The following is a 144,179-nucleotide window of genomic DNA, read 5'->3' as shown; positions in this document are numbered from 1 at the left end:
AGGTACTGGAACGAGCAATAGTAAGGACTGAGAATGAAAAAAAAAAGGGGCGAACGTTTAAAACAATCGGAATAGTATGTTTTGTGACGTAAAAAAAAAAAAAAACTTAAATTTAATGTTCCGTATCGACGGACTATAATATATATAATGTTGTAAAGCCTTAAACATCTGGTATAAAGGATTACGGAATTTATTATCTCGCACCGGCAGAAGACGTCGTAAAACAACTACAATATATAGCCCACTGTTGTACGTAATAATATGCAAAGCAGTCACTATAATTCAGACACTATGTCTCGAACGGGCGTCGTTCGGCCCTTTCGTCGAACGGGTTTTTGGCAAAGTTGATCGGACCCTTTTTGTTCTTTACACGACACTACAGTACTTACGAGTGCTCCGCGCGGGACCGTCGTTTTGTTTTTTTTTTTTTATTCGCCCCCTAACAGATTCTCCGCGTAATTTTACCCTTGTCACGGGCGCGCGCGAGGCTGTTTTTTTCCGACTTTCCTAACAAGTGTATTTTAATAATGAAAATAGTTCGGCCCCGCTTAAGCATCACCTTCACTGTACCGCCATCCACTCGCACCGGTGTCTACTCGATGTGGACGCGACGCACTTATGTATTCGTACAACGAAAACACAACCTGTCAGCCGACGCACGATGAAATGTTATTAGGAACTAACTTTCAAGAAACTACGAACGCCAGTGGACATTTTGTTTACGAGGAGATGATGCCAGAGCGTCTAAATTCTATTGAAGTCGTGTTAAATACCCAGTCGTTTGCCCGCGTACACTCTGTGCGATTATTTACCGTTATGCGTGTGTATTAATAATTATTGTAAGACATAATTCAAACTATAGCGCGCCCTTGATTACTATATATAATATAACCTATGAACTAGGTCTGTACCCAGAAGACTCGGTCTTAAATCTCATATCATGTTTGATTTCGGGGCATGTGGAAGACGTTCGTGACGATTTACTTTGTACATATCAGACTTAAAATAAAATATATCAATTTCGACGTTTCGTCGTTTCATCCATGCGAATATGTGATTGTCGATGGTTAAATAAATATATACATCTCACTGTTAAAAAAAAGTTGTGAAACATAATATTACAAATTGAAGTAATGAGTAATGACTATAATTCCATATTATTTTCGCGCATTTCATCATAATATAAAAGTAATATGATCAAATTATGTTATAGGAAAACAACGATTTTCTGATGTACCCATATTATTATATTATAACTGTTTTAGTTGAAACCGCGTATACAATATTTCTCGTATATTAGTTCGCAGTTCCGTTCGTCCATCATGTTAATGCCATATCAATAAAGAGAATAATTAATACTATAATTCCACCTAACCACTATTTTCCATTAAAGTTTAATTAATGTGGCGTATTTTTAATCGTCCACAACCGATTAACAAGGGATTAATCGCTACGAAATTGTGTACCGATACATACCACTCGCGTTTTACACAAATACACCATTACGTTTTAAACACAAATATATATATATATATATATTATACACGTATCGGCGCGATTTTCAAAATCAATACCACAATAATCGCAGCTTGGCGACGACGCGATGAGCCACACAATTTGAATGACAAAAACCACACCACTATCAACAGAGTATCGCGCAATGATATATTCTGCGATATTTTATGCGGAAACGTTCGGTTTTGCGTCTAAAACGACATATTTTACGACTATATAATATTTTACGTATTAATTCAAGAGTTATTTTTTATTTTTATTACTATATAATCGTGACGTACTACGGGTTAATATTTTTACCATTTTTGACCGCGTAAATTACGACTCGGGGAATCGAATAAAGTTTAAAATACTTTATTATTTAATATTTTACTGTAAATCGTTTATAAGTATCTATAGGCGGAATTGCGGAAAAATCGAACGACGAAATTGGGGGGGGGCGAAGAGGCGCGTGTCACACATTAGACCATAACTTAACGGTCGTCTTGAAAATGTGGCGCTAGTCGTGGGCGTGAAAGGGGATGAGGTGGTTATTAATTATTTTCGGCGACTGGCTAACGGCGGAGATCAAAAACAACAACACTACACCGTCGTCGCGTAACGGTGTATAATTTATTGTTTTATATTATTTTATAGTAAGTCGTACATCCCAAGGACTCTGATTAGCATGCAGCAACTCTTCTCTTTTACACCACATTGAAAACTTTCGGCCACCCTTATAATACGCAAAACCGTGCATGTGTGTGTGTGCAGCGCTCGCAAACCTCCGCGACACCGAGCCAGCAGTTAACTTTTATTAGATGCGTATTGTTCCAGCTGTCGCTTTTCCCGCGGGCCGGGCGGGCAGATGTTTACACTGGCAAAAAACACAACACGACTTAAATCCCGACAACCCCTTCTACCCGGACTCCGTGTATCATACATATATATATATATGTGTGTGTGTGTGTGTGTTCTGGTCGTTACCGTCACACGAGAAGTTGCACACCCACACACAGACGTCACACACACACTAACACCCGTACATAAGTGTTCGCCTCGCGCGTCCTCGGGGGACCACGCGTAGCTTAGTCTCCGGTTCTGGTCGGGAATGACAGGAACCGAAACGAACTGGCAGAGACTTTAAACGACTTGTTCCGCCGTGAATTTCAGCTGTTTAATTGCTACTGGGGTCTGATTAAATTCTACAACGTGAATACGAAACGCGTCAGGCGATCCGAAGCGATGCCATCATTTATCGTGGAAAAGTACTGATCTTAGACGTCTGCGAAAAATTATAAAACTCTGATCGAATAGACTGCCTAATATTATAATATTAGAAAAAAATCTTATCTATATTAAAAAATATATAGGTAACCTCCGTGTGCATTGTCGTGATGTGTATTGCAAACACATAGAACACACTCAAGAAGCCTTAATAGAATAAATCATAAAGATGGGTTGACTTTTTAATGACTTTATAATTTGTTTTAAATCGCTTATTGTGACAGTAGAGCAATGATTTTGTTCACGTCACGTACAATAAACGGAAATGGTCTAACTTAATTTAACAACGGTTTTATTATATTATTATGTCACCGTTAATTTAACGGTATTTAAGCGATCCTAAGAATAATCGACTTAATATAATATATTTTTTCGTGACGTTAAAATTGTATTAATTTGATTATATGTTTGAAATATGTCTATACGTTTTTCGCTTTTATTTACTTTTAGTGACATAAATGGGATATCCATAGATACTGTTTTTTTTTTTGTTAATCTACTAAAAATAATTTGTAGTATTCCACACTCCCACAGGTCTTGCTGTCCCATTATAATTATCACATACAAATATACAATGATAAAAATGTAACACCTATTATTTAATCAATAAAGTAAATACTATGTGAATATTCGTAATATACAGTAAATAAAGTTTAGTTATCGAATTTTATTCTACACGTGCTTATTTTATATTAATGTTATCTCTCTCTATCTATATATATATTATAGTAAATTATGTATACTTCTGGAATCTAAACAGAGTGTTAATATGAAAATTATGAACAATTAATAATACTTTAATTAATAAAGATTCTTACCCGCATATTTCTTTTAATAATAAATATTTATTCAAATTTGATTTTTTTTTTGACATTTCAAAACTAAAAAGTGCCATGTGGCGATACCAACTTCTTTTATTCAAATGAGAATCACCCTTTTTTTGTATAAATTATGGTAGAGCGATGAATATATAGATTTTATAATGACGTGTGTTTGTGTGTGTGCGTGTTTGTGTATGAATAGTGAATACACGATAATTATTGGATAAGATTCATCATTATTCAACTTTGATGATAGTTTTGAATAGAAATTTGGATTTAGCTTGTACTTTGGAGAGATCAAAATTCTCAATATTTTTTTGTTATAATTCAAAAACGAATCACCACAGACTATAAATTTGTACCAAGTATTATGTATTTATATAAATTAATATTTTCTATATTTGATATAATTCTCGAAATATTTTGACTTTTTTGATATTATATTTATTGACAGTTGAAATTTTCGATATTTTTTACTATTTTCTATTTAGAAATTCATAAAAGCTTTTCTTTATATCTAAGTTTTGAAAATAATTAGATACTAATTTTCAAACAGTGTATAATATAATCATAAAATGGTATAAAAAAATATGGTCCAAAAGTATACTTAAAATTTCTAATAATAAAAATTTAGTGCATTCATTATTAAAGAAAAATGGAGGTTTGATGTTTGATGATCACCTAGTTATAACTAATACAATAACAAAAAAAAATTGTTACAAAATTGTACAATATAAAGTTAATTATATTTATTATACGTATAAAATTAAATAATAAGAACCATTATATTATTATTATTATCGTTTCGGTGATGTACATAATATTCAAGATTCAACTCACAAAATGCCCTTCAATTGCCTATACAAGGCGCCGTTCAAAATTATAGAATTCTTGTAAAGTATGTATTGCGAATAATGTTATTAGTAATGACACTGATGCGTGGAAAACATAAATTTTAAAATATTTTTCTTATTATATAATATGACTATTTAAGTATATTAGATGTGGGTATTTCATAACAAACTTTGTAAAGAAAATAGTATTATTAATGATAACAAAGTGAATACATAATCGGACATAGCACATAATTTTACATAAACGTTTTAAACAGAATAAAGACGTTTTTTTATTATTATTCTGATATATATATATATACTTTCATATTATTATATTTCTTGATGTAGGCAGCTAACATAATATATTATGATACATCACTTGATATGACTTGCAAATCCATCAGAGGAATTTCGAATATTACTTTAAAATATTAAATTTTCTACTTTCGTAAAGGGAATGAAATTATTTCATTTCACGTCAAACTAATTCAAATCGCAGGAGAATATCTCATGCAACAAAAAAGAAAAAGAAAGAAGATTATGTAGGAAGAGACGTAAAATTATTTTCCGGTGTTGGAATAAAGTGATATAAATAAATGATTGACGTATATTTGGAGAAATATGTATTACTCGAGACGTGTGCGGTTTAGTAAGTACGTGATATGTGCTTAATTGATTCTCATTAAGGTAATATATAAAATGATTCCCCAGAGTTCACATCGCATATACTCATATTTAAGAGCAAAGGAAATTTCATATATTATTGAAAAATATTAATACATTACACACAACAATAGTATATATATACATAATAAGTAGATTCGAAAATTTAATTTTAATTATTATTCTCGAGTCGTTTATGCTGTTTGCTTTTCGCGGATAATCGAAAATAGATTTTAAAATATAATACTTGAAAATTGAACACAGGTGCTCGAATGTGTGACCCGTGGTTAATTATAAATCCGTTAAGTGTAGGTAAGTCATTTTTTAAATTTTGAGTTTAGTCTATCCTAATGTTTTGTTGGTTGTTGTATAGTTAAGTACCTAAAAAAAAGCTTATCTTATTACAGATAGGGAAATTATGTTATGACGTATGAACTATTATTGTATTAAATATCGGGGTAAATATATGTGGTTCGTTACCTGTAATATTTATTTTTATTTTTTAGTGTTTTTAATCAATATATTTATTATTATATATATATATATATCGAGTGTTTTTTATAATATGATATTCCGTATTTATATAATTTATAATAATTAATAAAAGAAACTTCAAATAGTTACCTACTGTGATGATTTTTTGTTAATGGCGATTGTTTTATTTTTAACTTTATATTTGACCGGGGAATGTCAATAAAAATGAAAAATAATATAATTCTATATTCATTTTACACACAATAGCGCGTGTGACTTGTATTAATATAATATTATTATATATTGCCAGTATATACTATAATCATCAATTGTATCAATTTTGCATTTTACAATTATAACTCATAAGCTTCATCGTTATTGACGTTTAAATTATTTACTAGGAAATTGTAACAATGCTGTAACAAACGATCCTACCAATTAGGTTACGTAAAGTGCATGTACATTTTTTTAACATTTTACATTCCTATGGAAAATATTAAACTTCATAAAAAAATAAATCCATTGATAGACGTTTATATAATATATATATATACATAGTAATGTAAAATGCATAGTTCTATTATTATTTTTAACATATACAGTCTATGGGTTGTTCATAATGAATAGTAGCTCGCGTTTCATAATTGTATTACTTTTCGACTGAAACAGTGGATCTAATTATACTTGTACGCTTGTAATGGATGAACAAATAATTAAAAGGAACATAAAGTCAGAGACGTGATGCATAATAAATCAAACTAAATATATACGGAAACGGTATGTTGCGTTTCGCGAACAAATATATACAAACAGAAAATGTTTACAGCCCAACGTGATTTAGCCTTACCATTATCTCTACGGCGTTTCGTTTGTACTTTGTTCCCCGCAGGACAATATCACCTGACCAAAACTTGAAGATATTAATCGCGTTGTAAATTCAAAACAACTTTAACACTGAAACAATTGTCTTCGTATTCATATACGGTTTTCGTGCCATACGTTTCGGTATCATGGGACCGACACAATAATAATATATGCTCGTCGAGTCACTCGGTTCTAAAATAATTCCTACTTTAAACACAATTCCTAAACAAAAACACAACATTTAATTGAGATAGTTTTCATTATTTATAAAGTATTAACAATATGACAATGATCATATAATATATAGGAATATTAAACTGTTTTTCGTAAGTCGTAATATTATCACAATATTATTAAAATATTTATATTCCACTTTACATTTGCATTTTCGGACCTTCCGACAATTTATAATGCATTATTACTCACTTTATATAAAATATTTTATGGATGAAACAATATTATATACTTACATTGTTTGCGGGAAACACTTCGCAAAAATCTAAGCAACCTTCCCATCGGTCCGTAGAGCGGTATGTAGATCATAAGCGAGTCTGTGGCTTTAATATTCGTTTACCCCACGCAACTATGCCTTGATGCACATGAATCATTATGTTATAATATTATGAATACCCATCGAACCGTCAAAACCCCGTCGCAAAATAGCTAGGACGATGATGATGACTAGCACTATACAGGCGCGATCAGCCATTTATGCTTGGTCTGACGTAGTGTTTCTATATTGCAATCGAGGTATATATACAGAGTGATTCAACCAGTATGGCCACTTCCTTTTCTTCTTTATTGATTCATATAAATATATAATATGAGATATAATTTTTGACATTTTTAAATATTAGTACAATTGGATATTTTTATATAATATAATTTCTTATAATAATATGATCATATTTTTGATTAATTTATATTTATTTTTTTGCACAATTTAAGGAGTACCCGTCACGACTTATGGTACAAACTTATACTTTTCAAATAAAAAAACACTTTTTAACTTTAAACTATTCAGTAATTTCTTTTTGAGAATTTGATGTATTAATCTAAATCAAAATCATTTGGACCAGTATTTAGTAGTTGTGGAATTTAACATTGTATACTAAGGATAATATGTTTGGAAAATATAATGATATGACGATTATAATAATATTATTTATTAATGTTAAACTTCATCATTTTATAATTTGTAAAAATTGTCTATGTATAGTACCTAAATAATAAATTCGATATTACATCTATTTTATATTTTTGTCTATAAGTTAAGGACTATTAACTTAATATAATTGGGTACATTTTAATAACTCAGAAAATATTCGTTCACATTTTGGTAGATTTTGGTATGGATAAATCAACATTTAAAAAAGGTAATCTATAGAATAATTTAATGTAAAAATAATAAGTAAGAATGGATACCGCTCTACTATATATTATGTGTATAATTGGTAACTATTATGGGTGAGTTAAATTTGAATTCAATGATACATCATTGTATACGAAAAACGATTATTACGGACACACCGTAGTCTGTCAATTGTCAGCCTATATCACTAAGTATATTTCGTTTTACATTTTTGGATGTATATATAGCTATTACAGTTATACTTATTTTATTTTTAACATTTTGACCCAACGAATAATTTTTATTTGATATTCATAGAAAAAATCGAAAATTTCTTAAGTCTGATAACTTACAAAGAGTAAAATTTTTTTGATAATTTAATTGTAAATAGAAAATAATAATAAAAACTTTACCATTTTAAAGTACAAACTAAATCCAATTTGCTATCCAAAACCGAAAATTGAAGTATTTTATCGACTATTTATCGGGCTTATACAATCATAAAAAAAAAAAAAAAACATACATCATTGTAAAATCAATACATTCATCGTTCAAATCTGAAATGAGGGGTGGATACGAATGTTGAATCGCCCCGTATAATAATACGTATTATGTTTAAGTACCTACAGAATCATAGTATATATATTATAGGATAGGTATATAGAGTGTATACATTGCAGCGCGTCGTATAGATCAACCGTCGTCGTATCGTGTGCGAGCAACGGTAATCGAGCGGAAGACTTCAGATTTAGACTCTGGAGGGAAATCGACATGAAATCCTACTTAATAGACGTGTAGTAATCCACCGGGTTGTGTGCTTTCGGGCGCGACGAGAGTAGGTGAATCCATCGAGGCGTATAGGGATATTCGAATTAGTCGTACAAATGTCTCTCTCTCTCTCTCTATGTATATATATATATATATACAGATATACATATAGATATAATGTGTACATATATATTTAATATATACAAACTGCCTCCCTCCGACTTTATCCCACGCCCTCCCGCGAAAAAACCACCGAATTTTCGACGCCCGTCGACCGGCCGTGTCGAAACCGTTTCACATGGAAATAATTTGGCATATAATAATATTATATACATCCATCACGCGGCGTCCGCGAAAATATGACGCGATAATGATGAAAAGGCAACAAAAACAAAAACAAAAAAAGCGCACGCGAATACACAGATATCACGTCGTCCGCAAGCCACACGCGGACGGTTTAATTGTTACGAATTTTCGCGGGTTTGTTTAGGCGTTAAGGTCCCTTTAAATAGATTGATGAATGGCTCGTTACCATGGTTACTTCATTAATTATGAGGTCCGCGAACAAAACACGTCAAGTTCAATGTAAACATTATGTATACGACACGACGCGCCCCGCGCAACACACTCGCACACACCACTCCGACACGCGCACGCCAAACCGCGCGCACACACACACACACACACGCTCGCCAGAGTTCGTGCGTAAATTATATAAATAAGCAATTTATACATTGACCGGCGACGCTTTTGTTGGCTATTGTTTCCCACGAGATACATTGTGTATATAATATGTACGTATAATATCATATATACATCCATCCCTCGCAACACTCCGACGATCGCGCCACCGACGTCGAAACAATAATAATATATAATATTAATATTAATATATTATAATGTAAGCGTATTTTTTTTCGTTTGTACCCAATTGTACGACACAATAATAATATGTATTTATAAATTAATCTCAAATATGATTAATGTATATTCACAAATGTCAAAGCAAAAGCTCTAAATACACAGATGAAACGGCGAGAATTCCATATTATACGTACTCCGAATCTGTGCACTGCAAAGCGATCTTCCTAAGCGACTCGGTACTACTACTAAGTGCATTGAGATATATCAGAAGTATCGATAACAATATTGCCTAACTTGTGATGTCCAAAAAAATCCAAAACCAACTTCATAGTTTAAATAATTCAGATATACTGGATTATGTTGATATAGATATCTAACATATAATATCAATGATTTGACACCGAAAGAATGGACAAAAAAATTACGTGAGTCGATTACTTCCTCAAAAGCTATTATAGTATTCTAAACGACTTCGCTTACGCGACGCTAAAACTAAAAACAAAGTGATCTCTAACAATAAATATATACGTATGACGGCAACAATGTACCTCGGGAATATCTAAATTTTAAAAAAACCACACACAAAAATGGTAACCCAACCACCGGTCATCTAGAGAAAAACAGAGACCCCCTTCAACAGAATTAGAATCGGTCGGACATTGCTAACCAACACCGCAACACCTCGTGAAAGGAAAAATCCCCTAAAAAATAATAAGCGTGTGTTGGTTAATGTTTCGGAGAATATAACATTATTAGGACGATATATAGTGGTTTGCCGTATAATAGTGGTAGTAGTGGCGGTGTTGATGTTAGTGGAGGCAGTGGCGGTGGTAGGGGGGGGGGGGGGGGGGGTTGTGGCGGTGGCGGTAATGGTCTACTCCGCAGTGTTTTTCTATTTAAAAGCCCGCCAAATTAATACGATACAATCGAATTGACGGTGTTATAATAATTGTGTGGAATGAAAAAAAAAAACACTACGAATTACCGTTATTAGTATAACATTATATATTGTATATTATATTATAACAAGGTACACGCATATTATGTTATAATATTATTATATTATTGTCGCACGACACGTCAACGGCAGCGTATCCATTAAAATCGCATTACGTGCGTACCACCGCCACGCAAGTCCACAAGCGCAGTGCTATTTCAACCGTTATTCTCGTACGCGCTATATAACACATAATCGGATCGATTCCGGTTCGATTTGCACCCGATCCCTGTGTATAAATAATATCTATTGCAATATCGGTCGATTAGCATAATAATATTATACGGGAACGCGTAAAATATTATATTATATATTGTTATGTGTACTACAAAGGTCGTTTATCAGCGTATGAAATTGAATAACGCTCAACGACGCGACCCAACTATACCGCAGTCTCGGCGACATTACGGTGTACGTATTTACATACCTATACCGTCTAATAACAATAATAACAACAGATGTATACATTTTAAAGTTTTAAACGTAATTTGAAACGAAATCGAACGCGCGGAACAATCTTCTTACACGTACGCACATATTAATGAATTCGCGTTTTACAGAAACCGTTTTCCCCCGTTTTTTTATTTTCCTCCAAAAATAAACCCACGACATGTTTTTTTATATTTGCTCGCGAATCACTCACAACAATCTCTGGAATAATCGAAATTGTATGCATCAAAAGTTCTCAAACGTAGTCTGAAATGTATATAAAATTGCTAAGTTACGATATGTTTTACAAAGTGAAACCACGTGGCGTGCTTATAAAAATGAATTGGAGCTAAGGAGACTTGAGTTAAAATATGAAAAATATAAACTATTCAGCTTTAAAAACATGTGACACAAAACATAAAAACCGTCATATAGTATAGTATTGAGCATACTTTACAGTTTATTAATTAATTGATCATTATTCACTAGATCACGTGTTTTACCTAATACTTATTATCAGTATTATCAGATAAAAACAATATACCTAATTATTATGTACCCACCTATTAATACTCTGAAAAATATTCTGTTTCAGAATAATATGATATTAAAATAATAAAATATATGTTTTCATTCAAAAAAGTGAAAATTTTAAGAATATATTTTATAAAACAAAAAAAAAAAATTTTTTTTAAATGATTATTTCCATGGTTTTAAATTGTGTATAAAAATTATTTTTGAAATGATGAACAGTCTAAATTAAAAAAAAAATATTTAGTAGATATATAAATTAATATTATACTCAAATTATTTTCCAAAATAACACCCAAAGGAATTTGAACATTGTTAAACTAAATAATAAAACTATATTGTCGTTTTATACAGAATTAAAATTTTTATTTAACGTATTACTTATATCTGACATAAAACAGTATCTATCAATATTATTACTATGTATGTATATTATACGTTGTAATTATAAATTATGAATTAAGTCTATAATATGTATATCACTTTAATATTTTTTTTTATTGAAAAACTGTGTTGCAGTATCTAATTATAATTTAATATGTTTAGCCTGACCTTTCCCTACCATTAAAATACCATGGTTACACCAATGGTAGAAACTCTATAGAATCTGATTATTAATTTAAAATAAATTTTTTTTAGTACACAACTTTATATAATATACAGCATAATATGTTATATAAATAGGTACTTGACTACAACACGAATGGTAGTGATGGTATTAAATATTCACATACTAAAAAACGTTCTGTGTAGGCTGTAGATAGTCTATTCAACTTAGTCTCTGCGATATGCAATAAATTTTTTATTTAAATATAATATAATACATTTTTCATAAACCAAATCAACATTTTGTTATACTATTTAACGATGACGCAAAGACTTACAAAAAAAAACATTAATTGTGACCTCAAAATTCGAAGGTAAATTTACCAAATTAATTCCGATTTTGTGCTCTGATTACGATTTAATAATGGTTATTTAATATTTGTACACTTTATTAGACTTAAATAGGTACCTAATTAAAACAGTGTGGTGGACTTCTTATCTTGCGCAGATATAGTTAAGTATGTTTACTTAAGTTTTGGTGTGTACACGTACATACGTATATTTAATATTCGTCAAAATTATAATAGACATAATATAAAATCTTTACCAAGATAGACAGATATGTTTTATTCATACACATAAATACATAATATTACCAACGAGATGTTAAATCCTTTGATACACATGCCAACTATTATTATGTTATGATAACGTGATACGTCACGTTTGAAGCATTTGTTTACAATTTTTATTCATAATTTATTTTTATTTTTATTTATTTATTTTTTTTGTTCATGATGTGAGTGAAATAGACACCCTCCGATACCCGTCAATATAATGTGACAATACAGTAAAACTGTGAAAGAAATCGTAAGCCTGGCGAATAGAAATCAGACTTCCATTGTAGTTTCGGGACGAGTACGTGTGTATGTTTATATAATATATATATATATATAAAAGGATCGAGTTTGTCGTAACAGACTTTGGAACCGTCAAAGCTCTCGCTATTGATCCAACTTAACGGAAAATGCTTCACTATGACATCAGATATTTTGTCATCCCAACTTTAGACAAAAAAAAAAAAAAAAAATGAGAATGAGATATGTCTATATTATATACCAAAAGGACTTGTTAACGTATTTAATAAGTAATAACGATTAGTTTACATAAGACTATTATCATATTATATACCAGCTAGAGCTAATGCAATTTCATACTAAATAGGTATTAACAGTTATGTTTTCATTAAGTCCACGGGTAAGTACAAACTATAGGAATAACATTTTACTCTGTCTTCCGTTAAGTGTGTTATGTATTATATAAATCACTTATTTGGAAAATCATGTTTACCCGTTACTGTTGGTTTGGACTATATATATATATATAGGTAGTTAAAAAGTAACGAGAACATAATTGTTAGCGATAAATTCCTGCCGTTCTAACTATATCCGTGTCAAACAATCGATATTCTTGCAAAAGTTTCAAGTGTATAGTGCGTGTACTCTGCGCGTATGTACTCGTATAATATAATATTATGTGTTCGTCGCGAGTTTATCATTAAAATAAATAAATAAATAAATATCGTGAAACTGTATGCGTGTATCGTGTCGATTGTTACAGCTGCCTGCAGTCGCTATACAATGCGCGATAACAATATTGTACTCGTATCATAATAATAATAATAATTTGAACAATATAATATAAGGTCGTGACTAAAAAAAACTCGTATGTAAATTTATAATCACAAAAATAAATGTCAGACATTTTATTATTATTTTAAATTTTATGTTTTTTCAATGCTGACAGCGTGTCAAGTCAACCGAAAACGGTGTAGACAGCTATTGCTATCAGCTGCACAGGGGGTGCGTACGTTTTTACATACGCGTATAATCTCGAGGGTGCATAGTCTGTCAGTTTTTAGGCCGTTTATAGTACCGTCGCGCCTGAAGCATTTTTCAATATGGGTAGGCAGTACATTTGTCGAACGCAAAATAACACGCACAATAATACCTTCCGCCGGTCAGATGATCAATGACTGTATACAGTCTACAGTGTTCTACTCTTCATTTTAGATTTATTGAAGTGTTTGTATTGCGAATAAACGTTTGAAGTGCCTACACGTGCGTGATGTACCATTTTTTGACAAAAGGCCCTCGTTCAAAAATAATTATGTACAATTACGCGCGTAGGGAGTGGTTTTGTAGGTATATGATTATAATTTCTGGGTAATTTAATAACTTGCAGCTGCCATTTCTGCCAACAGGTTTTAGTTTTTCTGTAGATAAAATTTAACGAATTCACGTCAAATCACACATGTATAATAATATATTGTATATGATTATGATCCTTAGTTTTTAATAATCTGTTGAGATTTTATAATTTGTTTTTGGAAATCAACTTTGACATTATGGTTAGCGTCCCAAAGACTTTTTTCGTTATCATATACTTTATTACTTTGAAAACTTTATTACAACGACATTACTACTTTGATAACTCGTGGGACATTGTCGTGCACGACGCCCGATTTCCAATGTACCTAGTTCACCCGTGATACCTATTATACGAGTTTAGGTAATTAAGGTCAGGTTTGGTAATAATGATATTGCATATTTTAACAACATAATACAATCGTGTATCGGTTTAGTCGTTGGCGTTGTTGCGTTATCGCGGGCAGCTAAGCTCGGTACGTTTTTGGCGCGTAAATTGCAAATAATATAATGTGTATACATAGCGCACACATATAATACTATTATATTATAATATACACGTATACGGTCCACGTGGTGTTCCATTCTTTTGGATTTATTTATCCTCCCCGCGCCATCACCAACATATTTTTTCGTCCTTTGCATTCGCACTCGCTCGGCGTAACACGTGTCGTTCGAGCGATTCCGGAACCCGCGCGCGAGCTCGGAATACTGATGATCATCGGGGATTATGACCGGCAGCCGTCGTCGGTTGACAATAACATCCGATCGCGAAATACCCAATTTCACCGGCTGCTGCGGGCTGCGACGACGAGGTGACTACTAAATGTACTTACATACTGATGTATACAGGATGCTTATATTAATACAGTATGGACAATTTATCCGGAAACACGAGAAATAATTATTCCTAAATTATTATATTCTTAAACCGTTGAGAACGAACGCTGTATAACTATATAATATCAGGTTACTATTATCAGGTTAGGTGTTGTATTGATAAAGATAATTTTTTTAACCCCGAAATACTTGTATTTTAGTTTCGTAGATATTGCTTGTAGGTTCACGATAAAACAATCCTTCTGTATAAAATATAGATGACCCGGTTCCCGTGGAACACTATATATTCGTACAAATATGTATATATATATCATAATATTTAGGGATAAGAGACGTTTATGTTTATACAGGCGTTTGGTTTTCTGTTCGCGTCATTTGATTGTTGTGCATAATATGTAATTTATATGTATACAATAGAGGATTTTCTGAATGTAGGTATGACGATTACTATTTATAGTATATACGTATATTACGAGTCGCTGTGCGGAAATAACATTTTTGGGGGCCAGACATTTTTTCCCGAACTTTATTATTATTGTAAAATATTATTTATACGGAACAAATATTACAATATAATGTATAAAGGTTTATATTATTATTTTTCTCTTTTACCTATATACGTATATACTGCAATAAATGCAAGACTATATTTTAATACACTTTTGTACCGTTTCTTCTGGTATAGTGGTATTATGTATCAGTCCTGTTACCATGTCAATATATACGTAAAGAGCCAATAATTTTCTCAAAATAAACAAAGTAAACAGAAAAAAAATATGTTTTTTTATATTTCTAATTTCTGGTGGTCGTCACCGCTGGGTAACAGAAGCAGCTGTCCGTAGATAGTGTAGGTTTTAGAATAAAAAATAAAAAAAACCCCAACGTGAAACCTTTCCGTGTCAATATTAATGAATCTATCACGAAAGTTTTATGGTGTATAAGTGTTGTTTATCGTATAGTATATTTAAATACGTGCATGAGCAGGAAAAAGTAAAACCCAAACGGACTTAATCGAACTTTTGGTTGTATATAAAATTATAAAATGACATCGCAGATATAGTACCACTCGCAATAAGATCGTACCTATATTGAATCACGTTTTGTAAAGGATATGCGACATACTATTAAACATATATATGTATAAATGTAATAAAATATATTAACTCTCTCTCTGTCTTTATATATATATATATATATATATACATATATTATATTATACATTCATATAATCGGTTTTGGTGTTCAGATAAATCAAATGCGATCTATATAGTGAGAAAAAGTTTTATTGTAAATTTAACGCGACACCAATAAATAAGAATAATCTGGGTAGAAATATATGAAAATATAATATCCATACCTTCGTTTCCATTAAGTCAGTTTAACTGATGAACTCAAATGATCTGTGTAGTCTAAAGATAGCTAGGGCTTAAAAATAAATATATTTAAAATAAATGTATAATAATTGGAAACAATTTGAGATTGCAATGAAAACTATTTGATACTGAATAAAAATAATTAATTGGTAATTTTATTCTTAGTGTAATATCTAATAATTAATAAACTAATAACTAATAATAATTCGTTATTCGAGTTAGGTAATTTAAATATAGCGAACATATTAAAAATGTACGTAATAAATTCGGTATTGTTAAAAAAAAATCTGAAAGTAAAGTTGTCAAATTTAGATTATAATATATAATGGTAAATTTACATTCATAATTTTAATTTTTAAACAATACGCATACTGTTATTTATTATAACTTGTCATGAATAAATTATAATTTATGATATACTATTTATTCGTTTCTGTTTTGGTTTACCATATATTCACAGTATAAACTGTTAATTAGTAAACGCTTAAGTATAATTACTAGGGCTCGGAAGTTGTTGCATTTGCATGATTTTTTTGAACCGTTAGATTTATTGCTAAGTGAGCTAGAAATTCATTCCAAGACACCACGAAAAACATATCAAAATTTTTTAGTGCATATTTTTGCATATTTGGTGATTTTTAGATTTTAGAGCATATTTCTTAATTTTACAATTTTTTAGAGCATATTTTATAATTTATGGAGATTCCATATGAAAATTTGTAAATTTGTAAATAAAAAAAATAAATACATTCATATTGAGAGACCTTACTAGATATTCTTGTATCGTATTTTTCAAATTTCTATTTGATATTAAAAACAATGTTTTTCCCCTATTGATTAATATAATATAATATTAATATATAAAAATATAATGTATATATATTTATAAATTACAACTACAGCTATCTTCATCTAAAATAGAATATTATACAAATTTAAAAATAGAAACAACAGCTATCGAAATACGACGATTTTCTTACAAATACTTTTCTAGGAAAATAACTCATTGATTACTGTTAATGGCATTAATAGATCTACTGCTAAACCGCTTAGATGTTTTTGTCAGTTCCGGCTTATACGTCCGTCTTATCTGTTGTAGTTGTACGCGTCGTTCTTGTTTTAATTACCTACTTACATTATTTTTAATTCATTATGCCGAAAACCAAACAATCTGCGACAAATCGTTTGAATAGTTTTGTTTTGGAATATGGTACGGATATATTCAAAACCGACGGAAGTATTTTATTCTGTAAGTTATGTGAAGTGAAGGTCAATTATGATTAAAAAAATTAAAATAAATATTATTTATATAACTTTGCTTTTTTTTTATTTATAAATTTAAAAAAAATATTTGTGAAAATTAAAATGTGTAAAATAATTAAATATAAGTGCATATTTTTAGAGCATATTTGTACTTTTTTAAGTGCATAAGTGCATGCATATTTAGTACTTTTTTAGTGCATTAAGTTCCGAGCCCTAATAATTACCATGCTCGTTATTATCTGTAAATAATTTTAAAAACTATTAGAATTTTAAATTATTTTAAGGTTAATAATAACGTTTATTATTGTAGACTAATCTATTGATTTATCATTATGTACGTGTTTATAATAACTACTATTTCCTTATAGAAAAAAAAATTAGTGTTAAAAACTATAAATATACTTTTTAATACAGAGATTGAAATATTTATTTTACTACCTCATAATATAATACGAAAAACAATTTCGGTGGGGGGGGGGGGTGAACCCCCCCTGGTACAGCCGTGCCTTTATTATTATAAGATATACTATTACATTTTCAATGTTATCATAGACTCGCGTACACAAGTACATATGAGTACACATTAATCGAATTATATTTTTCAATGTTTCATGTGTTCCGCTATTGTATACAATTCTTTTTTAAGTTATTAAAAAGTTACTTACTGAACTTTTAATTAAAATGTCAAGTTTTAATTTCGATAAAAGCAAGAATAATAATAACAATGAAACACTTTTAAAATGTTCAAAATATCACGGTGAGCTGATAAGTTATTATAATATTGTTTGAAAATTTAATGATGCTTAAAATAAAGGATAATCTTTCAGCCTGCAGTTTAAATTTCCATGACAACTAGCTAGTACTCAAATTACAATCATAAAAATATACATATAATATTGATTAACGAAATTGAATGAGTATTAACAAATATAAACAGTAGTTGATGTACGTATGACGTCAAACACAACCACTCTTGATGGTTATTGTCAATAATATATTATATAGTTGGGTATAATAATTACTGTCAACCATAATAATATTGTATACCTAAATGCACTGTTAGCCAAGTTTAGTGAATAATATTGACATTAATTTTTCCGTATTTTGTTATCAGCAAACAATTATACAATAACCGGTGTTTACAATATTTAATTTTAACCCGAATTCGGAATTTTCCGTTCCGGCAGTGGGCGGTAATAAATTAATAACTATTATAGCAGTAGATATTTATAATATCGTAAATGGAAAACTAGGTCACGCAGACAAACACAAGATTCTTTTGAGAGTAGAAACCAAATTTTCAAAACATTTTCGGGACTTTGATAGAAATCAAAAATGCCATTGAATGGTTAGAAAATGTCTTACTGATGGTTCACTTTTAAACGCAATATTATAATGAATGTACACAATGTGTTTCAAACTACAACCATAATAGCGGGGACCTTCAACTTCATCCTCTACCTCGTGAACAAACCGAACAATTAGAAGCCAACGAATGAATTAGAAAATATAATTCAGTTGGACGTCAAATAGAGAGTATACCTATATAAAAGTATCAAATAATAATTATCATAGTAAATAAAAGTATAGAAAAATATATATAATTTTTATAAAACGATGACACTCTGTGTGTGCAATTTTGATGTAACATTTATAAGAACACTAAAATATTCAATTCTACGGACTCCGATTCGATATTCCAACATTATTGCTTACTGTTATTTACAATTATTGAATATGATATTATATGTATAATATAATGCCCCATTCCCAATTCCAATGTATTAATGTTTAAGAAATATTCGAACATATTTACGTATAATATATCACCACTTCCCTGTGATTTCCGACATCTAAAAATATATAATTAGTAAACTATAATAATATAATAATATACACTATAGAAATATATAGACAATAGACATCCATTTAATATAATAATATTACCATGTTTATAAATTATAGAATTTTCGTGTACTTACACTAGTTTTAGTTTTCTTTTTTCATTATTACTAAAATAAATAAATAAATAAATAATAGTATTGAATATTTTTTAAGCTATAATACGCGCGTTAGTGCTTACTGCGTAGTCGAACTTATTATTAAATATGCATAACACCTGTTTAAATTTTAAAATTATTTTCAATATTTAAATAATCAAAGTAGACTTTTGCCGAAAAAATCACACTATAATTCGTCTAATCACTTATTTATGTTCATTTGGGATTTTGAATAGCATAAAGAATAGATAAAGAACCTCAACTCGAAGATAATATGTATTGTTAAATATTTTATACTTTCAAGAGTTTGTATAATTTTTTTTAATTAATATTTCATAGTTTTTACTTATATTTTTGTAACTTTTTCAAGGGCCAATACACGGGTTTTAAAAGTTTTTAAGGAAATGCACACTATAGTAGCTAATGTCTAATAACTTAATCATAATATTATATATTTTTAGATTCGCAGGTAGGAAATCTTTTTTTTAACGGGAGACAATATTTTGCAGTAGTTTATTTATATTTTATGCAATGTCTTATCATCTTGTCTATATCAATATATTTTCTTTCTATTTATAATTTTGGAAAATTATTACCTACTGTAGTTTAAATATAGGTAAATACGCAATATTTTTAACAATTCATAATATTATTTTGATTCACCTGAAAGAATTGTTTTTGTTTTTTTTTTTTTTAAAAACAAAAGATATTAAAATATTGTAATCTAAAGCTTGTAAATATTTTAAATATTATTGAAAATATAAATTATATTATATATAACTATTATGTAATAATTTTGATTATATATAGGTAATAAATTACGTTATTTCAGACAAACCGTTTTTTTAATGTTAAAAATATTAACTCCTTAGAATTAAAATTCCAAGGTCCATTACAAATAATGATGTATTCTCATTTTCACTGGTAGGTTTTTCCCTGGAGTTAAGTTATATGCGTGTACACTGTACTGTGTACTGAATTATATACGTTGTCTATGTTAAACAAATAAAAACAGGACAAAATAGTCAGCTTCCCTATATTTGAAAAGAACAATTACATTTTATTAATATACACATCAGTTCAAGTGTTCAAATATTTTAAAAACAATTGAATTTATACTCGAGGACTGATATTATTGTTTGGCAGAAGTCGTGTCATTCTCTCGCTCGTATTGTCTTTCTCTTTTTCTGACAAAAATAATGGTTAATAGTTAATACATATACCTATCAAAGTATAATATCCTCATTGTAGTTATATCTAACTAGTAACTTGTTCAATATAAAAACAAAAAATAGTTTTTAAATGAGATAAATACGTTAAGTATTTTTCCCCAATAAATCCGTTATCTTAGCATTAATTTATTTTTGTATTATATAAGTAATATAATATATAAATGTTTTACGTGAATTCCTCACACTTAAGACGCATCGCACTCGGACATCATAAATCACATTTATTTACTTGGTACCTAATATCATTATTGGATTACACTTTTTATACGTCGATAATATAATATAACATATATATTATTAACATGCAAAAACTATAAACATAATATTGCAAAATAATTACTTTGTAGTAAGTCAAGAAATATTGAGAGATATCACGAGGTATTTTTGAATAATTTTTTTTTCGAACGTTTAAGAAAATAATTTAATTTTACTATGGTTATTTAATACGTTGTATTTTCTAAAAATTTACCCGATTCACAATAAAAGAATCATTCTGTACACACCAAGTATAATATAGCACTAAATAATATCAATATTTACAGTCACGCCTGAGTGGAAGGCGTCGGCGGCCTATATAATTGTATGCAACTACGCACTCTGCTGCAGGTAGGTACCTGCTTAATACCTCCGACGACAAGAGCGAGCGCGCGGGTTTAAGGCGGATTAGAGCCGGGGCCGCGAGCTGCAAGTGGCCGATAAGGACGCAGAACGACTGTGTGTACGATAATGCCGAACTGGCTGCAGCTCGAATAAAGCGGCTTAGCTTTTCCAATCGTAAGTCCTCGCCCGCGAACCACCTCAAAACCGTTTGTAATTAAACTGGCGCGGAGCAGCAGTACAAAAGCCAGAGCCACGTATATACACTTATATCGTCCTCGCCACCCCCTGCCACGGTGATAACTTGAAACCGACTAAAGGTCGATGGTCTTTGCACTGCACCCGTGTAAAGCCAACGACACAAAAACCTTTGTCTTTAGCGTTCGCCTTCCCGCTATATAGCTCATGAATTATATACTATATATTTATTATAATCTAACTCCCGCGGCGCCGCCCGTCCCATCGATGATATCCAAAAGCCGACGTATTTCGATTCCTATTGTTTTCACCGTATTATATGTGTGTGTACATGAAATATATATCCTCATCGTCATGTGTTCGCGACGGAATGTGTTATGAACAGCCGACTTTTCCCCGAAGACGGTCTGCACTTATAGGTAATACGCGCGTAGCTCAAAACTATAAGCCCACATCCTCTTATAACCGTCATATCGATCCACATAGGTACCGCATATAACGTATACCACAGGTATATTTTTACATTAGACCTTACCAGTGATTCTTTTGGTCGTCTACAGTGTATTATTACTTAGATTCGCTAAGGCGCCAACTCGCATTTGGACAACCTATGAGCCTACGGCCCTACGCATTTATTTTAGAACAATATTACATATAATATATGTGTCGTGAAAAAGTAGAGTATATACTACTATAAATATAATATATATGTTACGGTAAAAGTACGAATATCGGTAAACCCTAGGATATACAAAATAGTTTGTTCAAACCCCGAATGATTTTTGTAGTTCAGACTTTTACAAACGAGATTTGGTATAAATCTTAGAATAAACAACCAGCGTTGGTAAAAGTCCGATTTTTTTTACTAATAGTGTGATGTTAATAATATTAATAATTATCATTATTATTTAAGTCTATTAGGTACTATATTAGCTACTACCTACTACTGATTACAATTGCTCAATAGTTTGTGAAATAGTGTTTAGTATGTTATGCGTTATTAAATAATAATTTTAATATTTTTTTATTAAGTTAATAATGGAATTATTTTATTCGTATAGATGTCAATATATCACTATGTATAAAGTTATACTCAAAATAATAATTTTTAATAATATTTAGATTAATTAATACAGTTAATTTAATTAAATAGCACAATTTATTTAAAGTTGGGTATTTTAAAAAACACAATTGATTGAATAATTTAGTATTACATTTAATACATATTTTATAATAACCAATTTTTAGAATTGACAATAATGCAAGACAACATAATTGATATTCATCAAGCAGTATATCAAAATTGTCTTTTACTAGTAGACAATGTTTGATAAAAAATCTATTCAAAAAAATGTATTACAAATAGATGTAAATACCAATCCAAAAATGTATTGTGCAACTCAAGATGCTACAGTACCAAGTCTACACAAAAAAATAATTGTAATAATTAAACTAATTTCAAATGTGTATACGATATACCTATTTAATATAATACTAGTAAGAAGTAGCTATTAAAGCTATAATATATTATCTAGTACAAAAAATTTCGGAATTTCTTAAAATTTACCAAATCTCGTTTGTAAATGTTCGAACTACAAAAATCACTCGTCGTTTAACCAAACTATTTTGTGTACCTTAGGTTTTACAGGTATTCGTATTTTCGCCGAAACATATACATATATATATATATATTATATTTTTGATTTTGCTGATTTAACGTTATTAACGGAATAGAAATTATTGATGTCATATCTGAAAAATTGAGAAAAATGTATGTAGTTTTATAAATTCAAGGTAAAGTATAAATAATATTTATTAAGATTTAATATATATTCAATTATTATTATGGTGAGTGGTAGAAAACTAGAAATAAAAGTAAAATGTTTAATATAGTTTTCTATGTCCGTTCATTTTATCATTAAAAGTTTTAACTACACCACTGAAGCAGACATATTATATACGTATATTATTATTTAGTCTATTAAGTAACTGGTACGAATTACTGATGTGCTTGCCTATTATACTACCTCTTCTTCTAAATTCTAGCTAGTGTAAGTCTAAAATCTAATAAGTGTATGACCTAAAATAATTCGTAACCCAATCAGTGTAATTTATTGATTTTAACTTAACTCAAATGCAGCCTGTCGGCTGACTTTGGATGATTGATCCACGTAAATATTTTTGAATTTCGTATCTCTTGCATCGACGATAGTATGTACTGAAAAATTAATAGATATATAAAACATTATTGTAAAATAATACAAAAACTGAAACGATATATACCTTCCATAAACCACATACATGATACATCTATAGGTAGGTAGTTTAGAATATTTAGATTATAATAGTACACAACAATTCGCAATATCTAACACAACAAACATACGATTCATATTACGATTATCGATTGCCGATTGCCGAATAACACCCATATTTGGTATACGTACAGTGATGAGACACTGTAAGCAAAAAAATAAATATCGTCCGTCCCCCTTTGCATATTATATTCTTGAAAATACGATAGAATAATATAAAATATATAATATGTCTATTACGAAGTATAGTAATCAACATAATACGCAACGGTGATCGGTCGAATTGGTTTATAAATTATAAATAAATGATCGTACTATATCGTATACATATATATATATAGGTACTATATAGTATGACAATTTTCAAAATGACGCAAAACCGTGAACTTAATGCTGAAAAACATTTGAGACTCAACTGATGTAGTACCAAAATTTACCCAAAGGTTTTTAAGGAAATTACAAACCAAACTTTATGTTTACTGTATGGAAAGTTGTATATTAACTTTTTGCATCAATGACTTATCATTGAGCAATAATAGTTATAAAATCAGCTATATATGTAATTGCATTTCGCAAACTACTTTAAAAATTTCGTATAATAATTTTTACTCAAACGGTCATATTAATTTCATATTTTGTCAATATTTCTGAATTTGATTAAATATTATATTATGATATTAATAATATATTTTAGTTACTATAGTAATAAATACTAATAATAATAATAACGCTATAAAATCTATGCATAATAACACCATAATATTTCATTTTTGTTTTAATAATAAAATTTATACTTAAATTAAAAAAAAATTTAACGATTATACATAATTTATTTATAATCTGATCAAACTTTTAATACCTATCACAAGCTTCATTCTTTTTTATATATTATATTTTACATAACTGATACTTTGCAAGCTTTTTTCATTATAAGTTAGGAATTCCAACACACTGGTTTAATTTTATTCATTGTTATTAATTTTAATATTTAGTATGTTAAACTTCAATCTAAAATTAAACAAACCAGTGGAAATAAAAATAACACTTTAGAAAAATAAATTGAAATATATTATATTGTGTATTATTAAATATTGTTATTATTTAAACTATTTTCCGTGTTATATATTATTATATGTATTTTAACGTTATAACATTTTACACAATTTAAAAACCTATATAATTTTTTGTTAGAAAAATAACTTACTAAATCAGTTGACAGTTAATACTTATGAAAATTATTATCAACAAATTGTATAAAATGTTTTAATCCTCAGCAGTATTAGCCATGGGTCTACATCGATAAACAATTAAACTTTGTTCACTGTGTTCACATAATATTATGTATATAAATACAATATATTCTACATTATCGTATGAAATATTTATCTTGTTACTTAATTGATCAATAAAATAATATATTTTTTTTTTTTTTTTAATATCGAAACTGAATTTGTCACGTTTTACGACCGATCAAATCTTAACATAAGTTACTCCGATAGTTATTTTATGGTAGGTATATAAAATATAAAATAAGTATTTGTGCTCGTTATTATTACGAAATGGATTATTATTAAATTTGTTATTTGCTCGTTCAGATACACAATACGATAATTACAGCGCTTCAATAATTTATATAATACTTATTTGAAGTTGCTGAGATAACGATTTTACACTGAAGAAAAAATAAAAACAGAGGTATGTATACATTTAAATATACATATTTTACGTTAATGTTTCAGGAGAATTTATATATTATATTTATATTATATAATAGTGTCTAGGCTTGCTGTGAAATGAATGGTATCCATAGAACTTTTAGGTACATAATAATTAATAATTATTCTGTTAAGTTTTTGTACCTCTCCAATGTTTATGTGCAGGACGAGTAGGTTATCACGTCGGTATAAACTATAAATAATAGCGATACATAATAATAGTACATACAATGTAGTGCCGCATAGAAACGAAATGAATTACACGGAAATGCGAAATGCACTCAATATTTTAAATACAAAATATTGTGCAAACGTGTATTATATATTATGTATATTATTGTGTTTTTTATGGGTCAATATAACACGGAATTATGGGAAACAATGTAATAAACATCAATGCCAATGAAAATATATAGTTCAATATCAGTCATGACTTAAATAAAGAGCTAACAAAATATGAATAAATGCATGTATTTAGCCGAATGGTTGGTTATAGTTTAACACTTTATTTTCATAATATTTGAAGAATAAATTTGCGTAAATAAATATTTTTTTAAGCTACTAAAATGTCGGAGACAAAAGCAAAATCATAAAAAAATAATACGGTTTAAAATAGAAATTATTTATAAAATTATAACTGCCTATGAATATAATATATTATTATAATAGATTTTTTTTTATATATTTATAAAATTATTAATAAAATAAAGCGGCGTGCAGTTTTTTTTTAACATTTGAACGGGTTTTTTACAGAATAAAAAAACGTATATGAATTTTATAATTATACATGACGTATAAATTCCAACGTTTTATAATATTCGTTGTATTTGAATTTACCAACGAGAAAATAAATGATTTCACTTTGTATTGTTTTATATTAAAACTTAATCATTTATCTATTTACAAAAATAAAAAAAATATATACCTTATGCAGACAATTCAACATTTATTTAGTAAATACTGATAATGACTTGGATTAGGTTTGCACAATAATTGCAGAAACACGTGAATTTGATTTCTAAAGCATAATCATCTAACACTATAAACCTTTACAAAACAAATTGTAAAACCTTAATTCTCTATAAAAAGTATTCAACCAACATATGATGAATTAAAAATAAATATGTTTAACTATGATTTAACTAATTTATCATGTTAATATAGGACATAGGTATATTATGTAATGTATACATCGTTAAAAAAGATAATAATTAATAACTAAAATTGCAGACCGAAAAGTTAAAATAAATATTTAATAAAATTTCTGTAATAGATTATATAAAAGTTACACTTTTTCAACACTTATTGGCAAGAAATTTTATGAATAAAGAAATTCTAATTATAACATATTTTACTGTATAGTACAGTAGTTGATAATACAATATTGATGGATTAATGATGGAAAATGACACTAAATAATTAGCTAAGTACCTATCTATAATAAATAAAAATATAATTAAAGTAATTACTAATTCTATTACATCTACCTATAAACACAATAAACATAATATCGTTTACATCGTTACCACTAATAACATAATAATAACTAATTGGTACATACTATTCATACCGACAAAGAAGTCATTATTGTATTACATACACTGTTACTCTATAATTCATAGAGCATAAGAATCAAACAGCACAGATACATAATATACATTATATATGTGTATAAAATATATGATGAATAGTTCATAGTATGTTACTAGCTATTATTATATTATTGTACAACTTAATGAACACAAATATTATTTGGTTAAAAAAAATTCGAAACCAAATTTTTATGACATCCAGTATATCATAATATAGGAGTTAAATCAATTTTCGAGAAATTAGGAATATATACGTAGGCGCAATTTGAGTTTTAAATAATTTTCATGTATGTACTGTGTGTGTGCTCCCTGGGATATATAAAGGTGGAAGGGGATATATACAAATCATTTTGGGGGGAGAGGGCTAAGATTGATTTTGAGGGGGCTTATCCCCCCCAAGCCCCCTCAAATTGCGTTTATGAATATATATTAATATATATATATATATATATATATATATATATATATATATATATAAAATCATAATGATTAATGGCTGGACCACATAATACGTAAAACATGGAACATTTCAAATGTAATTTTATAGAATTTGAATAATTGTGCTAAAAAGGATGTAATAACACATATACATTTATTTGTATATTATAAATTATAATCCTATTTCAAAAAGCCTGATGTGAAAATACGATGAATATCGTGGTTGTATCACTTGTATCAATGTATCATGTAGCATTAGACTAAAATGACGTATGCTATTATGATACATTCGAACAAAACTTTTAATTACAACGGTGGAATTGCTTAAATTGTATAACCAAAACTTAAAGTACATTTTACATACAAATAAAATTAAAAATTAAAGTTAAATATGTTATATATAATATATACTTATATAAGTTTGTAAAACCAAGTTATAACTGTTTATTTTCTTTTATTTTAGATTCTTTGACCGACCTCTATGAGCGTAAATTAATACTAAAAATTGTATTGTGCAAGTTGCGTTACTAGATCGTATCAGAAGTATACAAAAATTAATTATTTACAATACAACTCCATATACCTACCAACAAATAATAATTAATTTAACTGATTACATAGTTTAAAAATGTAATCATGAATTTTGAAATTGTTATGAAGCTTAATATATGAATATTAAATAGCATCCTCAGTTATACTTATTTGGGATCTGATGTCGATAAAAAAAATTATAAATAAAAAAAATGCTTTAATAGCTTATTATAACTATAGAAAATGATGTCTAAAAATTATCTAGATTATCTAAGCGGCTAAGCTTATTGTTTTTCTAAATTATTTAATATAATTGATACATCGACGACCGACCGTGAATTCGTAAACGTTGATTGTTGTTCAATAATGCCAATTTAATCTTATTAATCGAATTAATTATGTCTTATTATTGTTTGATATATTATGTACTGTTTGATAGGCGTGCAAATGGACAATGGATATATGTATATAAAAATTGTTTAAGGTATGCAAACGCCTTCATTAATACATAAAAATGAATTTATAACTGAAATTTCACAAAAATACAAAATAAATGTAAATTGTTTACTCTAAATATATAGTTGTGTTGTAAATGTTCTGCTCTCCCAAAGTCTAAGTTTACGTGTACCTAATGCTTAACATATATCATTGTGATAAAAATGTTTTCACTGTCTTCAAAAGAGTATTAGGTAATGTTTAAAAAAAATGTATTTAGGTCAAGAACGCACGTCAGTGACTTGACCATCATTTCACAGTGGAAAAATGGATACACCTTGAGAGCATATTATATATATAATGTTTATAGTATAATATACAGTATACACACTTATATAGTGCATATACCATGCATATTTCATAGGCACTATAGACACACATATACAAATTGCCAAATTGCCAATGTTTATCAAAACATTAATGACATTTTATTTGACTAATCGTATTTGGTTTACTTACAAAATAAAAATTATGCATAAAAAAAAATTTTGATCTATAATTACAAAATATGAGCTATAGGAACTACTCTATATACAATTACGAAAACAGACATTTAAGTGAATGTTACCAATATCTAACATTAATACTAATAATATCTGCAATACTAGTTATACCCTTATACAATGATAAATGATAAAAACGAAAATCGTTCGATGAAAGATCATAATTGAACAATGTTCAATGAACATGTAAATATACAATTTCGTTATAATTTCAATTCCAAACATAAAAAAAACATAAAACATAAAAAAAATATTCGTGTATATTTACGCTCAACTTTTTTTATTATTTTAACAATAACATCTTATTAGAAAATTGAGAAATATTGTATTACATTTTCAATCCACTATTTTTTTTTTTAAACATTCTATGAGTTTTTAACTACAAAACCGTTTACGTAAATATTCGTGATTTTGACAAATATCATTAAAAAACAATCAACAATTCTAAGTTCTAACATAAAATATTTATTTAAAAAAATATTGTGATGATATAGTATAATATTTTTTAATCTGCAAATTAACTAATAATAAGGAAGCTTATATAAAAATTAAAAACAAATATTTTGAATGTTAATTACAAAAATTATATATAACTAAATACAAACATTTTAAGTATTAAGGTTATTGGTTTTTGAGTCACACTAAAAAAACAAAATTGATTTAGTTGAATACTTAATGATTTTGCGTAAAAATTTTCGTTGTTTGTTTATTTGTTTTTACAGTATCATTCAGTTATACATATTATATACCCTCAAAATGGCCAAAATTAAGATCGAAACATTTTTTCAGTTTATTATCAAGTAAGTACAATGATATAGGTACACTGGTACACACATTATTTTAAAATGTATGCGTTCATTAAAAATATGTGAATTATTGATAATTAGCGATGGTTTTAAAAATATTTTAAATGTTTTTTAATTCAAGTAATGCAAATAAATTAAATAAATATAGAGTATTTCACAATGTTATAAATTGTTAATTATTACAATAATATATGATATAAATATTAAATATGTGAAAATAATAATAATTAATTTTAACGTTGTTCATATAAAATACGTCTATAAGTTACATACCTAGTCATAACTTATTAACTTTTAAAAATAATAAAATACAATTTTTATTAATAATATCATAACATTCATGATTACAGTACTGATCTTAATTATTATTTAATTCATATATTACTAACGTAAATTTTCCTATCTTCCCTATTAATGAAGGAATAGCACAAATGCCAAAAATTATGAATGTATTGTAATGTAATGCACCTGGTTTTTCAATTATTACTTTTAGAAATATCACTAATATTTTGTTTAATATCAGCTGTATTAATTAAACGACTTCGTCTAAGTCTTTAAAATCACAACCATACACACATTTTCTTATAAACGTATAATTTGGATTTGAATTTATTTTTTCCATAAATATAAATTTTAGGTACCAAGTTCAATAAACCACGTATATCTTTATATATAATACAGTTATCGTATATAAAATGACATTGCTATTACATGCAACAGAACGTCTGCACAACAGACCAATGACACTATGACAGTGGTTAGTGACGTCACCCGGTTGGCCGACCACCGCAGCACTACCACCGCGTAGCCGACGAAATTTCCACTCGCCCGCATCGCACGACTGTAAGGTTAATAATTAGAACATTATGAAATCATGAAATAGACGGGCACCGCGTTGCCAGTATATTATGAATTATTCATTATCTTTTACATTTTACTTCTTAACTTCACTTAAGATTTCATTATAAACATGATTTTACATAAGTTTAATCTTAATATAATATCTAATATTGAATTCAATTAATATAATTATATAAGTAATAAATAAAAATAAAATAAATAGTTAAATTATTTAGTTTTAAGTTATTTAAGTATACCGACAGGTAATTTAATTTATTTAATTTTCGATGTATTTTTGCTTTTAGTAAAAATTGTATTCCAAGTTAAAATAATTGAAAATCTAGTACAATATTATCCTACATAAATTAATTCTTTATGGACATAAAAGACATATTAATATTTATAAATATAATTAATTTTATTATTTCATCATTTCATTATCAGGTATATTCTGTATTTTACTTAAGTACTTAAGTACTACATTGGTAGTGTGTACTGTATAATAGTCGTTTTTAGTTTTAAATATTAAATAATAAATAAAAATCTAGAAGGCACATTGCACAGGATACAAAGAATATAAGTTTTTTACTCTGTATGCTTGTTCCAGGGCAGCGATAATAAAATATCAAAACAGTGTATCCAATATTCATAAATAACAAGGTACTTATATCAGTTACATAACTATACGTCATAATTAATCTTAAAGTGTAAATATTATGTAACTATTTTTTAAATGTGTTATAGGTCTGTAGGACAACATAGATATACATAATATATTTATTCATTTATTTTTTAATAATATAACAGACTTGATCCCAAAATATACAGAGATACAGTTAGAATACATAACTAAGATTATATTACAATACAAACTTATACAATATATTCAATATTGTATATATATATTTATGTATGTATGTATTTATTTATTTTATTTTGTTTACTTACATTCTATTTATTTTTTTTTATTTTTTTATTTTTCCCCAACCTAATATAACAATATACCCACAAACTTAAACATAATAATTATCAATTATATTATATAGGTACAGTTAAATGGAGTACTTAATAACTAAAACACAAGCAATCATTACCAATATGACACGTTTAAATTAAATAACGTGCTAAACGTAAGAAAGAAAATATACCTAATAAGAATTTATCAGATACCTATTTATTACTCTTCGGGGTCTGGAATTTCAACAACAACTGGATTGATAGTAACATTGCGATTGCTGCAAATGAAAATATAATAATAATTTACAATCTAAAATAATTTAAAGTATTTATAACTCATATTAATAATGCTAACTTGTAAGCTTCTTTCATCAAATGGTACTTGTGTTCCAAAGCACTCATCAACTCTGGCTTGACAAGCATAAGTGTCGCATTATAGGTGTCTTCGGCGTCTGGACTTTTACCGTATGTGAACTCGAACTGAATCCAATCGGCCCATAAACCTGTAAGTTAGGCAATTTAATAAAAGCGGCTCGATACGATACAAATATACAATATTAGTCTTTAAATATTTTGCAATTATCTCGACAGAGACACTACAGGTGAATTTAGAACAATTAGTCTGTACAAAAAAGTGTCATATGTGGGCAATATTTGACTCCGTTGTAATTTAATATTAGTGTCCGTCCATTTAAAACATAGTTTAAGTTATAATTTATAACTGATCATAGTTCATATTTTATCTTATCCTATTTAAAAACGCGCCTCAACTAGTGACACAACGTGATTTGGGCATTTGGCACTCAGTAATATATTCATTTACATATGTTAAATAATATAATTTACTGGAAAAAAAAATCTTCAATTAAATTAACCTACTAATAATACACCGACAAAAAATTGGCCGGAAGATGGAGACCAATTTATATTATCTGTAAAAAAAATTATAACGAACGCCTATTGACCACATCATACTCCGTTTTTCGTGGGAACAAATTATTGTCCCTTTTACCATATGGGCTAAAGGTAGGATACCACTAGTCACAATTCCATCAAACAATGCAGAGACTATATAACCAATGATATTTTGATAATTAATGGTCGTTTATTTTTTTGGTACTTGTTTGTTATCGCTCCGCCAGTATGCCGCATAAAATTTATCGCCCCGCCATATAGTGTGCCGTTATTATACCTACAATTATCGTATTTAGCTCGTGATGGATGATCTATTTTGGGAAATGGAAAAACTATTGTATATTGTATATTAAACCATATTAGTACGCTGCTGGCTTCGTTATTTTATTAAACTTTGACATCGTTTGAAACCAATACGAAAAATTAATTTTTAATTTTTTTTACACAAAATATCGAGAGGTTGTGGGGTTCTGCTAAATGGGGAAATAGAAAGCGTCGTGGAACAAACAGAAATTTTTTGGAATCATATTTAGCAGAATTTATGTGGAGAACACGTCTCGGAAAACAAGACGCATTTAAAACCATTTTAAAAGATATCCGAGTTCTGGCCTCCACTATAATTATTATTATATTATTTATTTACTAATGCATTTATACATATTTTTTAAATTTATAAACATATATTTATTCATTTATTTTTAAATTTTTTATTATTAATAATACATACATATTTTATATTTATTCATTATTTTGTTTATTTTATTTAATTGGCGGGGCGATAAATTTTATGCGGCATACTGGCGGAGCGATAACAAACAAGTACCATTTTTTTAAATATAATATGTTTTATGTATTTTTGAACTGCAGAAATGACATCCATTACATTTTGTAAAAACACTATAAAATATAAATCATAATAAATGCTCAGTAGTAAATTGGAATAATAATTAAATTTAAAGTAGCAAAAATTAATTATTTATACAAAAATTGGAGGTTTAGAAAAATTGTTGTATAAGCTTACAAAGAGAAATAATAAGTGGAAAAGAACCAAAGGTATTACCCATTAGTTGATATTTGGGAGAATTTGTCACGAAACTAATTATAATACGTTTCTTTCACAAGTGAATAAAAATGGCACATAATCGATGCGAATAATAGGTAGTTTAAATACCAGTAACAGAAAAACAGGTAGTACCTACCTCTACCCAATATAATTATTAGTCGAATGGCCACAATGCATATTACTATTAATATTATAAAAATATACTCACGGACGTCATTTTCTTGAGGGCCAAATTTCAAGCACGTGAGGCTATACAGATTTCTTACAATATTGACGTCTACAATAGGGGCCAATATCTCGCAATTTATCATGATCAAGTACAACTTCTTGTTATCTGGGTCTATGGTTATCAATCTGCTGAACAATTCCCGACTAGAGTCTAGGTCGTTGTACAAAGTGCACCATTCGAAATACTTGACTCGGTACACCGCGTTAATCTCTTCGTATGGGTAGTCGGCGGCTTCTTCGAAAAACTGCTCGAGCTATGGGCAAAAAACGATAAAACTTACAGCAAACCATGTTGAAAGACATAAAACAAAAACAGTTGAAAAAACATTAGGACATTTGAACAGTTTGGTGTTGATCCGCTTCACAGTAACTCGTATGTTTAATATTATATTTGCTTTATTGTTTACGTAATTCGTTCCACCATGATGTTATAACTAGTTACCTCATTTAAGAGAACATCTTAAATTACTGTCATCATGCTTCTTGCTGCGTCAAATGCACGAAAGATCATTTTCCGACATATGTGTATCAAGATGCATGTAATTCTTGTAAATAATATGTTATCACAATAACGTTCTGTTTAAATTGTTGTAAAAATTGTTTTTATTTGTTAAAATAAAAATAAGTTTTGATTATTAAACGCCGAGAAAATACCGTAATATTATAAAGTTCATAATAATTTCCAACCATCGATATAACTTTATTGTGTGTACGTAAGACAATATAGTATAGTCGAAAAGAATAGCTAAATATGTTCATAATTATACCAAATACCAATTATTATACCATACCAGAAAAAAATTGGTGTTGTGCAAATATAAATCCATAAATTCCCACAAGAGCAATGATTTGTCTTCCAATGCCCGGACACCGTCATCAAAAACCTGTTTTGCTAATTTATAATTATCAAAGATCTCAGTATGATATTTCAAAACTTCGACCCACACATCAACGTTGTCTTTGTTGCGATCGATCGCCATTCTTAAAATTTCAGGACGTCTTTGATTGGTATGTTCGGCCTTTACAAGTATAACACAACAAAACGTATACAAATTATAATTTAAAATTTAACATTTATTATTGTATTGACAAAATGTACCCAATAAACGTAATAATCCGGTTTGTGTAGACCACCAAGCTCAAAATGGCCTTTTTGGAACGCTTGTTCCATTGCTCTGTTGACTAAACATCTAATTGCCTCATCCTTAACAGAACTGCTTATCCATTGTTTTACTAAATATTCAGTAAATAATTTATTTAAATTTCTTTTTTTTTCCATATTTAATAATTTTCTTAAACCTTCTTCATACCATTTGATACAACTCCTATACAACAAAACCGTATCATTATTATGTAGGTACCTTTATAATCAATTAATAAATACAGAGTGATTCTTTTAACGGTAATGATCATAAGTTATTATATTACCATTTATCTATGTAAAAGAAAGAGTACTAAAGTTTTTGAAAATATTTTCTTAACCATATTTTCATAACCATTACAAAACAATATTTTTAATATTATATTATATTTTCACTTTTTTTTTTACATAATTTTTTTATACCAATGTTATATTATAATAATTTCTTGACTAAATTATAAAAAAAAAAATATTTTCATTAACATCATTAGTACTTTTAAGATAGGCAGGTAGATATTTTAAATGTATACCCTCGCAGTTATAAATTCAATATAAAATATGTCATGCAATAATTAATAATACTGATTAAAATAACCTTATTCTGTATTCACAACTAGTGGTGTACTTTATAGTCCTCGAAATTTTTTCATCAAGCATGTATCCTTCTGTACATAATAATGCAACTTTATGCCACATCAGATAATTTTGATGGTATCTATTGATAAAATCGCTATATTATGTAATTACAAAATAACATTATTATTATTTATGTTTTGAAAAAAAACCTCATGTATAAATCAACATATATTTATTGACTATTGTATATATATAATAGGTACTCACAACATAACAATGCATTGAAGATGATTAATGGATTCAACTTGTAAGGTCTTTTCTAGTAAAGTTATGTGTAGTTCTATGTCGTTGTGGAAATGGTCGATTGTTGCTTTATACTTTTGTACAACCATGTCGGATGATTCCAGACCTTTGTTTACCAAAAATTGTATTTCTATCCTGAATTGTTCTAGACGCAGTTTTTTGCAATTTTTATGTATTCTAATTCCTTCATTAAAATAATTTCTTGCAGCCTGCATATTGCGGCGTTTATGTTCGAATAACGCTGCAGATATGTACAATTTCGAATCACACTTTTTTTTTGACATAAGTACAATCAATGGATGTATTTCGTTGGTTATAAACAATTTCTGAAATCAATAAATGTTGCATGGTAAATAAGTGTAATATTTTTTGTAATTTTATGATGTTATTAATTCATCGTTCATATTTTGTTCTCACTGTTGATTTTTAGGATTTAAAAGAACACTTTTTTTGTACATTACTATTTTTAAAACAATAGGTACCTATATTTATGCAAAGAAAATTCAATTTTTAAACATTACCAATTTATATTTTACTATCGTGTTATTGTTTTTTTTTTCTAAGTGATTTATAACAGAATACTTTTCTAAAAATAATAAATAAATAGTTCCTCGTTTATATAAATAGATACTTATTAACCTATTAAATTGTACCTACTCTTAAATGAGTAGTTCAAACAAATTCGGGGAGTACTATATAACCTACTCTTGTCATTTAATTCTTTAATTTAAAGTTTAAATATAAAGTTATAAATGCTCGTGAAGAAATTCAAAATGCCAAAATGTTTAGTTCATTGTCATTCAGTTAATTTTTGGTTTTAGAGCCATGGTTGAGAGGTTAAAATGATTTAAAAAATTAGATTAATCTGAATTTGATATTGAAAACACCCGTTGCTATTTAAAAAAATGCAAGTTGTATTGCGCATGCACACATTAAAAGATATGAAAATTTGAAAATCATCAAAAAATGTGTATTTAAATATTCTCTATCTCTTCCTGAAAATCCAACATCAATTATTAATCTTAGGCCACTGAACTGAAATGATTCGAATTTTCTTTTAAAAGAAACATAAAGTGATGGTCGCTCAACAAGTTACTTATCTAAAATCGTACAGACTACAATGTAGTCACTAGTTCACTACAATATATGTACGTGTTTACCTAACGATAACTGATAAGTTGACAATATTATTCCGCTTTATCGTATTAAGTTCATATTGGAAATTAATGATAATATCTACAATGAATAATGAAGTTTGTGATCGTATTCAATATTATAAAATGTTTTCGGATGAAACTAGTAAAAATGTTGCTTAGCGTATTGCGCCAGTATTCCTTTCTTAAAAAATTAACGAACCAACTAACTTTCATCAATATCCTAAATATTTTGCAAGGTAAGTAATGTTTACTGAAGTTTAAATTTACGTAAGTAGGTACCTATAGTTACATTCTTCTAACAACATTTTGTTTTTATGTGGAATTATATTAATTAATAGTATACCAGTAGGTATTATACGTATCATTCTTTTCTAAATTTAGGTGTGCTTTTTGGATTGAAACATTTATAATTTATATTCTTTGTTTTAGTTTTAATCAGTCATTATTTATCTTTTTAGGTTCCAACCTACTTTAACTTCTAAATTAATTATACATAATATATATATATATTAACTCCCATTTTTTAATTTTTTCTTTGTAATGAAATAATATAAATTTTTAATTATCCAGTTACCCTTACCTACATATTTGTTAAGCAATTTCTTAGAAAAAACTTGTAGATTGTTTTAGAATTTTTCTAATATTATATTTTTAAATAAATCTATAATATCTAAAGCTAATTAGAAAAATAGAAAATTATCAATTTTCAAAACATTTGTAGTTAATATTTTTAAATTTGCAATTATCATTTATTATTTTATTTTATATTTCACCAAAGATTTAATTTCTATTTTTTTAATGAAATAAACAACAATGTTTTATCAGTTTAAAAATATTAAAATGAATAAATAATATAAAATATATACATAATTTAACTTCTTTTTTTTTTTTAATTTAGTTTTAGGTCTATTATATAAATCATTGATGTGATCAATTTAAATTTAGATAAAACTATATTCTATTTTGGTACCTAGTGTGATACAAAATATATAATGATTTATTAACCTTATTTATTCTATTTTGGAACTCATCATAAATAGTATTAATAGATAGTTATTCTGTAATAGTTAAAGTTATAGTTTATAGTTTTACACAGTGACATTTATATATAATTTATTATCTATATCTGTGTAGTTTAAAAAAGATCACCTCATTTTTAGTCTGAATAAAAGATCCGATTTGAATTCATAGAAGTTGGTGTTAGCCAATAGCCATTAAGTACATTATTACCTAACCAAAGTTAATAAAATTATACGTATTGCCAATACGGTATTAGTTATTACCATGACCTAGGATAACATTAGTTTGTGTTTATAATGATTAATTAAGTAGTAACCCAATACTTAATAGTTAGAGACTTTTTGTAATAGTAATAATAGTAGGTATTATAGTATCCTAGTGTCCTAACTGCTTTCAAACAAAAGTCTACAATTGTCAATTGGTCACACTTTTTGCAACTTACATTGGATCATTTGAACAATTTGTATACATAGTTAAAGATTCATTTAATAATATAATTAATTAATTGGTTTAATTTCTAATGAACCAAATAAATAATCAAATTTTGTACAAGCAAAATAAAAGTAAAGTATAACTACGAGTAATCATTCACAATAGTTATTATACAATTTAACTAGTTATTTAAGTATTCTTTATAGTTTAATATTGTATTATTTATTTATGAATACAAAAAGTCAACTATATCAAGTAACTATATAGGTACCTAGCGTAACTATACTAAAGCTAAAATTTAACCAATGTTCATGATTAGATATTAATATATTATGAATAAAAATAAAAATATTTAAATTAATATAAATCATTCCCTATATTAATTTAACTAACTAGCTATTCATAATAATAATTAACTATATGTACCAAATTTATAAAAATGAATAATTAAATTTAACTTTTTAATTTTTATTGTTGGTATATTTTATTCCATATCAATAATTTTCTCTTTAATTATAATATTATAATGCACTAGTACCTACTATTATTTACATGTGTTTAATTGGTAATCAGTAAAATTGATTTAAGAAAATTAGAAATTTGAGATTGTGAATCTTAAAATAAAGGAGACTAAAAATTATCATTTTATAAATAAAAAAACATGAACATGTAATTAAATAAAATAATATAATTTTCTTAATTAGAAGTTTTTATAGGATGATTAAGATAATATACTAATTAAAAAAAAAACATATTTTAAACCATCATTATAATTATAAACTGTAAGAGATTTTAACCAAATGAATACAAAAAAAAAATTAATTAAAAAAGTACCTGAAAGGACTTTTGAAATTTAAAGCACAACAATTATTTAATCTTCTACCTAGTGCTAGTATTAAAGTAAATATCAATACAAAAACAACTTTGGATGCTTGCTGAGGTAGCTTAAACTTATTTTGCTTAGACTTGCATATTTATTATTACTCAAATATCTCAAAAAGATATAGCTTCACTTGAAATTCCAAGAATGTTTAATAACGAATATTATTATGCAATTTTTTTTTTTGCAGATATCTTTTTAGTTTAGAGTAAGAAAAATAATGTAAAAATTCTTTCAATAAGTCATATAATATTATAATATCATATTAAGATGATGCATTTGCTTCAAGTAACTGTCAATAACTATTTAACTATGCAGATATATTACATATTAAAATAATAAGTTAGATTTATCCCTGCTATTTACTTATATAGAACATGTTTAATAGGAAGTCTTCTAAATAAACAAAAATAAGTAATCGTTGAAGTTTAATTTAAACTAATTCAATTGTAGTTAATTAACCAATACCTAGTAGGGTATTTTTTGGTGTTATACAATATAATTTAGATTAATAAAGTTAACAAAATCATATAGGTATTACATTTGTAGATAGATTTACATTTTGAGTCATTTTTTTTATTTTACAGGTATTTAATTAATAAAAGAAAATCCGTAATAATATTCTAAAAAACATTATGATTGTACCAAAATGTAGAAGACTACGAACTTGAAAATAGCAATTGGTTCATTTATAAACAATGATAAATCTGATACTGAAGATAATATTACTTCAAATCATAGAGTACTCTATGCTTCAAATGAACCAAATCTTATTCAGTACCTAAGTGATGACTGATAATAGTGATAACAAACAAGTAAAATAATTTTTTTTTTCTTAAACTTAAATTATATGTTAAATATATAGTTAATGTTTCTTTTGGGTCTTTTTCACTATCTGCTTCCCTAAAGGACTAAGATGAGCCAGCCTAATACCTAATTATTCTGTGTAACACTAATTTTTTTTGAGTTATGGATAATGGAAAAGATCACGTTTTCATATATTATTTGTATAGGGGTTGAAAATTAAGAGACTAGATTATTTTTTCCGTGCTTCTGATTAATCACAGATCATATAATATGTATACACATTAAAATCAAAAGTTGTTAAATTTAAATAATGTTAAATGTTAATTATCATCAACTAAAATTTTATACTTTATTTTCAATAATAAAAGTGACTTGTTTTAATTTGAATGAAGGAGAAATAGGAATTTAATTTAACAGATATATTGAATGCATTGAATTTACCTATGAACAAATAACAGAATGCATATTAAATTTAAACTAATTACAAAACACTGAAGATGGTTTAATTTTTACCTGAAAGTGCTAATTAATATAAATTGTAATAAATTGTATCTGATATTTTAACAGTTAGTACTTTCTGTCTTCTGATTAAAAGTAAGTAAGTTCAATTTATTTGTTCTAAAGTTATTTCGCTAGGTAATTTGGTTTTACAACTCTTATGAAAACCTCATACAATATTTTAATATTGCAAATTAAATGATATTATACTGACTATGCCATGTTATAATACATTGAATTATTTTAAAAATTAAAAAAATGATATTTTAAAATTTATCCTTTTTTATATTGCTTACTTTTTTGTAAAATTAAAATGCTATTATGCATTAAACTATTATCCATATAAACTTCATCAAGAGGCAATACCTTAGCTTGATTTCTCATTTATAACATTGTTGTCATGGTGTATTGTATTATTATTATTTATTTATTTATTTATGTTTGAATAAGTAGTTTTAAAAAATACCTTTTACAAATAAACAAGTATAATATAAAATATAGTATAAATATTCATGTATGTATAGCAGAAAAAATAAAATAACATTTAATTTAAGTAAAAGTAAGTATTAACTAAGATGAACCGTAGAACTATAAATAAAAGACAATTTAGTTGAATATTTACATAAAAAAAAAATTAATTCAAGACAATAATTAATGGAATAGAAAGGGACATAAAAGAGATTGATTTCTAAATATGAATATGTAAGAACACAGAAATAAATTGTAGGTATTTTTATCAACACATCAAATTAATCACCGTTATGCTTAAATAATGTATCAAGTTCATGAGAATCAATATTTAAATCTTAATTATTTTTTCAACTTCAATGTTTTCATTTGAAAAATCTACAAATTTCAATTATTGTGTTTTATAAAGTTAAATGTCTGTTAAATTATTGATTGTAATATTACATTGTGTATCATTCAATATTATTTTAAAGTTAGTATTTAAGGATATTATCACCGATAATACTTTGTGCCTTGTGGTTTAAGTATTCAAGATAACTAGTTATCTAATGTTCTATTTCCTGCTAAAATTATGTTTCATTCAAGATAGAGAAAAAACTTTTAACATAGGTAGTAGATACCATTCTATTATTTTAATTGAAAAATATTAAGTCATCCAAAATGATAATATTCTTATTGTTTTTAAATTCAATTTATGTACCTATCCACAATCCACATGCTCGCAATATAGTATATTTCTGTAATCTAAGTCAGTGTTAAATTATTTTAAGGTTATTAGAATTAATTTTCTTATTTATAAAGAATTACCTTATGTTAGATCTAGTATCTATTAGAACACTAATATACCTATTTAATTTATTGTAGGTTATCTCATCTAAAAACTTGAAATTCAATAATTAAATTATATAAATAAATTGTTTAAAAGAAAATTATTATAAATTATTGAGGGAATGCACATCCCTACGAGTTGTTTTCATTTTACAAAAACTAGAGTGTGACGTCCTTTAAAATCACTCCTTTAGAGTCTAAATAAATAATGTTTGTTTTTTAGTTTTATTCCACTTTACCGTACACATTTTACCATTAATACTGAATTTCAGTATTTCTAAATACTCCGGTACCTATATTTTCGGGCAAATGTAAACTGGGCCCGCGATTACCTTTTTTGTTGTAAACTCGGTCCGAAAGTTTTAGGTAATAAAATAGGTAGATTGTAAACTCGGCTTGGACATTTCAGGTAATAAAAAAGGTCGGTTGTACTCTCCGCCCGATAATATTTACCAATAAAATATAATAAGTACGACATAATTTAATCTGAAAATAATAAATAACAACTAATGCCTGTGAATCATTTAATGCGCATTTTAATTCAAGTTTCAATTCCACTCACTCCAATATATATTCCATCATTGCGAAATTAAAAGAAATACAAACAGAAACGTACATTAAAATCAACAGCCTAGATGCACCATTTAAATTTCAGAATACAAAAACTAAAAAAAAAAGAGAACTCTTAGAAAGAAATCTTACAAAATATAAAAATAAGGAAATATCAGTAAGTGAATACGTTAAACACATGGCTTTTTACTTAAAAAAATAGATTTATAAATTATGTTTTTACACTTTTTACACTTACAAATTTACATAAATACATTTTACAGTTATATAACGATTTTCATACTATGAATAATAATACGAAAATGAAAATAATGTTAGAGTAAATTTACCTATTATCAAATTTAAAGGTAAGAATATTATTTAGAAAAAGTTATATGCTTTTATTGATATTATAATTTTAAAGTGAGCTATGTAAAATATTACAATTTTAAAATATTCATGACTCACTTTAAAATAATAATATCAATAAAAGCATATGATATTTTCTAGATAATATTCATACCTTTAAATTTGATAATAGGTAAATTTACTCTAAATACTCTAATATTAAAGCTAACATCACAATATTTGTTCTGCTGAACGAATATTTGCTATGATCTACATTAGTAAGACAGAGACAATACATGAGGGTATAACGTCCTCATGATATAAATATGTATATCCGCGCAAGTGTATAAACAAGAGGGGATTTAGGGTGTCATATCTACAATGGAATATACCTATATATTTTTTAATAAAATTCTAACATTTTATTAAAAGCTTAAGAAAATAATATTAATATTAAACATCTTCTAAAAAAAAAATATGTACATTATAGATAAATATATGTACTTATATATGAATTTGATATAGTAAAATAATTACACTCTATAATAATATAGGCCAAAAGTAACTAGACCTTTTTATTTAGTAAGAAGAGCGTCAGTCTCACTTAAAATAATTTCTTAAAACATTAATGACCTTTTTAATGCATTATAGATATATTAAAACGACGACTTCAAGTTATGTCCAATCGGTAAACCTTAAATTAAAATGCTATCAATCTTCTTAGAACAATTATTGCTATTATTATGCTATTAAAGCACAATATTACCATCTAAACAACAAACTAACTTTTTGACAGATCAAACATGAACATTTCATGACGATCTAATGTGCTAATAATAAACAATTATAAATAAGTAAAAATACTCAAGTGTTAATACTTAATAGTAATACATAAAATGTATTATTATTACTAATTTTTATTGTAGTAATAATAATATGAACTTTTTATCTGTATTTTTACTAGATATTAAGTATAATTAACTAATTTCTTGTTGAGTAATGTTTGAAAATGTATTTTTATCTTATGTATTAGCATTAGCATTAAAATAAAAAGCTAGAAAAATACAAAACTTAAACAGTTCAATAATTAAATAAACGATATTATATGTATTTAAGTAAGTAAATTATACTTGATAATGTTTTGTCATGACTCATGTGTAATGTGACTTATATGAATCATTAGTAGTTATTAAATTAATCACCCATGCATTAAAAAATTGTGCTATTATTGCCAATATAATATATTTTACTGCCTAAATAATTAATGAAATTTAGGAGATTATGTGATATAAATTATAATACGATCATAGTAAATATTCAAATAAATGCAAACGAACGTAGTTTAACTCCATACAGAATCACATTTACTAAGAAAAATAATTAGTACCACATAATAGTTTTTTAACTCAGTTATAAATATAGGTAATAACAAATAAGTAATATTTATATTAACTATTCAGAGTATTTATGTACAAAGTACAAATATAGATTAATATTTTGAAATAATTTTATAAAATTAAGCGTTGCTAAAAAAAAAATGTATCATTTGTCGCCTCATCGGTTTACTAATAATAAGTACTTGCATACCATTCGAGAAATATTTCTAAATAAAGTTTTGGTGCACGCCCCATTCCACCCAACTACGCCCTTATTTTCGATTATAACAAAAAGTTTTTAGTGATGGCCACACTGTTAAATTATATTTAAGTAGAGCCCTTTATTTTCTCTGCGTATGAAGACATATCAATCAATTGATCAATAACATAAAAGATTAAATGTATACTAATTATAGATAATTTTCTATGTCTAATACTATGATGTTTTTTGTTAAAGATGGAATGATACTGAGAGCAAATCTTTGGGGGCAGTCAGTTTTTAAGGTGTTATTTGTAGTAGAACTTTCAAATGTTTTTTTTCTATGATGGTAACATTGATTTTAGTCACACCCACGACTTTCATTTTTCTTTTTTATACTTTCTTAAAACTTCTTACTTTCATTATCTCTGCTTATGGAGACTTATCAATCAATTTGATTAATAATATAAAAGCTTAAATTTATATTATACAGGATGATTATTTTATCAAACAACATTCATTATTAATATTTTTAAAAATATATTTTTTACATAATTCTCAGTCAAAAAAGTGAGCGGAGTGTGAGTGGTATGAGGATAACCCACAAGATGTCGGTCTATTACTTCACTAAACACAGCTTTAAATACTTATAAATTATACTCATAAACTATTAGCCCAAATTTCGATTTTTATTTATTGAAATATTCCAAATAATATTCTGCTTTACAATATGAAATAAAAATGTATGATTTTCAAAAAAGTAAAAAATTATAACGATAAAATAGAACTTAAAAAAAATGTTGTTTTATTTCAATTGGAAATTATACAAAAATATATTTATAAAAATTTTAATAGATTTTGTAAAAAAACGAAAGTGTCGCATATTTAGAATCTAAATACGATCAACTAAACGGGCATAAACTAATCAATACAAAATAAAATATAACTATTGATACATTAACTAATGGTATCATAAATTTTTCCCTATTTAACACCATACAAAAACCAATAAATGATTCTCAGAATCCTAAGCTAATCAATCTTAAAAACAAAATAAAAATAATAATTTATTCGGAAATTGTGAAAGATACAATTACAAAACATTTTAGGTATTCTGATATTATTCAATAGAATAAGTATGAAATTAAAATAAAAACAATGTTATACGTGTTTTACTTTTCAGTATGCTAATTTTTGATAATATTTATAAATTTTTTTCTTTAATAAAATAATTTGTTTAGTTATATTCTATAATAATGTAGTTAATTGATAGCACAGTAAAAAAGCTTTTAAATTAAAAAAAAAAATTACTAGGTATAAACAGTTTAAAATTTTTGAAGATATTTTAGGAAATGTGCGATAGCAAGGTTCGATTTTATTTAAAAAAAAGTTTAATTGCCCATAACTTACAAGCTGAAAATTATACTTCGTTTTTTGAGAGGTGTTTTTAAAATATTTTAAGTTATGCTATCATATGACACTGTCTGGTCTCTTCCTTAGGAATATTTTTTTTAAATAATGTACGCCCCATGTCGTGTAATATTACTGGTAGTAAGTTTTTGAGGGCGATAAATTATATAAAGTATGGTTTTAAAATGTTTTTATATTTTAAAAAATATTGAAAAACAAGATTACCTACTGATAATTTCATTTTTAAACACTACAATTATTATAAATAAAATATCGAATTTGTTAGAGTGTGAATTAGATGCTTGATTTTTTTTTTGTGATAAAGGCTAGACAGACGAACCATATTATAAGTTACCTCCAAAATAGTAAATTGTTTAGCCTCAGGTAGTGTACGTATTATTTTAATAATAATAATCTCAAGTATCGTGATTTACTTACATGTGTTGATTGAAATTCCATGTACTCTTCCAATAACTCAGATTCGAATGAAAATAGTAGAAACATGCTGTAGTACAAGTGATCGATTCGATTGGACAAAACACTAAGGATTCTGAAATTCTGATGTTCGAACATTGCATTAAGATTAGCACTTTTCTGTAAAAACAATCGATTAAAATAAATATTATTTTAATTGTATTGTACTCGTTTGATCATTTCGTGTTCTAAGTGGTCTTAGTGTCTAACACATACGTTCATTTCATTATCGCAAATCTCCAACACTCTCAATTCGAGTTTTATTAATTTCATACACTCTTCTTTTGTGATCTCTTCGGTGACTGTTTGCTGGGTGAAATACTTTCGTTTTTTGATAAGTTGTCTAAAAAAATACGAAATTATTATTTAATCGTACACTGAACGAAAAACGAATATTGTATACTCACGCGATCATTTGATCATTCATGAGATTGCGGGTCTTTAAAAAACTAATTTCTGGACATGTACTATTTAGAACTGTAGACATTATGACGGTGTTGTTATTTGTAATATATTGTTTTCGACTTTATTCAAGACCTCAGAGTTACAATCAACACAATAGGTATGCTGTGTTTTATAATTATTTAGTGTGTGAATGAAATGTCAGTATGACAGAACCTGTTGTTACTATATACGTGCGCGATATAAAGACGAACGGGACAAAATAACGTGGGTCACTGCTGGGTGTTATCCTTCGGTGTTGAGGTCGAAGCTGCCGCCAGCAGCGCTGATTTGTCTTGGTCATCTGTGGGTGGGAGGCGGTGAACAAGATGACAGATTAGAGTTCCATCCCGATGGCAGCAGCAGTGGTGGCGGTGGTAACGGTAGCAGAATAATTGGTGATTTTGACGGCGGCGCCACAGTGGCCGTTTTTCGGTGAGCCAAAAATAATCGATTACGAACTGGTGCTGGAAGACAGCCTGTTGCGACTGCGCGGGTTACTACCACTTTCACAACTAGTCAGTTTGATCGTTTGTAGATTTCGGACTGTAATGGAAAATTAAAAAAATATATTATCCACATTAATGGAAAATTTAAAGAAAACGTGTTTTATAATAATTATATAGATATGTAGTTGTTTTCATACCTATTCGGATCAGACTGACTACCTGTACACCTTTCACACTAAGTCCTAAAATGTTCATACCAAGATTGCACCACTGGAGTTTTGCCGCAAAAATCAATAGTGAACATTTATTTCTCATATTTTTACATCTCGGTGGCCACTGAAGAAAGTACTACTGTTTTATCGGGCTTATGGCGTATTTTTATAAATTTATTAAAATTATATTCATTTCCATATCGTTATTTTGACTACTTAATTAGAATATTTCACTGATATTCAATATACATTTCCCACGTGCAGATAAGCCTATAAAAGTTAAATTTAATTTAGTTAACGAAATTTTAAAAATTATAAAATAGGCTGTTATTAGGTATATATGTATAGAAATATTTCTTGCCTGTTATACCACTTTTATTCGTACGTGGGTTTTTGAATATTCTCGAAATGTTTTTGAGTAGTATATTCATTTTTTTTTTTACACAACATTTTTATGTAATATCAAGTAACATGGATAGTAAATTAAAATTTTTTGACAATATGTTGTACGTAATATTTAAATACTCACAAGCTGTATATACTCTGGGGTTATGGCCAGGGACACTATATATTCTTATAAATAAAGACGCAGCATTGATCTCGCATAGACATATGATGAACATTTGTGTCCAATACTGCAGTAAATTTTAAAAATAATAATATTGTTTTTTTTTTGTAAAATATACCGTGTTTAACGTGTTTTTTTGTCATTATATGCGTGTATATGATGTTGTTACAAACAAACCCCGCATTCAATAGAAACTCACTCGAATGGCCTCCAAACTATTGTTAAACTGCTTACAAAAAAAAAAAAAACCACCCTCAGTTATTCACTGTACAACAATATCATCAATACGACCTGGCAGATGAATATCGTTCTCCTAAATTACAATAGTGTTACGATGATGATTTTTAACGGATCTATTTTATAACTCTAAATATATTATCATTGTATGGCATCTGTATTTTAAAGAGACATTGGTTAAAGTACACAAAATCTCATACTGTCGTTTATCGAGAACTCGTTTTGTAGCCTGGCGATCCTTTCCTTTTTATTAGGTTTGGCGTCACCAAAATAATATACCGTCTAGCCGAATGTGCATTATTGCTGACAGCCGACATGAAAGATTTATCTCGAATCCCTGCCATTCAATAACAATATCAATAATAATGAAATTTTTAATATAAAGCACTGGAGGAGGTAGCTATTATTTTTATAATATTATGTACCGTGTTTTCGAAAAGAACATAAAGGTGTATCATTATTCATTATATTGTTCTCAATGACAATTCGAGTGGAGTACCTACCTATTGACCGGTGTCCGCTATATATACGTGAAAACAGGGTGTGTTTGTATTCAATCATACCTGGAATAATGGAAATTTTTGAATCTAAATGTTATCAAGTGGTGTATAGGTATTATATTTTACTATATTATATACTTTGACCACCAACATTGAATTTTGGGATGACATTGAATTGAATCCCGAAAATACTTTTGGGTTATCGGAGTTGAGTCTGACCAATACTGTTAGGTTGTTCGAGCTTATTATTGATATAAATTGATTGCTTACATTGTTTTTAATAATAATAATAATGATGATTAGGTATGTGTAATATAATAATGTTAAAATTAAATAGTGGCTGGTAAAAATTTAAATGATACAGATTTTAAAAAGTCAAATCTCCAAATTTGTTTATTTATATATTTGTTTGTCTGCTCCCGTAAAAAATGTTTTTTTTTGTTTCTTTACATGGTCTTTTTACTTTGCTTTTTAATTATACATATGTATCAGACTATATTCTCAGAAGAGTGTCCACAACAATAAAAATATTTGGATGTCCCGAATGAAAAAAGCATTTAATTTTGAGTGAATTTTACTATGTAGGTATTAGCTAGGTACTTATGACATTTTATCTGTACAGACTCAATTCAAAGGTATTAAGATAATAAGCGGGACTAAATTCAAACACATAAAAGTAGCATGGACTTAATTTAATATCACCGGAATTTTGTATAATTTTTATAAATATTATAACCAAGATATAACACTGAGTAGAGCTATCAGGTACGAATTAAATTAATAATTTAATATAAAAATATCACGAATATCGATAAGTATCTATATAGTTATGTTTAATATCAAATATAGGTAATGATTTATGTACCCATAATAGTTTCAACACACGTACACTAGATTATTTTTAATATTATTATATTATTTGTTGTGAATATTACGACGTTGTCACCATTAATCAATAAAATGTATAATATACATTGTACATGTCTATAGCTGTTTCACATATCCCATACATGACCATTGCAGTTTATATATTATACGATATCACTATTTCAGCTAGTATAGTTATAGTATGTCTTAACATACTTCATTGGAATAAATCGTTGGAACTTATGTGATATCAATTTTAAGAGATGTATGTTTTTTTACCGTAAAACAAATGTCCGGTAAAAAAAGGTTTGCCTCGCAGGATTTTAATTTTTATGCATAATGAATGAAAATGTCATGTCTTTATAGTTATCATTTTTTAACACAACAATTATATTTGAATTATTAATTTTAATAGGTGTTTAATAAATATAATATAATATTGTATATAAAAAAAATTAATGAATATATTATCTATAAATTTATCTATAAATACAATAAGTAGACTAAACAATACCAAAAAAAAATTGATATTAACTATAGGTATAAATATTATAATCTAATAAATTATTAGATATTAGTAAAAATATTGAAAGTGAGGGCTCAATCGGCTTTAATACATGTAAAACCCATAACATAAACTTACATCTCGTAAAATCGTTTTGGTAAATTTACATATGTCTGTTTTAATTTCTATTCTTGAATTGACGAGTTTATTATTCGTTTTTTTGAACTAAGGGTTGAAGTTGTGTAAAATGGAAAATAAAAATACAGAACGTCCCGGCATAATAATAATATTATATCTGTATATTATTTATACAGACCTATTGCACCCCGCGGAGTAGCAACTAAAGGGAACACTCTCCCCATTGTACGCGTGCGCGCAGTCCCGAAATCTCAGCTTTATCGATTTTTGTTTATTTCCACAGCATTACATATGTATATATTCAAAGGACCACCGTGAATTTGGTTGTTATGGTTACATCAATACTGTACGCATTTGATGTACCACGAACATCGTAACATTTGAACAGTACTGCGTTGCAAAATAATCATTATTATTTTGTACTTTATTATATGGTTTATACGCATTGAAATATTTTGTCTCCGAAATTTTAAGGTGCTTTTAAAAATTTGTAATTATAATTTAAAGGTATTTCAGTATGGAATACTTATTTTTCAAACTTTTTGACTAAGAAATAAAAATGTTATCTATAAATATAAGCTATGTACCATAGGTATGGATAAAAATTTAAAAAATCTGAATTAATAATACTTAGGTAATTTGCAATTTTTATTTTTAGTATATTAGAACACGAAATATTTAAATCTAAGAATCGAAACAACATATAATTATAGATTTTATACTGTATTTAAAAAAACAATCTTGTTTAAATATGTTTAATTTAACAAAATAAATTTAGTTTTATTAATTTATTATATAGCAATTTTCAGACCCATAATAAAATGTAATTGTACACACTATCATTGTCAAATAAAAAATTTTAATTTTTAATTGAAAAACTATGTCCATCATTTATTATATTTAACAAATAGGTAGGTATCTATATTCGTTCATGTTGGGTACCTATGTGTTTTTATGTATCATTATTTAATACTTATATCGCACGGTTGTAAACTAACCGGACTTTTAAAAATAGTAAACTCTCCCGGGTCAATTTATGTTTACCTGAAGTAAATGTGTAAACTATCCCGGTCTAACATTATGGTGACCTGTAGGAAATATGTTAACTCTCCCGAGTTGTTTTAAATGTTATTGTTACATTATGAATAAGTGAACCAGATTTTCAAACTGAAGTATACATAAAAATCCATAGTTGCAATAAATAAAATAGAATTAGTGAAAACAGTCTTACCAAAAGTAAAGAAAAAACCCTATCACAAAAAATAATAGACTATAAAGACAAAAAATAGATGACTTAAGTTTTTTGAAATCTGTATTATATTAGGTTCATATTATTTTGTAAATATATGATGTTAAATGTATATTCAATTTATTTTATGATTTTTTTATTTTATTTTTATTTTGACTATAATTTTATAATAGCCCACGACGACATTTTAAAAATTAAATTAGTGTTACTGAAGTAGACCCGGGAGAGTTTGTGTTTCCGTCAGGTAGTACAGGAGTAGACCCGAGAGAGTTTACCATCGGTAGAGTTTATTACAATCGCCCCTTATATCAATAACGACCGATTCAAAGTGCAATTAAAATATTCTCGAAGTATTCAGCATTTTAACTTTACTCATATAAATCTAATGTAGCCCAACTATAAATATTTTTTTATCTACTGATTACTGAGTGATTAGACATTAGTCCAGTAATATAGGTCCAGTACTATACATATTATTGTGCCAGGCGGCGCTATTCAAAACTTGGCCTCCCTTATACAATAGTACGTACAACGTACAGTAGTCTGCCGTATATTGTAAATGTATACCCAATACTCACACAATATAATAACAATGTGATACGACATGTTTGACCGTTCAAGCTTCAACAGATTTATATACATATATTTATTTTATATTTAACGAGTTCGTTCGAAGTATGTTATTACAACAAAAACCACTGGGATAGGTATATTGCTCATGTCATGATTGGTGTACGAATATTTCAAATAAAGAAAAGGAATCCTACAAACCATCGATTACCATCGAGATTCAATTCAGTTCACATTTATTTTATGGTAAGCCATTTAATATATTTTATTTTAATTGAACTAATCTATAAACTATAAATCGAATATAAACAATTAACGGGACAAATTATTATTCGAGTAGCAACTAATACGTTGATGCTTATAGAAAAGTGAAAACGACTAGGTATATGCACAAGTAAAAACAGACTGTATGTGTGGAAACAAAATGTCTGTGTCTAAGTTTATTTTAATGCGAAATTAATGGGTACCTACTACCTACATATTATATCGTATGAATAGCATTGAGCTTTGGAATTTTAATGCTTTATATTATCTTTTAATGTGTAAGTATCGCTATCGCATATTTCGCACATGAATGACTTCTTATTCACAACACAATTCAGTGGCTATTTTTTTTCTGATTTTCTGTAGTTTTTAAATTAAAACTTAGTTACTATCAATAACAAATTGTGATGGAAATAGTGAATTTATGATTACTTTCTATTATCTATTCACTATTCAATATCTTATTATATGCTTATATTTTTTTTTATAATATGAAAAGCACTTTATAATAATTATCATTTAAATTTAAACTTAACATCTTAATTTATAATATAATAAGGTTTTAGTATATCAAAAATCTTAATGTTATACTTATGCACATAATTAAACATATTATGAAAAATTAAAAACTTGTTTTCAACTGGTGTTTCGTCGAACGTTGAACAATGAATATAGATTGTATTTAGAAATTAAATAATAATTAAAATACTTAAATACCTTCTGCAGACATATTATTAAAGCTGCTTTTTCTGAAGCGAGATAATATAAAATTAAAATCTTAGTTTTTTTTTTACGGTTAATCGCGTTCTTTTTTACATAATTATATTTTCAAATTTTAATAATATTTTAACTAAAATAAATTGAAATAAAAAAAACTTAATTTTATCATGCAATACCGAATGCCGATCATTTTTAGGGAGTTCAATAAATTATACAGCAATTATCTAACGCGCATGTTGTGTATGAGTGATAGTTATTGATCATTATAAATTATAATATTTATGGGAATATGTTATATCCTATGTTATCTGTATAAAAGATATAGCTGGTGCTCCCGAACATACACGGCCGGATGTGGGTGAATTACGGTTCGAAATGATAATTACGATACCGAAGACCGGTTAATTCTGACCTTTGGCTAGATGTGATTAGCGGTCCGAATGATTATCCTTCTGATTCTATTAGTTTTACTACTATCATTTTATTAATAAATTACTATATGAATACTATTAGAGATAATAGTGAACTACTATGAGTAAGTAATTAATTACTAGAATTAGTTGGTAAACCACTAAATACTGTATAGTAATTTTTACTAATGGAAAGTTCAGCGAAGTCGATAGCTGACACATTTGATCAGTTTATTATAGTAGGTAAAAATGCGAACCCAGACCGCAATTAATACGTCCTTCTAATTAACCTGGGACACAACTACTTCTTTGGGCAAATGTAAACTGGGCCCTCGGTTACTTTTTTTGTTGAAAACTCGTCCAGAAAATTGTAGGTAATAAAATACGCCGGTTGTAAATTTGACCCGAAAACTTTCGACACTTACAAAATATAAAAATAAGGAAATATCGGTGAGTGAATACGTGGAATACATGGCTTTTTACTTAAAAAAAATAGATTTATAGTAAAAATACATTACATTATTAGTTATTACACTACAATTTTACCTATATTTTTACACTGTTTTACATAAACACATTTTACTTTTTTTTTGTACTGAATACTCAAATTAAATCCAACATTGAAACATTTTACCTACATTTTTACAAAATTGTATATTTATATTGAATTCTATACTAAGAATAATAATAATATGAAAATGAAAATAATTGTTAGAAGATAATGAGAATCGCCTCCTTGTGGTGTCCTCTGGTTAATTCTAACTGGATCTCAAAAATATAAGAAAATTATACGTTTATTTTTATTCGGACCGACTGTACATGTCAATCGTTTTTATACCTGAAAAAAACCCGGGCTGAGTTTACAACTAAATCATTTTTACCTGTAAAAAACACGGGCCGAGTTACAATAGATCTTTTGAACATTTTTTTTTTCGGGCTGAGTTTGCAATCACCCACTTCTTTATTGAAAAATTTAGCCGTAATTTTCCTATACCGGTACGAAAATGTCACCAATCTATGAACAATGAATAATATATTTAACAATAGACCGTATATCAGCCTACTTATTGGCCATCAGCCCTACAAAATAGTATACGATAGAAATAAAAAAATATAATATTTTATGAAGTTTGTTCTAAATAACCAACCATAAATTTCATGCTTTAACTATTGTAAATTGTATGTATTCAAAAAATAGTTATATAAAAAATGTACCGTTTTATGCATCTTAATTTTTTTTAGAAGGGGGCTTGAAACATTTTTTTGGGAAGATTTCTCCCACTAGTTCCTCTGGTAATTTCACATACTTAAGCTATGTCATAAATAGCAGACTATTAGTGTTGCCATTGGACGCAAAGTTTGTCGTTTGTACTTTTAGTGTACTCTTCAGTATCGTCAAGCCTATTGTTTCGTAGTTTTATTCGTTTACGGGCCATATACCTATTACGTCATTACTTTTCGGTGTCCGGGTGAATTTTTACAGGTGATAAATATCAAGTCGCTATTTCTTGAATTTGTCCACTCATTACCTGATGTAATGCAACAGTCTAAACTTAATTCTCGACCACTCTAGAGCACCAGGATATAGCAGTGAATTTACGAGTGTGGTCCATGCGGATTAGACCCCCTTCCTCCAGACGCTTATATAATAATGTTATACAGTTTATAATAGTAAATAATATAAAATATAATTATTACATATTATTTTTAATATCTACTCCCCCTCCAACATTTACATTCGCAAACGGCTCTGTTTTATTATTTCACGGGGTATGGGGTGAGGGTAGTAAAATGGCGGACTAAGGGTGGAAGTATATTAAACATCAATATTAGAACCGTTACAACGCAACATCACGATCGTTCCTATCTTCAGGCGGTCCACCGGAAACGCCCTTGTTAAAATCAATAACGCTCTCTGTATAGTTTTCATCCTTTGTCGTTCTCGCTTGCCAGTCGCCATTTTACATTTATGCAACACTCCGACATCACGGTTGTTGGTGTTGTTTTGTTGTATAATTTTTTTATAGGCATTAATAAAGAAGAAATAGAAGGATTGTCAAAAAAATCATTATTTTTCTTTTTAATTAGTAATTTATACTACAACGCACAATCTTAAAATTTAAGTTAATGTCGTAGAATACAAGACGGAAGCGTTTTAAACAGACACCATCCAGGAAGCTTCAATATGACGTCCGTTATTTTGACTACCTATTGCGCGGTGTAGATTACGCCTGAAACCACGATCAAGGTAAGTAAAAGTAGACCAAATAGATAAAATACCACAATTTGCAAAATGTTTCAAACATAAAATATTATATAGATGTACCTAAGTAAGAACATTAATTTAAAATCAATGTAAATTATTATTTTATACGTTATTTTCTACTAAATATAATAAAACTATAAGTTTTCTCCGCATTTAAGTCTAGTTAGCATTAAAAAAAAAATTACAACAAAGAACGCTTCATCTAGCGCGTTACCGATGTGGAGCAAATGGCAAGCAAAATAAGAATATATGCAATAATATTATGTTTGCCATTTGCCCCACGTTGGTTACGTTTAATATCACAATCAAGAATAGTCCGTTTCATCAATGGCGTCATCAATGCAATGCTAATGGATGGCGAAATAATAACTTGTAAAATATGTTTACCATCCATTAGTATTTGCATTGGTTACGCTCTATCATCTATCAAGATTTACAGAAGATAAATATTAAAATTAATGTTACTTTAAAGGTATTAAAATGAATTTCATTATTCATGTTATAGTTCTGAATAGATCCCTGCACATCTTTCTAGATTATAATTTATAAACAAGTGCGGTCTTCAACCAGTAGCTGGTGGGTAATATTATAAATTATGAAAATAAAATAGGTTGCGAGTAGAAAAGGTTGAATACATCACTGTTCTAGACTATACCTATAAGTATTTAATTATTATATTTAACATTAAAATTAAGATTTATTGCATGTATATTGTCTTGGTTTGTTAATTTCTAAATTACTTAACTATAAGAGTACCTATTGGCTATTACCTATACAATATTATATATTATGAATTATATTACAAAAATCATTTTTGTATTTTTGTTCCTCTAAAAATTGTAAGACTTTATATACTTTTACTTATTTATAATAATAATATAATATATAATAATTATACAATATCCGTAAATAACTAATTATATTTTTTTTAAATTTAAAATAGTTATAAGTAGATACATTGCTTACTAATTTTGATAGTATACATCTTAGTTACAATCTAGTTTTTAGATTATGGACAGATATTTAATTGTATAACTATGTAAAATATACATCGACCAATACGGGTGAGAAATATCAAATAAATACAATCACTACGGCGTGAATTTAATGAATCAGGGGGAATTGCTTACCATTATTAGACACCACGGGTGGAATAAATATTTATCATTTATCAAATGTTAAAAAATGAAGGGTCATTTAAAAATCTGACCCATCTTGTAAAATCAGAAACAATGCCGTAGGTATTCAATTATTATTATTATTTTATTTATAGTATAAAACCTTTTGTTGATTCAAACCAGTTTTTCCTCGGAAGGGTCAGCTGAAGGAGTGAACCAAACAATTAATACACGTCGCAAATAACAATAATTTAAAGTTGTTTACCTACCCGTATAGTCAACGGTCGTTCATTATTAGTTATCATGTACGTAAAGTAGACGTAGGTAGATCTAGGTAGACATAGGTTTAGTAGCCAAGTAAATATTTGTAGTTATGTAGGTACTTACAATTATAGTAGTTGAATTATAGATGTGATAATACTTATTTCTTCGTAAGTATATATTTTAATGAAATTGTAAATCCTTCTTTCTTTTCTTTTCTTCTTTTTTTTTTTATTTCTATTCACCTTTTTATTATTTATTAATAATTAACGATTTAATAACGATTTAAGTAAAATGTAGATAAAAATTATTGTTATTCATAATATTACTATTATTTCTAAAATCATTAAATTAAAGATTGATCTTTCAGACATGCTAAAATTGTTAAAAGATTTTATCTTTGTAAATTTAAGTGCTTTGTTTGACTTATTGACTTTATTCGTCGGTTCTTAATAAATTTCTTAATTTCTTAATTCAATTATCGACCAATATAATATTATAATATCTTTAATCGGATGGTAAATAGTATGTAATTTTGGGAAAATAATTTTGAGTATGACCCCTTTGGATAAAAAAAAATCTGTGTGCGCTATTCGATAACGATACTAAATTAAAATTAAAATATAATAAACATTATAATGTAATATAAAACACTTATACATTTTATAAAATCATTTTTTTCTTAATAATTGCGTAAAATAGGTAGTTATGTCTTATGTACGTATGACTACTTTAAATTTATAAATAATGTCCCTATCCCCTTGAAGCATGGTTGGTAATCTTATCCGCTGTACCTATTATCTCGCGTAACCTGTATGCCGTTTGTCCGAGTCATAACTTACAACTTTTTTATAAGAATTCATAATTCATTCGTGTTGTGTTGACTTTATTATTAATTATTTTTTAATTTCTATATTATTAGAAATGAGAATATATTATATAATTTTAAATATTGTTTAAACTCACAGTCACAATGTTTTTCGTTCTTCAGTAAAATCATAATGGGTAAAATGCAATATTTGAACCCAGCCCCTATTTTTCTAAGCGAACCTCGACAATAATACGAGCGACCCTTTCCTTTATTGTTTCCAGCCCTCTTTGTTGAGGGGTTACACGCAGTACCGTCGCTATTGTTATCGTTACACCCCTAGCTCGACGCCCCAAGCTACGGTCTGATGTTGTCGCCAACGGCTAAACGAATGCATGTTCCTACATAGTACCAACATACCCGGCCAAGGTTTAGTTAAGTAGACCAAATATATAAAATACCACAATTTGCAAAATGTTTAAAACATAAAATACAGTAAATTCCAGTTACAACGAATACCAATACAACAAAAAATCCCGTTATAACAAGTCATAGAATTCCCCTGCCGAAAAACAGGGGTTATAAAGAACTTAATCGATTTTTCGTTACAACGAAATTTCCTTTATAACAAAAAAAAATTTGGCCCCCTGGAGTTCGTTGTAACGGGATTTTACTGTATTATATAAATGTAGATATCTAAGTAAGAACATTAATTTAAAATCAATGTAAATTATTATGTAATACGTTATTTTCTACCAAATATAATAAACCTATAAGTTTCCTCCGCATTAACATTTAAGTCTAGGTATAAGCACCAGCATTAAAAAAAAAATTACAACAAGGAACGCTTCATCTCGCGCGTTACCGATGTGGAGCAAATGGCAAACAAAATAAGAATATATGCAATAATATTATGTTTGCCATTTGCCCCACGTTGGTTACGTTTAATATCACAATCAAGAATACGCCGTTTCATCTATATGGCGTCATCAATGCAATGCTAATGGATGGCGAAACAATAACTTGTAAAATATGTTTGCCATCCATTAGTATTTGCATTGGTTACGCTCTATCATCTATCAAGATTTACAGAAGGTAAATATTAAAATTAATGGTACTTAAAAGGTATTAAAATAAATTTGATTATTCATGTTATAATTCTAAATATAGATCATAGGTACGTATTAATACGTTATTTTCTACCAAATATAATAAACCTATAAGTTTCCTCCGCATTAACATTTAAGTCTAGGTATAAGCACTAGCATTTAACAAAAATTACAACAAGGAACGCTTCATTTCGCGCGTTACCGATGTGGAGCAAATGGCAAACAAAATAAGAATATATGCAATAATATTATGTTTGCCATTTGCCCCACGTTGGTTACGTTTAATATCACAATCAAGAATACGCCGATTCATCTATATGGCGTCATCAATGCAATGCTAATGGATGGCGAAACAATAACTTGTAAAATATGTTTGCCATCCATTAGTATTTGCATTGGTTACGCTCTATCATCTATCAAGATTTACAGAAGATAAATATTAAAATTAATGGTACTTAAAAGGTATTAAAATAAATTTGATTATTCATGTTATAATTCTAAATATAGATCATAGGTACGTATTAATACGTTATTTTCAGCCAAATATAATAAACCTATAAGTTTTCTCTGTATTAACATTTAAGTCTAGGTATAAGCACCAGCATTAAAAAAAAAATTACAACAAGGAACGCTTCATTTCGCGCGTTACCGATGTGGAGCAAATGGCAAGCAAAATAAGAATATATGCAATAATATTATGTTTGCCATTTGCCCCACGTTGGTTACGTTTAATATCACAATCAAGAATACGCCGATTCATCTATATGGCGTCATCAATGCAATGCTAATGGATGGCGAAACAATAACTTGTAAAATATGTTTGCCATCCATTAGTATTTGCATTGGTTACGCTCTATCATCTATCAAGATTTACAGAAGATAAATATTAAAATTAATGGTACTTAAAAGGTATTAAAATAAATTTGATTATATTCATGTTATAATTCTAAATATAGATCCTAGGTACGTATTAATACGTTATTTTCTACCAAATATAATAAACCTATAAGTTTCCTCCGCATTAACATTTAAGTCTAGGTATAAGCACTAGCATTTAACAAAAATTACAACAAGGAACGCTTCATCTCGCGCGTTACCGATGTGGAGCAAATGGCAAACAAAATAAGAATATATGCAATAATATTATGTTTGCCATTTGCCCCACGTTGGTTACGTTTAATATCACAATCAAGAATACGCCGTTCCATCACTGGCGTCATCAATGCAATGCTAATGGATGGTGAAACAATAACGTGTAAAATATGTTTGCCATCCATTAGTATTGCATAAATTACGCCTGAATCATCTATCAAGATTTACAGAAGATAAATTTTAAAATTAATGTTACTTAAAAGGTATTAAAATACATTTAATTATTCATGTTATAATTCTGAATAGATACCTACACATATTTCTAGATTATAAACAAGTGCGGTCTTCAACCGGTGGCCGGTGGGTCGCGATCTATTTTTTGGGTCTCGTAAACTGTAAAATATTTTTAAAACATGTTTTATGATAATGCTGAACTCCCGAGTTTCGAAATAGTAAATTTTAATTATTCAGTATGTTACAGCAAAAAATATTGATTAGAAAGGTGAAGGTGCCGAGGCTTTATTATTTAGAAAAATCCACAATAATTATGACTGTTACGAAAAATGTCTTATATATAAATTAATAAATAATTATATTTGGTATTTTCAAAAGTATTAACGATTAAATAAGTTTGTGTTTAAATAATTATAATAGGTATGTTTTCTATAAAATGATATCATAGATAAATTATACACAAGTACATAACCTTCACTAGTTCACCAGACCGGCATTATAGTGACCACAAGAATATACGTTAAATTTGAATCTAGAGTCTGGTTTATTTTGTACCTAGTCTCTCGTGAAGTGCTTATTATAGTATTTAATATTTATAAAAGTATAAATCTACCTATTGTTATATTATTTTATGTCATAAAAATTAAATAAATACTAAGATATTACCAATTAATTACCTAATAATAGTATAACAATAAGACAAATTTCTGTTTTGATTGGCTAAAAATATAGGTACCTAATTATAAATAAAATTTAAAGATAATAATCAAAGTTATTAAGTCAATTAATAATAGTGTCATAGGTATATAAGTTTATAATACTTCTTTTGGTGTATAACTTAGAACTAATTAGATACTGTAAGCTTGAAGATTGTAATGAATTAAAGAGTTAATTAAAATAATGTCATATAATTATATGACATATAATATTATATTATTATAATATATTATATTATTTTACAGTTCAGTGTTCAAGTTCAATAACGATTAATAAGAGAAATTTTTTAATATGAATCCATACGGAGTCGTTGAAAATTCTACTATAAATTCTAAGTGAGTGAATATAATTTTTAATAGAAAAAAATTATGTATCTAGTTATTTCATATTTCAAAAATTATAAAATAATGATAACTATAAAGATTCGATGTTAGAATGAACAATTTGTTTTGTTATTATTATTAATATTACTTGAACATAAATTAACAAAATAAAAATTAGATCAACATTTTACACCGAGAGCAAAAGAGATGTTAAAATTTAAATTTGACTTGTTGCTACACTGAAGTGTGTCATAATACTATGTTGGACGATAAAGTAGTTTTTGATGTTTTTGTACTTATAATAAGTATACAATTTAATACCTATTAATTAGTAATTATTTATTGTATCATGAAAACTAAAAAAGCTTTAAAAAAATATTATGATTATGGGATTATACATTTTGTAATAATTTTTTTTCTGTTATAACTAGCTAAGACTAAAAATATAAACAAGAAAAAAAAAAACAAAATAGAACATCAACTAAAGCACAGCAAACATTATCTATTTTATTCCAAATTCATGAATGATGTTGGTATGCATGAGTTTTCAATTCTTTGGTTGATGAATACAATAAAGTAGTAAATAACTGGCTACTGCTTGTACATATTTTGTAAGTAAGTAAAATGAAAGATTTATAAGATTTACTCTTAATAATACGTCATACTAATTATTATAGGTTGCTATTACAATCATCGATATGAACCACTATTTATTGTAAGTCAATCATTTGTTGATAGTTATACAGTCAATTCTAAGTGAGTAAATGCATTTTTATTTAAAAATTGTATAATAATTAACATTATAACAATGTATAAATGAATAGCAGAACTATGTTTTATAACAATTATACTATTTGTAAAGCAAGTAAGATACCTATGTAAACTATAACAGTTATAAAAATATAATTAATAACAATACTTCCAGATAAAATGAGGTAAAGTAACAAATTGTTTATATAAACGTATAAGTCTAAGTAAATTAAAGTTTTAAGAAAATTAATTATAAAGAGGAAAACATCAATATTTACGTTACTTGTGTAACCTAGTGGCTAGCAGAACAATATATATATAATATGTCTGGTAATCGCAAGGTCAAGTGAGTTTCGTAAAAAACATCAATCAAATCTTTCAGAATACAACAATATTATATATATAAGAACAAGGAAAATTATTTATTATTAAAATAACAATTGTGTATAAACTATAAATGTAAAGCAGATATATGCATAAATTATAAAATAACTGTACTATGTGTTGACCACAACTAAAATTGTGTAATTAACCAAACAAATAATTTTAAGTTTATTTTGTAAGTTACCTAAATAAATAATATTAATAGTTAAATTTATAATTAATAAGAATTCTTCCCTCATAAAATTAAGAATTTATTATGTAAAGTGGCCAGTTTTTTTCTTAATATTTAATACTAAGTGTACTCAGCAGGGTTTAAGACATAAACGATGAGGCTAATTTCAATATTTACGTTACTCATGTGAGCTGGTGGCTACCACAACAATACATATATAATAGCTGTGAACGCCTCACGCTCATCTGAGTTTCGTAAAAAAGATTAATCAAGACCTTCAGAAGACAACAATATTACTATTAAAATTAAGTAAAAAATCGTTAATTATTAAAATTACAACTGTGTATAAACTATAAATGTATAGCAGATATATTCATAAATTAAACTAAAACTGTACTTTGTGTTGACCACAATTAAATTTTGTAATTAACCAAACAAATAATTTTAAGTTTATATTGTAAGGTTACTATGTAAATAATTAATAGTAAAATTTATAATTTATAAGAATTCTTCCCACATAATATTAAGAATTTATGATGTAAAGTGGCAAGTTTTTTCATTAATGTTTAATTATAAGTATACTCAGCAAGGTTTTAGTCAAATACGATGAAGATAACTCCAGTATGACGCGTTACTGATATTACATTTCGGTTACCAAACAATTTATATATGATATGCAAGGTAACCGAAATGTAATGCTAGTTCCGTGAAAAACATCAATCAAGACTTTAAGAAGACAACAATATTACTATTAGAATAAGGTAAAAAATTATTTATTATTAAAATTACAACTGTGTATAAACTATAAATTTATAGCAGATATATTCATAAATTAAACTAAAACTGTACTTTGTGTTGACCACAATTAAATTTTGTAATTAACCAAACAAATAATTTTAAGTTTATCTTGTAAGGTACCTATGTAAATAATTAATAGTTAAATTTATAATTAATAACTCTAAGTAAATTGAATAATTTTTTGACAATTAATTATGAAGAGGATAATTTCAATATTTGCGTTACTTATGTGAGCGTGTGGCTACCACAACAATACATATATAATAGCTGTGGTAGCCGCACGTTCATCTGAGTTTCGTGAAAAAGATTAATCAAGACCATCAGAAGACAACAATATTACTATTAGAATATGGTAAAAAATTATTTATTATAAAAATTACAACTGTGTATAAACTATAAATGTTTAGCAGATATATTCATAAATTAAACTAAAACTGTACTTTGTGTTGACCACAATTAAATTTTGTAATTAACCAAAAAATAATTTTAAGTTTATCTTGTAAGGTACCTATGTAAATAATTAATAAGAACTCTTCCAACATAATATTAAGAATTTGTGATGTAAAGTAGCAATTTTTTTCATTATGTTTAATTCTAAGTATACCCGGTAGGGTTTTTGTCAAATACGATGAAGATAACTCCAGTATGACGCGTTACTGTTGTTACATATCGGTTATCTAAACAATTTACATATGATATGCTAGGTAACCGAAATGTAATGCTAGTTCCGTGAAAAACATCAATCAAGACTTTAAGAAGACAACAATATTACTATTAGAATAAGGTAAAAAATTATTTATTATTAAAATTACAACTGTGTATAAACTATAAATGTATAGCAGATATATTCATAAATTAAACTAAAACTGTACTTTGTGTTGACCACAATTAAATTTTGTAATTAACCAAACAAATAATTTTAAGTTTATCTTGTAAGGTACCTATGTAAATAATTAATAGTTAAATTTATAATTAATAACTCTAAGTAAATTGAATAATTTTTTGACAATTAATTATGAAGAGGATAATTTCAATATTTGCGTTACTTATGTGAGCGTGTGGCTACCACAACAATACATATATAATAGCTGTGGTAGCCGCACGTTCATCTGAGTTTCGTGAAAAAGATTAATCAAGACCATCAGAAGACAACAATATTACTATTAGAATATGGTAAAAAATTATTTATTATAAAAATTACAACTGTGTATAAACTATAAATGTTTAGCAGATATATTCATAAATTAAACTAAAACTGTACTTTGTGTTGACCACAATTAAATTTTGTAATTAACCAAAAAATAATTTTAAGTTTATCTTGTAAGGTACCTATGTAAATAATTAATAAGAACTCTTCCAACATAATATTAAGAATTTGTGATGTAAAGTAGCAATTTTTTTCATTATGTTTAATTCTAAGTATACCCGGTAGGGTTTTTGTCAAATACGATGAAGATAACTCCAGTATGACGCGTTACTGTTGTTACATATCGGTTATCTAAACAATTTACATATGATATGCTAGGTAACCGAAATGTAATGCTAGTTCCGTGAAAAACATCAATCAAGACTTTAAGAAGACAACAATATTACTATTAGAATAAGGTAAAAAATTATTTATTATTAAAATTACAACTGTGTATAAACTATAAATGTATAGCAGATATATTCATAAATTAAACTAAAACTGTACTTTGTGTTGACCACAATTAAATTTTGTAATTAACCAAACAAATAATTTTAAGTTTATCTTGTAAGGTACCTATGTAAATAATTAATAGTTAAATTTATAATTAATAACTCTAAGTAAATTGAATAATTTTTTGACAATTAATTATGAAGAGGATAATTTCAATATTTGCGTTACTTATGTGAGCGTGTGGCTACCACAACAATACATATATAATAGCTGTGGTAGCCGCACGTTCATCTGAGTTTCGTGAAAAAGATTAATCAAGACCTTCAGAAGACAAAAATATTACTTTTAGAATAAGGTAAAAAATTATTTATTATTAAAATAACAACTGTGTATAAACTAAAAATGTATAGCAGATATAAGCATAAATTATAATACAACTGTACTTTGTGTTGACCACAATTAAATTTTGTAATTAACCAAACAAATAATTTTAAGTTTATATTGTAAGGTTACTATGTAAATAATTAATAGTAAAATTTATAAATTATAAGAATTCTTCCCACATAATATTAAGAATTTATGATGTAAAGTGGCAAGTTTTTTCATTAATGTTTAATTCTAAGTATACCCAGCAAGGTTTTAGTCAAATACGATGAAGATAACTCCAGTATGACGCGTTACTGATATTACATTTCGGTTACCAAACAATTTATATATGATATGCAAGGTAACCGAAATGTAATGCTAGTTCCGTGAAAAACATCAATCAAGACTTTAAGAAGACAACAATATTACTATTAGAATAAGGTAAAAAATTATTTATTATTAAAATTACAACTGTGTATAAACTATAAATGTTTAGCAGATATATTCATAAATTAAACTAAAACTGTACTTTGTGTTGACCACAATTAAATTTTGTAATTAACCAAAAAATAATTTTAAGTTTATCTTGTAAGGTACCTATGTAAATAATTAATAAGAACTCTTCCAACATAATATTAAGAATTTATGATGTAAAGTAGCAATTTTTTTCAATTATGTTTAATTCTAAGTATACCCAGCAAGGTTTTAGTCAAATACGATGAAGATAACTCCAGTATGACGCGTTACTGATATTACATTTCGGTTACCAAACAATTTATATATGATATGCAAGGTAACCGAAATGTAATGCTAGTTCCGTGAAAAACATCAATCAAGACTTTAAGAAGACAACAATATTACTATTAGAATAAGGTAAAAAATTATTTATTATTAAAATTACAACTGTGTATAAACTATAAATGTATAGCAGATATATTCATAAATTAAACTAAAACTGTACTTTGTGTTGACCACAATTAAATTTTGTAATTAACCAAACAAATAATTTTAAGTTTATCTTGTAAGGTACCTATGTAAATAATTAATAGTTAAATTTATAATTAATAACTCTAAGTAAATTGAATAATTTTTTGACAATTAATTATGAAGAGGATAATTTCAATATTTGCGTTACTTATGTGAGCGTGTGGCTACCACAACAATACATATATAATAGCTGTGGTAGCCGCACGTTCATCTGAGTTTCGTGAAAAAGATTAATCAAGACCTTCAGAAGACAAAAATATTACTATTAGAATAAGGTAAAAAATTATTTATTATTAAAATAACAACTGTGTATAAACTAAAAATGTATAGCAGATATAAGCATAAATTATAATACAACTGTACTTTGTGTTGACCACAATTAAATTTTGTAATTAACCAAACAAATAATTTTAAGTTTATATTGTAAGGTTACTATGTAAATAATTAATAGTAAAATTTATAAATTATAAGAATTCTTCCCACATAATATTAAGAATTTATGATGTAAAGTGGCAAGTTTTTTCATTAATGTTTAATTCTAAGTATACCCAGCAAGGTTTTAGTCAAATACGATGAAGATAACTCCAGTATGACGCGTTACTGATATTACATTTCGGTTACCAAACAATTTATATATGATATGCAAGGTAACCGAAATGTAATGCTAGTTCCGTGAAAAACATCAATCAAGACTTTAAGAAGACAACAATATTACTATTAGAATAAGGTAAAAAATTATTTATTATTAAAATTACAACTGTGTATAAACTATAAATTTATAGCAGATATATTCATAAATTAAACTAAAACTGTACTTTGTGTTGACCACAATTAAATTTTGTAATTAACCAAAAAATAATTTTAAGTTTATCTTGTAAGGTACCTATGTAAATAATTAATAAGAACTCTTCCAACATAATATTAAGAATTTATGATGTAAAGTAGCAATTTTTTTCAATTATGTTTAATTCTAAGTATACCCAGCAAGGTTTTAGTCAAATACGATGAAGATAACTCCAGTATGACGCGTTACTGATATTACATTTCGGTTACCAAACAATTTATATATGATATGCAAGGTAACCGAAATGTAATGCTAGTTCCGTGAAAAACATCAATCAAGACTTTAAGAAGACAACAATATTACTATTAGAATAAGGTAAAAAATTATTTATTATTAAAATTACAACTGTGTATAAACTATAAATTTATAGCAGATATATTCATAAATTAAACTAAAACTGTACTTTGTGTTGACCACAATTAAATTTTGTAATTAACCAAACAAATAATTTTAAGTTTATCTTGTAAGGTACCTATGTAAATAATTAATAGTTAAATTTATAATTAATAACTCTAAGTAAATTGAATAATTTTTTGACAATTAATTATGAAGAGGATAATTTCAATATTTGCGTTACTTATGTGAGCGTGTGGCTACCACAACAATACATATATAATAGCTGTGGTAGCCGCACGTTCATCTGAGTTTCGTGAAAAAGATTAATCAAGACCATCAGAAGACAACAATATTACTATTAGAATATGGTAAAAAATTATTTATTATAAAAATTACAACTGTGTATAAACTATAAATGTTTAGCAGATATATTCATAAATTAAACTAAAACTGTACTTTGTGTTGACCACAATTAAATTTTGTAATTAACCAAAAAATAATTTTAAGTTTATCTTGTAAGGTACCTATGTAAATAATTAATAAGAACTCTTCCAACATAATATTAAGAATTTGTGATGTAAAGTAGCAATTTTTTTCATTATGTTTAATTCTAAGTATACCCGGTAGGGTTTTTGTCAAATACGATGAAGATAACTCCAGTATGACGCGTTACTGTTGTTACATATCGGTTATCTAAACAATTTACATATGATATGCTAGGTAACCGAAATGTAATGCTAGTTCCGTGAAAAACATCAATCAAGACTTTAAGAAGACAACAATATTACTATTAGAATAAGGTAAAAAATTATTTATTATTAAAATTACAACTGTGTATAAACTATAAATGTATAGCAGATATATTCATAAATTAAACTAAAACTGTATTTTGTGTTGACCACAATTAAATTTTGTAATTAACCAAACAAATAATTTTAAGTTTATCTTGTAAGGTACCTATGTAAATAATTAATAGTTAAATTTATAATTAATAACTCTATGTAAATTGAATAATTTTTTGACAATTAATTATGAAGAGGATAATTTCAATATTTGCGTTACTTATGTGAGCTTGTGGCTACCACAACAATACATATATAATAGCTGTGGTAGCCGTAACCTTATCTGAGTTTCGTGAAAATGATTAATCAAGACCTTCAGAAGACAACAATATTACTATTAGAATTAAGTAAAAAATTATTAATTATTACAATTAGAACTGTGTATAAACTATAAATGTATAGCAGATATAAGCATAAATTATACTACAACTGTACTATGTGTTGACCACAACTAAAATTGTGTAATTAACCAAACAAATAGTTTTAAGTTTATATTGTAAGGTTACTATGTAAATAATTAATAGTTAAATTTATAATTAATAAGAATTCTTCCCACATAATATTAAGAATTTATGATGTAAAGTGGCAAGTTTTTTCATTAATGTTTAATTCTAAGTATACCTGGCAGGGTTTTAGACAAATACGATGAAGATATCTCTAGTATGACGCGTTACTGATGTTACATATCGGTTATCTCAACAATTTATAAATGATATGTCAGGTACCGAAATGTAATGCTAGTTTCGTGAAAAACATCAATCAAGACTTTCAGAAGACAACAATATTACTATTTGAATTGAGTTATAAATTATTAATTTTTAAAATTTCAACCATATATAAATGTATAGCAAATCTATGTCTACATTTTACATTAACTTCACTATCATAAATTGTCATTATATTAAAAAAATATTGTTACAATTTTTTTCTATAACATTGGTAGTAAGTAACTAATTTATTAATTATTTATTTTTATATAAATTATAAATAGATTTGGTTCATTAAAATAATAATCAATAATAACTAGTTAATGTGTTATATATATTTTTAAATATATTAATTTTCATATTATATACTTACTTCTAACTCCAATTCTTTATTTCTTGGGAGATTAGTGTTCTTGACTAATCCGTAATCTAACAAGTAAATTATAAGTCCTATTGCTGAGTGACTTGCTTCTTCTACTCTACTTGTCTCCTTTTATATAGGGTTCATATGAGAAAATTTAATTTGTTTATTTATTTGCATTATAATATGAACCCAATTTGATTCTTAGTCTCTGGTGGCATTGTTGTTTTGTGTGAGGTTTAGTAATTTATATTTTAAAATAATATCACCATCGTAGAGCTAAATGTTCTAAGTAAGGTTAGTGATTTTTTATATTATATTTTTTAAATCACATATCAAACAAATTCCAAAATACAATATACTCATTGTAGGTTTAACCAAATCTATTATTTATGCAATAGACTTGCAAATATAAATAAAAACAATTTTTTACAGTTAATTAACTATAAAATTATTTACAAAGTATTAAAATATAATTTAAATAATTTTAAAATTTAATAATAGAAAAAATTCAAAAATTGATAAATAATTTTTTAAGAAATAGTGTATAATTCACATGGAGGGTTAAAAAATACATCACAAAGAAAATCATTTAAAATTTATCCGATATTATCTTAAACGGGCGATCTAATTGTTTGGGCTATTGCTGGAAATTAAAAAAAAAAAAGTTTTTAATTCAGTTATGTAAAATAATTCTTATTATATGAATGATATTTTTTTTTAAAAATATAAGAGAAATTGTTTGTCAATAGGTTTTCATTAAATATCTGCATACATAAGCATATGCATTAGCCTCTAGAATATTCAGATTTCTGAGTTCTACTTAGTTTTTAAATGTAAAAATATAGTTTTCTTTGGAAGCAACTACATTTATCATTTTACTATTTAGTTTGTCACTAATATGGTTAAGAACTTGGTCCAGATTATTAAGGCAAATAAATTCAGATGAATGTTTGAAATATTGAGGGCAAAATATATTTTTTAAACAACTAGATTAATTGAAAATGGAGTAAGATTTGTATTGTTAACCTAATGCTGATGAAAAATACCAACATTTTTTTCTAAAAAATCTTGTTTTCAGTCTAATACAAATTGAATAACCTATGGTGTGGAAAAAATTTAAGGAATCGAAAAGCATTCTAAATCCAGAAATAGAAAAAAATCCAACCATTTAAAAATGTATGCGTTTAGTTAGTTATACATCAGAACTAATAATTTTGTTTATAACCTAAACGTTAATAACAGGTGCCATCAGCTGTATATAATTTAACTATCAATTTGATAATTTATAATATGGAGACTTATGACTACTAAACTATTGTGTTAAATGTACTTCTCTATTCCAGCGGTCTTGTGGAACATTTCCTGGTTTGCCGCCAGTCATGTCTGAACATTCCGTAAATGATCTCTAGTATATTGTACTCTTTTCTTTCTTTTTTGTTGGATCTGCGTCAATATAGATCAATTGTATTATATATAAAATACATAAACTAATCAATAATTTTTACAATAAAAACATATCATGTAGATAAAAAAATTATATAAATATTTAATCCTATTGAAATCATGACTAATAAGTAATAACTATTTTTCTTGTGAATATTATTAATTATTATTATCAATAAATTTAATTATTTTTAGGTCAGTATTTTCCTAGCTATTTTAATATTATGTTAATGTAACATTGTAATTGTTGTATGTAATATTAATACTATAGCAAAAATTTAAATCTAACCTAAACAAATATATATTACCTCTTCTAAATGTTTTATCTTAAGTAAATACTAAACAATAATTAATAAATTACAATTTATTTACTGTTTTAATTTATGAGTTTAAAATTATTTTCTTAGAAGTAATGAGTTAGTTTATGAAAATTGATTTCCAGAAAAAACTTTACAATCTAGTAAGTTGGGGTTCTATCCAAGTATCCAGTTCTATCTAAATTGAATCAAGATAATATGTAAATACTTTATATATATGCAATTGTATCCTCTGAGCAGTAAATTAGAGAATACATAACATGAAAACATTATCTAACGGCTAAAAACACTCATACAAAAAAAATGATAATAATAATTTAAATATTAAATACTGTTATTTATAATACTAAATATTTCAGTTAGCGCAATAAGTAGAGATTTATATACTTAATTTTTGTTTTACTGCTTCAACATAAATAAAAATAATTTTAATTTTCCACTTCAGCAGACCAATGACCAATGAAAGATGAAAAAAAAAATGTAATATCTTGGAAACAATCATATTTTTTTTATTCACTTAATTTAACTTAATAATTAAAGATGGACCACTTTAGCCACTTATGGACTTTTATTCTATTTGTTCTATTATATAATTTAATATATAATTAATAATTATACTGAAATGGTATTATGCATTTTTTAACTGGTATTGAGTTTAGTTAATTAATGACCAACATGCATGGGCGCAACTTGGTTAAAATATATGGGAGTACTAAAACCTATAGTACAATATGAGAGCCCCCTCTATTATTTATGATAAGTAAAATTATTATACATGAAAAAAAAATTTGCCATGTCGTACGTGTATAAGACGGACACAACATATGCGGGTACTAGGTTCTACGTCCTCTTAAAAAAAAAAAACCTACTGATTCTATGTATCTGTGCATACTGTACACCTTACAGCCTACAATAAACGCATTTGAAGTTTCCATTTATTTATAATATTTTGATAAATTATCAATTTTACTGGTCAATACTCATAAATTATTAATTATCAAATCAGAAATTTTACAAAGATTGTAAAATACTGGTACAGACAATTTGGAAGTGCTATGTACTCCCAAGCACCCCCCCCCTCTAGTTGCGCCCATTCCAACATGTATAACCAACGCAAAATTAATGTGTCAATTTATTTACTAAAATAACAGAATACCTATAATTATTTAGATAATTTAACCAAAAAGTAAAAAAACATTTTTTATAATTTCGAAATTGGGGTACAGTTAATTTAAAATACATGTATTTGTATTATTAAAGTTGAATAAGGTTTATTGCTCAGCAATTAATTGTGTCCACTCTTGAGTTTGGGATAATTCAAAGTTTTTATTTCAAACTGTTGTTCCTAAGTATTTTATTTTATCCTATGATAAAATATAATTAGCAAATATAAATAAATATACAATTTTTATCACTATAAAACTTACAGCTTCATGAATATTTTAATATGTATTAAGATAATCCCATATTACTGTAGTATAAACATTCGTTTTAAGACGTTCACTGAGATGAAACTGAATCAAAAGCATACTCATATGCCTATGCAATACTTAAATGCAAATAAATTATTCAAATTCTTTATAAAGTATTATTATAATTAATATTAGTATTAATGCTAGTAATAGTTGGAAGCTAAGTTACCTGTAAAAAGTATAGAAAAAAAAAATTGTTATTAATTATATTATTACATTTGGTCTAAAATAACTAATACTAATAATACTATTAAAATTATTAAGAGAAAACTATGGTTAACAATAATTATTTATATAATTAATTTTTTTTTCTGTAACATAACATAATACTATATTTTATTAAAGCCATTGAAACAATAATTTGTAAAAACAAAACTAACCAATAGGTTTCTGCGCATTCTATCATCATATTCAACAACGCAAGTTTTCGCTTATTGGTCCAAATAAATTCTGATGCAGTTCCTTAAACTATTCAATCCAATACCAATCATCATTTTGTTGATGTAACTTTTTGTTTCCACATTCGGTTACGTTTTCTTCTACATGATATTAGTTTAGTTTCGTTGTCACATGTTATCTAGATATAATAATAATCAATATTGACAATATTATGTCTTATGTTAATAATTAGAAACTAGAAAGGATAAAACTGTTACAGACATTACTACATTAGTAATTAGTATACATTACAGTTTATCTTTTTTTATTTTCATTATACGTGTAACAATATCTTCTATATCATATTATTTATTTATTTTTTCTAAAATATTCTTCTGCTCGATAATCGACATCGACACTCTTCAAAAAGTCTGTTAACGAGCTTCAGTGCGATCAGTGTTGCCTCGCAACAAAACCATTTTTATTTTACAACCACATTGAGCAACAGGCTTCTGGTCTTCTTTGGTTATTTCAGTTATTTGCATAGACCTTATACTAGTTACTTAGTATAAGGTCTATGATTATTTGTAAATAAATAATTTTTAGTCTGTGGTAAAAACATAGAGTAATTACTCTATGGGTAAAAACCACGGCTATAGATACGATATCTAAAGCATAGATAATAAAGATGATAAAGCCATTGTAAAAACTATAAAATAAATACGAAATACCTATCCAAAATTAATTTCATCCTTTCAACTTTCAAGATTCGTTATACTCACTTAATATTTATCTAGGTAGGTACTATTTTTCACGAGAGCACTGGATCGTTTGTGTCGGTTCAACCACCGCGTGAAAAGAACCAAGCAATCAACACACAAATCGACGTTGCCGACGGCAAACGACAACTGACGAACCAACATCGCTATTCGCTACCCGAGTAGTGTACATACGTCATATTATTATATCGTGGTTTTTGGGTGGAGCATGCGCGGCGGCCACCGGTTTTGATCGGAATACAGTCATGTGTCCTGTACTCCCGTTACTTTGCTCTCAAATTTCAATACTTCAATATTCTTAGCAGCCCTACTTACAAAATAACAAATCTAATCCAAATAGCTGCTTTAATTGATAAATGTGTAGGTATATTTAAATATTGATAAGGGTTTCACATTGGATAATTCCCTGAATATCTATTGTATTTTTTATTATATTACCACTTAATTTACTGGCTTCGCAGCCAGCTTTTATACCTATCCTTTTTGATTTAAAAATAAATTGTAATTACCTAACTGCAGAATTATTACAGAAACAATATCTGAATATGTTTAAAACTATTTCTCAGCTCTTTCTATAAATTTATATCCTTAATATTTAATTTTACGTAGAAAATTAAATTACTTATACCTTATTCTAATAGTAATAAACTAATTACAGAACTAATAATTAATATTTTTACTTAATAACAAGTTCCAATGACACTAAATTATATAAAAAAAAAAGAGTAAAGAATCGTCAAGAAATTATAAATAAATAAGCTAAAACACAAAATATCATTAATTTATAATAAGTACCTAGTTAATATGTTTATCAATTACCTACCTAACGTGGGTCGTGGGGACAATACCTATATCTCATAATAAATATTTTATATAATATATTACGAAGTAGCACTGACGCACTAATATATAATTACAATTATAGGTATACTTATATTATATTAGACTCAAGATGTATTTAAATTGTATAATAATAGACACGAATACATGATCTCATGAAACTTTATATACAAGATGATTTTTTAAGCATGCTCCCCCCACTTATGCTTGAATTATGCATTTATTCAAATTCTGATTTTTGGAATTTTTAAATGTAATTAAAAACGATATTTTCGAATACTTAGATTTTTCACAATAAATAAGCCTTAAGAAGTAATCCTGTGGCGGTACCAACTTTGGTTTTTCAAATGAGAATATACTAGGTATATGTTTTTATACAAATGTTTTTATCACAATTGTATACATTGTGAATTAGGTCATTTTTCTGAAAATGTTGACGTATGTTATCGAAATTTGAACGAAAACTTTCGGAATTATTCTACTTTAAATACTAAGAAATAAGGATAATAATGTATATTTTGAAAATTGTCAGATGCAATATTAATCCATAAGCATTTAGTAATAAGTAGTATTTATTAACGAATATTTTATATTGTAGGTACCTATACCGAATTATAATTATCGAGCTTGAATCGATTTACAAAATATTTAGTTTAATATAATAGATTATTATCCTTATTCCTTAGTACTTAAAGTAGAATAACTATGGAAGTTTTCGTTCAAATTTCGATTACAATAGGTAAGTCAAAATTTTCAGAAAAATTACCTACTTAATAAACTATTAATTTATAGTAATTATATAATAATATATAATGATATTTAAATAATAATTTAAATTCTCCTACTGGGAAATAGACCGTAAAGCCAGACATTGATTAAATATAAATAACGTTGTTTCGATCAAATTTGAATTTCTTTTAAAAAATATATCATATTTTTTACTCATATCTTTTTTTGCGATATTAAAAAAAAATAGTTTAAAAGGCTACGAGTTGATTCCCAAGTACCTGTTTACCTATACAGTTGATTCTAGGATCATTATATCATTTTTTCAATATTTAGTCAAATATTCAGTCTATTAGTGTAGCTCAAGAGACACCAAGAGAAGATAGGCTGACAAGTTTCTCAAAACTGTTGTTCTTTTTAGTTTTTTCATATTTTAAAAATCATTTCATTTTTATTTATTAATTATTTATAGTATTTTATTACAATTTATTATTTATTTATTAAAAAAAATTGTAATTAGGTAAACAATTATTAGTAAAAAATTACTAATAATTTAAAACACATTATTTTTAAAAACTGCAGGTATCTGGTAATGAGATTAACAGTATACGTACTGTGACATTACTTCTCTCAAAAATATTTGTTTTTCTCGGTTTTTCTTGGATTTTTTAGTCTTAGTACTCTTGCATTTATGTAATATATTTTTGACTACACTTCTAATAGCTTATCTATAAATATATAAATATTTGGGTTCGACTCGTACATACCTATTAATGATCTGGGAAAATCAACTTATACATAAGGTAGGACTCGGGAATCAACTCACTCACTGCAGTTTAAAATTGCATTGTAATCGCATATATAAGTACCTTTTTATGCGGCCGGCTTAATTGCCTGATGGCTGATGATCAATATCGTATCGTTTTATAAATGAAAATATTTAAATGTTCAAGGTTAGTATAAAGACCGGTATTATATAATATGTAATAAACAAATCTAAGTTTGGGTAGGTATGGTTAAGATTTACCATACCTATTTTACATTTGTCATTTAGATAAATTCAATGTTGGAAGACAAAAAGCTGATTACTCCTATTATGTTCCTATTTTAATACCTAAATCATCATCATCTAAAGGCCTCGCCTTGTCGTGATAGCCATAAGTCTCTGTCATTTGCCATGTTTTTCAATTTTGAATATGTTGTGACCTCCATGAGATGTTTGAGGTCTTGGAAATATGATGTTCTGGACGTCCTCTAGATCTTTTCCCCAAGATCTTTCCTTCAAAGATATTTTTCATAAATGTGTTATGTCTGAATAGGTGCCCTATTAATTTCGTTTTCCTTTTTAATATGTGTTTTTTTATATTCCTTTTTTCGCTTACATCTTTTAACACTCGCTCATTTGTTTTCTACTTTCAACCCATGATGTTTTGTTCATTTTTCTCCAAATCCACATTTCCATTGCTTCTAAGCGGTCCTTTTCATTTTTCCTGATAGTCCAAGTTTTACATCTATATAGTAACACACTCCACACATATTTTTCTTCGTTTCGATGTTAAGGTGTTTGTTAGTTAATAGACTGTTTTTCTTTACGAATGTTTGTTTGGCTAAAGTTATTCTTTTTTTTATGTCAATAGTGGATGTATTATTATATGTTATTATACATCCCAGATAAGAGAACTGTTCGACTTCATGGATTACAGTGTCGTTTAATTTTATAATTGGGTTGGTATATATTTGATCTCTTCGGGCTGTCATTGTTTTTGTTTTGGTAGTGTTTATAATACCTAAATAGGTAATTACCATTATAAAAAAATATGTTTTATCATCTATGACAGAAAACAAGTTATTATACAAATAACAAAATTATTTATCGACTAACAGATTATTGATCACTGTTGTAGAGAAGTCGTTTTTCAACCCGAAATACAGAAGTAGTCGTTACTCGTTGGTATAGGTACATTTGAAAAAGGTAGATAAGTGCAACACAGATACTTATAATGTATGAACCTACAAAAAAAAAAAAAATTATGTTTTGTCTGTTATAAAATAAAATAAATCAATATATAAAATATTGTGATTTATTAATATATATTTATTTCGTATTCTTTTAAATTTCGATATTATATTACTCAATAAATTGTAAATATAGCCAATATATAGATACAAATACTGAAATGTCTGAAATACATAAGCAGTGTCACTCTTCAGTTTCATAATAATAATTATTATTCTACACTAACTTTCCACTCTACTTATCAGTTATCGTACATATTTTATTTTTCTGTTTAACACCTTTATGGCTATATTATAATTCTTTATGCGCAGATGTTTTTTTTTTTTTAGTTTAGTTTAAGTATAGATTATACCTACTTATTTAAATTTCTTGTATCGTAGTGTTAATTGCGAGCTAAATATTATAATATATACCTATATACATATATCATATTGGGTTTCGTTGCAGGTGGTCGGTCAATCAGTATATTATATGGCTATTTTTTTTTTGCGAGTTTTAGACATTTCTGGGTCACCTCCGCCGCCGCTGACACACCACTGTTGATTGCAGTCTATTGTCCCGAACTATTACGAATATATGCTAATAAACTATAACAATAATATTAATTAATTTTAATAGGTAATAACGATGTTGTCCGACGGCAATCACCGGTCATTATTGAAAACAGTGTAACATTCGTAATCAACCACAATGATATAACATAATTATAATACTGTTCATGATAATTATACGGTCCCGTGTGACATAAAATTATATTTTGTAGTCTTTTTTATAGTGCGACTCAATATTGTTCATAATATATGTAGCTAGCGATTGTTTATTTACGTCTTATATAAGTATATTATTGTGTATAGCTTTTTTTTAGTTTTTACATTTTTTTTTTAATAGAACGATGTTAGGTATGTCTCCGTTCTGGAGCAGGAAAGATTCGATGATAATGCACAATGGTCTCGTCACACTGGAACTGAGGTTGAAGGTGCGTTGGATTTGATAGTTAAATTGTTGTAAGTTATTGTAACGATAAATAATTAAAACAAAATTTTCAACTTTATAAAGGTTTTAGGTTTTTCTATAGGTAATTTTTATAAATATACGTTTTTTATAAGTGCTCAATGACGTGATCTTTAAAAGAGCACACTAGGTAGTATAATTTTTCTTCGTCTTACACACGTGTAATATAGATATAGTTAAATTTAAAACTTCTATCCATATTTTAATCAATATCATTAAACTGTTTGATATTAAGGTGTTATAATCCGTTATAAAAATTATAAAGAATAACATATTTTGTTGAGTTTCGTGAGTAAAGCTCTTTTTATTTTTAAGAAATGTATATAAGATTAAAAAATCAAAAAGATTAATTATTAATAACTTTATCAAAAATTAAATTATTGAAAAAAAAACTTCTGATAAAATACAGAAATATTATTCTTTATTGTAATTACATTTACAATTACATATTATACACTTTAATTTCAATTATATAATTACAATGAGTGAAATACAGATATTTATTTATACAATATTATTGTATGGATGTATAAGACAGAAAAATTGTATTGATACCCTAGAGGTACTCTTGCTATGTCATAAAAAAACATACATATTATTTGTAAAAATAACAAGTATGAATTGTCTTCTGAGAAATAATAGGTTTTATACCTATATAAAAATACAGTCATTCCCATCTTTGTCTTGCCATACACATTTCACAAATAACTTTTTTAAGTTTATAATATTCTTAGAAGTAATATATATTTTAGTATATATATAAATTTAAAGATTATGTAATTAAAGTATAGAAGATATTTATATTACAAAACATAAACACCAATAAAAGTCTTAAAATTTCGGTCAAATGTTCCATCTAGGTCTAAGATACAAGCAGCATAGAGATCCAAATTACCGATTGATATATAGTAAAGCAATAATTATTACTATAAAAACATTTTTATATATGTTTACTATTTTCATGTTTTTTTTTTTTTGAGAAATATAATCAAGAATGTGGTAAAGTTAGTCACACGACGTAGATTTGATAACAAAGTCAAAAGTGATTTAGATTTCTTACCGCTTTACAAGATTAATCGGTACTTTGGAATGGCTACAACTCGCATGTGAACATTTCCTTTTTTAACAACTCACTTGCGCACAAAAAACAACTTTTTTTCTCAAAATGTATGAAAAATGGAAATTTTTCTTCAAAGAAATTCAATTTCAAAGTGTACATAATCTGTGCAGTTCTAAATTTTTTAATTAATAAAATTACCGATAAATGGAAAATAATTATAAAGGTACTCGTACAAATGTACAACGTTTCCATTTACTATTTATAAAGTTTATAGGAAATTTTTTAACTATTGGCATATTAATTTGTTTATGGACGACGGACGTGTATGCAGATTATTTTACGTGTTTTTTGAATGAACTGCTCACTTGCTCCTTACAAATTCAATTTATATAACCTGATCTGAGTATAGATATGATGGTTATTTTAAATTAATTATTCAATTTTCCAACTATTTGGTCATTATATTGCTTACATTTACACTAGCATTATACAATTTATAATTTTAACAAAAATTAAAATTTCCAATTTTTTAATTACTTATACTTTATAAATTGTAAGTTATTAGATATTATCAAGATTTATCTCTCCGCATGTTAAGCAGATATCGTCCATTTTTATTACGTTGCAATTGGGAGTTAAATTACAATGTATAAGTGATTTGAGTTAAATTTGTAATAGGGTTTATAGATAGCGAACGCTTATCAAAAATAATGTAAGCTTAGAAATATAGTGGGCATATTATAGCTATGAACATTAAAGGTTGTCCCATACACCGCTCATGTATTTGGGGTCATCATCACAATTTATTACAATGTGAAATACTAAGAAGTAAGAAGAGACAACTATTGTAGAAAATTATAATATAAATTATAAGTATATAATATCATATGAGTTATATTATGTGTGGTACTACAGGTCTAGGTATGATAACACTGTATGACATTTTTGTGATACATCCTATACACCAAAAAATGGAACCCATAAATTGGTTTTCATAGCTGAAAATGTTGTGCGCAAACGAGTATAGTAGTATAGGCTATAACTCTATAACCGTTAAAAAAAAATCAATTTTTACTAAAAATAATCTAAAAAGTCAGAATATTTTTTTTTATTGTAATTTTTAAGTTTCACAAAATAAACACATTTAGTAAATTTTAGTGTTCTGAATTCTAAGTAGGTATCAATTAAAATATTAATTGTTCTTATTCATATCTAACTATATAAGTAGTTGTAAATGAACATGACGATATATTAATGACGTAGACATAACTAAGTTCTGAATACTAATTCCTAAGTTTTAAAGTATATTAAGTTATTTAGATTATTAATTAGATACTTATTAAATTTAAATGACTGTACGTTTTACTGAAGTATATGTTTTTATACACGAGGTATCTTTGGTTTTTGTTGTTTCGGAGTCGCATTACCATTGCAATTGAAAAAAAGTATGCAAAATATAAATTGCATATTATAATATAATTATTGTAAATATTTACATTACTTTTAGTACCTACAATGGTAGAAATAAAATGTTACAAAAAATATTGTATATTATTATTTTATTATAATATTATATCGTAAATAAATAACTATTATAGCTATTACATATTACTTATTGACACATAAATCAACAATACGTACTATAAAAAAGTATAAATAAGTTCTTGTGTTATTTTAATTAATTTTTACAAATTATATTGTGGATAGAAATTAAAAAATAATAATAGGTATAATTCAAAATGAAAAATCTCAAATTCCTTTGATTAAATAATAAAATAATAATAATATTATTTAACTAAAATCGTTATAATTCTTTTAATTGTCTATTTTTTTTTTGTATTTATGATATTTATAAAACTCTATATGAATATTTTTAAATAACCTTGTTATCAATATGCATAACTATCACAATTTAAAATGTTATGCATTTTAACTACAAAATAATTTACAAATTCTAGTTATTTTAGAAAATTTTATGAAGATTTAAAACGCAAATAAAAAATAATACATTTGTTTAACTAATCGTACGAAAATTGTATTATAGTTATTTTAGGAATTTTTTTTGTATTGTAAAGCATTACAAAAATTAGAAAATGTCAAATTGTTATAAATTACATAAAAAACGTAAAATATTTTTAAAATCATGTCAATATTAACTGTAAATTTTTACATTTTAATATTATTTTTAAAGCATTTTTACTGCTTCAAAGAGTAATTATACAGACTCAAAAATAAAACTAAAATGTATTATAAAATCAATACATTCGTTGCCTAACATAGATTCTAAAATAATACTGAGTTAACTTGCACACAAGTTTACAGTAATGATTATTATCATAACAATATTTTTGTAGAGTTAAAAAATATATAAGTATCATCATGGTTGCATAATATGTTATTTGATAGGAGAGATGGGTAAATATTCCATGATAAGAAATTTAAGTTAAAAAATAACAATTACTCCAAAAAATGTTCTAGATTCTGAACGGAGTGATAAATGACGTTCATATTGATTTTACAATGATGTTTGATTTTTTTTAATTTTTCTATTTTTGTGTCTGTCATCAAGTTTTGGAGTAGTAATATAGTGTTTTGATTTTTAACTTCAGCCCCTCTTTGAAAATTAAAATGAATCTAGTTGGTACTTTGAGGGGTCAAAAGTAAAACATGTCCAGTAGTTTTCTAAAGCGTTAGGAAAAACCCTAAAAAAAATAACGGAAAAAGGGAATTTTTACGCATAACCAGTTTTTGATAAAATCGATTTTTTTATTTTGCTGTAACTCAAAAACAAATTATAAATACTTGAAATTTTCACCAAATGTTTATATTCCCATTATCTATTTACGATTAACTTTTTTAAGCTATTTGCAGACAATTGAAATTTTCGATTTTTCTAATGCCGATAAAAAAAATTTGGCTTTCCAAAAAATCTTTAAAATTTAATACAAGGTTTATTATAAGTTGTACTTATCGTAGTAAAAAAAATCATAAATCGTTAGTCATAATTTTTGTTTATAAGCATTTAAAGTTCAAATGTTTACAAAATATGTCAAAATCGCGAAAATTTGCAAGGAATTTTGAAGTTAGAAATTCATAAAATTTTTGTTATTTATACCTAAGGTTAAAAAACCCGATACAAGGTATTCCATAAGTTGTCCTTCAAATAACTGTAAAAAGAACTCCAGCGTCAATATTAAAATTTATACAAAACATTTTGTGAGCGTATGAAATTTAATTTTTTACCAAATCGCGCAAAATAACGATATATTACAAAATAATAAATAAATATAATATAATGACAAATCATCTCCATCCAGAATCGTTTTTCGAATACAATGATACCTGTCATTGCATTCAAATTTAACACATCCATTATAGTGACGTACTCTCCATCTTTACTATACAGCAGAGCGATACCCACTTGCCCACCCTTTTTTTTGTTGAAATGTATATTTATTTTAGTACTAGCTAATCACTTTTAACCATTTTGTAATTTTTTGTTGTATAAAATTAAACCTAAAGCTATTATAAAGTTTTTATAGGTTTTTATTTTCAAGTTCACCAATCATGTTTTCTTTGCCTTGCTCCTTAATAATGCCGAAATGATGAACATATGGTATGTGTATCATATACATGTAACATTAAAAAATTGAATTAGATAATTTTTAAATAAACAATGCTCGTCAAGAATACAATTAACGCTTTATCTAAATGGACCGCATTAAAGGAGTTATAGGGATTAAATATTATGATTAAAAAAATTTTTTGTGACACAATAAAAAACTTATATTATATACACATAAAAACTGTTTTATAACAATTATTATGTGTATTACCTACAAAAACTAAACTAAAAAAAAATTGGGCAAGTGGTAATGCTCAGTACTCTAAGTTCTAATGTACATTATATATCAAATGGATCGCTATTATGGGCGTGTACAATTTTAATTCAATGATATATCATTGTATTTACTCAATAAGTATATTATAGATACATTTTTAATATAAAATTACCAAATTTACCGGTAAAATCTACATCATACAGAGTACAGACCATACAGTATAGTTATGAAAAAGTTTTAGGTTTTTACGAATGATGTTTTTAAATCGTAACAAAATAATTAACATCGTTATTTATATTTAAAACTGTACTTTTAACTAAAATGTCTAAAAAAATAATTTTTTTTTTTGCATATTTTTTATATTCAATGATTTTAGTATATGAACTGCTCATGAGGGATCTTATATTAAATGTTAAAAACTTATATATAATAAGTAAAGTTTTTATAAATTTCCTACTATAAAATAATCTGCAATATTTTTGCGATTTTGACGAATTTTGTGGAAAATATTAATTCAAATATAATGTATAAAAAAAATTGTGTCTATGTATTTTTAATATTTTTATACAGATATAAGAATAATTTATGTGGAATCTTGTATTAATTTTTTAAGAATTTTGACTCAGCGTATACATTTTTTTTTATAGATATTTTAAGTTAAACTTCTTTAATTTTTTTTATTAAATTGTAACAGTATTTTTAATATATTGACGTAATATATTGAAGTAATTTTCAACATTCCATTGCTAAAAATCAATTATAATTAATAAATTAAAACTAAAATTATTTTATTTGTTTTATCAATTATACTGGACTACAGGACAAGGATGGAAATTGAGAAGTGTTAATAAGTTATGTATTCATTTACATGTATTAATAACGGCAAGGTTCATTCTTATTAATAACAAGACTTACAAGTTATAACAAGCGTGAAACTACACAGAACTATATCATAGTAGCATTTGTTGTGTTACGCATCCCAGGTAAGACGGAGACATCAATTATAGTGTGTATAATGTATATGTCATTCTCGAAAATATTCTGCTCTTTCCGAAGATAAAATTAAAAATACATAGTTTTGACGAATTTAAGACGCTTTTATTTTCGAAATCGTATATAACTGCATAATAAGCCGACAAAGAAAATAATGAGTTGCGGCTCTCTCATCGCATCATACACGATCCATTCCACATTTTCACAATCTCAAGTACGTTTACATTTCATTAATTGACTATTATAACTAGTCAACAATGTGTATTTTTATAATTGTTATTTTATTAGATCGATCGTGCACAAAACACATCATAATTATCTCAAACTATATTATAGAGAGTAGGTTTAGGTACCACACTGCCATCTACCAAAACATTTAAATATGTACTCGTTATTTAAACTGATATCAATATAATAATAATAATAATAATAATAATGATAACAACTTTACAGTAGGTGTGGTAAAAAGGTTACTTACTGCGTTAATGCATTATTAGCTTAATAATTATTGTTGACTCGGCGGCTCGCCGGTATCTACGTATTCGTGAATATATTTTACGTGATATCCCTATAATACATAGGTACTCGTTTATATTTTACTGCACAGTGGTTATAATAATATCGTAATTGTATTATTTTAGCCAACTATTATGTTTATAAATTATAATTACTTTATTGTATTGTTAAATTCGCTTTTGTATGTTTTGAAAATCAAAAATCATTGAGTATTAACGTAAGTAAAGATTGAAACTCAGCTGTACGAATATTTCTAAGCGTCTGTAATGGGTATACGATATATTATGTGAAGGCTTACAGGAAAAATATTATGTTCCTATATATAGATGAACAAAATAGTATGTTATAATTTTATTTCTCGTTTATGTGAACTAAAAGAATTATATTATAATGTATGTACTTGATATTTTATACAATGTCCTTTTAAATAAAACGTCTATGTATTAAAATGCATGGAAATTGACAAGTTTGAATTTTAATAGGTATATTATGTCAACGAGTTAAAACGAATAATTATTATTATCGTTTAAGTACCGATTTTCATTCATCTACACACATAATATTATATTCAAGCTATTCATAGTAAAGAAATGCCAGTTCGGATTATGATTACAAGAAATAAGTGAGTACCTACTAAATATATTTTCTGAAGATAAATATTGTGTTTACAATCTTATATACCCTAATCATTTTCCTATTTTTTTATTTTAAATTTTTAATCGATTAAGAAGACTGGAAATGGAGATTTCTCGTATTTGACATTAGCATGCAAATTTAGATATATTTTTATTACAATGTACCAATTAATATAGTAAAGTAATCAATTCTAACAAATTTATAAGCGTAAGCACTTAACAGGGAAGGCGGGAGGTAAATTTAGTAATTAGTATTGATATTGTATTGTATACACTATTATAATTTAAAGTACTAAAAACCAATAAATAATTTTATTGTTTCATTTGTTGAAGAGAGGTGCAATTACATTTTTTTATTTTGAGGGATGCGTGAACAATTTTGGGAACTGCAGATGTCCTAAACAATTATATGAAAAAAGTAGAAATTAAAAAATGATCATACTTCAATATTTGTAAAACCAAAAATGTTAAAAAGTCAATCTCGACCATATTTCATGAAAATTTAAAAACTGTTTTCAGAATTCTATCATTTCATTAGATCAATGGGTACAGTGGAATGAAAATACTTCTAAAGTTATATATTGCATATGCATGTGTTAAACAAAGACATTAAAGTACCATTTTTAATCTCCTTAAGTGGCTTCTTTTATATTTCAAATTTTTTTTAAACTATATTTTTTTTTATTTGAATGTATTTCAAATTTTAAACACATATTAGTTTATTACCATAAAATATTACTCTCAAAGAGAGATAGCATTCGTACTACTCATTTTTCCCAAAATAAAAGTGTTTTCTAGAGAAAGTTATTATGAACTTATTATTAATTAATACTTGTCAGATAACCCTGCTAGCTGGTACTAAATATCACTTGCATACTACTGTAGATACTATATCTATTACTGGCATATAGATGTAGATGCTACCAGCATTGTAAAATGTAGATATTTGTGTATAACTTAAAAAAGTTTTAAAAACAGATATTGAAACTGGCTAAAAAAATAATTATGTAGGTATAGATACAAATATTATAAAATAATTTTCAAACATGATTAATTTCGGTAATAAATAAATATTATATAAGACCAAAAGTATTTCAGTATTTGTAAGTTAAATTAGCCAAAAATCTCTAAACTTTGATCACGTTATACAATCTAAATATAGGTAACGATTTAATATTTATATAATATATGTAAATATATGTAGGTACTTTAGTACTTAAATTAATATGCTGAATAAAAAAAATATATAAAAGGGTACTGCGTGTACGCATCATAATTATCAATGAGTAGATCTTTAAAATATGGTAGGTACTAGGTACATATTTGTTAGATTGGAGTTCAATGATTTATTTATTTATTGTATGCAAAGAAAGACGAATTTGAGCCGAGATGTGATCTATCAGTCGACATAATAAGGATATTTTATTAATGTTTTTTTATTGCCATTAAACATTTATTTTATAGTAATTATATGATTGGTTGAACTAGTTTTTGTCAAAAATAAATAAGTCACATATTATTTGATTTAATATTACGATTAATAAAAAATTAAAATTTATTGTTATCTACTCAGTAAGTAACTCATTTATAATCGACGTTGTACCTATATACAAATTAACTCATTGTAATTTGTACATTTTTATCTTTAAAATTCAATCATTATCAAGTGTACGATTTCCTGCAGACATGAATGCATCATTTTTGTAGTTTTTGATATCAAATCCACCAACAATTTATAATGTATAATAATATGAAATTATAGTGAATTAAACGTGCTGTCGAGGAAAATATTCTTATAGTTATATTGAATTTTAAGCCGATTAAACTAAATACTAATACATAATAATTATTATGCTATTGAATATCGTGTGGTGTCAAGATGGCCTACCACTTTACAACAAAATGATTTATTGCATATAAATAATAACATAATTTTTTTTTACGGTTGTTTGTTCATAGATAAGATCATATTTTTAGTGCATATTAACAAAAAAAATCAAGCAATATGTCCAAGAAGGGTGTGTACAGGCAAATATATGTTACCTTAGTCGGTAAGTTTCTGTTATAAATCCCATTAGATTATTTAAATATATATACCTTATATTATGTTATCCGATATGTACCGTATTTGCATAGTAATCCATATAATAATAATCTTTTGCTTACATTAAATCATTGTATTACTTTTATAATTCTTAGTAGGTTTTTTAGTCATAATAATAATACCGCAAAAATGTAAAATAATATTGATTTAATTTGTAAAAAGTAGTAAAATTGATCAGAAAAACTAATTTACTAGAGTACACGAGCACGTGTTACCTATACTTACAATATATCATGCCATCTTCTTTCACGCTTTCACCACATTTGTTTCTTAGAATAAATCTACGAACATACTACACATTTGAATAACACTTGACGGAAATAAGTAATGCAGTAGAGCGTCGAATATTCACATTATCTGAAATTTTTGAAAAATAATGTATTTTTAAATCCTAAATTTAAATCAATTATATTCCGTACTTTTAACGATACATATTTATTGTATCATATCATAATATTAGACGTTATACAGTATAAAACTACAAGTACACAAGTTTAATATTTAATTGTATTGAACGTTATTTTAATCGTTCATTGATATTTTTAATGATTGTTTGATTATTCACACCCAAATTAGTACGAATAATCCAATATATTATTACGCGTGATCGAACGTTTGAAACACGCGAACACAGATCGATTTTATTTTTATATTTCTCCAGGCTTTATCATAATTTAAAAATAATTATTTTTGTAACTTCTATATAGGCAGGTACTTCTTTTTTTTAACACGATTTATTATTTTTCAATCGATTCTATACGAGAAATCAGGATTTTAATCTTAAAATCAATAAATCGTCCTAATGATGAATGTTAAGGGTTAGTGACTATCGACTGGTAATAAATAATAATAATACATGAATATGGTCAGTTCACGATAAAAATATAATAAAATTACACTGTAGATGATACTTACATCGCGATTTTATTATATTATAATAATTATAATACAATAATACAATATAATATCAAAGTAGAATAAAATAATAATATAATATTATTATAACGATGACGATATGTGACGTTCCCGCAGCGACGTTGTCGATATTCATCAGCGGCATGTGGCTGGGGTGGCCGAGCTCGGTGGTGGAGAAGTTTGTCAAGCACGAGACGGATTTCAACGCGACCATGGACGAGCTGTCGTGGATCGTGGCCACGATGGACCTGGGAAACGTGATCAGCCCGCTGCTGGCCGGCCACCTGATGGACTGGCTCGGCCGGAAGCCCAGCACCGCAGTGCTCGGGCCGCTGTTCATGATCACGTGGGCGCTGGCGCTGTGGGTGCCCACCGCCTGGGCACTGTACACGGCCCGTCTGCTGGCCGGCATGGGCAAGGGCATGTCGTACACGGTGGTGCCCGTGTATCTGGGAGAGATAGCGTCGCCCACCATACGCGGGGCCCTGGGCAGTGTGTTCTGCCTTCAGCTGCACTTCGGTTTCCTGCTGGAGGCCATCGTCGGGCCACTAGTGTCGTACCGCATGCTGAACGCCATATCTGCCGTCGTGCCGATCCTGTTCTTCGCCACCGTCGTCTGGCTGCCCGAGTCGCCGTACTACCTGTTGAAGCGCGAACGCCGGCCCGAGGCGGCCGAGTGCCTGCAATGGTTCCGGGGCGGCGGTGACGTGGACCACGAACTGGACCGGATGGCGGTGAACGTGCGCCAGGAGATGGAGAACCGGGCCACGTTCCGGGAGCTGTTCAGTAGCCGGAAGGACATGCGGGCGCTGGCCATCGTGGTGGTCGCGTGCGCCACGCAGCGAGCGGGCGGCATCAGCTGCATAATGGCCTATTCGGCGCTCATACTGCCGGACGATTCGCCACTGTTGAACAAACACCAGTCGGTCATGCTGTTCGCCATCACGCTTGTCGTGGCCAACTTCGTGGCTGTCGGACTCGTGGACAGGGTGGGCCGGAAACCTCTGCTATTCATATCCGAAGTGGGTATGGGCGTGGTCACGCTGACGTTTGCCGTGTACTTTTTCTGCTCCCGCAGCGGCGGCGGAGAGTGGGTCGTCCGCGAGCTCTCGTGGCTGCCGTACCTTTGCCACTTGTCGTTTGCCGTCATGTTCGCGGCGGGCGTGGGGTTCGTGCCGGTCGTGTTCCTCGGCGAAATGTTCCCCGTCAACATCCGGTCGCACTGTTCGGCCATCGCTTCTATCACTTTGGCGTTCTGCTCGTTCGTCACCAACAAGATTTTTCTGTTCGTGTCCAATCATTACGGGTTCTATGTCATGTTCACGCTGTTTACCGTAGTCAATTTTTCCGGCGCGTTCTACACGTACAAGTACGTCATCGAAACGAAAGGCAAGACGTTCCAAGAGATCCAAGAGCAGCTGCAGGAGACCGTCGGGCCCCGCCGAGAGAAGTCCGATCAAAATGATAATTAAAAACGTACAATTTTATAATTATAGGGATATGCAATTCTCTGAAACACAACGCGTCGGGAATCACGCTGAACAATTTCCAAGACTTCCCGAGAACGTGGTGAAATTCACGAAATTACTAAGAAACTAAGGAAACAAATTATAGTTTACGCATCTCAAAGTTATTTAACTAATATATTTCATTTAAATGTTCAAGTTTTTTACTAAAATATAATTTTACAAGTATTTATACTGTATAAGTACAATATAACATAGTATAATTTAAAATATATATAAAATAAAAATTAGATTTCAATTGTATAGGATGTCTGCATAATATGTATATATTTTAAAAGGTACTATATAATTGCCAATAAGGGTGACCGGATATAATTGTAACAGTTTTCATGAAATTATTTATTTCTGCCAAAATTCAAATTTGTTTTGTTTGATTATATTTTTTATTCAATTAGTGAAGTAAGTTGTTATCTTTAAAAACATTAGAATATTAAACATTCAGTTTCATAGTTTGTTAAGTAAATATTAATATGAAAAAAAAATATGTTACAATTGTATTGTACCCTGTACATGAATAATATCGTAGCAGCATCAAGAACAAATGTAACACATATAATCATATTTTTTGATTTTTATCACGTTAAAAACATATAACATAATATAATAAAATAAAATATAACATTAGTAAACAGATTTTGACAAATTATTACACATTATCATTCGTTATCAGCCTCACAATAATTATCACAGATATAATTAGCAGTAAAATTACCTTTGGTACAAGCTTCGTTTAACCACAATTAAATTTTCAACAACAAAATTGATTGGAAAATCGTCATTTCTACTATTTGAATACAATTCTGTGCAAATTATACAAAACGTAGTGTCCTCTTCCTCTTCATTTTCGCGAACAGTAGTTTTTTTGTTTATTTTTGTATTTTGTTTTCATTTTTTAGCTACTTAATCAGTTTATCAAGTAGTTTACGTTTAACCTCTATCTTATTCGTGCACAACTGTGATAAACATGTAAATTAATGTTTGCCTACAAGTTTATTATAGTTTTGATCGAAAATAAAATGTTACATTTGTACTCTGTAAACTGTTACATTAGGTACCTATTAAATATTTTTTTAAATACTTATATGTACATAAGAAAAAATACTTACTTGTCAGTGTTCTGACCAAAACCACTTAAAACTAAATGATTTTAGGTTCATATCAAAATCACAATAATCAAACAGATAAAACAAATTTACTCGAGAAAGAATGTACTTGTAAGATTGTATTAAATTTACTATCTGTTATTAAAAACACTTAATTTTTTTTCGAGTACTCAGTAAATTTGTTATTATTTTGGTAAGTCAAACAACGATTATTATACAGGAAACCAAAACGTTATATTTATTTGAGATTTTTTTATTGATATGTCGTATTTATAACTAATTTCCCGTGTTACGATTGTACCATTCTACCGCACAACAACTATACCCAGTCTCCTTATTTTAAACAAAATTACTTTTTGTTTCTCTTAAAAATAGTAACTTGCTGTATCGTCTGTATCTAATAATGAATAACCGTCTTGTACTATCTATTATACTTATTAAGATTTTGCAATATATTTTTAAATTAATAAAATATCTAAAATAATATAGAAATATTTATGTAAAAAATACACGAATTAAGAGACGTGACTGTATAATATAAAAAATAATTTCTGAAAAAACTTTTCATTTTTGGTATTTTTAGGAATGCCAACTCTAATTTTATTATAATACATTTATGAATATCAAAGATATTCTGATACTTAATGCTACGACATGCGATAAACAATATCACATACAATCGCACACGAGTTAATGTGGTCATTTTCGACGTAACAGTATACCATGACATACACCTATACACTACAGACATTAAACATATATCATTGGCCCTTTTCATACTTTTTGACGATTTCGTCTTAAGAAACTAAGTTTACATTAAGTGTGTAATTCGTACGGGAAGCTCCCAAAAATGTAATAGTGTGTTTAAGGGACCACGGGCCTTTGTTTTTATATCAATAAAATCATGGAAATCCAAATATTTATTAACTAAGGCCACTAAAAACCACTTAAAAAAAAAAAAAATCGTATACAATTTTTCGGGGTGAAGGATTTGATTTTGAACTCCGAAACTTTACACGCATTGTCAGACGTGTTGCTATTGTGTTAAGCATTTTTAGTACATTTTCAATAATATTGAATACTAAATCTGTCAAAAAAAAAAATATATATATGATTTGGCATTAGATTCTGCTTGGCGCCCACTACAATCTAGTGCTCTAGGTAATTGCCTATACTGCCTATACGTTAATCCGGTCTTGCGTAGAAAGAAGTAGAGTAAAGGGAAAAACCGTCAATCGGCAGATTGATGATCTTCAAAAGTGGTTGACAGTCAGTGAAAAAAAATGTGTAGTATTACATTAATGTACTGTCAGTGCGTGGATATAAAAGTGGATGAAAAACACGTAAAATAATGTATATAGTTCATTAAATTTAATAACAACCGAAATACCTTATTGAACAATGACATAAACTCTTTGTCGTAATATTTACGAAGAAATCGATACAACAATAATTATTATATAATATATGTATATATATATATATAATTAACAACATATAATAATATTATATACTAAGATTTATGGAACAAAAATAAACAAAACGGGTGCATTTAATCATACTTAAATGGAACACAAAAAAGGAAAAACACGATAGAGACTTACAACGAATCGATATTGTTATTATTATTATCATTATTACGTTACTATATAATATATATATAATAAACACTTGAAAATTTAATAAATGCGTTGATTTTCTCACGTGAAAATCATCACTTGCACCTATAAGTATAATAATAATATTTTATGGAATTAGAAGTTTTTTGAAAAATCACAACACGAAAAAAACATTTTGGCACATATTTTAAAGTCTATTTTGATTGCAGACAGTTATAAATTGGCGGTCTCTCTTTTACACATACACACACACACACACACACAGTCACTTACACACAATCTCTTTAAGTTAGAGCACGAAAAAAATATTTGATATCACGGTATCAATAATAATTAAAAATTGCGATAATGACTACTAGTAATAAAAAATGCCCATGACGGTACAATTGTACAAAAACACAATCCTTTCAGTGATCGAAACACATCATCCATACGCATACCATATTATATTTTTAAGTTTTCAGTTTTGTTTCATTTAAGTCCATTAATCTATAATAAGAACAATAATGATAATAATAATAATAATAATAATAATAATGAAATATTATAATATAATACAATTTAAGCCTTTAAAACAGAGATCAAACTCCACCGACGATATGTTAGTGTAAGAAAATTCGTTAAACATATTTTTTCTTGAAACATATTATTATAATATATATAGGTAACAATAATTTATATATATTTATCCTTTAAAACCATGTAATCTAATCAATCAGTACATATATTATGTTTGTATAGGTATGTCGTACCGCGTCTATAGGTGATTGTCATTTATGAGAAAAATAAATATTTATTATAATAATGTAATATCATACATTTTTTTTATGGCGTTTGAACGTGTTACATAGTTTAAACTTAATATTATTGTTACACCTATAGTACAGAAAATAAATATTTAATAACAAAATAAGAAAAAATTACATCAACAAACTAACGAATTTACATTAAAATCACTGAATGAAGTACATTTATAGTTAAAATACAATAATATAATATAATAAAAACTTGGTATATGTACATTACATACATATTTTAATAAATAAAATACATTAAATATACATATATATAAATATATATATATATATAATGCAATGGCGAGAGATAGTATATAGAAAAAGAAGAGTAAATATGAAAGAAACTCGTATCACACAAATAAATTGTCATATATTTATTTCATCAGTTACGTATAGTTAATGAGAAAAATTTGGCAATTTGGGAAAAGTTGGGACATCTTATGTCTTATAATATTGCAACTTATCGTTAGAAAAAAAAAGATGATTTTCATCATCACTCGGCGTTTCATAATATTTCTTCTATATTTGCAGGTTCAAGGCGAAAACCGATATCCGCAATAACCGTTAAACTTTCGTACACCCACCGACAAATGACTGCACGAACGAATAAAATAAAACAAAACGCATTTCCTTACAAATTAATTAATAATTATTATTAATACTCTCAAAACAAAATATATATTATATACCTTTAACGATACAACACATACTTACCTACGTATAGGTAACTTAGTATATAAATTGAAAATACGCACACACAATCTGTCATTTTATTAAAATCAATCGAAAGGTGTAGGGCGGCAATTCGGGTTGAAAATAAATTTTTTTTTTTTTTTTTAATATTGTCTGAGCAAAAACTGCGAAAAGGGCAGCGCATATTTTTGATTTGTGTATAATAATAATATGACGCTGTTTATAAAAATCTAATTCCGCATCGACCTATTGGTACGGTGTCCCACTACCGTCTACCGGAGGCATAGGAAGGTTACTATCGGATGGACGAGGAACGAAATATATTAATCGAAGCCGAATTGGAACACGGAAACGATGTGTTGCACACTATATTCTATTACATTAAGTACCTATGATAAATTACACTACTATCTAATATTATATTTTGATTGTTCAGTACGATAAATTTTTATTTTTGTCTTTCCGTTTCAACCGCGTTTTGTTTTCGACGTCATCAACGGGGCGAGACAGGTAAGGATATTTTTTCCGATAATGTTTATAAAATTCATCTCGACAATCGATTATCATCGTATATTATACCTTATAATCGTATAGCTGTCACAACTTTTTATAGCTATTTATTTTCATCGTAAACGATGATTTTGCCCGTAGGGCAAACAGTACAGATAATAGAATAACAGAATGCATAGTGTAAAATTAATACATAGTAAAAATAACTTAGTAATAAAATGATTATGTAATGAAATAGTACCGAAACAACGTATACCACCTATACGTTTGTACGTGTTGTTTTTTTTTTATAATATATTTGAATCGCATAACGTACGATAAGTAACTACGCTCGAAAGCCCATGTATAGTATAATATATATATAAAAAAAAGAGAATCCTAAGATTCGGGTAAAAATGCCAATGTGGCACAATAATATTGTTAGAGTACGACGTATAACAACGACCTATGCCGTCGCTATTGCAGCGCCCAGTCGTTTTTCGAAAAGTCTGGAAGACAAAATTATTAAAAAAATTCGAAGAAAAAAAAACCGCTTAAGACGGAAAAAATTGAATTAGTATGTAACAACGATATAGATCAACGTTGAATTCACGCAAAGTGTACTACATTCGATTATATTACGCATAAAAATTTAAGTAGCTGATAGCGGTGGCGTAGTAGTGCCAGCGGGGCCAAGCGGAAATGTGTATATAGGTACCTACTACCTACCTACCTACTCGTTGTGCACGTAAACTGAGCGGGACGGCCCGCCGGAAGGACGTTAATTTAATATAATATCGTATTCACTGATCATTTTCTCGCCATTGGCAGCGTATTAATAATAATATTCCTTCCGAGCGAGGCGAGCGGCGGCGGCGGCGGGGCGGTAAGAAAACAGTTGTGACCGTGGAGGATGATGGGAAACGATTGTCATCGAAGACGAGAAAACAAATCCTCTTTCTACCTCTGCAGCACCTTCGACCCAACTTAAAGTGACCCGACTAATACAGTGACATACGGTAATGATACCAAAGACAATTATTATAATTTATTATTACTATTATTATATTACTATTATATTTAATAGTCGCTATCGCTCGCCGCCGTCGCCTACAGGTGGATGCCAGTCGCATCGATTGTTCACTTAAAGCACGTGCTCTGATTCCTCTTGGCGCTAAACCGCCGTCATTGGCTGCTGCCGCCGTGATGTGGCGAGTTCGACAGCGTCGTGATGCTGAGCCGAGACGGCCGGGGTTCGATCTCCAGGGACCTGGTGTACAGCTCGTCCTCGTTCATCAGCAGCGACGTATCCAACAGGTAGTTAGCAACCCTAGGGTGGAAGTCGATCTTGTACGGGGTCTGCTGAAACCGGCGGATTTCCTGTACCACGTGAGCGATCTGAATGAAAAAATCAACAAATTTAATATTTTTAAAATAATAATATGTGCTAAGTGCTTATAGAGTGTTTGAGAAATAATGCGAAGAGAATAGAGATATTAAGTTGTACACATCTATAATCGTGCTCTGCATTCACACGCGTATGCTGTATATAGTTGCTGACCTTAGAATGTAGAATTAGAAAGAGATTATGTCTCATCATATACAGAATATAAAAGCAACATTAATTAATTATAATCGTTTAGATTCAATATAGGCATTCGATGGTAGACTTAATAGTATAAGTCGTAATACAAATTAAATATATTATATTATAACAAGGGTCGACAACCTTTTTACCTACACGGGCCATAATTTTTTTTAGTTTTTCATTGAGGGCCGCATACAAAAATAAAATATCAAAAAATATAATTTATCATATATATTACGACATATTATACATTATATACGATTAGATTACGTTCTTGCTCATAGCTTATGTCATGAGATTTGTACATTGTTATATTAAAGTCATGATTAAATTTAATTTATAGCAATTTAAAATATAAAATTGAAATTTTAAACACCATAATTAATAAAAATTGGTGGGCCACAGCAAAAAGTTTCGAGGGCCGCATGCGGCCCGCGAACCACGGGTTGTCAGTGCCTGTATTAGAACAATGGTCCTAATATAAAATATTAGGTTATATCAGTGGTTTCAGTATGAACACACCTAATGTGAAATATTTTGTAAAAAAAGGTATTCGAAAGAAAGTTTGTGTTAATATTGGTGTAAGCTTTACAATATATGGAATATATTTTTCCAATAATTTACATAATCAAATAAATAATACGTTTTTAATTTACTATACTCACCATACGTAATTTTGAAAAGTTTAGTAAACCGTCGTCCGCCAAACTTGGTGTCCCTTCTTCTAAAAACGACAGATCACTTAGGTACATTCCTAAATACGGAATACATGGTGGATCGCATCTATGCAAAGCTTCACGAAGGTTTCTGAATCTTCCGTCAGATGAGACAATTATCTGAAGTTTTTGTACTGACAATTTTGTCTAAAAACAAAATAAGTTATACAGAACAAATAATCTCAAAAACTCATTTAAAAGTTATAGTTAAATTAATTCAATAAAATATGTATTTTATTTTATTTTTATGCTATAAAGCATTTGAAAGTTATAATTACAGCGCATATGGTTAACAATCATAAAATGTAAGATACAAGTAAAAGGTCAAGATAGTAACCATAAAAGTAAACAAATTTGTTGAACTGACAGTAGGTTATGCAAAATATAATGTAGGTAGAAATTATATATGAATCTTATTGGATTATATTTTTGTGTAATTTATTTAATAACACGTGAATATATTTTATACATCATTGAAATCAAAATAATAATTAACAGTTATAAAATGTATAGCTGTTATTTTCGAAGTATAATAGTTAATAGGTACTCAAGTCGATTACGTATAATGTATTAATTTTAATCGTATCAACTTACAGCTTTTGAAACTTTCTCCCACGTTTTTTTCAATCTGAACACTGAACTATTAGTAAAAGCAGAACATATTTGAAGAACTCCGTTAAAATTATGCAAACATCTGGATATGTCAGCTACTGCGGCCCACTTTTCTATTGTTATCACTCTCGCGGCCACATTGTTCTTACGCATTATTTCCGAAGCGACCAGTTGCGACAACTCGTTGAATCTCTTGGTCATTAAAATAATGTGAGGCGCTTTGATATTTTTGTCGTCTTTCATCCAAGCACGACCGAAAAATTCCCTTGAAAAACACACATAGAATTGCGATATAATAACAATTCATAATTTTGATTATTGACGTTCAAAATACTAGGATCATTAATTATAATAAAATTATATTTTAATTATACAAGAAAAAATAAAAATAAAATAATGTACAGTGAAAAAAAAACAATACAGCACATTTAATGCACTATATAATTTGTGTAAATGCAAAATTTGTTGTTTTTTTTATGTAACTGGAAAATACTAATAAAAAAAGTTAAATATATTTTAACAAATTATTACGTTTGTTGTTTCATTTGAATTATTACTCATAATCAAATTCTGCAGTAATATTTTTGTCGTATGTATATAGGAATCTCTAACGATAATTTTTTTTTAAATATCCCCGAGTCTTAACAACAACAATATAAAATTTGCCATCATAAAAATTGTCAAATTATTATTTAAATCTATAAAGCTAAAAAAACACACCTAAGTTTGATTTTTATAATATTATTTTACATTGATTGATTAGCAGTGGTGTTAAAGATTGTCGCTATAGAAATAGATTTTTTTACATTCTTTTCTAGACCTCTCAGCTTTTATGAATGGTTAGTATTATATATTATTATATTATTGAAAATACATAAACTCAAATTTATATTTTTAAAGCTAACAATTATTATTCTTAATATTATTTAATCATTGTTTTATTTATTAACATAAATATTAAGACGTAAATAGAGTTTTTATTTGTGTATGACACATCAATAATAAATAATTATACTTTTGATGATAAAATAAAGAATTATAACTACATAATACGAGTATATTGGTCAAAATTCAAGATACATAGCATATAATGTATTTATTTAAAATTCTAATCCAGTAATTTGTTATGCTCTAGTTTTTTTACCACTGATGATTCTTATAAAGTAGAATAACTTTCAATGAATTAATTTATTTTAAAATGATTTTTTTTTAATTTTTTAAATACCAAAAATTTAAATTATACTTTGTTACATTATAATTATAAATATACAACTCTACTTTTATAAAAAAATAATAGGACTGTGAATATTAAAATAAAGTTGTAAAATATATAACTTATGAGTTATGAGTGTTATGACATTAGCTATTTACAAATAAATAGTTATGTGAGGATAGGATATCGGTTTATAATTTATTACCCGATAAGTCCACTTATATTATAAGTAACTTATTTCTGTCAAAAACACAACAAATCCGTTTTTCGTATATATTCTTATTTTATAGCTAATTTCCTGTGGTAATAATGATATATTAAATTATTTATCAAGATTTTAATCTAGTGCTATATGTGATTACATATTATGTTTTTTTTTTCATTACTTAATAGTTAATTATAACATTGAAGAAACTATCAAGTCTCGTAATTCTTTTATAGTTAAAAATGATTAAATTCAAGGAATTATAAGTTATAACTATTATACTAATAGCTATAACCTATAGCTGTTTAAAAATGAATTTAAATATCAATAATTGATAATTGATATTGAAGTACTATATATTGAGCATTAGAATTTTACTTATATAATGCGTTTTTAACAGGTCATTCATATGTAATTTATACAGTTTATACAGACTACAAAAAGTGGAATGCGTGAAGCGGTTCCACTATAAGTAACAACTAATGACTAACTTATATAAACCATAGAGACAACAAAGATTTCGTTGGAATTGTTTTAATAAGATTGTACTCACTGGCTTTGGATTCTTATAAATATTTGATGGTCAATATAAGTCATTTGTTCAGCAATTTCTAGTGCAGATAATGTATCAATATTTTCAGAACTAGGAATCTGAAAATGCAATTACAGTTTATGAATGTATAATTATTAATTATTATTGAGTTATCTATATTTAAATGTTTTTAAATTAGTTTATAGTCTTCATAAATATTATACAATACTAAATTTGTAATTAAATATTTTATAATTACATTTATTTAATAGATATTTTAATAGATAAACTTAATAAATATTATTAATGTTTTTTTATTGTATAAAATTAAATACAGTCATACATTAATGTATTATATACTTTACTGTAGTATAATATAGAATTTTATTATACTGTTATAAAATTATATATATAATATAATAGGTATATCAGTACAAAATTGATCAAATTATTTACAATTTTATTTTATTTTATTTTATAAGAAATGGTATTTTTGTACAGATTTATTTGTATATAATATGTGTTGTAAATGATTCAATATTAAAAATATTATGGTAATTGTTTTAGTAAATAATTTAAAAAAAGAAAATAATTTACATACCTGAGACGGAGTCAATAGCAAGCTTAGATCAACAGTAGGTTTTTTTGTTTCGTCCATTGTGAGTAATCTAAGTAATTGTCCAGCTATTTTGTGCTCAGCTGGTAAAAGATTAGGACTGAAGAGTATATCTTCCAAAAAGTCTATAGTCATGTTCTTAAGGCGTGTTTCATTTTCGAAATCCTAAAAGTCATGTTAATTTTATTAATAAGTACTCTTCGTGTTTAAATTTGTTATATGGTACTTGTGGGTGTTTTGATATCCAATGTTTTAAGACATTTAACACCCGCATCGTAGCTGCTGTGGACATTACAGACTCTTTTCTTTTTCGTTCTACTGAACAACATCTTTGATCATGCAATGGAGAGAGTTCTCGAGGATTACTTGAAGCTGACGTTGCAATAGCAAACGCTGCAGCAGCAGTAGACGTGCTGCTCCTTTGAATAAAAGAACACATGTGTGTTATTGTGACTTTTAGTATAGTAAAACTATACTTGTTCGTCTAGAAAAACTTGTGTTGAGCTTTTAATTAATACTGAATCGAAAATGTTAATGTTTATAGGCGCTGAAGAACTTATTTTGATCGGGTTATTGATTTAATAAAAAAAAAATAATAAAATAATAATAATAAAAAGAAGAGTATACTGATTGAAATGTGCATATGTCTCGATTGCGAGGCAGAGGGAATAGAATCGATTCAATATGATACTTGAATGAATAACACGTGCACGGAAACATTCCCAGGAGTCGCAGGTGTTCTCTATTTTGTCAGCAACAAACTCAAACTATTTATACGGCAATAATATTGTTTACATTCTTTAAAAGTTAAACTCTACTTTCTATTAGTCTGGATTGAATGGCTTTTTATTGGCCGTTATACAGCGGAAGGATGAGCAGTTATAACTAAATGGTTTTGGTGGCTGTGAGACCAATTATTGGAATAACTAAATATAGTATAGTATTAGCTTCAGAACTTTAAATATATTATCACTACTAGGGTGTGTGGATCAAACATTTTAGCTAACTGCTAGTCAGAGTCCATGCATATATTATTTTCCTCCTTTAATTATTCTAAAATATCGGAAGACCCTTTATAAATACTATTTGGTTCATTATGTGCTAAAACCAAATGTTCTGTACAGTGTGGGAGAGTACTAAGTATTATAATAATATTAGCTTTTAAAGTTGTCAAAGAGCAGCAAAATAGTATATTTAGTCCGTAAGTGATAGGTTCATGCAGAAATATGAAATCAAAAATAAAACTGAATAAAAACCCCTTTAGCTATGCCGATTTTCAAATGTCAGACCTCTCACATTGTGCGTATCCACAGCACTTACCAAAACTCCGGCCTTCCAGTTCTGAACACAAAAATAAAACAAAACACGTGTAAACATATGAGAACCGTCTTACAGCTGTGGGTTTGTATAAATGTTTTGAGCGCAGGACCCATTTTATTTAGTCATTTTCTATAGTTCCTAAGTGATAATTTGGTCCCACGCTTTTCAAAATAACAAACAACAAATAAACGACGATATGAGTTGAATATCAACTATGGGTTTACCTTCTTTTTGATTGTCTCGATGACGTTATTACGACACCAACGCGACTAGACAGTGGAGGGCTATCATGTTGCATGCTAGCTCTCTGTGATATGTTTCCACTGTAACAGCCATCAGCATCTCCAGCGCATGCAAATGATTTTCTTCTAGAGAAATACTACAGAAATCCAAACTATTATGTTTAATTTTGTTTTATGAATATACCAGAAATAAGAATTACCTGTGCAATGCTGGAATTTGCTAGTGAAGCTGATCTTGACGATGATGCACTATGCAAGTTACTGAGCCACCCGTTTTCATCGGTGCCGCCCATATCGTCCTCACAAAGTCCAATACTTTTTTTCCTTATAGTCGGAGTACAATCATGATTGAACCAACTTCTTCTACGTGGTTGTGGAGTGGAAAAATGCTTTTCTGAATGGAATCTATAAAAGTAATTGTTATACCTTTGTTTACTTCAAGTAAAATAATATTACTTTTCTACGAGTTCTTTGGCTGCATCTGATATTATGGAACCAAATTTGATCGCATGTCCATGGTGAATGGGGAAACCTTTTGAAGGCGATTGTATTTTACGTTCTGGTGTAGATACTTTTGGAAAACTACTGATTTTATTGTCATTAACACTTTTTTCACAGTTAGAAGTCGCAGCTACTAAGGTTGAACTACTATTATTGCTACATGGAGATGTTGCAACTACTGTTGGTTGGTTATCTAAAAAAATGCAAACATTTAAAGAAAGAAAACTACACCATGCATAATTTTATCCTAACCTCCAGTCAGAGTCTCATTACTAGATGATGAAGTTGCTTTACTCATAGAAGGAGGGGCTAAATGACAACTGTCACCTGTGTCTTCAATTAGTATACTGACTTTTCGTCCCGGTGAAGGTTGCTGGTATAAACTAGTCGTTGAACTGTATTCTTCCGACACTTTTCCTTTATTTTTTCTTTCTTCTTCTTCCACTATAATATACCATTTAAATAAAATAATTGCAATAATAAAACTTTTTTTATTACATTTTCGAAAACTGTATTTTCTTCCTCTCGGACAATAATCCACACTGGAACTTCTATCTCGATCACTGACCTCTGATCCGTAACCTGTAAATTAAAATAAAATATATGTTAAATGCGTAAGTACCAAAGAACGCTCCTGTGAGCGTTTTTAATAGAATGGATACCGGATACAGAACTGGCGGCACTATTCTTTCGATTTGATGAAATAACACTAGATCTTCTATCTCTATCCCCTGTGGTGAGATGATGATTGTTATGCAATTCGCTCCGATCTAATGATCTAAAAGTGGTAATAAAATAAAATACTTGATTCTCATTAAGTGATATAATAATATATTGACTTACGTGTTGTTCATAGGTTGACCGATATTTTCATAAGCGTCAACTTCGTTATTATAAAACACCTTTTTTAACGCTTCCAAAATAGTAACTCCATCAGTGAAAACTCTATACGTAAGAAGGAATGTATTTAGAAAATCTATTGATAAAAATCTCAAATCAACGAGTCTAGATATAAGTTTTTCTTTTGTGGCATGGTGAATACGCGGAATCTAAAACCACAAAGGTAATTTTACATAAAAAAAAAAATTATTTTTCTTAAATCAAAAATTTGACGCACCCTACAGGAATTGTAGTATTTACTAAATTTGATATCCTTGTCATCTTTAAAAAGTTTTGGATCACGCATTGAATTCGGCATTGTCACAGAAGACGTATCTGACATTGAATTTCGAAGCATCGCGTCAAATCTTAAGTTTTCAATACACTAACATTTATAAAATTAAAATAATTAAAATTGTAATTATTATTAATAGTATTTGATTATACTAAAAGAAAAATTTGTCTGTACTTACTTGACTAATATCACTGACCCACGCGGTTTTTTCTTGTAAAGAGGGTGCATACAAATGAACTGCGATCGGCGTAGACGATTTGCAATCAACACAAAGTTGAAAATCATAATTTTGTGGTTTTGGACTAGGACTCGGACTTGGGCTAGATGAGCATTTTAAGCCTTCACAATCGCTATTCTCAACATCACTTGAATGGCTGGTACCCGCTGAATCGTCAGCTTTTGAAAAAAAAATACTACAGTCATAAATATTTTTGATAAAAATATATTGTACATACCTTCGTTGTTTCCATCTGGAATTTCCAATTCTCCTGGATTATTATTATCGTCCTCTTTATCATTAGGGTCCTCTATTAAACGACAGTCTGCTAAAGATATTTTCCCAACTTCGGGAGCCAAATGTAATTTTCCACTAGTAGTTCTAAACAAATTAAAATTTTCAAATATGTATGTTTATTAATAATTCCATGTATCTGTAGGGTGCCTATATATAAGCTATAGACTCACCTAGTTGTGATTATCATATGGTTTGTAAATAGAAAGCATTGTCTTACTGCTTCTTTTTCAGTTTTGAAATGGGGTATTCTGCTCTTTTTTCTTGCTATTGGCATTTGTACCAGAGTACCCTGTCTGACAAATATCTGATTGACGTCCAGTAAAATATCACAGCCTTCTATAATCATTCGTTCGATGGAAAGGTTTTTTCGTAAATTTTCAGTTTCGCTAACTTCGTCATGAATTTGTCGGCTTAAGTCTTCCAGTTTTTGACATGCTGTTTGTAAACTTTTTCTTTCCACGTGGTCGTGAGGTGTATGGGCTAATATTTCATGAAGAGTTATTATGTATCTAGGAATCTGAGGAGGAAAAAAAAACAATGACTTAAGGTTGACTTTTAAATAATTTATAATTATTTGATACCTTATACGCTTTGCATAATTATCTATGCATAAAAACAAATTTCTATAACTTAAGTATGTTTTTATAATACCTACCCATACATAGTTTTATGTGTACTTAAAATAAAATATATATATATACTGCATTAACAAGTAATAATTTTATTATATACAGTACATATATTATTATGTATTACATTTTGACTAATTAATAGAATGATATATACTTAAAAACACTGTTTCACTCATAATTTGATATCAATTAAATATAAATACAACAATTTCCAGAAATGTTTGGTACATGATTGAAACCTTATAGATCTTATCTACTATGCAGTGTATTATAATAGGTATTACAGTATTTTTATTTTTTTATACGTAGATGACAGTTATATTAGACAGTAGTCATCAATTTTCAAATAGCTTAATCCAATCGAAGAAACTGAATCTTTTATAAATTACTTAAAATAAAGAAATTTTAGATTTTATTAGTAGTTGCGAAGGCTAAGAAAGAAGTATTGCTGAAATTTAGACAATCAAACAATTTTAACTGAAATTAAAATCTCATTTAGAATACAATCTTATTGCTTAAAAATTTAATAATATAACATATTTTGTATTTTTAATTAATGCGTCAACGTTGCATAAAAGTTAGCAGGTAAAAATGTTCTCAATCGTGTTATTAAAAAAGATAAAAAGATACGGCCGATAAGGACCATCTCAATCGTGTTCTACCCTTAGTAACATATTAACACAAATAAGTACAATTTATCACATAACCTAAATAATACAAAAATAAAATGTAAAACACTACCAATTAATTATAAATAATTATTTTACGGGTGAATACCGAATGTTATAAACATTTAAACTTGAAATGTTCATAAAAAATTAATTTAGCATTTCGATAGAATTTTTTTAGTTTAATAAAGAACCTTATGTTAATTTAAATCTTAGGTATAAAAACAAAAATTGTTATGAATTCCTAATAACAAAATATAATTAACTAATTTTCGCTATTTTTAAGAATTATCACAATTCTAGATATAAGTGCTTATAAAAAAAATATTGTAACTATAGATTTTCGATATTTTTTAATCTAGAAATTAACAGCGTACTTGACATTTATAAAAAAAAGAAAACTAAAATAAATTGAAAATTTCTTATGTCTAAAAATAGCTCAACGACAGTCCAAATATTTTAAAAATATTATCTTAATAGTCGACTAAATAATTAATTTTACTGCGTTGTAATTACTGCGTTGATTTTTTTTTAAATGGATTAACTAAGATTTAACTATTATTTATACTATATACGTAAATAACAATATTATAATTTTACACCAATGATAAGTTTTACCTGATGCATTGGTACTATTAGAAAGTTTTCTAATGATCGTGCATGACATGCTGGTTTGTTTTCCAGCCGTTCCAAAAGGTTAACAAACGCCGGGTTTTGTTTGCATTCGGTTAACACTTGCAAACTGTAATGATGGTTTCTTACATATTCCTGGTAGATTGTCAACATAGGCAGTAGTATGTCAAAGAGATCACCTGGGAATGAAATAAAAATAAAAAATCGTTTATTTTCGTAGTTAAGTCCAACGTAATAAAATACCGCATTCGACTTTCGGTACCTATATAAATTATTAAAGCTCACGAGAAACGAAACGAATTTTAACGACAGTTGAGTTGAGGTTAGATATAGTTATACTAACAGTAAACCGTACTGTATAATTTAGTTCACTAAGTTTTAAAACGTCTAAAATATATGCCATAGGCTATCTTTAATTTTATAGTATTACGGGTTTAGGGAATGTTCAACGAATCAATAAATGAAATGTAGAATTCTACTCACACGCGCAAGCGACCTTATAATGTAATATTATGTCAGTTGATTTTAGCAGTAATAGAAGCGAGTATAAAACATTATTATTGCGTTAGAGAACGTGAAAATAACTCTGTATAGTGAAAATAAATGAAAATAAGGAGGAGCGATGGACTGGGCAAGAGATAGAAGCAATACGTTTGCCAAATTTATTTTGGCCGAGTAAAGTTTTGTGCGGAAAAGTTTCTAGTGATTACTGAAGACCAAAGCGAATACAGCAAAAGCGTTTGTTTCTATGGTGACTGCCACTTGATGCCGCTGAAGTCCTACTATATTTTTTCCAATTTAAGAGAAAAAATTAATAACAAGATGGAACAAAAAAAAAAAAAACTTTACGGGATGCCATTGTTTTCGTGAAACAAGAGACCGATGTTACTGAAGGCGTGTTAAAGTAATTGAATAATATCGAGAACACAGTAGTGGAAAAATCGCGTAGGTAATTATTATGGTAACTTATTAGTGTTTGGGTACAATATAATCGGTATGTACGCTTAACGTTATCGATAACACAACCCATAGTCATCCCAGTCCTAGTTTTTTCCCCTACTTAGGTCGTCATAACAATACCCGCCTTTTACGGTTGTATAGCAACCTGATGATCGAAATTTACGAGTTAAATATATTATATCGCACGAGGGGTTGAAATAATGAATCAATTAAATATTATTATGACGGAGACGAAATATTGATGAATAATTGCGAGACGTCGTGCGAGTATTAAAACGAAACAATAATTCGCGTTAAAAGCTCACTACTTAGTGTTTAAACAAAAAGAACTAGTACGCTTTAATAAAAAATATTGCAAAAAAAAAAAAAAGAAAAAAGAAAAAATTATAAAGAACAAACATTTATGAAAAATCAGTAATTATTAATAATTACAGAAATGGTATTGTATAGTTGCGTATTAAACAGTGCGTGTAACATTCACACCATAATGAAAAAAACAATGAGCTATATCGAGCAATATCGTTAGGGACGTCAGGTTCAGATTAGGTCAGTCGTCACCCACTACCCACATCGATATAATATATTTTATATAAGCATGCTGAATAATTCTAGATTTATTCAAAACTCACTTAGGATTAGAGTGGGCCAATTTTCCATTCTGGTCGTTAACCCTTTGTAGAATATCTGGTGCAGGAACAGCACTGTTTCGCTGTTCAGGAATATCGAACTTATGTCTTCGTGAGAACACGGCGGCTTTTTTGAGCTGGCCGCCATCCGTAAAGGGCGCAGGAAACACGTGACCAACACCTCCAGTTGACTCACGTACTCTTCCTCGGCTTCGACCATACGAAAAACCAGGCTGATGGCAATTTTAAAACGAAAAAAATATTGTAGTTATATACAACGCCAAGCACTCGATTCTACCATTATTACTAACATCATCATCAGCGTCATAAATACAGGAAAACCGCATCGTGTGTATAACAACGATAAGCGACTATAATAATATTATGTCGTTGTTGTTGTTTTTGTTATTGTGTTGTAACCTAATGTTGTGTTAGTTTTAAACCATAGGTACATGGTATGTATAAAGTAAAAAACCACACTACTCGAAATAGTTGTGACGATTATGCGAGAGTAAACACGTGTTTACATAAAGTATATGACTATCACTCAAATGTATTTTGCTTAGACCACAATCACGTAAAAAACAAAGTTTAACGTTTACCGGCATGTGCTGCTGTCTTATATGTGTACTTACCAAAATAGTATTATAGTTTGTATGTATAGCTACGAAATTCTCTGGTCACACGATCGAACAATTCAAACAAACCGTAGACATAAATATATAATGCAAGTTTTAATATTATATTATATACTTTCAATCGATATTGCGCAATAATAAAAATGTTACGCACATTGTAGTACTACATATTTAATGTAATTATGACAGTAGACAAACAAAAAACAATAAATTGTCCGAATAAAGTTGTATTTTTTTTTTAAAACAGAGTGATTAGTATAGAATTTTCTGAATAATTTCAAATATTTAATCTTACAAAAACGTTTAAAAAAATAAAGTATCGTTTAATAGTGTAGTATTATTGGTTTACCTATAATATATTAGGTAATCATAAAAACGCTTAAAAATATATTTTCTTAATAATATTTTTACAAAAAAAACACTAGAATAAAGAAAAAATATATATTAATATATTATATTTACTGAAAAACAGAAATTACTTGAAATGTAAGTTTTTTCTTGTATTTATTTCGATTTTAGACTACTAATAAGTGGTGGTTTTATACAATTGAAATTATGAAAACAATAGAATAATTTAATTTAAATTTAATTTAAATATACATATTTTACTGAAGTATAGTTATCTTACTTACAAAAAAAAAAAAGCAGAGGTAGTATATGGTTTGAAAAATAAAATGTATATTTTATATCTATAATGTAATTATATGATATTATAGCTAATTAGCCAAATATTTGCAGATTGTACCTATTTAATAATATTAAGTGTAAATTATTGACCATAATCCGTTGAATAAATATTAAGTTAATATGTCAATAACTAAATAATGTGGGGCATGACGAATGTAATGAATTTAATCAAATATTAAATAGCGTTTTAATATTAATCAATACCTAGGTACTAATAATAATCAATGTGACATTTGAATTAAATTAGTTAGTATTTTCGAGGAGGAGGGTAATTTAATTTTTCAATAAAATTATATTATATATTATATACTGGAACCTCGTTTCTATAATAATTTTGAGTAGGTATGATATTTGTAATTATTAAGGGGTGTACTTAATATTATGATGAACATATTTAATATAGTAGTACTCACCTGTTTCTTTTGCGCATACTCTCGGCATGAGGACTTTTGATGTACTGTTCGACGATTTGTTTCCACCGTCTTCTGCACAACCATCCCCTAAAGAAACTCTGCACTTTCTTGATTTTGCGCATTTCGATCGAGTCCTGGACGTTGAAAGTGGTCGGGTCCGAGAATATAAAGCTGTCTTTGGATTGTCTTCGCGAATACGAGCCCGTCGTTCCACCGTCGAACGACCCAGTACTTGACCCGCCGTACGATGTTAACGGTCGCAGCTCCTTCTTTAATGTTAACACCTATTATAAAAACGGCACCCCAAAAGGTACGGTGTCCAGTGATATTTTAATATCTGACTGCTGACTATAACTTTTATACATGTGGTGTTCGGGGCGTACAGGTGAGAAAATCAGTTACATCGCGAGATGTAGATTTAATACAACTATATATTTTATTTATTTATTTTAACGTGGACGTATTGGAGTGTATACGAGGGTATACGGCGTACATCCAACACGCTATTTTTATCTATGGCGTATAGCTTATGAGAAAGTGATGATATACGGGTATACGGACATATCTACTGTTGTACATCCTATAGGACAATAATTATAAATAATAAATGAACTATTTGTAAAATAAATTTTTAGTCACTAGCGTCCAGCACGAATATTGTAAAATTAAGACATAATACGAAATGTTATCATTTAAAAATTAATTTTTTATTATCAAGCAATCATAACCGAAACTCGTTGTATATCAACCATAGAATTTTCAGGTTACTCTATGGTCAACCCAAATAACACTATCATATTTAATATTATTTTGTATTTTTACTAGTTATTGTGATAACTCGATCTTGCCGTATTGTCATGTACTTTACATATATATTTGTCAGGTACATAAATCGGTATTTGGTTTTTTGTTTAATTTAAAACATGGGAAAAATATAAAACATTTTTACTATAAATTGTAAAATTATTTATTGTTTTATATTATATTTAAAAATCAAGCGAGCGAAGAGAAAAAAAACAATTTCTGACTATACCATTGGATCACTTAAAATATCTACGTGAATAAAAGCGTATACCTATCACCGTTTATTTTACCAATACATCACTGAGTGTATATATTATTATTTATTAAGTACGTATAATAATACTATTGGTGTTTTGGTATAGACCAACTAAGCGAAAGTAAGACGTTTTGGTAGTTTTTTGTTATATTATTATTATTATTATTAGTCAAAACGTTACTCGTTGAACGGCAAATGATATCCAGTTATATGTACAGAAGCTTTATCTAATAAAATAAACGAATAGCGTTTTAAAGTATGTAGTACATTTGAAATATTTACTGCAGATGAATATTATTTAGTGTTTTTGAATACGTACGCCATTGTTGACATTTAGAACAAAACGCTTTAAAATAAATCGAATGGGGTTTTTCGTTCATCCTCATTTGCATATTATATAAACCATGTAAACGGATTCAAAATATAAGTATCATAAAATATGAAGTCTATAGATCCTATTCTGAATAATTACAAAAGTTCATAGTTGACTATCTCGAGTACTACGTACATCTGGAATTACCATGGTTTATACCCTAAGCTTAAATAGTTTAAACTCGTTTATATTACACAATTTTAAGTATAAAAATATTGGTACTCATTGGCATTTTACTCTCAGTCTTATCGAGAGACAATTTTGAAATTTTTATGGCAACTTTAGACAGTTTTAAAGAAATACTATGGCAGTCTACTTGTTACTGGCGTTCTTATAATAACAAACATAACACGCTATGCATTTATGTCTACATAAGTTTATTTCTACCGTTTATTTGGGCAGAACTATCTAGTTGTACGATTCGTACAAATACAAATACTAAATACTAATATAACAGATAGCCGGAATATCACGCGAAATTATAGAGAGTATATGATTTACTCAGGATACTCAATAATTTTCTAAATAATTGATGTTAGAATCTTTACGATGAACTTAACTAGAAAAAATATGCTAAAATCAATAATGTGGCGTAATGTTTATGACTTTGAAATAGGTGCAAAAACTAATTCTAATAATTTACATCTTTAACTGTACCAATGATATGAAATGGAAATGCAATCATTACGATGGACACGTCACTATGTAAAAACTACAGGGAATTAATAATTCGTTTTTAATAATATGTTTTACTTCTGCGCGTAGTTTTTTGATTTCTGAGGCTGATTCATCGACCTGTTGTGCGTATTGCCATTTTGCAGTCATTTCGCTCTCGACGACCTGTAGCAAATGCAAGTGCCGTTGTTCGAGCTCTTCTTTTTGTAGCAGCAATTTATTGAAACTGAAATGGTGAAAATTGAAGATATTATAATGGACGTGAAGCAATATGTTTAAGGTTTCATAACATAATATTAGTAAAATGTTATCATTTTAGTTTTTTATAGGGAGTGGAAAAGTTTTAACCAGCCACCCATATTTAAATATTTACATAATTAAAAAAAAACCCACTTGCTTCGTTCTAACCTTAATATCCCTTTATTTTTATCTCAATATAATTTCTTTCTTACAGCATTTTATATATTATGTATAAAATAAACATTTAACAAGTACGATTTTTGTACATTTTTTGAGAAAAAGTCGTTTAAAGCAGAGGAGGAGGGCTCTAAATAAAATATAATACCTACTTCGGTACCGTGATTTTATAACTATACAACTACTATAATCAAATAACTGCTGGATAATATGTAAAAATATTTATATATATTAGAAGTACTTAAGAAATTATAAATAGAATTAAGACCGGTTATTTTGTTTTTAGAATTTATACTGTGTTGAATGTGTTGATACTAGAATGAAAAAAATATTTATAGAAATAAAATTGTATTTATGTATATTCCTATGTAATAATGATATTATTCTGACTGCACATTTTCTGCATATAAATAATTGTAAATGTGTACCTATATAATATTATATATGAATAGAGTGGGTTGCGTTTTGACGAGTTTATGAAATTTTTTTATGCAGTTGAATGAACATTTTTAATAATATGGTGTATAGCGTTTAGGCGAAATCTTACACAATACATATTTCTCTCTCATTTGAACATAAATGTAAGGACTGTCCGTGAATATTACAGATATGATTAAAAAAATGAGAATATTAAAAATGTATACATCTACCAGTTCAATACAACTTTTTAAAAAAAATTGTAAATTTTCTTTTTTTCTTTAAAATAAAATAATGTAATAAAGAAATTTTAATAAATATACATAATTATATATTAATACATTTTATACTGCAGCCTATAAACGCATAGAAATTATTATAAACGTAAAAAAGCAATAAAATTAATGTAAATATATAATGACATATGAATACGTTCAATATACGTCTGTGTCTTTCCCTTCAATAAATAACGAAAAAAAAAAAATAATAATAAAAGCTTACACTAAAAATATGTCATAATATTATAATATAATAAAACGTTCTTTCACACAATAAATTCACATACCACAATCAAACAACTAATTACGTATCTTGAAAAACATATGCGCACGTGTCTTATATTTATTCAAATTATTAAATATTAATTATATCATATTGTGAGAATTATTTTCCAATAGGTACATATAATTCCTGTTTACAGTTCCTCAAAATTAACAAAATAAGCCTGTTTTATCAGAAAAAAACTGATCTATCTATTTTGGACAAATCTGACATGTCAAATATCCACCTCGTTTCAAATAACGCCACTTTATTAGTGTATACTATAAGCGAGCTAACTAGGTGTATACCTGGCTTGCTTCAAAGCGTTCACCCAAGTCTTGCAAGCCGTATCTGACGACGCGCGGAACTCGTACTGCCGCATTTGAGGATGGTTGTATGAAATGACGAAACAGTGCTGGGAAAATCACAAATCACAAATAGCAAGTAAGCCATGGTCTATTGAGTAATAATAATAAAAAAAAAATCGTATATAGTTAACCTCATTTTCCGGATGAATTTTCCCAGTGACTTTCGACGTACCGCTAGAAAAATCTAATTTCGAGCAATAACTGCCCTCCAACAGTATCACTCCGGACGGCTTATTACAGCTCTCGTAGTCGTAGTAGAACAATATATTCTGAAATTAAAAATTAGAAAAAAACGATGAATAACATTTATATATTGTACACGATATTAATATAATATTACTATAAATATATTTTAGTGTTGCCATACTATAGTATTTTGATCAAATTTATCGTACCGCGATGACCGATGAAGATCTACTTCTAAATTAATGATCTACTAATATTGCATGAGTTGTTTCGAATCAAATCAAAATGAAAATCGTTTCAATAAATCGAATATTTAGAAAATAAGTATGGTTGATGGTTGTATTATTACTTCCTCGTCAGTATATTTAATATTAGTCCTCAATTCAGTCACATTTTTATTAGATTTTAAGGTTTCTGTTAACGTTTAATAATATTGTTCCTAATAAACTCACTAAATTAATTATTCTCAGTTATTCAACATTTACTTGATGATGACTAATTTTTATTTAAAAAACCAAAAAAGTTTATTAGCCGTATTAAAATATACGAAGGTTAAAATTATCTCTTAGTTTTAGTAATTTACGCATTTGCTATCAATATTATATTATTATATAATTTGACAATGGCTAAGCATATTAATATATTATAATTACTAACTAGAAGTTACGGTCCCCTTTGAAGTTACGGTTGGTCCCCAGTCCATTTGATGTTACTCAAGGTGTACCAATTTTTTCAGCATTAATGTAACAAATAATATCAGCTTATTTTTGAATTGGCATCATATCACTACTTTTGAAGCCATCATGTATTTTTGTCATAGTAATTATAGTTTTATTAAAAAAAAAAAAAATTCTAAGCTATATAGTTCATCTCTCGTATAATATACTAATATCCATTTGCTGCTAGTAGTATTTTGTTTCTACACTTATTCTTTCTTTTATTTTAACTTATGTCTTATGTAGTTATTTGATATTAGTAGTAGCTTGATTTTGAAGTAAAATTGCAATAGATAATATATTATATTGGGAACAGGTAAATAAAATTTGTTTCAAGAAGAAATTGGGTTTATATGTGGGTTTATCTGCAAACATCAAGAGAGGAATTGGGTACAACTTCTAACGAGCAGATATGTATGGAAAGGAATTGGGATTCACCTATTGTATGACATACTAGCCCCCCGGATCTTCCACCCGGGAAGTCCAACTATTATATTATAATCTTATACATCCGGCATCTCTTTATGATTATATATATATATACTCAACGACAAAGCAAAACTATACATCGAGTATTCGAGTTTCTCGGATTAATTCCTTTACCGTTTATCGTACATTCAGGGTTGTCTTAAACAGGTGCAGCAATCTTGAATACAGTATACTATATTATTTATTACTATAGATGTACGAATATACTTATCTATATATACATCATACCCTACACGTCCTTTGTGCGTACGTATTCCGCGACGTCAAACGGATAATTAAATAACGGTATTTTGGTCTCGACGAGGCAGCACCTACCTATACGATGATATTCGCCGCACTGGGGAGTTAACCCTACACTCCTTCACAACCAAAGGTCGCCAGTAATATTCGTCAAAAATCGATATTGGTGAGAGAGACGTAACAAAGCAAGTTTGCAGGTGACGAGACGACCAAGCTACGTAGGTTTTGTTATTCGAAAACTATTATTGTTTTCCAAAATCAACACATCGACAAAGGTTTCTTTGAACGACGACGATAGTGAGTGTGTGTGTAATAGAGAGAGAGAGAGAGAGAGAGAGTGAGATTGAGTAAGAATGAGAATGGATGAAGAGAATAATGAAATGATAATTACTAAAATTGCTCTAACAATAGTTTGTTTTCCATTAAGGTGTTTGAAAATCTAAGAAATCTGTTTTCGATGAGAACGTGATAAAATAATGTCAAAATAGACTTAATAATAATTATAATGAATTGCTGGGAAAATGTTCACTTTGTAGTTTGACAAAATTTCCATGTAACTATTATCATTACCTATTTGTGCTTAAATGCGATAATACCTACATGAAAAATTACAAACTACGTATAACAATATTAAAAATAACAATAATTATAAAATAGGTATTAATTTTATTCACAGTAAAATATTTTTATTGTAATATAGGTTATCACTTTGAGAACGCTTACGTAACTGTAACTGCTATATTGAAGTACCATAATGAATAGGTTATTCACCATTTGAAATGTAATATTATATTCTTATGTAACTTATTGTATATATAGATTGTTAAACTACTATAAATGACAAATAAAAACTGCAAATGATACAATATTACTAACAGACGATTTGATTGAAATAGACTTTCGAAATTATTAAAATACAGAAACATGATGAAAATTGTACTAGAAACATTGTACAAACAGGGATAAATATTAATACATGCTTAAAAAATATATTATTTTAAATTAAAAATTAAAAATACTATATGTAGATGTTCTCAAAATATCAAAAATATATGTAATATAAGATTATAAAACGCGTGTTTAAATTATATATTTATATATTTATACTTATTTTGTGAAATTTATAAATTAATATCAATACTGCCAGAGCATTTATACTATACAGAACCATTATTTTTACAAGATAAGATAAAATAATGCTAATAGGTATACATGAGTAATGTTATAGGGTTGGGTGTGGTACGTTTGTGCTATTAATTTAAAAAGCAATGATAATGATAAGCTACCAATACCCGTAATTGTTTGATTTTATTTATCACTTAAACATGCTCCACCCTGACATAGACTCCTTTCCTGAAACTTTGTATCAATTGTTTTTAAATGTTATACGAGGAAATTATAAAAATTATAAATATACAAATCACACTATTAGAAACATCTAAATTAAATTTTCGAAGAGTGATCTTTTGACACGAAAACATAATTTTAGTAATATAAAAAAATGTAGAAAAATAATTGATTAAATTATATTGCATAGTAAACATTTACCAGTGTAACCATGTGGTAGTCGTGTACTAGTCGTTTTTTTCTATATACACATTTTTTATTTAGTTAATCAATAATAACGTACTAATGGCCACTAAAAAATATTAGCTAATAGTATTTTTAATCAACGGTAACATTTGTAGTGCAATATCATCTTAATGTTTAATTAAAAACTACGGTGATACGGAGATGGAAGAACAAGTTAAAATATTTATCGCATAAAAAATAAAACTCACATACAGTTTACAGTTTACTATCACAATTTATAAGAGAATCAACTGAAACTACCATCAAGCCGACATTTGACACACTTGCAACTACGATTAGTGTTTAAAGTTATTAAGTGGTTTTTGTGACCGTCCGATGGAACCCGACGTAAAACACAATTTTGGATCGAGGTACACGACGGAGATTGATATAATAATATTACTTAATCGGCGACAAATGACAATAAAGAATGTATAATTAAGTGAACGTAAATATATCAAGAAAACGATTCTCATTAGTTAAAATAATTATTGATAGTATTTATAACGACGCTTTTATTTACATAACATAAAACCCTAGTATAAGGGGATTTCAAGACTGTGTTATGTTACCCGAAAAAATAAGTTGACTTGGAGTGTTGAAAAAAAAATAAAGAAATGGAAATAAAACAATTAATAAGTTTGGAAATTTGAATCTGGTTGACAACAAAAACAAAAGTGGGTAAGTTATATTGGTTCTTTCATACGTAATACTTATAACTATTTGGATCAAGTATGATATTTAAATAAAACGAATATAAATGTATAAAGCATCTGTGTTACAAACAAATGGTCGGGCTCTGTTTATAGCTAATTGCTAATACATGCTATGCTCGAAAAGAATGCTTTAGTTAAGCACAGTGATTATTATATAATATGATTGTGGGAAAAACATGCTGATTTATAAAAACTGCTAGTGATAAAATAAATAGTATTTTTTTTTTTATGTTAACTATAATTAAAAACATTTTAATAACCACTATTACCTTATTATTTGACTCTTCAGTCATGTGGGCCACAAGGTGACTTTTTTATTAACTATAATCGAGATGTTTTTTTCTTTTTAATGATATTTTTAATCGCGATTCCAAATGGAACTTATTATTATTTTGAAAAATAAGGAAAATCATTTGCAGGACATAGTATAAAATATGTATATTTAAGTTGTAGTCAATTTAAAAATAACAGCTAAAACATATCCATTGTTTTTTGAGATGGAAAACCAATGATTAAATTTTCTTTTTTAGCCCACTTCAAATGTATGCCAATGGTGACATTAATTCATTGTTACAGAGGTACTTGTATATTTTACCATTTTTATGTGTTGCATGGCGAATTGTATAGGCAAAATAGCTACAATGCTGTGTTGAAGAATGTTTTAAACCGTTCACATTCGGAAATAATATAATGGTCGACTTTATGTTATTATAATTGTATTGGTGAAAATTGGCAGTATAGATAAGTGAATTTAGAATAATTTAAAACTTATTTTAATTTAAATCTATAATTAATTATGTAGATAATAAATCAAAATATAGGCCCTCAAAGCTTAAGAAAAATAAACACTTTCTGTTTATATTTAGCTTTTATACATTTTTGAATATTATTTATATTTTTATAAAAAATAAAATAATTTGCATTTTAAGTTTAAAAAATCAATTAATAAGTAACATAAGATACATTGCGTTATAATGTATACTGAATGGACCAAGGTGTTTTTTTCAATACCCATCGGACAGCTCAGACAGAAAAAAGAAAAGAACACATAATATTATTTATAACAGATTTATCACTTCCAACTCAATAGTTCTAAAATATACATTATTTATTACTTATATTACTCCCAAAAATATTTTTATTTAATCCATTGTTGTATAAAATTGAAATATATTTTATTTCTCAGAAAGCAAAATATGAAAACTATTAAAAAAAATGTTACGATAGATATAGTAATACATAAATATATTACGAATAATGTTTCAATTTATCGTTAAAGGACAAAAATTAATTTTAAATTTGTGTTTTTAACTTTCAATTTCATATAAATAAATATTTACACAAAAATTGAAATAAAAATATAGAGAGAAAAAAGTTCAAAAAACATAATAATATTATGCAACGTATTGATAGAAAAATATTATACATCATCCTAAAAACTTAGTATACATAAAACACGACGTTCTTCATATGTGTTTTATTTTTTATAATTATTATATTTTAAACTATAAAATAAATATCAACATTTTACTTTAAAATCGTAATAATAGTTCTAAACGTGAAACTAATTGTATAAGAATTTGTTATTAAAGATATTTGAAAGAACATACAATAAAACATTACAACGAGCATATTATAAAGTAGAGATAAAAAACAAACTGTAACGATACGTTTATCAGTTCGTTTATAAATAACAATTATTTCTATTAAGTGTTAACATAATACTAATTACCAACGCTTTATACCTACCTCATTATTTTATTTTAAAGAATATGAAAACAAAAATTTACATGCGGTTTTTTTTTTAATTGGCAGTAATTAATATGTGAAATTATGACTCGTGTAGTTAGGAACGCGGAGACTTGGATAATAATAAAAAAGGGGGATGGGTTACATACCGACTGAAATAAATATTATAATCTTGATACAAGTGTATACATTTATTTTTCAAGCAGCGTTTGTGATATATTGTCAGAATGGTAGTTTGTTTTTGGTTCATAAACGATGAGAAAAATAGAGGAACAAACAGTAAATTGATTTTTTTACATTTACATAAGCGGTTCTTACGCTATTACTCTGATAAGATAGAAATAAAAAAAATGATGGTAATAATAATAATATTCAGTGTAAATGAAAAGAAAAAAATCGATTTTGTAAACAGGTACACGGAACGATGGAACTTATGTATATATTATGTACGAGTACGACAACTATAAGCTATTAAAAACTATTTTAATTATATACAGTTTCGTGTTAATTAAAATCAGATAGCTAATCTACTTGGCGCTTATTAAAATTCACTAAAATATGAATCTCGGATTCGATTAAAACAACATCTAGTTTCGATGAACAATCAGTTTAATGGAGTTTCCCCTCATAAATCATACAATTATTATTATTATATTATTAGTTATTACTATCCAATAAAAATTAAAAACAAAATGTTACCATGTTTTTCATCGCAAATTAAATGCGAATTTGGTTATAATATATTTAATTGACTTTTATAAGCGTAGATTCAATAAATTTATAATTTAATTTGCTACTGGTCGTATCTCTAAATAACAATAAATAATAGTATATTATATTATGATAAGGAATATGACAAATGCACGAATAATACATTATAAAATCATAATTTATAATTAGCTTTAACAAAATCTACATATTATATCACACACACATATGTATATAAAAAATGTATTAAGAGTCAGCTATACTAGAAACATAATATAATGTAACTTAATTTATTATGTATTAACATTAGATATCAAACTTATAATAATTTGTTGTACTTCGAGTAATTTTAAATATAATAAATACATTAAAAAAAATTCTCCTATAATCGTATAATACCGTGCGTATAATATATTCTTTTTAAGAAATTTTTTCGAAAAAAATTTCCCATTGCCCGTCGTTTATAACAAATACATTTAATTTGTTATGTCCTGTTAATATAATATATTAAAAATTAAAATGTTACAATCTATTTTTGTACGTAAATAATATTTCTGCAAGTAAATTTCCAGTTTATAGAGTAATTTTACATCAAAAGCCCTACGGATGTGATTATGAATAATTATCAATCAAAATATTATTATCGAGTATATATATATATATATATATATATAAATGTTAATGGCAGCATATTTTTTTTCTCGAATACTCGAATAAGCTGTAATCGAGCCTACTAATAAAAACTAGTAAGCTTATTAAAACGAAGTCGTTATCGACTATTTTTCGAACGCAGCCATATTTTAAGTTTGAATTTAATGTTTTTTTTTACATGTTTGTAACTGATGGTTAAATATACACGTGTATACTGTTAAGTCGTTTACGTTCGCATCAACGGCTACAGTGCGGTGAATATAATTTTCACGTAGAAAAATTCGTTGCATTGAACTAATAATTACGATTATAATTGTTTGATATTTGCTACGTATAAGTCGATTTATAAAAATAAATGATCTTTGAACTAATATTATTTTAGTTTAGATTATAGGTATATGAGCCAATTCGATTTTAATGTTTGGTTGACTGGAATCTCTGACGTTCAAGTCTTAAATTCCGTCATTTTTTCCAATTTTGCTAATTTTATACATATCCGAGCAAGTTACAAATATTATGATATGATATCTACTATATATTAAGCTGTCGTATGGCCAATAGGGCATATTCTAAGCCCTAAGGTAAAGGTAAACATAAAACGAAATGTGGGACACAAAGGGCTCTCACTGAAACTCGTGGTAATACAATCAGGGAACTGATACATGTTTTTTTAAATAAAGATATTTTTTGATGTTATAATTTGTCTGTGTGCTATTAAAAGTATTCGTAAAACTTGAGCGTACGTATAGGACAAAACTATAATTAAAATATCACTTGTGTAAGTTGAATAAACGTTTATCATTACAGACACAAGCATTTCCGCGGATGTAGCAGACTTTCACGGACTGACTAGTAGATTGTAAGTCTTTATGGTTGTTTAAGAATATAAAAATTGGTAATAATAACAACAATATAAGTGCACTTTCCGACTTTAATATATGTACCTATCTACTACGTACCTCGACAATAATGGGTAACAAAATAATGTTTATCATTAGATATTATAATACGAAATAATGTAAGTATAGGTACTCGTAATAAAAATAAAATATTATGGCGAACGTCACGTCACATTATGTTAATGATACAGAAATAATCCTGGGCGTTGTTTAATTTAATTTAATTATACTTTTTAGTGGTTCTACCTGTAACGCTTAAACGGTTTAAACGAAATAGTATATCGTTACAATTAAACCAGGGGACTGCGTTTAATTAGGCGTACAGCACGTCAGCACTACAGCTGCGTTAACAACTTGCCATTTCGTATATTTTAATATAGAGTCGAATGTATGTAACTTGTCGATAACGTATCATCACTTATTACAATCATTATTTTGCTTACATATTGATGGGCGGTACGGGTCTGAGCACAAAATCTTGTTGGCGTACCTTTTACAGTATCGATGAACACAGATTAGTAAATTAATATTACTTTGTTTTAGAAATTTAGATTATTACCTTATTGATTAAATTGAAAGACTTGTTTTATTATCTAACTCGATTGTATCGTTGTATGTGCAATTCTGTTTCAGCTTTACGTTTCACAGCACTGCAAATCATCTCTTTTCAATTTAATTTGCTGAATTTATTCACTATGTTTTCAATGATCATTTATAATCTGAATTACTGTTGTATATAATTAGTTTACAACAACAATAGCTTTGCATTTTTTATTTGTACAACGAAAATATGAATCACCGCTTTGTAAACATCGATACCTTGTAAATTTAAAATTGTTTATACTTGTGTACACATTTTCACGTAAAAACTAGAAAACTTTACTGATTTCTAAATCCATTTTGAGTACGCACACTTTAAGTTCTCGAGATGTACTGTTTGTGAGGAATTTAATTATATTTTCCGTAATCTTTATCGATGGCTATCAGTGCCCATATCGTTAGATAGATACAAAAACAATATTATTGTCGTATGCCCAAAAGAGTTTTGATTTTTCAAGTAAAAATTATAAATTGTACGCAAGCAGGTTGCAGCCGTATCGAATACACAACAAGAGACGACACGGCGACACGGCTAGTTGAAAATGACAAAGTGCACTTTTGTGAAAAATAATCTATTTACGTTTGAACGAAAAAAAAATGTTATTGAGAATATTGTGTGGCATGCGCCTGAGAGTTCAAATAATAGTTACCACCGAGACACTGTTTAACGATAAATGTATTCTCTTGATAAGTATCAAATATCCATAATTTACATAAAATCAAAATTTTTCTGATACGATATCGCTGTTAATTTTATCAGTTTATCACAATAATTAGCATTATTATGATGAATTACTATCAAATTGATTTAACAATTACAAACCAAGATTTGTTTTTTATATTGTCTATCAGAGAGATTAACTAAGCAGAATAATTATAGAATCAATAAAATAAGACTATTATGCAAGATTTCTTGTTATCACTATGCATTTTAATAAATCAATATAAAATATTTATAAGCCAATGTTCTCTTAAACACGGTTTATTAATTCATGATTATTGGTTCATTAAATTTAAGTGGACCATTAAATTAGTTATTTTTTTATGCAGTCATAAGAATAGTAAATACTTATAACTTATAAGTATAATTATTGTGCCACAATTAAATGTGCATATAAATGACATCCAATCATCTGATCAGGCCACAAACAATTTTTGGGCATGAAGTATAATTAATGGAATATAATATACGAGTATAATATTATTATAGTTTAACAACAGGTAAAAATATTTTAGTAACCTGATAAGATGTTAGCAATGTGTTAGTTACAAAGTAATGTAAACCTTTCACTACATTGGTGGGTAAGTATTATGATTTATATTGTTATTTCATAATATTCATTACACTATTACAGTAATTACTTACAAGTAATAATTTATCTTGCAGGGTTTAAATAAAAAAAAACATTAAATAGTTTATTGTTCTGTGCTAATGTTAATATTAAATAATACTTATACCTACTTATTATTCATTTTAATTTATAACGTTATCATATGATATTTATGTTCATGATCATGATGGCACGACCACTGAGTAATGACTGATATTTTCTATGTCAAGACCATTTAGTGACTCAGTGAAATGATACGAGCTATAATCACACAGTGTCTTTAAAACTATCTTAAATCGTAGCCTCAAGTGACCGACAGGGGTCCAAATTACGTTATTACATTAATATGTATTACATTAATTGAATTTCACTATTATTCGGTGGTATTAGCAAGGATGGTTTTGGACTCTAATATGTTGTCGCGCGCATATACTATTTGTTTATGAGTAATAAATACTGTGATACGTAAGCATTCATAAATCATAATATTATCATAATATGAATTATGGTTGTTAAATTAATGTACGATATTATATGCGACGTCGGACTGTGGAGATCAGTGGCATATATTTTATAGTGAGAGATGGGGTAAACCAGGTTTAAATCTTCCCTCGCCCCGTGTTAACTACTTTGCTAGACATTTTAAGCCCTATTTACTTTACGTCAAAATTGTGAAAACATTTTTTTTTTTTATATTCATATATATTATACTTTTTTAGTGGACATAATTAAACAGAATAGAGTACTATACGTGACTGAAAGACTGGCCCGTGTGATATGTACAATAATTTAGTATAAACGCTGCACCTAACAAAAAACGCTGTGTGATTTTTATTTCGAAGTATTCAATTTCACCCAGTTGAAAATAACAACATACTCATCAAAATTAAGAATATGACTATTGAAATAAATACTTATACATATTTATAATAAAATAATTTTTTAGAATTCGAGTTTTTATTTCATTTGAATAGTATATTTTCAAGGTTGGTATATATTAGTGTGAATCACACTGACAAAAAATATTATAGACTTGACCGATTATTGACTTTATTAAAATAATTAAAAAAAAAAAAGTATAAACTGTAATTTTGTATACCTACATGAATTGAATTTATTGATTATTTAATTAATTGATTCATTCTATAAAAATATCTTTTATAACTAATTTATTTTATAGCCCACTTCCCCCTTATTAAATATTCCTAAATAAGGCCTCTGGTGTAGATCAAGTACCTATAATAATAGATTTATCAACCCGCGGTCGTACTGTAGCTCACTCGGTAGCGATTCACAAGATTGTTGTTTACACAACTGTAAGTCAGGACTCAGGAAATCGATGACGTGCAGACTTTTATGAAAGAAGGTCCAAAACTATAGGGTTGTCGTCGAGTATCTGCTTCTTTTTTCTTCATTTCCCCACTCATAGCTAATCACATAATTATAATGACATATATTATATTATAATATAATAGATATTAAAATCTCTTTGTAGTTTGTACCTAGATAGTAGGTACTTCGTATACTCCGTTTTCTCTATTCTCCTGTCTGAGAAGAGCGAATGACGTCAGCACGTCCTTTAATCATGTCAAACGAGCACGTACATACATCTTGCACTTTAAATACCCCGAGTATATATACAGAAGTATATATTTACGCGAATATTCTTAAATATAACAAAAATAATACATGGTTTCTAAGGACGATAGCTACCTATACGCCTAGTTATAATATTATTGAATATGTCCACCGACTTCATCTATGTGTGTACGATACATACATATTATTAACATATACAATAATTGAGGACATATAATTGTATAATTTGTATCTATTTTGTACTGGAGTGCTATATTTATTTAAGTTATATTGTTAACATTTCGAAAAATTTTCTGTAGTGTGATTTAAATTAATATAATATTTACAGGCAATAGGTATATATTATAATATTATAATAAAATGTGTAACATGAAACGACAAGCACAAACGTATATATTAAGCGAGCTTATTAGTTATTATAATATTATAGGTACCTATACTAGGCAGAAAACTGTATGAGACAATATGAAATTGTACAGTTAGGACATAAAGTGAAACGGCGTTTACGTCGTTAAATATACACTGACAGGTACAATAAATATAAAATAATACTTTTATTATAGGCGAACAAAATATAATATGTGTCTAGGTATCTTTCTTTCTGATATTTTAATTACGACGAGTAATTAAATACATTTTTATTAATCAAATGATTAATTTTTTTTTTTTTGTCACCGGAATGTACATAAAAATAACTTGCATCGAATTCAAAATGTAGGTCAATTAAAAAACAAACAACTCTACAAATTAAAATACGACGAGTGATTTGGCCATAAACCTGTCAACATTTATTACTGAAGTATACAAAAAGTGAACAACCAATGGTGAACTGATTTATTTCAATTATTTCGACTACGTCGAGAATTGTGCAATATGTTAAGTGAAAAGGCAAAACAAAAATGTCGTATTTGTATTACACAAGCTATAGCAAGATTGTGACAACCGTTTAAATAGTATTTTATTGTTTACACATCACAGTGATAAATGATAATATTGTTTTTGAATTTATTGTAATTTCCAATTATCGGTAATTCGATTGCGTAATTAATAATTATACGAGTTTATAAGTGCACATTTAACAGAAATGGAACAATTATAATTCTGAAGTGTGAAGAGTTGTTTATATGAAATAGAATTTAATATTCTGCGCAAGTTTAAAAGCTGCTATTTTGTTTGATAATGACATAAATTACCATTTAATATAATTAATATGTAGGTACATTATAAACATTATGGTTATGAAATAATATTAAATTATCACCTAACAAATACGCAATAAAACAATTATAATTTTTTTAAATTTTGTAAACTATTGTCATGTCCAAAAGTGGCTATGAAACAATAATAGGTTTTATAGCCATTACTCATTATATTTTCGCTAGCACCTGTACTATTATAGATTATCTACAAATGATAATCAATTCTATATCCTGTCTTGAATTTGCGATCAGGTTGGTTCTGGGCTTAGGACTACAGAGGACAGTTAGGAGTATTATATACAAGGCGTTTCAAAATCGATGTTAAATTCGTTATATTATATAAATATTCATAATAAAGAAAAATATATAATATGACATTTTTATATTTATTTTGAATATTTTATATAGGGATAGGGCTTTAAAAATTTAAATAGAATCCCATACTTTTTTTTGAAGTCATATAAATATAGGATTTCAAGTTTAAAGTTGAGGTGACCAACATTTTGCATAGTGTCTCCGTACTACTTCGCTAATCTAAATTTTAAATACTTATAACTCATAAACTATTCGTCCGAATTTCAATTTTTATGTTATGAAATAGGTATTGCGAAAATTTTTTTCGAATAATTATAATTACAAAAAAAAGTATAGGTTCTCATTTGAATTTTTAAAACCCTAAACCCCTGTAAAATATTATAAAAATAAATATGAAGATTACTAATCGTTTTATAGATACTACAAAATTTCTAATATTCAAGATTATTAAATGTTTCTAAATGAAACAAACTCGTATAAAATTTCTTTTCTATCATGAATATTTTATATTTATATGACAAAATGGCTATAACATACATTTTAAATCACCATTGTTATATATAGTATACACTAACTATATCCCACTAGAGTATGTATAAGTTTTAATAGTTGTGCCACTAATTATTAATAATAATCGTCTTATCTTCTCATCTACAATATTATCGACTTTATATACTGTTACATACGATATAATGTATATAATCTGTAAAGTAAAGTATCGAATAAAATTGCATGTAACGTGAAACTAGGCAAACATAACGACAATCATCACCGCAGGTAATATAAATTATCAAATATTATTCAAATTTAATAAAAAAAACTATATTTTTAATGTTTTTAATAATAGTTATAACTTATAACTACAAATATATAAGTCTGCAATCGTATAGGAACTTTTTTTGTTACGTATTTTTTTTTCTAAAATTATACCAAGGACATGATTTAATAATAGATTGGTATTTACATTTCTAAAACAACATTTATAAATAAACCACTCTTGTAAATACACTTTTTGATTTTAAATAGTATAATTTCAGCGGAAAATCGATAATATATTAAGACTCACCATCAAAATTACAATTATATTTTTACATTGTAAAAACACGCAGCTCAAAAAAAAAAAATATGTATTAGTTGAAAAAAAATAATTTGGAGTAGGTTGTACTTGAAATGATATAAAAACATTGAACAAATATATTATAACTAAAACCGAGCCACAAGAAAGGAGCACGAATATATTTCGTTGGAATATATAACATAATATATGAATATAATTACTATATTATACCTAAGCATAAATAAATTACATATTTCTTATTATGTATTGCGTATTTTAGTAGTGTTTAGTAATAATAAGCTGCTGCTTTTATTAGTTATTTAAAGTATAATACAATATTAAGAGAACTCAAAAGAATGTGTACACTACAAAAAATATGGAGAATGATTAAATAGCTATTATTATTTATAATAAAACAATAAAACATAAGGTTACGCGAAATTGGGTAAAATGGTAAAATTAACGTTATAACCTGTAATTATTTTAAAGGTAAACATTCATTTTCTCGATAAATATAAATTTTTAAAAATTGTTTTTTAAATATTTTTCTTGTTTAATTTAAAGTCATTACAAAACAACATAAAAAAATTTTTAAGTATTAAATATCTATAATAATAGCTTAAAAAGAGTCAAGATATTTTAAAAATTAAACAACGTATAGAAAATTCTAATATAAAAATGAATCGATAATTCTAAGTATTTACGATAATTAATTCTAGGATTAAAACCAAATAAGAAAATTAATTTTGTTGAAAATTGGATTTTCCCAGTAAAAAAAATCAAATTTTTCTCTAACTTTTTTTCAATTAATATTACATGATATAATACACCAGTGTTAAAATATTTATGTTGGGCCATACTTCGTAGTTCTTTGATAATATTCTTACTAAAAAAAACCTCCAAATTAAAAAGAAAATCAAGAACATAATATATCAAGTGCCCTTGGTAAAAGTTTCCATTTAGCTCATTTCAATCTAATATATAGCACATTCAATCAAATTACAACAGTATGCCAATTGTCAGTTTACTCCACTTCTTACAATATTAAATGTTCAAAACTCGATATTTATCTATAAAGTTTATAAAAACAAATATTTAGTTTCGGAAAATATCGTAGTGACTATTATTGTAAAAGTAAAACTTTAAAAAATTGTCGAGAGAAATATTCTATTTTTGAAAAAATATTATTATTTACACTTGTTATAATCACAATAAACAATAATATCTTATGTAGTAATTTATAAAAAAAATGTTAAAAAAATAATCTGATAAATTAGTTTCATTTAATAAAAAAATAACATTTTAAAATTTCTTTGGAATTATTAAAAACATTACAAAACTTTTGTACCATCACAAATCTTTTTATATATTTTAAAAACTTTATTCTAGATCTAAACTATATTAATATTCATTTTTACATTTTGTTCTTAAATATTTTACATTTTGAAATAAAATGTCTATGGAAAATCCGGTTGTTGTGTTACACACATATTTTATTCGTAACAACTGCGACGACATTTAGACCATTGGCCGACAGTAAATTATATAATTACATTTAACATTGCTTGTTAAATAATTCAAAAAAAATTAAGTAAAAAAAACTAAATTATTTACAAGGTTTAATTTGAAATGCCTAAATCCTGTATGTATTTGATATTTCACTGACATTATACATATTATTATAGGTATAATATGTAAGTGTTCCACAATTTTTAAACTTTAAAAACTTTTAGTGGTTTTGAAAAATGTTTGTGAATTATTTAAAAAAATTTAAATAAACATTGTTACGTTAATGCATCTCTTCTCCCTAAATTAAATGAAGTTACAGTTATATTATATTAAAGTAGGTATAAACAATACACTAACGATAACTGCTAAACTGTTTGATATCATAAAGATATACACGATCAGGCGATCTAATGTATCAAAAGTATCTGTTTTACTTAAGTATTAAATCTTAGGTAATACCTACTTAATTCTACTACACTATTATAGTACTGATAAATTCTGAAAAAAATATTTTAAGGATAAAAATAACTATATAATATCACTACTATATATCTATTGTATTGTTAAGAATATTTAGATTAAAATATTAGATAGATACTCAGCTATTAACTAACAAGACATAGTAAAAAAATATAATTATTTATTATAAGATATATTATAAATGTAGGTATTAAGTATATTTATAAAATTTAAAGATATTTTTTCGTCTTATGATCTTAACAAGACAACCGGAGTCAAATTGCTTTGCAAAATTCGTACTTTTGGGAATTACCTTCATTATTAGAGTAATAAAATATTGCGGTAATTTAAAAAAAAAATAAATAAATTACTATGAAACTTTTTCGTTGATACATAGAAACCCGATACCATATATGGCCTGATGTTAAAAATATTCACTCCTTATAGGTTTCTTTTAATGCATATAAACACACACACAAATAATATATAACTATATTTATGTAAGTACAAATTTTAATGAAGAAATCATAAATTGTAGTATTTATAATAATAAATATAATATATAAAACTCCTTTAAAATATTATAACCATTTGATATTTGAAATAATAAACTATTTTTTGGCAATTTACAGTACAATAGGAATCGAGTGTACCTCAACATTGAGTGAGAATTGTAATGAATGTGATAAATTTAAATTTAATGATAAATCATTGTATTCGATGAAAATGATTGAAAAGCGAAGATGTACATTATATTATTCTACTGAAGATGTTAGGTTTAGTATATTATATTATATTATTTCTTTCAGACGAAAACGCAATGATACATCGTTTAATTTTAAAATTATCAAAGGTACTGTTATTTGCCACGAAATTTCAGAACAAATAGGATGACAGGTTCCCACATACTATACTTCTTGGTCTAAAACTACATTTTATGAGTCATTCCAGACACAACAATATAGTTTAAATGAACCTGAGAATCGAACGATTCAGATCGGTCCTATAATAGCCTGGATAATTTTAACTTTAATTTTGACAATGAACCATAACTTCGGAATCTATTTTTAACTTTCAATTAATATATGTCTGATTATAATCAATAACTAGTTACATCAGTTATATATTCATATAAATCAAAATTTATTATAATTTTATACATTACTATTGCTTACTATATCATACTATTTAATAACATGTACTTAATTATTAGTTATATAATATTGAATATTTCTTGTAAAAAATGTAAAATGAGTACACTAGTTTATTGATCTGACAAGGACATCAATAAACTTATTATTATTATAATTACTATTATACTAATAAAATAATTAAAATTATAACAAATGTGTTTATATTTTCCCCCATTATTATATTAAAATATACTAAGATATTTAAATGTTAACTTCTCTAAAAGTATTAATAAGATACAAATTGCTACCAGAAACTTTCATATTTATGATTGGAGAATTTTTTTACACAAAAGTAAAAAAATAAAAACTTACATAATTTTAAAATCTTTACATTCATGACTAAGTTCAGTCTAAAATTAAAATAGTTAAAATTAAAATAGTATACACATGACAAGCAACGAATAAAGCATGTCTAAAAAATAAAATCGCGGAAACCGCTGTGCATTATACTGGTATCGTAGATTTCAAGTGTACGTCGTCATTGAGAGAGCTACTGTAATGGATGTGTTAAATTTTAATCCAGTGATATATCATTGTAAACAAAACGATTTTGGGCGAAAGCGGTCTGTCAGGCCATATTACAAAGTATATTTGTTTATAATTTATGATTATATTCATATTGTTATTAGTACGGTGGGCTAAATTAATTTTTGCCTAAAACATTGCATTTATTATAATGTTAATTATTATAAATTATAACAGTGTAACATATATTATTGTTATTAATTTTTAAGTTTATACCGAGTGGTTTTAGAACGGTCTTGTATACGGTCCCATTAAACAATTGGAAACAATTTGTAAAATATATACATTTTAAATCCATTCCTTCTAGTGTTCCAAGGGGTTCTCGTTTGGTTCGAATTTTATTTTTATTATTTATAAATTACTTAAATTTCAAATGTTCAACATATTAAAGAATTAATAATTTCATGTAACTTGTTTTTTTACTCGGCAAATATGTAAATATATATATTAATAAATTGGAATTTCGAGAAACATTTTTAAATTTAAAGTAATAAAATTAAAATGTTTACAACATTTTAGTATTATACCTAGGTACAAAAATAATCTGCATGATTTCTTGGTGCTTATGAATTTCTTAATCGTTTGAAATATATTATATTATAAAAATATTTGTTAATATATATTGTTGATATTTTGATATTATGATAAGGCTATGACGAACTTTAATTTCATTTTCTAGCCTTTTTACTCAAAAACTAAAGTATTATCGAACATAAATCTAAAGAAACTATACAAGTAGACAGTTTTAAATATTTATAAAAAGCACAAAACGAGCCGAAATATTTTGAAAAGTATATCATATCTACTGCCTTAGTACTAATATTAATATTTTAAGTTAGTCGCGTTCGTATTACTACTTACTTTTTTTGTTTTTTCCCAACTATTTTGCTAAGCATGCTGACAACCTAAATCCTATTTTATACTACAAACCACATTCAATGTTGAAAATTGAAACATTTTTACTACTTCAAAGCCAAAAGGTGACAACTAACAAGAGACACAAAAAAACCATCATTGTAAATGTATAAATACATTCACCGCTCAAAATCTTTATGATAATTATAATATATACTTCTTATATTAATTTTAATTTTACAAAGGTAAAAGGTAGTTATGTGTAATCTTCATAATACATATAAGTATAATATTATATCATATTCTAAATATTACTTTTAGATTAAAATCATTGAACACTAATTATCTGAAATGCACTTTTGTTACTCGTTTTAAACATTACAATCATTAAAAAACAAAACGAGTATACATAATATGTCAGGCCTCTAATTTTTATAAAATCAATAAATTAAGTGATTATATACACAAATAATATAATTCAATCTAGTAATAAAGTATATAAATAATTAAGTCTGTATTTTTTACTTTAAAAATATTTTTACATAAATTAAATACTTTAATTTAAATATGAGTTTAACTATGAATTCAGTAACTAGGAAATTGAATAATATTTCATTATACATATTATTTAAATAGGCAAGTTTTTAGGTATATTTGACAAAGATAAATTGTGTTAATGAAATATAATTAGTTATAAATTATTTTTTCAACACATTTATATGTGGAAAATATAATTATTGTTATTGTTATTTTTTTATTTTTTATTATTTTTAATATAAACTCGATGAAGTTAATAATTGTAATACTAGATAAAAAATTTACAATTATTATGTATTTAAGATATTTTTTAATACCTATTTATTATAAATGAATAACCAACATTGTTCAGATATTTTTTAATTCGTTAAAATTTGATATATACTAGGAAAAGTCTATTATCAAACTTATTGATAACTTTATAAAGTAAAAACAATTTTTAAAACTTTTCTAAACTAATTTTTAAAATTAATTATTGTTCGTACAAAGTTTATACAATATATTGAAATAATATTTAAATTCTTAATTTTCTAATATACATATTTTAAACCTACCACAGTTATTTTATAAACATTAGTGTATTAACCATTATAACTAAAACTAACCTGATTATGTGTTTTAGAGAACTGTAGAATTTGTATTAAGTAACCATACAATTTTGTATATTAAATAAAATGTTGTCTAATCGAATGCGATTTAATTTTAATTGTTTTGTACATAAAATATTATATGAATATACAGCGTGTTCCTTTTAAATTTAACATGAACTCACGAACTATTTATATTCATTATTCAGTTATTATCTAGTATTAAAAACGTAGTTTTCAAAAAGGGTAAGAAATATACGGAATTTTACGTTTTTTGAAAATGTTTACATTTTTAGTCTTTTCATGTAGATACATGCAATTGTACAAATTGATTTTTTTGAACGATAACATGTATTAATGAAATCAGAATTGGATAGACTTAATTTTGATTTTTAGTCATACCTAAAAACCAAAATTGATGAATTACAGGTTAAAATTTCAATTTAATTAACTAAATTAATGAATTGTTCGATGATAATCCAATAGTTTTCCAGATGTCCAAAAAATGTCACCTATTCAACCAAACTTAACTCGTAATAATTCAGTGATAAACAATGTTTTTTTCAGTATTCTCTAAATTCTCTCAAAAATACCATTTCAATCTAAGGTTACTTGACAGAAATATGTTGTATTACATTTAAATTTAAAATGAAACACACTACATATTATATTAAATTATATTTTTATATGGACAACTGGTCTTCAAAAACTAAGAAAATTGGTTTAAATTAAAATGAAATTCATTTTAATATAATTTTTATATTTTCAATAAGTTTATAAATATTAAATTTATGACATACAAATTTAATGTTGATGATTATAAAAAATTGTTCACCCATACCGGTGATACCTCCAGTTTCAGTACCTTTCGTTATTATTGTTTTACTGAAAATTGAAGATTGTGTTTATGTGTATTTTTGTAAATAAGTTTAAGTTAAGTATTTTTTCTTTTGATTTATAAATGAATAAATGTTAACTTAAATTAATATTATTAAGTTTTTACGAGACCTAATAGTCACTGATAAAAGAATCTTTGTTTTACTATGAAATAACGGTAAGTTTCTACAGCAACATATTTCATAAAAAAAAACTAAGATCTCTGTATTAGGCAACATACATTAAAATCAACTTCAGCAGTAACAATGTGACATGGTTGCAAACAACAGTTTTAAAAATAATTTATACTTAAAAGTGGTTAATCAGATATTGAAACTTATGACAATAGTTTAATAATAATATAAATTGTATCATTATATTATAAGTAACTTAATTATTAAGAAACGTATTGGTATTAATAAATTGGAAAACCAAGAATAATGTAATTTAAATTTGCTATTTAAAACGTTTGTAAATAATACAATATTTTCATTTAACAATAACACACGAATTAAAAAAATGCATATTTAACTTTCAATACAATTATAACTTATATAGACGTTTTAACATATTGTCAATATCAGTGTTTTGGTGTTCTAAAATGGTAAAAATATTTTTAAGTTTCAATAATTCTTTAGTTATACAATGATATATTAAAAAAAAATAAAAATAAAAATAGAATTAGTATACAGAACATGTGATTGAACTGCTTGATGAGAAAAAAAAATGTTAAACATTGACCTGTTGCTTTCCTTTACTATGGCCTATGCGTAACACTACAAGGGTTGTTCCTTTTTATTTTCTCACTCATTTCTCTTTTTTCGTTTTCCGGTCTATTTAGGTTTCATCCGGCTTAACCGGCCAAAAAATGAAGTTGCCTAAATTTGTTGTTCTTTCCGAGAAGCTCGGCACGCAGCGAATGAAATGTACATCATAAATCAAATTGTATACGCCAGGAAAAAAATAATAAAAAAAATAAGGTATATAACGTTCAGAAAGAGCTTTTAAACCTGCAGCCTTTAAAAATCCAGACTTCTAGTTTATTAGTTGATTTATTAGAACACTGCGCAATTTTTTTCCAGTTAACTTCTGCTCTACCTTTTATATATCAAAATATATGACAGCCATAGGTTTGAACTTCAGAATTTTATGAAGACAGATACTAAGTTTTGAATAAAATATTTCATATTCCTAATAATATAATGATATCACTAAATTATTTTCTCTTCTGTGAAATTTTGTTTCTCAATTACAAACTTTGAAATAAAACTCCCACTCAATGGTTGTATGTTATATATATGATAGTTATGTTTATTAAAATTATATAAAATTATTGAAAAAGATGGATTTTAATAGTTTTGATGAAGTGAAGTATTGTTCTTATTACAATAATAAGATTTATTCTTGAAAATCTCTTTGATGATTTAAGTTAAATACGTTTGATAAAACAATTATCAATACAAAAACGATTTATTAATTTCAATATGTTTTTATATAATTTTTTTTTCTTTATCAAATTAAATAAAATGTTATTAATTGTTCTTCAAAATACAATCAATTGAGATTCGTGGTCGTATTATAAATGAAGTTGTATCAAAATATTTGTAACTTATATTACATTGTAACTATTTTTTTCTTTATTAAAAAACCTTCATTTTATAACACCATGTTTTTATAAGCACGAAGATTATTTAGTGTCGTTTTGTTACCTGTAAAGGATAGATTAGTAATTTTCAACTACCATAAAAAGTTGTTTTAGGGAATTCTACGAAAATAGAAAATAATAATATCTACACGTATTTTTTTTTCAGAATACTTGGCAAATGACAGCCTAAAATATGTTACAGCTCACAGAGAACAGTTAAAGTTTGAATTACTTTTTCTATAAGACTTTTAATGTAGGAGATCCTTTTAGTATATCGTCACTCGTTAGAGATACCTACACAATACAAAATATTTCAATTTTAACCTCAATGACAAATAAGTAATGTCTATAAGAATATTATTATTTTATTTTATTCATAGATTTAATAAAACAATATATTTTTTAAACAAATCATATTTTAAATATTAAATTATATATAAACGAGTAACCAATTGAGATTAAATGTGTATGCAATACTAATTTACCTAATAATGTAGGTACACCTTAAATATTAATTTTTAATATCATAAAACTTATGAACTTTGTTATGAATAAAATTTAAATTACGAGTTCATATAAGCATATACAATTTTACGCATATATTATTGATAAGCTATACACATGAACCCATTCCATTTATTGTATCCTGTATAATTTACATCAAATAAACGTTGAATTACATTAAATATAAAAACTTTATTCCATTCGAAATACCAATAATAAATCATTATTATAATTGAAATAAAAATTAAATAATGATTTTAATTTTAATTTTATTCAGTTGATGTTATAACTTTACTTTCTTTAATATCTATAATTTGGTATAATTCGACAAATTGTTCCTTTAGGTAGCTTTAAATAATATTATCTATCAATGGTCAATTGAGTAGTTATTCCACCATGGTCATTATACAACTTGTGTGAGAACAAGGGAATTATTCCGCTATATAGATTTCAATAGAATTATCAACCAGAACCTGGAAGAGAATTTATTGTACATACCTAATAGCTTAAATACTAAACAGAATAATATTCACATGCTATGTAGTTTAATCCCTAAGGCGTTTAACTTTGGGATGGTTCACCAAAATCCATTATCTGATCAAAATGTATATAGGTACTATAAAAGAACATTGAACCTCAGAAAAATATACATCAAATGTATAACTCTTTAGGTTAAATATACTATAAGATATATTATTATAACCTTTGATATAAAAAATAATTCATATCAGTATTACACATACTAACATTTTTTAATAAAAAAAAAAAAAACAATATATAATATTAACTCACAGTTTAAAAATAATTATATTATTTTTGAAAATATACGTGATTATATAGTAATAATTATATTAAAGCTTCAAATATACTATAAAAAACTAAAGATAGTTGGCCCGAAGATCATAAATTCATAACACTCCATTAAATGTTAAGTCTAGTATTTAAAGAAATAGATAGTGAAATAATTTTATTTGATATGAGGCTAGATAACTTTGGATTTTTTTAAGGGAACTTAATATAAAAATTCATTAACTCTGATGTTAAAATATCTATATAAATGTACGGTGTTTTGTTTCGATTTAAAAATATATGAACACTTGGCGCCAAGTGGTTCAGTGGTTAGACAGATGACAAGAATACATATAGTCATTATGGGACATTAAAAAAATTTGAAAATGTCTGGTTCCTTGCGGTTACCATTTTCCATACTGTCATCCATTTTTTTTTTTGAAGAGTTTTGTAATACCAGAAGTTTTATAAGAGCTCGGTATGGACCTTAGCTTCAACCATCCTCTCAATCTCAAATACTATATTTGTAGTTAGCTCATGTCTCCAATTGAAAAAGAAAGCTAGTATCATACAAATAGTAATATATGCATACATAAATAGACACCCTATTACCCACTTATTGCGATGAATACCTATTAAGATTAAATAAAAACTTTAAAATTCTCTTATGAACACAAATCAAAGGAAAAAAATTAAAACTAAACAAAAAATATAATAATATACTAATTACTTAATATAAATAGATAAATATTGGAATCAAATAGATTTGATTTCAGAGTAAAGTAATATAGTAAAATGGTTTTTATGCATTTTTGATGTTTAATGTATGAACGTGATTTTTAAATTTTTATGACCTGATTTCAGTGAATGATGACGCATTGAAAAAGCTTACTTATTAGTTATTATAATACTTTATAATAATATTTGGGACATGACAAAATAAAAAAATTGTCTATTATAACTATGTAGGTATTCAAATAAATTTTAATCGACTCTCCAGAACCTACGTTAATATATTAACAATGTTATTTTGTCTTCAATTGACCTGGTTATATTATAATATATTACACACTTAAAAAGATAACTGAATATATTTTACGAATATACATAAGTTAAAAAAAATTCCACTCGAACGATCAATCTGTGACGGACGGCGATAAAATTGATTTGCTATGAGCAATTTATACATTTTATAAAAGAGAATTTATGAAGCTCAATCGACTATGTATTGTTGAATATTTCCATACTAAAACGTTTCTATTTAACATCAATATCGATATAATTTGTTTTTATTTGCATGTGAATTTCGTTTCATTGGGTTTATATTTTATAAATTTTACAATACCTTATACCTATAATACCTTAAACTAAATTAAAATTTTACAATGTATTTGTTATTATTTCCAACGTTCTACGAGTTGACAGTTTTAAATAAATTGTGTGATTTTTTTAATTTTAAACTAAGAGTGAAATTCATAATTTAATAGGTATTCAAATAAAATAAAGACTTTAAATAACTTTAGTTATACAATATTAAATACAATGTATTGTTCATAGTCATTGTATTGATAACTATTAATAAATTATATAATTATGATAAATAAAACAAATAATTATAATTTACCACTTTATTTTGGTTTATGTATAATACTAGTACAACATACCTGGTATAGAACAAAATATCGGTTCTTCCACCTTCCGCTGTCTGACGCTTTTTTATGGAGATTTCCGGTGAGTGTACTATCTGTACGGGCACGGTCTGACAACATCAGGAGCTGATTGTCTACCACCCGGACACATCTTTGCATCTTCGGGCTTAACATCACTGCTGAAATATAACAGATTTATAATTTTATCGTTAGGTATACAACATATTATTTTTCACAAGATTAGATTTTTCAGACCAATCTGATCTGATATTATATACTTATACGTATATACCAATACATATAAATTTCTGTTTGCGAAAGCACCATTATTATTTTTTATTATTATTATTAGTGTTTATTTACGGCTCCTTGTAGATAATATTATATAAAATATCATGTTATGTATTACAAAATATTTTATATGGTTCTTATCATATTTACCACTGCAGCATAATTATCACATATAACTTCAATTTTCATATGAACCAATGTATTATATTTTTAAATTTTTTAAGCATTTTATTTTCTAAAAAAAAAACACAATTTCACATGATATCTTTAAAAAAAAGTCCCCGAGGAGGTGCCTGGTTTTTGCTTTGGCATCTGACCTCATATTACCTCTTTTTATACCCCCTTTCTTCCATTAATAGATCAGTATCCAAAAAAAATACAGTTAACTATAATTGTAATATTTTGATATTATTTTTAATGTATATTATTCTCATTTATGTATATATAATGAAAATTAAATTTAAAAAAAACACTCGTCCATAAGCGTTCTGAGATGTATTTGAATTGGGTGGTTGAATTGAAAGAAAATGGTTGGCTATGTGGTGTAGGAAATAATATATTTTGAAAGCCATCACGCTGTGTTAAAAAAAAAATCAATACCTATATATTATAGGTGCTATACAGTACACAATGTCATGTACAAAACTAATATACATTTTTCCCGCGTATATACAACCTGTCGTTTGTGCAGAGGCATCGCAAACAAGTGGTGCGAGCGAATAATATTGATATTCGGCTGCGAAGACGAGACGCAATGATATATCAGGGAATGACATTTTAGTACAAAATATACATAATATATACGCGTATCGTATAAGTGTGTAATATAACTTACTTATTAGGTATGTATATATATGTTTTTACGGAAATAACGCGTAGGTATAAAGTATATATAATATATATGCCAATCCCAGTTGCGCGATTATAATGACGGCGTGGGAAGAACGAAAACAAATACTATACATGTATAACCCAGACGTGCGCTGAGGACTTCGTATAGATAACTGCACAAGTCGACGTTTTTAAAAGATTATAATACCTGTGCACATAAAATAATTAAGTTAAAATAATATATTATTATACTCGTGCACCGACGAAAATAACAACGAATTATGCTCTGCGCGGTGGTTATAATGTAATACAATTTTACCGACCTGCCCACATTTCGTACGTTATACCATATTAATGATAACATTTTATACTTTCATCTTTTAAACTGTGTCATCAGCAATCCCTATAAGGTAAAGCTTGTGCTTATCAAATTGATATTAAAACGATTGACCACGGTTCGCGGTTAGGAAAATAATAATATTATATTATAATATTCAAATGTATACTAGCCACGCTATGATTTCCGGGCGGAAATATATTAGCGACCGAAAAACGATTTACTAAATAATCATTTATAATTTATGTGTTTCTTCGTACGCGGTGACGTAGCGTGTGTATCATATTATTACGTATATTACGTCGACCGCGCGAATTCAAAAATAAATTTCAACAAAAAACATAAAGCCGCAAAACACCGGTACGATGTGCTTGCACATACCTACCTAATAACAATAGGTACTACTGATAATAGTAATAATAACAATTAAAATATTATACTACTCACCTGTGTGACTAATTGGCACACGTGGTCGACTAAGGAGGAGGAGGCGGCAGCGTCGGTGGCGACGACGGTGGCAACCGCGGCCGTATCGTCGTCGGGTTGACAGCCGAAGTGACGACGACCCGGCGGCGGCGGCGGCGGCGGCGGCGTCGGCGGCAGCAGCAGCGACGACGGTGGTGGCTGACGCGATTCGCTGTTGCGTGTGGCGGCGGTGGTGGCTGTGGCGCGCGCGGCCGGGTCAGCTCATGACCCTGAGCCGCCGTAGTGCGTACTGTTGTCCCTCTCGTCGGTTACGTTGTAATATACTATATATACTATATAATAAAATATATTATATATACGTGCGGAGCGCCTCCCGCAAAGGCCCATCGCCACCGCCGCCGCCGGTTCGATCGTGCGCCGTGGGGCACCACAGGTGCTTTTGCTAAACGCAGCCTCATGCCCTTCTTTCGGCGGCGTCCCCGTCTATACCCAAAGTCGGCCCCCTCTTCGATTCACCCTCCCTCCGCCTCGACGCACGTCGCATCTGGCTCGCCCGGCGGCACACGATCCTCTCGCCAATGCCGCGACGACCGAGCTGGCGGCGGCGGTGACCTTTTGCGCGCGCGAAGATTGATTCTTCGTTCGCCGCCGCCGCCACGGGCACACACGAACGCATCGCGCGTTACGTTATATATAATATATTAATATAATCATTATTATTTTGTTGTATGTGCAGTCCGTCCATACACAACGATGTAATGTCGCATCGCGTATATATTATTATAACATTGTTTACGCACGAGTAAGTGCTAAGCGGGTTAAGTCATAAGTGCAAGTACGCGCTTCCCCAGACAATAAGCGGCACACAACACAAGCGCCACACATAATATAATAATCATACGTGCCACCCTCTTTCGTGATAGATGCTTGGACGATGTACCTGACACACATGACACGCGGGTCCTGTCGCGTTTTCGATATTTGCAGGATAGGTACATATTACTTATTACGAACAAATTCACCCATCATCCTTCATCACCGTCCACCAACCATGGTCCCTAACATTACCGACTCAATTAGCCCACCCGGGGTCATTCAAATGTTCAATTTATAGACTAAAAGACGTATGCGGTGACACGATTTTAAATAATATTATGTTAAATGAATGAAATCAATGTCGCATTTAAATAATTTTCCCCGATAGATCGTACTTAATTACAAACGTCCACAGTTAATAATTTATATTATATATTATCATGAATTATGATACATAATATATTATACAATTATCGGAAGCCGTGATGAATGTTGTTTCTATACCATCGAATACTCCCAACATTCAAGTAGATATCAATTTAAATTAAGTCGATATCTAGATGTAAAGAACGAAATAAACTAATCTTAAATGTAAGTGATAAATAGTTTTAGATGTAACGTTGAAAAAAATGTATTATTTATTAATATTTAAAACATGTATGGAATACTCATGAAAATATAAAGGATTTCCCTTAAATCATGAAGGAGTTTACTATATAAGATGGTCTTTGAGAGATTTGAATAGAACAGTTATTATAAAAACAATCATTGAATTTAGATTGTAAAATATAATATATATAGTATATCATCCAAACATTGTACCCGATATACTAAAGGTCACCAACTAATTTCTATCAGGGTTTGTTTTGAAACTTACTAAACTAACTTTCTACGGTTCAAAACACTTTTTATGACTTTTTTTTACATATAAGTGAGATAATATATTGTATAAATAATCACTAGTATCGCAAACCCTGTACAAACTACAAAATTTAATTTAATTTTTTACATTTAATGTGTTACATGTACTGGAACGAAAAACATTTTTTGCTGATAATATAAAAATTTAAAAACTATACATCAATTTACACATCAATCAAGATCCATAATAAAATGGGTACGGTTCACTCGTTTAAAAAATATTATTATTATTACTTATAATTCTAAAATATTATATTAATAGAAGCAAATTTCAATCAACACGCTATAATTTATACTATTATTAAAATCAAAATTGCTTAATAATTCTTACTTACTCATTTATTAATGAAAAGTTTACAATAATATTAAAATATATGTATACATATCACACTAATAATAATCATTAGCTATATTCAAAAATCAAAATAAATTATAAGTATTTAAATAAAGAAAAATATGTACATGTTTATTGTTTATATTAATTTATAATGATAGAGATATTTTGTCTAATATTAAGGATTAACATTTTGCTAAGTCCGTCGATTTTATTGATCGTTTTTTTTTAATGATTATCATCATCATTAGTATTTATAAAAATACCAATTAGTTAATTAAATGTACTTACCAACCTATAGAAATCTAGCTATAATCCCAATACTCGTAGAATTATGCATATTCGACCAAAATAATTAAAATCTTAGTCATAATCTTCCTATATAATATAAAATGGAATATGTATAGAATTATAACTTATTAGTTATATATAATAATTAAACCTATAACATACAGCCTAAAAGTAAAATATTACTGATAATTAGATGCAAACTGAATTAAAATTCACACCGTTAACCTTTTATAAAGGTTATAATAGAACATTTCAAGATCATCTGCCAAAAATATTCTTTATATTATATATTTAGAGTAAATAAAATAAAATAAACATTAAATAGATTGGATTATTTTTAGTTTAATAGTTTAATACATAATTTAAGCCAGTTTTACATAAGTAGTTAAAAATAAACTACTTAATAGGTATTTATTTGTTACTATAAAATTATTTATATGTATTAATAAGTAAGACTAATAAGTGGATACACTTTATAGGAAATATAAGTATATTATGTGTCTCAAAAACCTACATAATACACAAATCTGTTCTGAAATTAAATTAAAATAAATATATAAGAATAATATCGTTGATACTGATTTTATAATTATATAGTTATGTCTTTTATAACATAATATTATCAATATATTTTACATATTTCGTATAAATGCATAATATAAGACGTCAATTTTCAATATGATTAATTCGATTGAAAACTGAAGAACACTAAATATTTAAAGGTGGTAATAAAATCTTTCATTAATTTGGAATTCTGATTATGTTATACATATTATATTGGTTACATCAATTCTGTTTATTATGAGTATGAATTTTATCAACGTAATTCTGAAATATACTAAAATCATTACCAGAAATGTATTTTAAAAAAGAAAGTCTAATGGTATACTTATATTTGGATTAAATAAGTAATAAAAATAATTTTCTTAAGATCTTGATTCTATACACACGAACTTAATAAATATTATTATCACACAGGTATTATAGATTTAAATATATAATATTATGCTTAATAGAAAATTATGCAATATCATCAATTCAATAATAATTCGTACTAGGTATGCGATTCTGTTAATTTTAACCAACTAAAATAACCCTTCCAATCTATTAACTTTATAATTCTTTTTACTTATATTTTATATCTAAAATATGTACAGACATTTCAGTAGCATAATATTAGTGCCCATTTATACTATTTCACAACACATTTATTAATATTGCAGGAGCTAAATAATTAATTAATATTAATAAATGTGTTACATTGAATTTTTTTTATTTAAGTATATAATACGCCTAATACGGCTATACTTCAAAAATAAAATGACATTATACAAATGTCAAACAAAATTTATTGTTTAAATTAAAATTTAACTATTGGTAAATTAACTTGAATATTTTTATCATATAGCTTTCAGC

At 27.2% G+C, this 144,179-nt stretch overlaps 4 protein-coding genes across 14 annotated transcripts; 1 reads left to right on the top strand and 3 right to left on the bottom strand.

Annotated features, from left to right (window-relative positions):
• Positions 1 to 31,859: 31,859 nt before the first annotated feature.
• On the bottom strand, positions 31,860 to 47,865 carry LOC132930911 (uncharacterized). The gene is made up of 11 exons (XM_060997024.1): positions 47,587 to 47,865; positions 46,907 to 47,486; positions 46,716 to 46,842; positions 46,464 to 46,619; positions 36,018 to 36,379; positions 35,770 to 35,904; positions 35,133 to 35,358; positions 34,825 to 35,052; positions 34,014 to 34,287; positions 32,183 to 32,330; positions 31,860 to 32,105 (listed from the first exon to the last, which is right to left on the bottom strand). Exons 2-11 carry the CDS (start codon positions 46,984 to 46,986, stop codon positions 32,048 to 32,050), a joined length of 1,794 nt encoding a protein of 597 aa, XP_060853007.1. The 5' UTR covers positions 46,987 to 47,486; positions 47,587 to 47,865; the 3' UTR covers positions 31,860 to 32,047.
• A 22,566-nt stretch (positions 47,866 to 70,431) lies between these two features.
• On the bottom strand, positions 70,432 to 76,873 carry LOC132928733 (uncharacterized). The gene is made up of 4 exons (XM_060993596.1): positions 76,816 to 76,873; positions 73,350 to 73,440; positions 72,934 to 73,045; positions 70,432 to 71,189 (listed from the first exon to the last, which is right to left on the bottom strand). The coding sequence occupies exons 1-3, from the start codon at positions 76,871 to 76,873 to the stop codon at positions 72,949 to 72,951; spliced, it is 246 nt and encodes an 81-aa protein (XP_060849579.1). The 3' UTR covers positions 70,432 to 71,189; positions 72,934 to 72,948.
• Positions 76,874 to 78,514: 1,641 nt separating this feature from the next.
• On the top strand, positions 78,515 to 90,951 carry LOC132928353 (facilitated trehalose transporter Tret1-like). 7 transcript variants are annotated; one of them, XM_060992964.1, is made up of 5 exons: positions 78,515 to 78,694; positions 84,452 to 84,614; positions 85,623 to 85,762; positions 87,735 to 87,826; positions 88,912 to 90,951. In XM_060992964.1, exons 4-5 carry the CDS (start codon positions 87,781 to 87,783, stop codon positions 90,264 to 90,266), a joined length of 1,401 nt encoding a protein of 466 aa, XP_060848947.1. In that variant the 5' UTR covers positions 78,515 to 78,694; positions 84,452 to 84,614; positions 85,623 to 85,762; positions 87,735 to 87,780; the 3' UTR covers positions 90,267 to 90,951. The 7 variants fall into 7 exon arrangements, with proteins under 7 accessions (XP_060848947.1, XP_060848948.1, XP_060848945.1 ...); XM_060992965.1 differs by lacking the exon at positions 84,452 to 84,614; XM_060992962.1 differs by lacking the exon at positions 84,452 to 84,614 and having other exon boundaries at positions 78,515 to 78,722.
• A 1,821-nt stretch (positions 90,952 to 92,772) lies between these two features.
• LOC132928352 (ras-specific guanine nucleotide-releasing factor 2-like) lies at positions 92,773 to 140,677 on the bottom strand. Of its 5 annotated transcripts, none has more exons than XM_060992955.1 (26): positions 140,423 to 140,677; positions 138,532 to 138,695; positions 113,493 to 113,630; positions 113,302 to 113,408; positions 111,698 to 111,845; positions 109,512 to 109,795; positions 107,777 to 108,006; positions 106,173 to 106,366; positions 104,425 to 104,771; positions 104,196 to 104,338; positions 103,919 to 104,136; positions 103,684 to 103,830; positions 103,410 to 103,615; positions 103,241 to 103,344; positions 103,065 to 103,148; positions 102,819 to 103,010; positions 102,522 to 102,759; positions 102,266 to 102,470; positions 102,048 to 102,202; positions 101,824 to 101,844; positions 100,730 to 100,922; positions 100,489 to 100,668; positions 99,909 to 100,006; positions 97,920 to 98,202; positions 97,275 to 97,472; positions 92,773 to 96,419 (listed from the first exon to the last, which is right to left on the bottom strand). In XM_060992955.1, exons 2-26 carry the CDS (start codon positions 138,688 to 138,690, stop codon positions 96,207 to 96,209), a joined length of 4,485 nt encoding a protein of 1,494 aa, XP_060848938.1. In that variant the 5' UTR covers positions 138,691 to 138,695; positions 140,423 to 140,677; the 3' UTR covers positions 92,773 to 96,206. The 5 variants fall into 5 exon arrangements, with proteins under 5 accessions (XP_060848938.1, XP_060848936.1, XP_060848939.1 ...); XM_060992953.1 differs by having other exon boundaries at positions 103,229 to 103,344; positions 140,423 to 140,676; XM_060992956.1 differs by having other exon boundaries at positions 103,229 to 103,344; positions 109,512 to 109,780; positions 140,423 to 140,676.
• Positions 140,678 to 144,179: the final 3,502 nt, after the last annotated feature.

This window comes from Rhopalosiphum padi, chromosome 4 (genome assembly GCF_020882245.1).
Source record: "Rhopalosiphum padi isolate XX-2018 chromosome 4, ASM2088224v1, whole genome shotgun sequence".
Taxonomy (NCBI): Eukaryota; Metazoa; Arthropoda; class Insecta; order Hemiptera; family Aphididae; genus Rhopalosiphum; species Rhopalosiphum padi.
Note: the sequence above shows the minus strand (reverse complement) of the source record. Positions and strands in the feature narration are given on the sequence as shown.

Coding starts and splice junctions, on each gene's coding strand:
- LOC132930911 (XM_060997024.1), bottom strand. CDS start 46,986: ATGTCTACAGTTCTAAATAGTACATGTCCAGAAATTAGTTTTTTAAAG. Junction 46,620..46,715: donor TTTGCGATAATGAAATGAAC/GTATGTGTTAGA, acceptor TTGTTTTTACAG/AAAAGTGCTAATCTTAATGC. Junction 32,106..32,182: donor TTGATGAAAGAAGCTTACAA/GTTAGCATTATT, acceptor TTTCATTTGCAG/CAATCGCAATGTTACTATCA.
- LOC132928353 (XM_060992965.1), top strand. CDS start 87,781: ATGTCCAAGAAGGGTGTGTACAGGCAAATATATGTTACCTTAGTCG. Junction 87,827..88,911: donor AATATATGTTACCTTAGTCG/GTAAGTTTCTGT, acceptor ACGTTCCCGCAG/CGACGTTGTCGATATTCATC.
- LOC132928352 (XM_060992953.1), bottom strand. CDS start 138,690: ATGTTAAGCCCGAAGATGCAAAGATGTGTCCGGGTGGTAGACAATCAG. Junction 108,007..109,511: donor AGTATGCGCAAAAGAAACAG/GTGAGTACTACT, acceptor AATTGCCATCAG/CCTGGTTTTTCGTATGGTCG. Junction 100,007..100,488: donor TGCTATTGACTCCGTCTCAG/GTATGTAAATTA, acceptor TTGCATTTTCAG/ATTCCTAGTTCTGAAAATAT.
- LOC132928733 (XM_060993596.1), bottom strand. CDS start 76,873: ATGACAGAGACTTATGGCTATCACGACAAGGCGAGGCCTTTAGATGAT. Junction 73,441..76,815: donor TTTAGATGATGATGATTTAG/GTATTAAAATAG, acceptor GAATAGTTTAAG/GAACTGCATCAGAATTTATT. Junction 73,046..73,349: donor GAAACCTATTGGTTAGTTTT/GTTTTTACAAAT, acceptor AGTATTGCATAG/GCATATGAGTATGCTTTTGA.